Here is a 144,179-nt window from a genome sequence, read left to right as displayed (position 1 = left end):
AGGCCGAGGATGAGGCTTACGATGCGGGGGTGGCTGATACCCAGGCCACCCTTAAAGCTCAAATCCCTGGTGTTTGCAGGCTATACTGCTCCCAGGTTTGGAATGAAGCTCTCAAACGAGCTGGGGTGGAGGCTTCGTTCGACCTGTGGAAGGCGGAGAAGGTGTACTATCCTCCAGCCATCCGTGAGACCGCCTCCACCAGCTCCGAGGCTGTGAGTGCTCCACAGGAGGCTGAGGCTGCTCAGCCGGAAGCTGCTCAGATCGTTTTCACTCTTGACAAGTCGACTAAGGGAGGAGAGCTTCATAGGGTGACAGAAACACCTGGAGGTCTAAATCCTAAGATGCCCCAGAAGGCTACCAAGTCCACAGTTAGTGCTCAGATCTTTAATGCCGAGGAGCTGGCCCTCTTGGTTCAGCCCCTTCAGGCCATTCCCCTTGCTGATGTCTCCGAGGGCCTTAAGGCTAATCCTGCTCGGCCTCCTCAGGAAGGAGATGCTTCTCAGGGTCCCGAGGCTAATCCTACTCAGCCTCCCCAAGAAGCGGCCAAAACAAAATTGAAGAAGTAGGAGCCCTGACCAACTTTTGTGTTTGTTTTTAGTTTAGCTGTTAGTTAGTTTCCCTTTTGTTTTGAGGACCTTGGGATTTGCTTGTAACTAAACTCTTTGACCACATGTATGAAATTCCTTTCTTCCTTCTTCCTTTAAATTATACGTTCGTCGCCCTTGCCGATATTTATCATTATTGCGAATCTCATGGTTTTTGAATTAGCTATCTTAACATGTATGAATGGTTGTGCATATGATGTATTTGGAATTACATCCCAGAATTCTAATTTGCCCGCGCCCATGAGGCATTGAGTTTGCGTCTACACATACTTCTAGGGAGCTAAATGCATCATCGGAGGTGCCAAGCGTGCTCTTAGGCCATGTCTGGTACCTATATTTTCTTGAAGTAGTTGGTTTCCCCATAGGTTTGAGTCCGACGACCCTGCAAGACCTTAGTTCTGTCCAAAACTTATATTTTCTTGAAGTAGTTGGTTTCCCCATAGGTTTGAGTCCGAGGACCATACAAGATTTTGGTTCTGTCCAACACTTATATTTTCTAGTGACTAGTTTCCCCATAGGTTTGAGTCCGAGGACCATGCAAGACCTTGGTTCTGTCTAGTACTTTCTTTTTGAAGTAGTTGGTTTCCCCATAGGTTTGAGTCCGAGGACCATGCAAGACCTTGGTTCTGTCCAAAACTTATATTTTCTTTAAGTAGTTGGTTTCCCCATAGGTTTGAGTCCGAGGACTATGCAAGATTTTTGTTCTGTCCAAAATTTATATTTTCTTTAAGTAGTTGGTTTCCCCATAGGTTTGAGTCCGAGGACTATGCAAGATTTTTGTTCTGTCCAAAATTTATATTTTCTTTAAGTAGTTGGTTTCCCCATAGGTTTGAGTCCGAGGACCATAGAAGACCTTAGTTCTGTCAAAAACTTATATTTTCTTTAAGTAGTTGGTTTCCCCATAGGTTTGAGTCCGAGGACCATGCAAGACCTTGATTTTGTCCAAAACTTATATTTTCTTTAAGTAGTTGGTTTCCTAACATAGGTTTGAGTCCGAGGACCATGCAAGACCTTAGTTCTGTCCAAAACTTATATTTTCTTTAAGTAGTTGGTTTCCCCATAGGTTTGAGTCCGAGGACCATTCAAGACCTTGGTTCTGTCCAAAACTTATATTTTATTTAAGTAGTTGGTTTCCCCATAGGTTTGAGTTCGAGGACCATGCAAGACCTTGGTTCTGTCCAAAACTTATATTTTCTAATGACTAGTTTCCCCATAGGTTTGAGTCCGAGGACCATGCAAGACCTTGGTTTTGTCTAGCACTTATGGGAATTCAGTGAATCGGGCTATTGGACCCGCGAGGATTAGCCCCTTGACCAAGGGGTGGGGCATAGACTTGATGTTAGAAGCCCCTAGAACTGCTCATGCCACTGGCACTTCGAAGTGTAACCCTGAGTGGGAACTGAGTTAGGGCAGCAACCGCGTGCTGCTGGAAATGATGGAGAGGCTTTCGCATAGCTTGCACCACCGCCAAAACTATTTCTTTTGAGTGACCCTGGTTGACAGGGGCTTGATCCTACCATGACTAACCGCCGCCTGTGCCAATGCACAAGCCTTCCCACAAACGGCGCCAATTGTAAGGACTCAATTTGTAACGACCCCAAATTGGTTTATTGGGTTCGAACGTTAAAAGGCCCAAACAATAAATTTGTAAAGAGTGAGCTAGAAGGCTAAGCCTTGGTTATTGGACAGTAGTTAGTCATGGTGTTCATGATGATTGCATAGAGGTGAACTGAGTTTGTCCAAGAAGACTTTCTCTCTGGTACAGCCTGAGTGGTTCTGGTCATTGGACCTCGTCCGAAGAGCTTAATATTCTTATTATTCCTTTTACCTTAGGTTACAATGATCCAAGAGTCGATACATAATGCTCTTGTTTCCCCCCCCCCCCTTCCCGTGGACGAATTCTTACATTATATAGCCCCTCTCAGTTGATCCTGACCTTCCATCTGTTGATCAGACAGGTAGCTACTAGAGTGCTTGTCCCATTAGCGGCCTTCCTCCACTTTTTGTTAGTTGCAATAACTGAAACCACACTATTCAGGGGTCTTTTCCCATTAATGTGGCCAGGACGTTTGTTGGCGCATTCAATGCAGAGGTGACAGCTTTTCCTTCGACCGCTCCCACACTGTACCCCCGTGCGAGTCCTATTGTACTCGTTCTTTCTTCTGGGAGCGCTTTGGGGGCTGCCTTTGATGGCGTGCCGTTCTTCCCTTCTAGGTTTCGGAATGCCGAGGACAGGATTGTCCTCGGCTGCATTTCTAGGCCATTTGGACTTTCGCTACATGTCCTCAGCAATGTCTTTCCTCGGCGCGGGCCTTAGGCCCTAATGCATAGTGGACCGGGGTCACAAATTCACTGGCCTCACAATACCTTTATAAATACCTTTATATCAAATTGTTTTGATGTTTATTAAAAAAAAAAAAAAAAGTATTGTTTTGATATTTTCTATTTAGTTTTTTGCCTATTGGTTTTAGGAAATTTATAGAAGCCCTAAGAATCCCTTGAATCCAGAAATTGTACCAGATGGTACCTATGCCATCCTCGTGGTAGGCTATGGTACTAAGGAGGGAGAGGACTATTGGTTGATTAAAAACTCGTGAAGCTTAAATAGAGGAATTAATGGCTATGGAAAAATACTTCGATCTGCCTGTGTCTTGAATAAGACAAAAAGGAAAGTATACTCTTTTGTTCAAAGGATATCATATATATATATATATGATGAATATCACAACTTTAATATTTAACTACTCCTGATAGTCTTTGGATCTAAACAAAGGATATTGTTTTAATTTCCTTCTCATTTTTTCTCCCTTTCAAAAGAATAAATCCTTATGAACATTGGTTGTTTTGCGTATGTTTTCTCAGTTTACGATGTGATGTCTTTGGTTATTTGTCTCCCCCTCTCTTAACGGTTTATTAACTATTGTAAGTTAGAAGCACTAGATTGAAATTGTAATGTTTCCAAAAATTCTTCTTTTTTCTCCTTTTCAAAAAAATACATCCTTATGTACCTTAGTTGATTTGATATTTATGTTTTCTTAGTTTTTGATATATTGTTTTTAGTTATTTGCTCCCTAGTGTTTGTAGGATAGCGATATTAAAGTAAAAGGCTCTTGGCTACCCAGATCAAGATATATATAAAGACACACACCAAAAACTGAGGAAAAAAAAAAAACCTTTAATTAGAGTCTAATTTTGCATCACATATTCAATTAAAGTCTAATTGAGTTACAAGTTCTACACCTGAAAAATCTAGCTAAGCTTTCGATCAAGCTGGACCCTAAAACACTAAAGGAGTTAGTGTAGATTAAATTCTTGTTAAGCTGGTCAATACCACCTTCCAGGAAGCTTCAAGGTCCGTTATTGGGAAATACTCCAAATAAGCAATCAAACATTAGGCTTGTATGGTAATTTGCCTAATTTGGGAAGTAAATCATGAGCAAAGTATTTCACAAATTGAAAATGTTATGGATAGTTACTCCATCAGTAATCATTTAATCAATCAATTCAGACGTAATCTCCTTAGAGACGGTTACAGATTTGAATCCCATTAATCAATACTCGATTCGTTTCTTTGAATGCCCAGACTACCCATGGCTTAGGCCAAATCAATACAACATGTTTTTTTTTTTTTGCTAAACTTCAATGTCATTCATACGAAAAAAAGAGGATACTACAGCATGGGAGTCTACCACACAAGCAGAGAGGATAACCTCAGGTAGATTCTCCTTGTTAAAACACAAAGGTAATGCAGAATTCAAAGCTAACTCTGCAGCATTATGTGCTGCAGTATAACACGTTAGAATCACATTCCATACCATGTGTATTTACTATTTATAGGGTATTCTCTAATTGACAAAGGTATTCTTTTAAGTGTTATGAGTTATGACCCATCCAGCAGTAAAATCTACGTATCTCAACATGTTTAATTTGTTGAAAGAGAATTCTCCTATGAACAATGGCCTATGCTTCCTCCTCTATGCCCACTCAACATATTCCCCAATGCTTCCTCCAGATTATCAAACACAAAGCATCGTCGAATTCAATATGAAGGGAACCCATCCATATTGGTCAACGGTCATAAATCAGGGAAAAGATCCTCTCCCATTGAATTTTCCTCCTATTTTTAGCTAGATGTGAGACATGTGATTTTTAAATGTCATGCGTCTTACATCTAAATAAAAAATTGAGAAAATTAGAGGATTCAATAGAAGGGATTTTTATCCCCATAAGTCTTTATTTTATAAGAATAATTTTATTAAAGGACCACTTCATATACAACAGGCGCAAAGTAGATAAAAGAATTACAAAAAATTATATACAAAAAAGAAAGGACTCTATAAACATTGGAATGGAATTGCTAGTTGTAAAACCCCTTGCCCAAGACCAGTCAAACAAAGAGCCAACAAAGGTGGTTAGTAACTGATTCCTTGTGCTCTTGACATCCTCAAAAGTACGACTATTGGGCTCTGATGATACCCATCGAGCATAACAGAACCAAGTTCCAAACGTTCTAAGAGTAATTACCCACAAAATTCCTCCAACCAAACATAAGATCAATCACTCTTTCCGATAATATACCAACTACATCGGCACATGTAACACCTATCTACTACAGTATAACCTCTCTTCATAAGATTTTCACAAGTGAGAATCTTCCCCCATGCTACCGTCCAAACGAAAAATGAAACCTTTTGGGGGGGGGTGGCATCACTCTCCAAATGCCTTTCCAGGGAAGGACAGAAGTAGAACCCCTTAGCATTATATAAGAAACAAATATCAAACTCCTCATTCTTTTTCAACCTCCACTTCACTTTGTCACCATCCTCTGTAATGGGAATATGAGATTCCAGAAGATGGAGAACAGAAGCTACCAAGTCCAACTCCAAGTCATTGAAGTCCTGCAAGAATCTAAAATGCCAACTCTGCCTCTCCCCCATAGACGACCTCACCAACAAGGATGCCATTGAAGCATCCCTATCTGTGAAATTATCATACAAGACTAGAAAAACCACTCTCAAGGACTGGTCACCACACCAACAATCATGCCAAATGCCAAAAGCAAATCCGGTTACCAATACCAACCTTAAAGTGTATAACTGACATCCCATCCTAATGCTCTTCCATAAACCACATCCATGGATACCAGGAACCGGTTTCGCACTCTAACACCCCACTCCTCTCTGAATTTTGATATGACTACACGCCTCCATAAATGTGTTTCCTCAATCCCAAACCGCCACAACAACTTCCTCAAGAGAGCCTGATTGAATGTTGCAAGCTTCCTAATCCCCAGACCTCCATTAGCAATAGGAGTGCATACCCTATACCACCCACCCCAACCAAATGATGTTTGAACTCATCCGCTAATCCTCCCCACAAAAATTTCTCTAACAACTTCTCTATCCTATCTGCCAGACTGCCACACTCATGGGAATGGTAAAAAAGGATAAATAATACACTAGGAGACTCTAAAGGGAACTCTTCAATAGGATCAACCAGCCTCCTTTTGAAAGATATAACCTCTTCCAGCCCACTAGCCAACATTCAAACTTTTCCAAAACGGGTTTCCAAATTGACGTCAACTTATAGGAAGCCCCAAGGAACATACCTAAATAAGTCATAAGCAAGCTCCCTATCTTACACCCAAAATATCCACAAGGGCATTTATCCCCATAAGTCAATAAATTGGATTATAAAAATGTATTGTAAAACAAGTCTAAGATACAAACACACAAGCCATACAACCAATCACTATCTAATTCAGTTTACCTAAACATATAAAACATCAAACATATGCTAAGAGAACAGATAGCCTTTCTCAACCATTTTCTTCATGTAGTTCAGCCTTTTGCATAATAAAGTCCTCTATTCAAGAATATATGTTGGTTGCCAGTTGCAAATTCCACATGCCTAATACATGGGAATGGGATTTGTGTGACATGTGAATTGTGATGTGACATACCAGCTTGAGCTGCCTCCACCCAATTGCACACATGATTTGTGCAAGTCGCAAATTCATCTTAAAGACCTTGATCATGCTTGAGTCTAATCAAGATTAAAGGGCATTCAATTATGACATTCTCAAATCACAAATATAACTTAAAGGGCCCAACTTCAAAAGCCTTATCCCGATTATGTTCAATTATCCATCGTTTGATTCACCAAATTAGGAACCCTCAATACAAATTACCTTTCTAGATAGAAAATCCCTTCAATAATTCTATTCAATCTTAGGGATGCTCAGTACAATTGTTACAAGGTGAAAGAGAAGCAGATATACAAGGCCAGCAGTCACAGGGCTGAGCAAACAAGACATACTTAGAACAAAATGAACAGCATAGAAGAAACTCTTATACTCCAGGAACAAGATCACTTATTCTGCAGAACAGCCTAGGCTGCTCAGTTCAATCCTAAATATCAAATACACAATTATCAACCTATGAAGCAAATAAAAAATGTATATCCCTTAGAAGATAATATAAAGATACGCATGTCAGATGAAAAAGGTTACCTGTAACCCAGTGCAACAAGTACCAATTTGATCATTCAAGTGAGGGTCTCTCTCTCTCTCTCCCCCCTTTATTATTGGAATATGTGATTTTTATTATTATTATGAATCCATCCCTCAAGGGAATCAGAGATAATATAATCAAGAAATGAAACTTTGATTTGTATACATTCATATTCAAAACACACACACAGGTTGAGAGTTGCTTGAAATCTGTCAAATACGAGCCCTTCTTTCTACAATATTATATAGGGTTGTTTTCGAGTTGGCAAGGTTCCTTCGGTGGGCATCAGAGCGTTGATTTATGGAGGGCTGTCCCACATTGTGTCCTACAGTGTATTTGGCGAGAATGGAACTCATGATGTTTCAAAGGGAAGGAACAGTTTGTCAAAAAATATATATTATATAGGGTTGTTGCAGTAAGACCCCCTTAACCTTTTTTCCTATCAATTTAGTACATAAACTTTGGTTCCTTATGTCCATTCTCCATCTTTCTTTCTTTTTTTCTTTTTTTTTTTTTGGGGGGGGCACCAAAACATTAAAAAAAAATGCACTAAGACCCCTGAACGTTTGTTTTGTTTACCTTGGTCATAGGTGAGATAAAAAAAATTTATAGGAGAACAGCACAAGAATCTGCACATATATAACCAGGTAAAATTGCACAGCTATATTTACAACTTAATAAAAAAATGGTTAGCCAAATAGAAGACGCCAGAGGATTGAAAATTTTCAGATCTTTATAATATTATGTGTCTTCTAGAATTTATAATTAGATAAGGTGGAAAGATTGTTACACTTGGTTGAGAATGTTTCAACTAACTTCAACCTTTAAATGTCCCTATGATAAGAATCAGTATCTATGCCCTCATATCATTCACTTAGTAATTGAATCTAAATTCTTACATTTTCCTTTTTCAAAATTAGATAGATCTGAAACAGAGACTGGTGTGGCCCCTTTTGGAGCACTCAGGTGGATTTTCTAATCAAACCATATTACATGTATGCATAAAAATTCAATAACTACTTACAAGTTACAACCGACATAATATGTGGGAGTTCTGAGCCAAGAAGAAAGATATAGGAAAATGAACAAAATCAAGCATAGTCTCTGTCTCTTTAATGATCCAACTATAATATATTAAGGCATTTTCACATTTATTATGTCAACCTAGAACATTTGCAAAAGAATCCTCTTACAAGTAAAAGTGGACATAATCAGCAATGACTTGTATCCTGGTCAAAACTAAAAGCCCCTCACTTATCTGTACTATGTTAGAAAATATTGTGAAGTTAGAGTCAATGGAGAATGAGATAACTAGCTCAAAGTTTTAGGACATAACATATTAACATGGATAAATACGCATGTGGCACTATGAGATCCCAAGCAGAGACAAACTAACCTGAATGCATACGTATATTGACATTAACAATCACATTCACAATGATTTTTCATATGCAATAGAACAACAAAATTCAATTTTTTGAACAAAATTCAGGAAAACAACAGAAAACAAAATCCTGTACATGGTTTTTCTACAATCGTGCACAATATGAACAACTTAAACAAGTTAAATACATGATACACCGCAACACGGGCTGGTAAAAAAGACAAGGCTAAAGCAGCACCAAGTGTGATGAAATTTGTTAACTCTTTCAATTAACAAAAGTAACGGAAACATTACAAGGCTAGTTATGTAACAATTTTCACTACACATACAGCCAAATGGCAGCAACCAATTGAACAAAAAAAGGATAAACAACATGATTGAAACTAAACCTATATCGGGTAATTCATTAGCAGCATTATGAAAAGAAAATTCAAATTTTCAAACATACAGACACTATCCCATAAACATATAAATTCAAATAACAATTCTTTAGGAAAATAAAAGTAAAATGTGCAAAACAGAAGGAACAGCAACCTGACCCAGCAAGTTTCGGTAAAATCATCTTTCAAAGCTCGAATTCTTCATCCCTAAGAGCCAATTCAGCAGCCTCTTCGTCCTCCTCATCAAGAACAAAGTACTCATTCTTCTCCACTGGCCTAAACATGTAGAACATAATCATGTAGAAAATAAGGCTAGCAATCTCCTCAGCTGCATTGCTCACCCACTGATACTTATACGCCGCGATTGTCCTAAGCGCGAACACGACGATTCTCGTGAAATACAAGTATCCAATCACCACCATATAGAACTGCCTAAAAAGCTGCAATTTCGCCAGATTCCTGGCGGCCTTCCCGTCGGTCTTCGAGGTCTCTCTGAGAGACCGAATCGACCACACGATTGGGAAAATGATAGCGCAGCAGCATATGATATCGACCAACAAGAACACCTGGTTCCACGTCACCCAATCCTTGATAAACGGCCCGGTCTCGCCAATCACGACGGAGGCGATATTGGCGAGAACCTGGAGAGGGATCACAATCATCAACACCTTCTTCTCCTTCTCTTGCAAGAAAGGCTTCAAAAACGACCAGCCGGTTCCGATCAAAACGATCACGGTGAACAGCAGCACAACCCTGATGAACTGGAAGATGTAGAACAGCACGTCCCAGCCGTGAGGCGTGCCGGTGACCTTAACGTAATGCTTGTCCTCGGCGGCGCAGATCAGATTCAGAGCCTTCATGAGCAGCAAACCGGCCATGAGGAGATGGATCCGGTGAACGGAGCGCTTGTTGGTGAAGCAGATGTAGATCCAGAAGCCGACGAAGGCGAAGTAGGCGAGGGAGAAGACGAAGAAGAGGGAAGGGAGGTGAGTCTGGCCGGCGGAGAGGAAGTCCTTGGAGCCGTCGCGATCGACGTTGTAGACCTCGGTGCGGACGTCCATGGAGACGGAGGATTCCGGCGCGCAGTTGGCGAAGAAGAGGGAGTACTCGTTGGGGGAGGTGACGGGGTAGGAGTGGTTGAAGGAGGACTTTGGAGGAGGAGAGAGGTCGCGGAAGGTGAAGAGGAAAGTGATGTAGTGGGAGTTGAGGACGCAGAACTGAGGGTTCCGCTGGATCTCGAGGAGGACTTGGAGGAGGGACTCCTCGGAGAGGAGGAAGAAGCCGAGGAGGGAAGGGTCGGTGCCGGCGTGAGGGGAGGAGAAGGAGACGGAGGAGACGGAGATGGTGACGTGGCCGGTGTGGGTGAAGCCGAATTTCTCGAAGAGGATCATGGGGCGGGAGTCGGAGGCGATGGAGAGGGATTTGATCTCGGCGGAGGAAGGGTAGAGGAGGAGGGAAAGGAAGAGGATGGAGAGGAAGAGGAAGGGTGTTTTCGTCATTTTGATTTTGGGTTGGTGAGTCAAATTTGGCGTGGTGAGCGGGGGGAGAGGAGGGACTCGAGAATGGAGCAGGAGATTTGAGAATGATGGAAGTAATGGAAAATTGGAGTAAAATTCAAGAGAGGAGACTCGTTGACTTTACGGTTTTGCCCTTGGAAAATGATACGGGGTCCGTCGGTTGTTTGAAGAGCCAGCCAGATCTTGCGACCTGGGATCTTAATCTTAAAGCATTTGTATCATCAGTGCAAAATAAATAAAAGAAAAATACTCATTTATTTACGTATTTAAGTCTCAATATCATTTAAATAGGTCGAATTAAAGATGCTTAAATTTGTAAAGTTGTTACAATAATATTGTTAATTTAAGTTATTACTATTTATTTTACCTTTAGTTTTTTATTCTTTATTCCTATATCTCAATGATAAAGGAAACTCATTCGCAATATGGTGTTTGGTACGAGGTAATGTTTTAGAATTTTTAAGAATGTTTAAAAATTCTCATGTTTGGTTGCAAATTACGCTAGGGAATCAGATGATAGAGGAATTTGGATTCCCCCTTTAAACCCCTCTCAGTAGGAATGTGGATTTTCTTTAAAACATGTGAGTATCCAGATTTTCAAACTTAAAAAAAAAATTATATTTTTTTATAAATTGACAATTTTAACCCATTTTCCTTATCATTTAAGCAATTAAAATAAAATATTAAACAAATCATCAATATTTTTTCTCTTGTCTTATAGACCTAAACATTGTTAGGTTGTTTTGTTATAGATTAAGCTCTTTTAAAAATTATTATTAAGAATAAAGCATTTGAGAATTTAAATAGTTATTTTTGTATTGTACTTGTTGTAGGGTGTTGGTTTTGAGCGCTCTTCCTATTGGACGAAATGTCTTAAGCCCAACTGGCCCAATACAATGAATTTTTAGAGAGTGGGCCTAAGAACTAGGTGTTAGTTTAAACCACAATCACTATACATAGTTGGGTGTGGGCGGACCAATGAGGAAATGGGTTCAAGTCTGAAATGTTGTCCCCGGGTGTTTCGTCCGAGGAGCTTGATATTCTTCTTCTTCTACTTTCAGTACTAGGTTCTCGTGGTTCTTCAAGACCATGCAGACTGCTGCAGTTTTCTCCTTTTTCTCTCTTCCTGTCCCTTTTTCACGATCCCCCATCCTTGGGGGGTCTCTCCCATTATATATTTCTTTCTGATCGATCTTGACCCTCCATCTGTTGATTGTGCAGGCCATTACTCGAGTGCTCATCCCATCAGCCACCTTCCCAAACCCTCTGTGAGTTGCAGCAATCAAGGCCATACTGTTTAGGGGTCCTTTCATCATTAATGCGATTAGGACGTCAGTTGGGCGCATTAAATGCGGAGGTGACAGCTTTTTCTTGAACTGCTCCTACACCATACTCCCGTGTGCGTCCTACTGTACTCATCCTTTCTTTGGGGAACACTCTGGGAGGCTACCTTTGATGGCGTGCCGTTCTTTCCTACTGGAGTCTGGAATGCCGAGGACAGAATCGTCCTCGGCAACATCTCTAGGCCATTTGGATTTTCATCATATGTCCTCAGACATTTCTCTCCTCGGCGCGGGCCTTGGCCTAGCACAAAGTGAGCCGAGGTCGCCAAGTTCTCTGGCCCCACACTTGTCATTTTAAAATGTTAGACTACAGTTTTTATGAATTAGTCATATTTAATAGTTTACATTTTGTTTTTCATTATTTATTTAGAGAAAGATTTTTTTTAAAAGGACCTGGTAGTTCACATTCAAATCTAATGATAGAATGAGAAAAATAAATAATTCATTAAAGATTCTTCAGAATAAACCAAACATTATCATCTCACATTTGTAGGAATCTTAAGAGATTCTCAATGAAACTAAACATAGGAATAACTACTGTGGGGGGTAAAAGACCTGGAGGCCCATGTCAATGTCCACATTGGACCAAAGGCCCAGCCCAAAGAAAAATCCCTCCTCGGCATGGATGTAGCCGAGGATAAAAGAGGCAACCTGCTACTGGCAATGACACTCCAGATCATTCCACAGAACAGGACAAGTACTAAAGCAGAAAAAGACAACAGAAAATGACAACGGAGAAAAGGGAAATGTCTGAGAGAAAGGCTGCCATTATTTCGTTCAGCGCCTTATGCCTAACATGGCCATGCTTTTCTGCCTTTACAACCACTCCCAACAACTGGAGGGAAGGACTGATGGGACAAGTACCTACCCTAGAAACCCCATCCAGGAGGAAGGAAACTACTATAAAGGGGAGTGGAAGGAAACAGAAGAGGCGGTGACCTCCCCCTCCAACACACCAGAGGCACCAGAAAAAGTTCCTCGGATCGTGCCGAGGACCAATCCTCTCTGGTAAACTCAATCCATCTTAGCTTGATCGTGAAGAACACCTTGTTAACCGTTGTCCATACACTAAAACCTAGCTCTTTGGCCCACTCTCTACAAATTCATTGTACCGAGCTCACTGGTCAAAGGTCCCATACATCTTGGGCCAAGGCTGAAAAACGTGACCCTACAGCTACATTCCTAGGCATCTAGATTGTAAGGAATCACATTCCTAGGAATATGGATGCCAAGAGTAATGTGACTTCCTCTGTACCAAATGTCACATAAATGATGTTTGTTGTGAATAAAGAAAGATAAATGATTAAGAAAATATTAATAATGAAATAGAGTTTATAATAAGTAATTTATGTATTTTTTTAAAAGAGGTTATGTAAAATAATAATAATAAATTGAACTAAACAAAAGGTTTCTCTTCAAAGTTCAAACCTTTCACGTTCCTCTTTTTTTCTTTTTTCTTTTTTTCTTTTTTATTAATTGTGTGTGTGGATTTTGAAAATATAACAATTGTGGGAGGAACGAATCTTTCCTGAATGGGCCGAGGAGCCGATGCTACCCTCACGAATTTGTTTAATCCCACATCGGGGAGAGACGCCTCTCACCCTTGCCTTATAAGCACTTGGCCTAAGCAAGGGTGTGTTAGAAATCAACACTAACTCTCTTGTCTCTAGAAATTTCTAGAGTATTTTAGAAACTTCTAGAACATTCTCACACAATCTCTCTAATTCCGGAAATTTCTCTCTTGCTCTCTTTCCGGAATTCTCTCCAAAATAGTTCTTATATTTTCTCTAGAAGCTTCCTTGCACTAGTGAATTTTAGTCACATGTTTATAGAATAGTCTAGAAGATTGGAGAATGGCATTCATTTAATGCCAATAAAAAGGAAGATGCTAGAAGCTTCAAGTTGGTTTCCTAACCAACATACACCTAGTATAAATAGATGTGGTGGTATATGAAGTAGTGTGTGAGACTAGTGAGAGACTAGAGTGTGAGATTAGAGAGACTAGTGTGAGAGACTTGTGAAGAGTGTGAAGTGAAGAAATAAGTAAGAGCTATTGTGTAGTGTCAATACATAGGTGTCTAGAGAGTTGGTGTGTGTGTCTTGTAAAAGCATTAGTGCTTGTAAAGTGTTGTAATTCAAAGAGTCAAGTTTTAATAAAAGCTCTCTTATTTAGTCATTTGTTCAACAATCTAGTATTAGAGTTTCCGCTAACTCAACAGGGTGTACCATAGTGTACCAAAAGAAGCTCGAAATCAACGATGACCACTGACCAGAAGCTATTAATTCCTCTCTCTCTCTCTCTCTCTCTCTCTCTCTCTCTCTCTCTCTCTCTCTCTCTCTCTCTTTCTCTCTCTCATTTACAGACTCAAACCTCTTACTACCAACACTTTCAGGAACCTTGAAATATAAAAACCTGAACAAAATCAAAATGGGTCCTTAAAAAAACACAATTCTTTAGTTAAAGAAACACAGCTCTTTAGTTAAAAACTAGAAAAATATCAAAATGGGTCCTTAAAAAAACTAGTTTTGCTGACTATCAGTACGATTCAAGCCAAACCCGCATCACAAAACGCAAGAAAATCAAGCCCAAACAGGATATTCACATAGAATAAAACCCAAAATCTAAAAGTATTAAAAACCCAACTAAATTAACAAAGAGAAGGATGACTTACACACGTAGAGATAGAACTAGGTGAGATTGAGACTTGGGAGAGTAGTTGAGGGAGGCAGAGAGAGACCAACAAATAGTGTAGGGTTTTTTTCAAAAAAAAAAAATCGGGTTCAGAAGTAGCATATATAAGAAACTCAACGCCTACCCGAAACTGAAAATAACCTGAAATTTAGACCCGAAACCCGACCCAAAAATTCTCATACCCGCCCAAAACCTCTCGGGTCGGTCGGGTCCCTTGCTCAGTCCTAATTATGGATATAGTATCGTGAGAAATTGCAGTCCTGGTGGCAGATGCAAAGGAGTTAGCAAGGTGTTTCATGTACCTTGGGATGTGAGACGATGATTACACATGCGAGCTCCTTTTTGTTTCTCAAAAAAAAAAAAAAAAAGTCTTTCATAAGTTGTAATTTCTAATAGCTCATTGTCATTGTAAATGGTCTCTAAAATTTACAGCATTGGTGTTTTTCTTAGCTTGTCTTCCTTCTGCTGTTATTTCTTCTTGGAGGAAAGAGTTTTTTTCTTTTGATTCAGTTAAATAATATTCTGATTTATCACTTTATATGTGTCCAAAAACGGAATTAAGAAAAAAAACCAAGTAGTCAACTAATTTACTCAGGTCGTTTGAGGGCAACCTTGTCTCATTATAGTTCTCACTGAAAGTTTATTCACTTCAAATCCCAATTCAAAATTTCCAAAGATTTAATGGTTCAATGTTACATCCCAATTCTAATACACAGGCTCTGCTCTTTAAACATTTTTTCAGAAAAATTACCTAACCAAAAAAAAAAAAAAAAAAAAAAAATCTAATAAAAGAACAGATAGCCCATAAACAAGTAATGAATCTTACGAATAGATAGTCTGACAAGGGGCGTTGCCGGAGAACATGGTGTGGGGTTGGTGGGATGAACAACAAATTAAATGTAAAGACTGGTCAGTACACTTAGTAGTTCAACTTGGAATAAGATTGTAAAAGAACACCCAAGGATGATAGGTGCAAAATGGTTTGGTTTCCTGACAATATTCCTAGCATACATTCATCAGTATGTTGCCTGTTAATGATAGACTATGCACTCTATTCAAAGTTGGTAACTAGGGATAAATGGGAGATTTGTGTTCTCTATAGAAGCCAAATTAAGAGTAGAAAGTAGAAACCATCTGTTTTTTAGCGTTTTCACTAGGACATTAAAGCAACAAATTTTGAAATGTGTTCTTTCAGTTGGGAATTAAGGGAAGAAGGTTTCAAATGAGTCTAGGTAAGATTTCTTCGGCTGCTACAATCTACTATATATGGCTGCAAAGAAAGACAAGGATTCAAAATGGCAATGTCATCTCAAAAAATGGACTTCCACAATAAAAACCCATATTTACACAAAATTCAAAGGGAAAATGCCTAATCATAGTTGTCAAAATGTGATTTTTTTTTTTTCATTTTTATTATATTGTGTATCGTAAGATACACAAATACTATATGAATTTTATATATATATATATATATATATATATATGCATATTTATTATAAAATTGGAACATAAGCAACTAATGACTCCTTTAATTTTTAGTTATACTATAATATTTGATAAAACTAACCAAATAAATCAACTGAAAAAATATTTATAACATCCACATTCAAATTTATCAAATGTAAAAGTGTTAATACATAATATCTAAGTCAAAGTAAATTTTTTTCCTCATCTCATCATATTCATCATTGCCTAATCAAATTCATCTCCATATTCTAAAAAGAAAAGAAGAGAGAGAGAGAGAGAGAGAGAGAGAAACAAGGGGGCTTTACGAGGGGAGGGGAGGGGGGGGGAGTTGAAGAGCTAAGGAAAAGAGAATTTGAAAGTGGACAAATGTGTGATTATTTTTCAAGCCATTAGAGATGATGTTAGGAGGGTAGGTTTTTGTTAAAAAGAAGAAGAAAGTGCATTTGTTTTAGTTCAGAGTTGCATTTTGGAGCTAAAGAAGCAAATCAATCCAACAGCTTGTTGGCAACTAGCATGCTATACTAATTTACTCGATTTTACAGATCTCACAGGACAATTTACTTACCAATATCAAGTAAACTGCAGTTTCAGATGTTGTATTTCAAATTTAGAACACAAGATAAATAGATTCACTGTAACTTAAATTCACAGCATCACAACCATACATATTATAGAAATATTGTTTTTTGCTTAAAAACCAGAATGCCAAATTGTATTTGGCCACCAAAAAAGTCAGGGACTCTTCAATTAAGATACAATGATAACTAAAAAAAAAAAAAGAGGGTTTACAAAGTAGTACATAACCAAATAAGCTAATAAACTACTTTAAAAAAAAAAAAAAAAAGAAAAAAAAAGAAGAGAGAAGCTAATCCAAACGAATAGGAGGGGTAACCAGAATTGGTCGAGAATAAGAAGGAGGGCTGACCTTACCGAATGGAAGGGATTGCCTAAACCTATTTGCCATGTTAAACCCTCCCAGATCACAGCCTCCATATGCCCCTCCTAGGTACATTGGCCAGTCCCAATGGTCATCTGTGAAATAGATCCTATTAGTTATTCCAGGGATCATGCTTGTAGGAATGCTCCAGGAGTTGCCATCATCGACAAAAAAAGCATGACCTTCTAAGTCTCCCACTTCCTCAAAAGCCAATGCACTGAAATTGAACATATAGACCAAAAAAGACGTAGTCACATGCCTCCTCTGCGAAGGAATAAGATATCCATAACGAAAAACCATGTAAAGGTTTCCCATTGACTCCACCAAATAAAGTTTTCGGGGTTCCCGTACATCTGGTTGATGGGAAGCAATAACTTGTACCTCAGGTAACAGAGGAGCATCGAGTTCAAAGTGCACCAGTGTGCCTTCATCACAAAGTCCATATACTTCGTCATTAACACATGCAACATCTTTGAATTTCAAATTGTCTGGATTGGTAACAATGACCCATTCATCTTGTCCTCTTCTGTTCAAAGCTGCTCCTTCTCCCACTCTAGCAAAAGCCAAGCAATTCATGGGGCTGAAAATTGCAAAGACAAGGAAATATAGCTCATGATCATGGGAGGGGTCCTTGAAAAGAATGAATTTGTGTGCAAGGCGAAACCACTCTTCTGGAGCATCTCCACGAATTGTGTCTAGTGGTGGAAGAGTAATTGGCTCTCCTTTCATAAGGGGCACAAGGTGCGCTCTATAATCAGGACCCAAGGCTACAACCCAATTATGTTGAGACCCCCAGCAGCGTTTTCCGCAGAGTGCTTTGGATAGTGGTAATTGATAACGATTTTTGTTAAGGAGACTAAAGAACCGTCGCCTGTGAGTGTGTGGTGTCTCGAAAAGCATCAGCCAAGGAAGCTGCTGAGGCCTTCTAATAGTAATGGCAAAACAAGCAGAACGCCATGTTCGGGAAATCCCTGTAGCCGCCATAAAATCTTCAAAGCTATGAAGTCGATTTACAATTTCACTCACGAAATCTATGTGGAGTTGGGACCAGTCATTGGAGTCAAACCCAAAATTCAAGGTTACAATAGAAAAACGATTAACTAGATATCTTTCCATATACACAGGAAATGAGTCAATAGAGAAAATAAAAGACACAATCATCGACATGAATATGGGACGCTCAGTAAAGGAAATGTATCGTATCAGACTTGTAAAGTTAAACAAATTCATCGCTTGCAAAGAGATGAAAGATAAAGAATTCTTATATCGGCAAGTGGGAGTGGTGTAGTTAATGATACGATTAAGAAGAGAACTTTCCTCATATCTAGGTACTATCTCATACGCTAAATAAGTAAGCCCAATTAAGGTCATCATCAAGCGACGCTCAGCCAAGGAAATGTCTGAGATCAGGACAGTCAGGATAAACGAAATTACAAAAAGAAATCTGGGCAACCCTGAAGAAATCCCATGGCGTTGACTGAGAGTGATGGAGCAAACACTATAACGATGAAAATAACGAATAATAAGAAATTTTTCCATACCAGATTTGATAATAGGTATGTGTGCCATGTAGTCAAGTACCAAAAGAACAGTGATGAGGCCAACACAGAACCGGTCACCGCGATTGAGAGTGGTGGTCCTAATACCGAAATGATCAAAAAAGTGAAATGAAGTACTCACTGACCTCATCATGTATTCAAGTACCCAAAGAACAGTGGTGAGGCCAAAACAGAACCGCTCACCGCGATTCTGTTTTAAATGATCATAATAGTCAAGTAAAGGACTCACTGAACTCATCATGGAGTTGAATGTGTTACTCTGTGAAAATTGAAAACCTCAAAACAAGCTAATCAATAATCACAACGGCAAACTTAGCTCCAAATGATAATATATGAGATCGACAAGAAATTTAGACCAATCTAGATCTAGGTCTGCTATATGTGTGAAAGCTAACAAATACAAGAGCGGTCAGAATGAATGAGATCATGTTTGGGAAAGTAGAAGTAAAGCCTTCATCTGGACTGATAGAGATATATATTAGACATATTAGCCCACTGTAATAGGCCCAAGCCCATTCCTGCTTGTACTAGTAGTCTAGGGTTTAGTCGCCTATATATACTCATGTTATGGCTCATTGTAACATAGGTTATTATACTACACTCTTACAATAAATATGTAACCCTTAAGGGATTCCTCCGGGGATGTAAGCCGTCAAGGCTGAACCACGTAACCCTCGTGTTCCCGATGTTCCTATTCTATGCTTCCCTTTCTGCATCCACTCTAGCATATACAACATGATATAACACATCGTTGTTGCTAATAATATTGTCAACATGGTATCAAAGCCAAACTTCGTTCTTGGCATCAAACAAACATCTCTAGCAATTAAAAGAAGATTCTCACATGCACACCACCATCAGACGTCACACATGCTTGTCTGCTGGATCCAGATTTCACAGCATCTCGCAGCCGCCATGGCTCACTGCTGTGTCCAGATCCTCAAGCCCAAGCAATCCGTGCCTCTCCCTATCAGATATATGCACATCAAGCCTTCGCCTGATGAAACCAACAAGACATACGTGCTCCATGACATATCGCGACTAAAACCCAGAAACCCAACCTCCAACGGCAGCCGCACGTGCCCTCACGCACGAACAACGGCTCCTAGAACACTCACACGTGCCGCCTCAGATTCCTGACTTCCAGATCGTGTTCTTGGTACACGCGCCGCCATGATGGCCTCCTCATCCACTGATCTACAGAACCTGAGATTCCGGCACTCATCCGACCTCACACGCGCTACCACGCGCCTCCCTAGTTTCTGGCTTCTCCTCCGCGCGCCAGTGAACATCGCACGCTCCTGCCAGCGCCGGAAAACTACTGCTGATGTCATCTGACGTCACCGGATGACATCATCACTCCACGTCAGCAGCCATGCAAGCACCTCCACATCAGCCCTAGTCCACGTCAGCGACACGTCATCAACTACATCAGCAATGTTGTCTCGTCAGCACCACGTCACCTAGCTAACCGTTGACTCGGACCGACCCGACCCAGACCACTCGGATCTGACCCGTGAGCACTTTGACTGTTGACTTTGACTCTGAACCAGTTGACTTTGACTTTTTGCGTTGACCTTTGACCAAAAGTCAAAATTTCCAAAAAGGCCTATCTTACTCAGTTTTTCGCGTAAATTCCGATTTTGGACTCCGTTTCTTCATTTGAAGCTCCAAAATTGGTCAATTGGCACATTCTTCATTGCGGTTTCTTCAAAGGCATTCTTCATGGCATCTCCAAGTGATCTTCTCATACTTATCCAACCTCAAGCCTTCATCGAGCTTCCGCCTTGAGTTTGAGGGAGGGTGTTAGAGATATATATTAGACATATTAGCCCAATGTAATAGGCCCAAGCCCATTCCTACTTGTACTAATAGTCTAGGGTTTAGTTGCCTATATATACTCATGTTATGGCTCATTGTAACATAGGTTATTGTACTACACTCTTACAATAAATATGTAACCCTTAAGGGATTCCTCCGTAGATGTAGGCCGTCAAGGCTGAACCACGTAACCCTCGTGTTCTCGATGTTCCTATTCTATGCTTCCCTTTCCGCATCCACTCTAGCATACACAACATGATATAACACATCGTTGTTGCTAATAATATTGTCAACATGGACAAGTAATTTGAATATTCAATCCAAGAAAAAGACAACTGAAGAAACTACACAATGTCTTATGTCACGATGTTAGACGCGAAGTTGAAGGATGGTGCTAATTCGTTAGTTCACAATATTTAATTTATTACTTTATAAGTTAATTAGTTTAGTCTTTGAGGGCCAATATTTGAATCATTCATCGGATCACCAATTAGCTTCATATTTTGATAGAGTAAACATCACCAATTTGCTTCATAGTTAAGTTTTTCCAGTCAAAATTCACCTAACTCAATTGCTTTGGTACTGTAAAAGTGAGCTTCAGACCTTGGAAGGTAAAGATATAAAGAAGAAGTCAAGCAGAGATACAAAGAAGAAGTCTAACAGCAACAAGGCATCTGCAGAAATAGAAAAGAAGAAGAAGCTACAGAAATAGCAAAAGCTACAAGTCGTTTATATCAATATTATGTATACTAAATGTAGTTTTGGATGTAGGTGTTGACAGCTGTACTATAGTGGTTAGTGTAGTAAGTTTGTTAAGAGTTTTTGCACGGGAGAGTTAGTTACTTCCCCTTCCTATTGTATAAATACTCTGTATGTATGCTCTGTGTAATGCAATTCAATCATTTTTCTCCAAATGAGTTTGTAATAGGTAACAATGTTAACAATATCCTTAGGGCACGTTTGATAGACTGTAATAGATACTGTAATGTAATAGATATTCCTATGGCATAACTATTCAGTTGTTTAGCTATGTTTTTATTACAATGAATAGTTATTCCTTATGAATAGTTATTCTTCAAAATAATGAATAACTATTCCTTATTAAAAGTACTGAATATTTATTTCTCCACTTTATGTAATAACTTTTTAAAATTGTTTCCTAAAAAGCAATTAGTTACCACATCTTCAAAAGGAAAGAAAGTAAATTTTTCCTTCTTGTTAATTATTAGCTCTATTTTGAACACCCTAAAATAAGTGTATTTTAGGAAATTTGACTTAAAAATAATTTAATTACACATTCTTTTTATACTCTACTAAATTGTGGATGTATATTCAGAATTCTATTCCTAAATGGTCACCAAACTAATAAATAGTAATACTTATTACATTACAACTTAATGTATTCCTTGTAATACTTATTCTTATTCTCATGTAATAATCATTACAGTCTACTAAACATGCCTTTAATATCTTTTGGTGCCCATTTTAAGAACCCAATATTTTGGTACCAACCTATTTGGACGAACAATTTTAGAATTACCACTAAATTAGTAATAAATAAAAAATGTTATTTCTCATTGGATTTTTTTAATAGAGTTATTAGTTTTTACTCATTGCTATTATTAAGCTAAATAATATAAAAGAAAATCATAATAAAGTAATTAAATTGATTATTCAAAAAATGACAAAATACTATTTTAGTTCCTAAACTTTATTAAATTTTTTTTTTTATTCCTTAACTTTAAGAAGTTTATTTTTCATCCATAAACTATTGAAAAGTTCATCTTTCATCCCTAAGCTATTGAAAATGTTTTATTTATGTCCTTAAATTTTATTAAAAGCTTATTTTTCATCCCTAAACTATTGAAAAAAGTTCTTTTTTATCCCTATTTTTGTCTCTAAACTATTGAAAAAACTCTTTACAAAGTTTAGGAATGAAAAAAAAAAAAAAAAAACCTTTTAAAGTTTAGGAACAAAAAAACAAATTTTTGCTAAAATTTAGGGACCAAAATTATATTTTATCCAAACACTATTGGGACATATTTATAAATCATGAAATTTCGAGGAAGCTTTCTTTCTTTCGAGAAAGATTTCTTTCGAGGATGATTTCTTTATAAACCAAGATTTATTGCTTTGTCCATAGCAATAATCTTGGTTACAATTTTGTGATTTTTGAAGGCGATGCCAAGGTAGTCATTAATTCTATAATTTGCTCATCTTCCGATCCTCCATGGGAAATCTTTTCCATTATCTCAGACATCTGTAACCTTTTTCCTTACTTTTCTATTGCAAAATTCTTTTTTTGTTATCGATCATGTAATGAGCTTGCTCATCATTTAGTTCATTGGACATGTATTTCTCCAAATTGGGGACCCTAACCCATTTCTTCCATCCCTTCGTAGGTCCTTTCTAAGGAAGTTAATAGATCAATTCCTTCATTGTTGTCTATGCCTTTTTTGGAGCCTGGGTGTCCCCTTCTTTTTTCTTAATATGTCATCTTTCTTATAAAAAATAAATAAATTAATTAAAAAACCTGAAACTCCACTCCCACCACCTACCACATTACTTTTCTACTCCAATTCTTTTTTATATTTTTCGTGAAAACAAGGAGGATGGAAAATAGAGGGAGGAAAATAGGGTGGAAAATGTTGTTTTCCATTGTTTGGTTGGGAAAGGAAAATGGGGAGGAAGGAAAACTCGGGAGAAAGTTTTCTCTCCCGGGCCCATATTTTTTATCCTCCCAAATAAGGAGGAAAAGGCTGGAGAGAAAACTGAATGCACAACACTTTTACACAAATGCCCTCTCTTTCCCAATGATCAAAGCAACTCAGCAAAGGAGAAGAAGAAGACAATTTTCCAACCACCAACTCAGCACAACCCAACTATTACCACCGCAACCCAAACCCGTCGAAAAACCCATTCCAAATCCAAACCAAAATCAATAAAAACTAAATCCAATGGAAAACCCATAAGAAAAATCCTATAGAAACTTGGATTGACATGCCACCGGATCTACCTTACTATTGCCGCCGTCGCATCTGCCTTGCTGCCATCACCAGATCCAACCCAAATGGACTTAGATTGACATGGGCTTGTGTTGAAGGGAAGATTTTTGGTTTGTTTAAGGAGTTTTCTAGTTTGTTAATGGAGTTTTCCGATGAAGAAATGGGCAAAATAAGAAAACTTGACCGGTGAAGAAAGATGAGAGAAAGAAGAAAAAGATAGAGAATTCACCGTGAGAGAGAGAGAGAGAGAGAGAGAGAGAGAGAGAGAGAATAGTGTTCAGAAAAGAAAAGTGAAGTGGGTTTTACTAGTAAGGTTGTTGAAAAAATATATATATATATATATATATATATATAAAATGATCATTTAAAGAAAATAGTATGTATAATAGATAAATTGATGTGAGTGTTTTGGATAAGTGAATGTGTAAAATAGAAAATGTAGGTTTTAGATGTGCAAATTTACATTATAATAATAAAAATTTATATATATATGATGTGGTAAATTTTATATTATTTAATGAGTATAAATAAATCTATTTCTTACATGTGGGGGCCAGTTAGCCAGAAGGTACTATTAAAGCTATATGAATTGGGCCTATGGCCCAATCCGAGGATATTAACTAATCCAAGGATGGTCAAATAATGTTATTATAGGAATGGTATGAGAAGAAGAAATAAGGATTGTATATGATAGTCCAAAATATGTCCGAGGAGAAAAGTCATCTCGGAAATGAAGATTCGAGATCAGTAAGAATGTCTTATCATCCTGGACATTCTTCAAGGTTGCATCACAACTAGAAGTTGGACATTGGATAAGGGATGAGCAAAGGGAGGCAACAAATATCTTCAAAAGCTGCTACCTCCACATTAAATGCCTCTTAACTAACTCTCTGGCCGCATTAATGTGGAGGTAATACCTGAACAGTGGTTAAGCAGCCTTACAACTGCTAGTTAGAGGTTCTAGGAGGTATTGGATGGGACAAGAAGGAGTTCCTACAATCTAATCTACACGTGTATTGTAAATATGACACCAAGATTATAGTATATAGGATGGAAAGGTGGCCTAAAGAAAGGAGAAAAAGAAAAATTAAGAAATCTTTGTAATAGTCCTTTGAACTCTTGTAACCTTGTTCATCAATAAGACATTATTATATAGTTCCTCAGGCCGTGCCGAGGACAGATTTTCTTATCTTAATTATGTTTGATGCTCTTAAATCAACAACTGCTATTGTCTTCCTTATTAAATAGAACTAGTTCTTTCACCCACGCTCTACAAATTCATTGTTTGGGCTTATTAGGCTAAACCCAATCCTATATTGGGTCCAATCCAAATTTCGTCCCTACATTACATATTATGTAATAAAGGTATAATAGTCAATTTATATAAATTACATTTTCCATTCTTACTTTTTTCTCTTCAACCAAACAAAAGAATTTTCCACCCTCACACTTTTCTACCCATCCAACCAAACACACAAGAGGGAAAACTAAATATTTTCCATCCTTCCACAATTTTTCATCCTCCCACTTTTTCACTCCTTCAACAAAACGGACCCTTAAAGAAAAACCATAATGGTGAGCGATGATCCTAAGACCATGACTGACCGACCTCAAGATCATGGAATTCAATGTGTTTTGAATGAGACAAACAAGAAATTGAGACCAATCTAGCTAGAGCCAGGTCTACTGTGAGTGGAAGGCTAATAGATACATTTTGGGAAAGCATGTAGGGTTTTCATCGGTAAAAGTAATTTGACAATTGAACCTAAGAAATAAAAAAACACACTTAAGAAATAGACAAGAAAGGAGAAGCAGAAAAGGTGTTTGTTTGTTTGTTTTTTTTTTTTTTTTTTTTTACACAATTCAATTTCAACCCAAGAAAGATAAAGACATTGAAAAAACAGACAAAACCAGAAAAAGTGCCGCCTAAAGTTCATGCATTTCATTCCAGCCAATCACCAATAAGGAATCAGCTTCATAGTTTTTTTTTTTTTTTTTTTTGATGAAAGGAATTAGCTTCATAGTTAATATTGGTATCCGAAACTGCAAATAATATTCTATTTTACCATTTAAAAATTTACTTTATCTATTATACTATAGGGACACGTTCTGCAACGAACCGCAGTAGTGTTGGGTTCGCACGTAAATGGGCCCAGACAATATCATTTGTAGAGAGTGGGTTCGAAAGGCTAGGCCTTGGTTACCCAGCGGTGGGTTTTTGTGGTGCTCATATGTGATTGAGGTGTCTTCACCCTTGGAGTCTTTCTCCTGGAGGTGGACTGGGAGGCCCTTCCTTTTTTTTTTTGGCCAGTCTTCCCAGCCTTTTATCCAGATTACTTACTTTTTCTTTTATACTAGCCTGCGTTCGCTTTCCTTCGTCCACGTGTAGGGTCGACATTTCCAAGACTGATACTTGTCCCGTCAGTCCAAGACCAAAGTTGTTGGGAGTTGTTGATAAAGCTAAAGAATACGGCTCTGTTAGGTGCAGAGCTATGTATGGGGAAGGTAGTAAGGGCAGCCTTTCCTAGATATTTTAGATTTTCTTTCAAGTTTGTCCCTATACCGTTTTTGCCCCTCTTCTTGGTGGAGCTTTGGGTCAGCCGAGGACTGCACTGTCCTCAGCTGCTTCTCCGGGCCAATTTGTGCTTTACGTTATTGAGTTTGGACTATAACCTTCTTCGGCTTGGGCCTTAGGGCTCCCCATGAATAAGTGGGCCTGGCCCATAAATTGTTGGGCCCCACATATACTATCTCACTTTACAATATACGTATTATCCCATTTTCTATTTTACTATACAACTCATTTCAAATAATACATACTACCCAATAAAATAATATAATTCAATCTCTTAGTTGCTATAGTAAAAGAGAGAGAAGAGAAGAAAGAGACATTAAAAAAGTAATTAAAAAAATAGGAACGTTTTACTTGTAAGTTGTTACTGTACCGTAGTTAAATTGTAATAATTTTTACAACTAGCATGATGGATAATGCCCATTTTTATGATTTGATGCTAAAATATAGCATATTTGAAGTTTTACAACTCCAAATACTAAAGCTCATAAGGCTGCTTTATTGGAACAAAATGCTAGAATTCATTTTGTTTAAAATGTATCACGACTTAATGTTTTTTTTCCCCCTAAAAACTTTCCTTCGATATCATTTAGTTTCCCACATGGTGCACAGATACTTTGCAAATGTATTTGAAATAATTTTTATGTTTTTTAAAACCTATTTATAATACTCATTTTGTTGTATAATATTTATGTTTTATCACAATATTGTTTAATGCTTTGAAACTTAATTTTCTTAATTTATATTTTATGTAAAAAAAATTTATAAAATTGGTTTTCGAATATTGAGTGAAATCGCTATACTAATCTAAATTTCTGAGGTTGGAACAGTCAAGATTTTTAGACATTTCTAGGAGACTAACATATTATATTATATGTAGACTTTATTTTTTAAATTAATTACATGATTTTAAAATTTGAAATTTATAAATTTAAATTCAAAGCATAAAATAATTTCATATCCTAAAATTACAAAAATTCAAGCAATCTCCCAAACACTTCCTCAACAATTCCATTTTCATAACTGTGGGGCCAGAGAGTTTGTGACCCCAGCCCATTTCATATTAAGGCCCAAGGTCTGCGCCGAGGAGATACAGGGCCGAGGACGCACCATGAGAGTCGAGGACGGCCTAAGGAAATGGCCGAGGACGAGCTCCTGCTCGGCATGTCATAAATGCCCCTAAAAGGAAGAGTGATCACAGTGCGGAAACAGCACAAGCAAAAGGCTGCCAATACTGCAAATAAAGCATTCTGCACCTGACAGAGCCATGCCCTTTAGCTTTTACAACCACCCCCAACCACTTTAGGTATGGGCTGATGGGACAAGTATCAGTCCTAGAAAGTCGAACCTACACGTGGACGTAAGATAAGGGATACAGGCTAATATAAAAAGGGAAGCAAGCAATCCGAAAAAAGGGGCTGGGAAAAATGGCCAAGAACCAGAGCCTCCCAGTCCGCCTCCAGGAGAAAGACTCCTCGAGCGAACACGATTTAGTTCTGTATGAACACCACGACAAACCACCGTCCGGTGACCAAGGCCTAGCCTTTCAAACCCACGCTCTATAAGTGATATTGTTTGGGCCTTTTTACGTGCGAACCCAACATCTTTTTGGGTCGTTACAATTTGAGTCCTTACAATAACCAAATACCAACCCACAAATCTCAAACACCCATTTCATTATCTCAACGAAAGGAAATCATTTGTTAGTACTGGCATATAGAGAATGTAATAAAATAAAGAAAAAATTGTTAAAAACATTTCCATTTATAAAAAATTTAATTGCCTTTAGCTAGACTTCCAAATAAAACAAAATAAAAAATAACACAAAAAACACTCTAAAATCATCATTGACTTTCACTTTTATCGTCATGGCTCATATCGATATTGCATTATATAGCAGTAAAAAACTACAAAGAAACTTGAAAATTATGAGTTCTAAAACATAATATATAGAAAACAACTAATCTAATCAATAATCAATTAGAATGTTTCTTTTTTATTTCTTTTTAGTTCTAAAACAAAATACAATTATGACTTTCTCACACCAAACACCTAAAGATCCAAAGCCAATTACATCCTTTAAAGAACCCACAACATCTAATCTTAATATCAAACCGATAAGTTGCATCGTTACTCATTAAAAAAAGCAGATTCTCTTCCTTGATTATACCCAAGTCATATGAGTTAAGATTAGATAGGACGACGAAGTTGGAGTTAGGTAGGTGTCATTGAAAGGTTTAAAATATATGACATCATTCTTGATTAGGATGGATTCGAGATGAGATGTCATGCAGAGTTGTGGGCATAGGAGGTTTTTTAGCTTGAAACATTGAATCAAATAAAACAAAGAGTCTTACAAAGAATCCTTATTCTTTAATAGGAAAAGTCTTGAAGCATTGAACCAAACAAACCAAAAGTCTCTATTCATGTTAAGAACATAAGGAACATGCAAACCAATGGTTAAATTTTTAAAATTCAAACCCAATAAATAAATATTGTGGGGGCCCTTTTTGCGTTAATGGGCCAGGGCCCGTCCTGCTATGCTTAGGCCCGTGGAGTAGTGAGTTAGAGAGTTAGGACTGGCCTATTATCCCAATGGGATTATGTTGCAGGCTAGATTGTGCGCAAGCGAGGCGTTCCCAATACGCAAATAGGGCGAGGAGTGCTATGGTAGACTGGGTATCTCAACGAACATAGTAGATAATGCCACGGCAGAACAACTGATACAACAAATATGATAAAAGATGCCACGGCAGAACAACTGATACAACAAATATGATAAAAGTTGCCACAGTAGAACAACTGATACAACAAATATAATAAAAGATGTCATGGCAGAACAACTAATACCGCAAATATAATAAAAGATATCACAGCGGATATAATAAAAGGTACCACAGCAAATACAATAAAAGGTACCACAACAAGATAACTAATGGCAAAAGGTGCTCCAGCAAAATCAATATCAATACATGTGATAAGCAAGTTAAGAGGAGCTATAGCAGGATGGTGGCAACAGTTCTAGGCAAATAGGATTGCGTGAGTTCACCACCTCAGTCTTAGGTCAAGTCTTTCAACAGGAAACGATCCAAGAAAGAATCGAAACCCCAACACGAACAACCTTGTCACCGGCTTCTGCCATCAAAGTTGTACGTTTTGGAGCTAGGACCTAGATGGTTATGCATTGTTACTTATAGGGTTTCAAAGAATGGGTTTGTCAAAAGGGAGGAAAAATGCGGTCTATTGATATATGCCCCTATTTCTATCGTATTTTCTCTCTTCCCTTTTACCACTTTCTTTCTTTCCATTTTTTAGCTTCTTACTTTTTTATCACTGTGGGTTTTTCCCTCCATCCTCTCTCTTTCTTTTTTTCCCCCTCCCCCTTCATCTACAGCTACCTCTTCCTTTTATAGTGAATTGGTTCAATGAGATTTCTCATTTTTGCCCCTAAGGCTTCACCAACTGCTTTTGGTGTCTTGTGGGCATTCCTTCAGGACTACCTACAAACCCATTGGTTGCTTGACCACTACTTCTGCTCAAAGTGTGCTTGTTGCACCACTCCCCGTTCTAGGATAAAACCTTCATTTGTTTTGTTTGTCCATTCACCTTTCCTGCCTTACCCAAATGAATAAGAATTCAAGTCCTTCTCACTACCTACCTCTATAGCATGCATCAGGTGGTCCCAACACTTTACTTACCTCTTTCAAGCGTAATGTCATTCCAACAGGGCATTTTTCCCAAAAGAATCTTTGGCGGGAACCCCAAAATAGACCATTTTTTCCCCCACCACCAAACCGCACCCTCTGAGTCCCTTGACTGTTGGTCTACCCCTCCTTTATTGGCTGGGTACAATTGGGTGGTACTTCAGCCCTTATGTGTTCGTTCCACTACCTTTTACGTTTGTCTTCTTTTGGTTCCACGTCATTTTTGTCATTCCTACCATGTCTCATTCTGTTATGTGTCTCTTGTATTCATGCTTATCCTCCATGGCATAAAGGGTGTGGGCTTTAGGGCTTACATTTTTCTTCTTATTTCCTCATGAGCTTGGGCATTGTCTTGGCAGAAGTTCTTGCCCATTTTGTTCGTTGGGCTCTTGCCCTTATTGCTTCTCTTCTTGCTATGCCTATGGGCCTACTAGCTGTCACTAGGCCTATTGGGCTCTTCTTCCTTCTTTTCTTGGGCTTCCATGGCCCATTTACTTTGCTCTTACCTCTTGTTGTGCTCGTGAGCTTGTTGGCCATTATTCCTACCATGTTGGCCCATTGGGCTTTTTACTTCTTTCCTTGGGTTTCTGTGGCTCATTTACTTTACTTTTACCTCTTATTGTGCCCGTGGGCTTGCTAGTCATTATTTCTGTCATGTTGGCCCATTGGGCATTTTCCCTCTTTCCTTGGGCTTTCATGGTCCATTTACTTTACTTTTACCTTTTATTGTACCCATAGGCTTGCTGGTCATTATTCCTACCATGCTGGCCCATTGGGCTTTTTACCTCTTTTCTTGGGATTTTGTGGCCCATTTACTTTACTTTTACCTCTTATTGTGCAAGTGGGTTTACTGACCATTATTTTTGCCATGCTGGCCCATTGAACTTTTTACCTCTTTTCTTGGGCTTCCATAGCCCATTTTCTTTCATCATGCTTCTTTCACTTCCTTCCTCTTTCATCTTTCTTCGTCGTTGAGCTTCTTCTGCTATTGGGCCCTTTGTTAAAAAACAGGTATCAATAAACTTGTTTCTCTCCAAACTTGTTTTCATGTGAATGTTCTAATTCTTGTGAGTACCTACCATTTGAAGGACGAAAAGTAAGGTTGTAAAGGGTTTTAGTGGTAAACAATACTACGATAGTGCAGGCCCAGTCCACCTATGTGTGGATTAGGCTTCCAATTGCCAATATAAATGGGTTCAACCCAAACAAATGTAACTAATGAAGAGTTAAAAAATGGGTTTCTTGATTGCTTTAATGATATGGGTTCAACCTCCCCAATTGTTGCCCAAGTTTCCATACTTAGGAAGGACTTACAAGATGCATTAGTTCTCAATCTTTAAGAACTTTCCATACCATTTTTAAAAGGACAAATTTTTCTACATATTTTGAAAATCTAATCATTGAATTGCATGTTCTGAATGCTTTTAATACACATATTAAATTTTGTGTCAATTGAATATTTTATACATAATTTTAAACTACAAAAACTTGCAATTTAAACAATTTATTGATAACATAGCTATTTGTTGATATCCATTTTCGCGACACATTTCATACAAACCCGATTCAAACAAGCCCGACTTCCTTGTGATCTCAATTCATGTATTATATTATCTTTTATTCTTTTAAGCATGGCCCAAGCCCATGCAACTTATGGAGAAATTGAGAAAGTATGGTTTGGAGGGTATGAGTTGGTTCCTTTTGGACTTTTTGCATGAGCCCAGCCCATGCGTGCTACCAAGTGGGCAAAGGACGCTAGTAGTATCTTAGGCTCATGGAAGAGGTCTTGTACCCGAAATTTCCATCTTAAAAGAGTTTTTATGCTCTAGGTGACTATGGCCCAAAATTTCTGCCCTAACCTAATTTTGCTACCATATTTTCTTTTCCACCCAAAAACAAAAAACACAGCTGACCCTAAACTAATTAGCTAGCCTATTGTAGCCAAATGCAACTGTCAAAAGCCTACAATGACAAGGAAAGAATAGCTAATGGAATCAACCACTTTATTTCCAAAATCATGCTAAAAGCATGCCAAACTCTTCCCTAAACAAAAACAACCAAAGCCAAAACACCAAATTAGTATCATAGGGGATAAAAGTCTCTTCCACTACTCAAAAACCAATCAAGAGCAACACCCCAAACTCTATATAAAACTCTCTCTTCAGCTCATAAATGAACTAACCACGTTCTACCTAGAGACCTGAAACTTCAGAGCAAAAGCCCATTCAACCAGTCAACAATCTCACGATTCCGAACCTTAGAGGTGGAAATATGGGTACAGGGGAACCTTCCCTCTCTTCATCACAATCTCTCTCAACTTCCTCTTCTTGGTGACTGTGGGTCGAAGTTTCAGACCTGTCGAACCACGTTTTCCCTATAGAGCTGAAACTTGAGAGCAAAAACTCACTAAGCCAGGAAACATTCTCACAATTCTGAACCTTAGGAGTGGAAATATGGGTACAGGGGAACCTTCCCTCTCTTCCTTACAACCTCTCTCATTTTCCTTTTCTCGATGACTATGGGTTGAAGTTTTAGACCTGTTATGTTTTTATACTTTTTCTACACTTTTGTTATTAGCATTTTGATTCTCTCTTGTCAAAGCACTATTAGACTTTTGTTCATTATACATTTGGAATTTTAGGCTTGATTCTCCGCAATAAACACTTCCAAAAAATCCAATGGGAGATTTGGGTCATTCTCACATTTTCAGCCCTTGTCGCAAAAACATCCCCAACACTATTGATATTCAATTTTCTAAAAAATTTATAACCATGGAGTATATAAGAAGTAGATGTAATCCAATTGTGCATTTGTCAAAATTCACCTTCAATAAAAAGATATTGAGTAAGGTTGTAACCTTAGGTTACAATCAATTTTATAGTTAAACTTTGTCCATCTTAAAATCTATCTTGTATGTATGCATGTAAAAGCTTCTAAACTAGTGGTATAGATCCAAAAAATATTGTTAATTGATGTGTGCTAACATGTTTGCATTCGATGATAACACGATAAATGTACTACTCTAAAATTAGAAATTATAAAATACAAACATGCTCAAAAATATTGATGTAGCTCAATCTAAAGATTTTATTTTATTTTAGTTAAGCACTTGTTCATCCATCAGTCAAAATGGTGATTTGCCCTTTTGTCATAAAACAATGTTTTTGCATGTAGTGTGATGTAAAACAATAATTGCAAAATAGGATCTATAATTTTCGTTGCGAAATAGCATCTATAATACCTCAAAAGTTAAGTGGATGTATTTAAAAACTACCCGATTGGCTTGTGGCCTTTTTCCATTTTCCCCTTATATAAAATGGGTTATACAAAGGCTCAAGTGATAACCAAATTGTAATGATATATTCTACATTGTCTCATGTTTGTGGTTTGAACCACATCATTTCCCTTCCTTACTATCTACATATCTCAATAAATAGGGATGACAATAGAGTGGGATAGGGTAGGATTGTTGATACCCGTTTTTGATAAAAATGGCTCAACAGCAGAAAGGCCCAATAGCAAGCAAAAATGAAGAAGAAAAGAATGGAAAAGCAAATGGGCCATGAGAGCCCAAGGAAAGAGGTAAAAGCTCAATGGGCCAACATGGCAGGAAGTGACAACTAGCAGGCCTAGAGGCACAATAAAAGGTAAAAGTAAAGCAAGTGGGCAATGAGAACTCAAGGAAAGAGGTAGAAGCCCAATGGGCCAACATGGCAGGAAGTGACAGCCAACAAGTCCATGGGCACAATAAGAGGTAAAAGTAAAGCAAGTGGGTCATAAGAGCCAAAGGAAAGAGGTAAATACCCAATAGGCCAATGTGGCAAGAAATGATAGCCAACAGGCCCATAAACACATAAGAGGTAAAAGTAAAGTAAATGGGCTATAAGAGTCCAAAGGAAGAAGTAAAGCCCAATAGGCCAACAGGTCCATGAACACAGCAAAAGGTGTAAAAAAAGGGAATAACGTGCAAGTCAATGGATTATAGAGGCCCGAGGAAATAAGAAATAAGAAAAGCAAAAATCCAACAAATTGGTTTGGCAAGAACTTATGCCAAGTAAACACACAAGCCTAGGAAGGGATGAAAAGAAATAAGGCAAACCCAAAAGCCCATGCTCTCTTCCATAGAGGATAAACACGGGCAGAAGAGACACGCAGCAAAACGGAACAAAACTAATTTGCTACGGTAGAAATGGCGTGGGAACAAAAAAAAAAAAAAAAAAAAAAAAAAACAAAGGATAGTGGAGCAAGCACGCAATGGCCTGAGCACCACCAATCTGCACCTAGCCAATACAAGAGAGGTAGGTCCACGATCAAGGGATTAAAAGGGTGTGGTTTGGTGGTAGGGGGAAAAAAATCTATCTTTGGTTTCCAGCTAGGGCTTCTTTTGGGAATATACTCTGTTGGGATGGTATCTTACCCAAAAGAAATAGTGGACGGCTGGGACCACCTGATATATGTCATAGAGGTAGGTAAGGAGGTAGCCAAATCCTTATCCATTTAAACCCAGAGGTAGGGGCTTATAGCAAGATCAAACAAAGAGAGATTTTGTCATGGAATGAGTAGTGGAAGAAAGAGAATGCATTGAGTTTACCTAGTAGTGGTAGTGGCTAGGCAACCAACGAGTTGGTGGGCAGTCCTAAAAGGATGTTAACAACAAATGTTGAAACTCTCGGGGTAAAAAGGAGAAATCCCATGGAATCAGTCCACTATAAAGAGGGGCAATAGCCATAGATGAAAGGGACAAGGACCCAATGGGAAGAAAGTAGTGAAAACTGAGAGAGGAGTAACAGAGAAAAGAAAGGAAAGAAAGGAAGTGGTAAAAGAAGAGAGAAAACATGGCAGAAATATGAGCATGCATTAATAGACTATCTTTTTCCTCCTTCTTTATCTAACCCACTCTTTGGAATCCTAAAAGTAATAACAAGTAGCCATTTAGGCCAATTCCCCAAAATGCATAACTTTGATGGCAAAAGTTTGTGACAAGTTTGTTCAAGTTGGGGTTTGGGCTCCTTTTTGGTTCACTTTCTACGGAAAGATTCGACACTCGACTTTGATTGCGAATACATATAATTTTACTTGTTAAAGCTTATATTTGTTGTATTAGTTGTTCTGCTGTGGCATATTTGCTGTATTAGTTGTTTTGCCATGGCATCCTTTATCATATTTGCTGTATTAGTTGTTCTGCTGTGACATCTTTTACCATATTTGCTGTATTAGTTGTTCTGCCATAGCATCTTTTATTATATTTGCTATGTCAGTTGGTCTACCATAGCATCCTTTATCATATTTGCCGTATTGGTTGTTCTGTTGTGCCAGCTATTTTGTCATTTCACTCCTTCTTGCTGTAGCTGGCCCACTGACCACAGTCCAACTCTTTGCTTTGTGTGTTTCGTTGTCTACATCCCTAGAGTGCTTGTCTTGCACACAAATTGGCCTATAGCATGGTCCTGCTAAGGTATTATGCCAGCCCTGACTTCCTAACACACGACTCAACGGGCCTAAACATAGCAGAACAGGCCCTAGCCTATTAACACAAATAGGGATCCACAAGGATCATAGGTGCCCATCCCCGCCATATCTACTCTTTAAGGCAAGGAAACTCATGCAAGGCGAGTTAGATGTGTTTTCCAAATCCTAATGAGATTGTTAAGATAAAGATGAAACATAAAAGAAAAAGGCCAACCACGCCGGACCCACAACCCATACCAGAGTAGCCCACCGTGAGAGAGAGATGTGATGAGAGAGAGACAAAAAGGAGATGAGAAACAGAGAAGAGAAAATAAAGTGAGAGAGAGAGAGAGAGTCAGATATGTGAATAAAAAAATATTATTTGTTTTACAACTGAGTTACAATGCGATTCTAAATGTAGAATCGCACTGTAGAACAATTGCAAATCTTTTTGCAATAGTAGCTTTTTACAAGTTCGGATGTAGATGTTGTTTTGGTCTTTTATGCTAAATAAAAGCAACATATGGCATTTAGCATTCCGGATGCGAATGCTCTTAGAAGGTGGAGCATTCAAACAATGATGCTATGATACTTTAAAGATTGTAATTTTCATTCCTGTTTCCTAGCCAGAAGAAATTTTTCTTTTTAAATTAATAATAACATATAGCTATAGGGCATGCACATGCTTATATTTGGCAAGCTACTATTTTAATTAATTTACAAAATGTTCTATGTATGATGAAGTTTTGAAAGCTTGGAATCAATTTTCAACCATTGTAGGTTCGGTTTGTTAAATAACTGCATATTGAAGATATATGACATCATTCTTGATTAGGATGTATTCGAGATGAGATAGCATGAAAGGTTGTGGGCATAGGAGGTTTTTTAGCTTGAAACATTGAATCAAATAAATCAAAGAGTCTTACAAAGAATCCTTATTCTTTAATAGGAAAAGTCTTGAAGCATTGGACTAAACAAACCAAAAGTCTCTATTCATATTAAGAACATAAGGAACATGCAAACTAATGATTAGATTTTTAAAATTCAAACCCAATAAATAAATATTGCTAGGGCACTTTTTGTGTTAATGGGCCAAGGCCCGTTCTGCTATGCTCAGGCCCATGGAGTAGTAGGTTAGGGAGTTGGGATTGGCCTATTATCCCAATGAGATTATGTCACAAGTTAGATTGTGTGCAAGCGAGGCGTTTCCTATATGCAGACAGGGGGGGAGGAGTGCTATGGCAGAATGGGTATCTCAACGAAAATAGCAGATAGTGCCACTGCAAAACAACTGATACAAAAAATATGATAAAAGATGTCATGACAAAACAACTGATACAACAAATATAATAAAAGATGTCATGACAGAACAACTGATACAACAAATATAATAAAAGATGCCATGGCAGAACAACTGATATAGTAAATATGATAAAAGATGCCACAACAGAACAACTGATACAACAAATATAATAAAATATGTCACGACAGAACAACTAATACAACAAATATAATAAAAAAATTTTCGAGTGTAAAATATTCTTAAGTGAAAATATTTTTCAAAAAGGAAAAACTTTCAGGTGTTTAGTTGCATTTCGAAAAAATGCTTTGAAATTTAAAAAGAAAAATATTCATTTATTTATGTATTTAAGTCTCAATATTATTTAAATCGATCGAATTAAAGATGCGTAAATTTATAAAGTTGTTACAATAATCTTGTTAATTTAAGCTATCACAGTTCATTTTACATCTAGTGTGCGTTTGGATACAGCTTATTTTGCTAAAAACTGAAAACTGAAAACAATAAAAAAATAAATTTTTTTTACTGTTTATTACTGTTTGGCACTGTTTATTGGCCTAAAATCACTGTTCATGGCTAATAAACAGTGCATAACGTGCTGGTTAAAAAAAAAGAAGTGCCTAAAATGCAGACGTCCAAAACGTGCCGCAAATCCAAACAGAGCTCTAGTTTTTTATTTTTTATTTTTTATCTCAATGATAAAGGAAAACAGTTCACAGTAGATGATGTTTATTGTATATAAAATAAGATAAACAATTAAGAATATTAAGAAAATATTGTAATATTTTAATGAAATAGAGTTTATAATGAGTAACTTATGTATTTTTAAAAAAATACATAAGGTATATACATTTTTCAAGTACCAATTTGATCATTCAAGTGAGGGATATAACACAGAAGGTTTCTATTCAAAATTCAAACCTCTCAATTTTTTTTTTTTAATTATGTGTAGATTTTGAAAATATAATAATTGGATTGCATGTTCTTATTATATCTTTTATTCTTACAAAACTTCAAGAAGATAAAAAATTAATTGATATATCATCAATCACACTACATGTTTAAATTTCAAAATTTTTGTGGTTTAAAATTATACATAAAAAATAAGTTTATTAATTAAATAGTAAATAAACTTTGACATGCATGTTAAGAACATAAACAATACACAATCCAACAATTAGATTTTTAAAATTCAAACTTAATAAATAAAAAAATAAATAAAAATAAAAAAACAGAATTTGACAGGTGTTTTGTTTGAACATGGAGGACAAAAGGTAAGGCTTTAAGGGTTTTACTGGTAAAGGATAGTGAGGGCCCAGTCCACCTATGAGTTGGATTAGGCTTCCGGTTGCCAATATAAATGGGTTCAGCCCAAACAAATTTAATTAATCAAGAGTTTAAACTTGGGCTTATTGATTGCTTTATTATCAAAATAGAATGGAAGGTCTATCTAGCTAAAAGATTTGTTTATTTATTTATTTATAAGGATTGGTTTATTGATTTACTGGTTGAATCTGTGCTTTATAGGTTTAAACGTTGGTTCAATAAATAAAATATATATTTTATAACTATAATAAAATAGTATTTTCACATGCTAAACACAGGGTTCAATAAATAAATAATATGGGGTTCAAGCACTCCAATTGTCGCCCAATTTTCCATACTTAGGAAGAATGAGACGCATTACGGAATTAGATTTCAGTCTTTAAGAACTTTCCATTCCATTCTTAAAATCAATCTTGTATGCATGAAAAAACCTCTAACCGAGTCGTATAGATCCAAAAAATCATAGTTAATTGATGTATCCTAACATGTTTGTATTCTATGATATGGGATGAACACGATAAATGTACTAGTTCTAAAATTAGGAATTATAAAATGCACACATGTTTTTTTTTTTTTTTTTTGTCCTTCTCAAAAAAATAAGATTCGTTTTTTTATTTAAGCACTTGTACATCCATAAGCCAAAATGGTGATTTGCCCTTTTGTCAATTGTTGTAAAACATTGTTTTTGCTTTTAGGGTCTATAATTCTCATTGCAAAATAGGGTCTTTAATTTTCATTGCAAAATAGCGTCAATAATACCTCAAAAGTTAAAGTAGATGAATTTAAAAATTACCTAAATCACTAGTGGCCTTTTTCCATTTTCCCCTTACATATATAAATTGGGTTATACCAAGATTCAAGTGATAACCAAATTTTAATGATATATTTTATATTGTCACATTTTTTTGGTTCGAATCACATCTTTTCTTTTTTCTACTGTTTATACATCTTAAAAAATAGGGATAACAGTAGAATGAGACGAGGTTGGATCACAAGTGTCCCATCTCTTGCCATATCTCCCCTTTGAGGCAAGGAAACTCTTGCCAGGCAAGTTAAATATGTTTTACTAATCCTAATGAGATTGTTAAGATAAAAATGAAACATAAAAGAAAAGGCCAACCATGAGACTAGTAGGAGAAGAGAGACAAGTATTTTGCAAATGCTAATAAAATATATATATATATATATAATTAATTATAATTAGAATACATATAGAAAAAAAATTAAATTATATCAATTGGTCGATCTAGGTTGGGTTTGTCCAACCCATACTCGACTTGATTATTAACTAGTAAGGAGATCAGATTAGACGGATAGTATAATTGTTTAGTGACAGTTGTATTCAAGTAAGATCAAACATTCAATGAGTTAATGGTGGAAAATTGCAAAATTTTGGTGAGATCTTGGTTGGGAGAGGCAGAAAATAACAAAGATCTAGCTAAGATCTTATCGAATTTTTGTTGGTTTGTGAATTGAATCGAGTTGCTTGACTTTTATAAGAGAGAATTCGCAGCTCGGCTTGTTGGAATCAGGTTTTGAAGGTAGAGACCTACTATCAACTGCCACAGCCACCAAGTTGGATCGAGTCCAATTCAAACCCGGTCGAATCCCTTGGATGGGTTGGGATAGGGTGTTTTTTGTTATCTGCCATTATATATATATATGTGTGTATATAAATATATATATATATATATATATAAAATAAAATAAACTCACTGAGTGGGGTCCGATTTGGATTATGAGATTCTATGCAAACCCCGGCTCCCCCATCTGTGTTATTGTTCTTTAACTTATAACTTCTAAGCTGCCACCGCCAGAGAGAAAGTGAGAGAGCTCACTGCTCACCCTTGCATAGCACACACATGTTCTCCCAATTCTTCCAAATCTCACCAACATCCCCGCAAAACCTTTTCTTCAACCCACTATTCCTCCCTCACTACCCTCTTTTTTTCCACAAAATCCCATTCAAGTCCCACCCTTTTCTCCTTCCAAAACCAAAACCCCTTCTCCACTTCCATCCCTTACTCGCAACCCCACCAAGCAACCCTGCGCCTCTCCCCAACGACCAATCATGGCAAACCCATGAAGCCCAAGAAGCCATTTCCGAGTTTCTCCAAGGATTCGGGGTCTCCCAGGCCGATTCGGACTCCATTTCTTCAACCTCGCCAAGGTATTTGAAGATGCTTGTTGATGGGGTCAGGGATTTGGACGAGCTCTCGCTGTGGGGTTCCTGCGGAGCTGAAGGTAAAGACTTTGCTGTTGCTGGAGATGCTGTTGTTGGGTTCAAGAAGAAGGTCCTTTATATGGCCAAGGAGAAAGGTGATAATGGCAAGGTTGCGTTCTTGGAGAGTGTGGGGTTGAGTCTTTCTGCGGCCATGAATGTTGCGCGGTATTTGTCGGCTGAGTCGCTCCCTGCTCTCGTTCATAAGGTGAGAGACTTCGAGAGAAATGTCCAAAATGGTTGCTTCTTTTGCTTTATGTATTAGAATGTTTGTTGGGTTCTTTTTGGTTATCTGATTGGTTGTAGATAATGGCTGTGAATCTCTGTTTAGTTGCTGTGTGGGAATGAAAAACGATTGTGAAGCAATGGCTTGAGGTTTTAAATGAGTGGTGTGTGTTTCAAATTATAAAATTTGAAGTAGAATGGAAAACTATGCCATTGGAGGGTAAACGATAGGAGAAAGTTTGGGATTGTTCATTTAATTTTATTTTGAACACGAGCCGAAACTTGAGTTCATCATCAAACTAGATTCAATTTCCAAGCTTGGTTCATTTTTTTGTTCACATGTTATATATATATATATATATATATATACACATGTATACATATTCATGAGGTTGCTCACAAATACGTTATTATGTTTGAGCTTGGTTTATTTAATAGTTTAGCCTAAACTTTTTTTTGATAAATTAAGCCTAAACTTAGGGCCCGTTTGGATTGAGGGGGAAGGGAGGGGAAGTGGAGGGGAGTGAGTAGAGTTGGCTAAAAATAGACTAATTTTGGGCTAATTCTACTCAACTTCCCCTCCCTCCCCCTCAATCCAAACAAACCATTAGGCTTGAGCTTGGCTCATTTGCTAAATAAACAAATATAAACAAGTTTTTTCCCGAGTGCACCCAATCTGTTCATAAACAGTCCAGTTCATTTATAGCCCTATATGCTGTGAACACTGGAATATATCTCAAACAACGAAACAACTACTTTTTAATTATTGTTTTGAAATATTTTTGCTGTCTTTCTTTGACATGGTTAATAGTAAATCTGAAAATTGGCTCGAGATATTATTTCTTTTAAGAAATAAAGTCACTCTTAGGAATTGTTAGCTTGACCATTTTTTGCTACCTTGTGGTTATGATTTGTTAGGTTGGGAGGCTAGGAGTATGGATTTTTAACATTATTGTTATGTTGTTATCACAATTTTGTGCTATGATCTAGAATGTTACACAAGAAGGATTAGTTAACAGGCACTGAATGTTGGCAGCCTGATTCTTTGATCCAAAGGCTTACACTTCAAGGGCCTTGTGACAGTTTTAATACTTTATTTATTACTCCAATGTAATTATTAGGTACTCAGGGTGCAGTGCTCCTGCCTCTTACATGATAGTACATATACTAATTAAATTCATTGTGTGACTCACCATTCATGGGAGAGGAGGGAGCATTGCTCTAGGAGTATTGAATACTTGTCCAAAACTCTATAGGATATAATGTGGGGTCTGTCTAGATAAAGTTATTCACTTATTTGGTACCTTGTGTTATTAATATTCAATAAGTCTCAGTATCAATTAATGGTCCTATGTTATGCTCTTGTACAATAAACTCTTGCAGATTTCTATATACTTATTCTCTGTTTTTGCCAAATTTTGGTGATTTTGATAATAAGATGATGGAGCAGTTTCATGTTATTGGTTTTTTGATCTTATAGATATTTTTCTGAAATGAATGTCTGCCAGAATTGTTGCTTATTTTGCGTTTCACTTATAGGTTAAGTGTATGAAGGAACTGTTATTTTCTGGCAACAGTGATGGGGGCCGCATAGGAAAAAATGCTCGCCGTATGATGATGTATTTATCAATTCCAATTGATGAAGAATTGCAACAAACCTTATCCTTTTTCGAAAAGGTCTGGTATGCCTCACCCAAATTTCTGTCATGTATTATGTTGATCTGTTCAGTGTGCATATATGTATGTTTGGGTGATTTATGAAATTGTAAGATAATTTTTCAATTTTATGTTGTAGATTCAAGCACGGCGTGGAGGTTTAGACACGTTGGGTTCCAACGATGCTTCTTTTCGATATCTAATCGAATCATTTCCACGACTTCTTTTGTTATCAGTAGAATCCCACATGAAACCTATGGTGGAATTTCTTGAGAATATTGGAGTACCAAGAGGACGCCTGATAAACTTGATTCTATTATTTCCACCAATTATTTTCTACAATATTGAGCTTATTAAACTAAGAGTCCTGGCTTTCAAGGAGGTACTGTGAAATTCAATCATGCTTTATGTTATTTTAGTATACGCACAAAAATGTATTGTGGTCTGCTTTGAAACATAAAGTTAGGTTTTATATATTGCAGTATGCAATGATAGAGATGTAATGCACGTGGGCAATTTTTGTTAGTTTTAGGTCTCTCATCCCCCCCTTTTTTTTTTGATAAACAGGTCTCTCATCCCCTGTATGGATATATCTTTTTCCTTTGAATAAGTAACAAAATTCACTGTTTGAGAAGCTTATTTAATATGCATTTCTGCTATGGCTACAACACTCTTCTTAATTTAACTATGATAATATTTGTATGATTTTCTAGTCAATATTGAAATTATGTTTCCTTTGTATGTTTCTCTTGTTATGTTGTTATCCTGTCTGTCTATGTTGATGAATTGTCTTGCAGGTTGCAGTAGTGGATAAAGATATGGGAAAATTGTTGCTAAAATATCCATGGATTCTATCTACTAGCATTCAAGAGAACTACAAGGAGGTCCTTTATTTTTTTAATTTGGAGAAGGTATGATATCCTACTAAGTCATGTTTGCTTGTCCAGCCAAGTTTTACTAAGATCGTGGCTTTTTTTTTTTTTTTTTACATGATTTGTTTTTCCTGGTCAAACATTATAGTCTATATTCGTAAGCATTACGGTATTGCTTGCGTGTCTATTTTAAAGAGGGATGTAATCTGTAGTGTCTTGTATTGCTAGTTTGCTTTTACGTTGCTTATGGAAGTAACCTGGCTGAGTCTGGTGGTTCTTATTCCATTTAAGGATATTACTTTTATCTTTTTTTCTTTCCTCTCTTTTGGGAAATAGGTGGGTCAGGAGGGGGAGGCACAGATGCTTTATTGTTTGAAAATGTTGATTAATTACTTTGTATTGGAAATATTAGTGAGCTGTTATGCTTTGTGACAGGTTCCTATATTGAGTGTTCACCGTGCAATCAAAAGCTGGCCACATATATTGGGTTGTTCAACCAGCAAGCTAAAGTTAATGGTGGAACATTTTGACGAATTAGGTGTTAGAAATAAAAAGTTAGGTCAGGTTATTGCTAAAAGTCCCCAGCTACTACTTCGGAAACCTCAAGAGCTTCTCCAAGTAGGTGTAACTGGTTTTATCCAAATTTCTGGCACATATATATTATAACATTTCATTGCACCTTTAGATTGGTGGCAGCTACTTAATGATTTACCTTAGATGTTCTATTGTTTCTTAAGAGAGCACCAAAGCATTTCTAAGTTTCTTTTTTAGTCAAATATAGAATACTGAACAGCCATGTGTCTCTTTTATATATCATTAGTTTCTTTCCCATTGCATGTTTTGGGTTTGGTTTGTTTATCTATGGGGTGTGTTTGTACATGCATGCTTACATACATACATACATACATACATATATTTTTATATTTATATTTAATCAGTCTATGGAAAGTTTCATAGATGTCTTGTTGCACTATGGATATTTAGTTTCAGTCTAAGATAGTAGACTGTGATTCCAATAATATGTAACACAAACCGAAAAAGACAAGTTAACGAAATGATTGTCTAAACATTGATCATTCTCCATTTACATGGGGTCAAAATAGCTTAACTTGTCTTGGTAAATAATCAATTGTAATATCTATATTGGTAAGTTTGCCTAATTCCAACACAAGACTAAAAACTCTTTGTCAGTGGTGCCCTTGAATGTGCTTGGTTGGAGAAATTAAAAGTGGTACATTCCCAAATGATCCTAAAAGTACTTAGATGCATTGTTGGCTTGCATTGCTTGCAAGATACCCGCCATAATTTGCCTTAATCTCGTTGATTGTGCTTATGGAGCCTAAAATAACAAATCCTCAATTGCAGGTCAATCTCAATTGCTTGTACACATCTGTCATAATATAATTTAATCCAACCATCCATCTCAAGCAGCTCACCTGTTGGAGTGAGACCCATCAAACATTCAGTAGGTGATTAGACTTGAAGTGGAATGAAAATCAAAATGGAGGGGATCTAAATTCCAAATGCCAGTGTCTCTATGAAACAGTTGGCAGTCATGAATCAGGATCCAGCTCCAATGAGCCTAAGTCAAGCATGTAAGGGACCTTAAATGTGAAATATAAATGTATAAATATATATTTATTTAAATTGGTTCAGGGGTTAGTTTACTTTAAAGCATGTTGTAAGTGCCTACTAATCATAGATTAGGCATACAAGAATTTCAACTCATTGAATAGAAGGACATTGAAAGTCCTACCTAAGGGCCCATAACATTTTGTTAAATTTCACTACTTACGAACCTTTGCCATGTTCCCTCTCTGTATTCAAGCTCTTCTAGTGATTTAATTGTGATTAGATAAAAAATTAAGAAAGTTAGATTATATGTCAATATCAACTAAGAAGAATGACATTATGTCTAAATGCAATTGATACACTTAAAAGTGCAAATCTTTATGTCAATTAGAGTTCCTTGAGTATTTTTCTAATTTTTATGTGCAGGTCGTTTCATTTTTGGAAGATCTTGGGATTGATAAAGAAACAATTGGAAGGATAATTTGTCGCTGTCCTGAAATTTTTGCTACCAGCATTGAGAAAACTCTTCAGAGAAAACTTGAATTCCTTACCAGTATTGGTGTTTCTGGAGCTCACGTTCCCCGTGTAATCAAAAAATATCCGGAGCTTTTTGTGTCTGATGTTGACCGAACTTTACTTCCTAGGTATGAATCATACTCAAATACATTGGCCCTGGTTTCCTTAATTTATACTTTTATGAAAAGGATTACAAATTACTATGCCATGATTTTCTACAAGGGCATGTAATAGTGATCTTTCACGTGTGGCTGTTAATACAAATGCATGACCATTTTACCTCATTCAACTCTAGGTAACTGATAAGGTAATACTGACGTAAGAGTATTACACAATACACCATGAGTATGTAGTTCTTATCACTAATAAGACTTGCTACCCACAATTTCTCTCATTTGATATTTTTGTCATTTTGAGAAGTATGAATTACTTGATGAGTTACGTCAACATCTAGACCATATTTATAATGATTACAATGCATGTATATGGATTATTTAAAATGGTTACAGTTGTTTTAAAAGTTGCCACACACATAAATCTTGTTATTGTGGGTGCTTTTGTATGCAGGATGACATACTTAATGACATTAGGGCTATCAGCAAAGGATATTGCATTTATGGTCCGTAAATTCTCTCCTCTATTAGGATACAGCATTGATGAGGTTTTGAGACCAAAGGTAGAATTCCTTGTCAACACAATGGAGAAGCCAATAACTGATGTGGTGGACTATCCAAGGTATTTTAGCTACTCGTTGGAGAAGAAGATAAAGCCAAGATTTTGGGTGCTAAAGGGAAGGAATGTTGAATGTAGCTTGAAGGATATGCTGGGCAAAAATGATGACGATTTTGCTGCCGATTATATGGGTGTCGGAAGCATGCTTGTTACTTCTCCCATTGCCAAGCAATGAAAGATTATGTGCTTGTTTCATGGTAGTTACTTTGTAAATATTATACCACAGATTTAAATAGAATCAAGTGCCATTACATATCTTTTAAGATCAAATGATCAATGCTAAACAAAGTTTTGTAGATTGTAAAGATTATGCATCATTGTCATTCTTATTCTCACATATGGATTCCTCAAACCACCAAACACCTTTACCATTGTCGAATTATTTGTAGTTGTGGGATGTCATACGAGGTGGTCCATATATTTTATTGCTTTTGCCTGATGCTTACTTTGTAATTGTATGTGTATAAGGTCTTATAGTTGAATTGGCACCTCTTTATGCACTAAGTGTTTAGGGTTTAAGAGGGGAAAAAGTTCGAGCTATGGGGTTAGCAGCTTGTTGTAATTGTTAAAGTAAGTAGTCATGACACTGAAACAAAGCACACTGTGAAAATAGAAGAAGACTCCAACGGCTAGTTTCTTATTAGAAACGATGTCGTATAACTTGGCTTATTTAAGTTTAAATGAAATGGGATTGTTTTGTTCTGTCTTCCTCTTCCACATTTATTCAATCTTGCAATGCTCTATTTCTTATAGAGATTGGGATTTAGCGATGGCCTCAGTGAGCAATTGAGCTCTAACTACCTTCCAGCTGTCATTCCTATATTCGCGGAGCATGATGTGGATCTTTGGTTATATTTTGTTAGATCAGTTTTAGTTTTTGGAATGATCTTAGTGTTATTATGCTATTTTTGATGCTCATCTTGAGGCCCAATAGCAGGAAGAAGTCCAACAATATGGGTAGAGAAGAGTTAGTGGATGGCTAGAAAAACCATTAAGCCTGGATGGTAGAAACAATGATTCATAGGCTCACAAAATATAAAAGTGGGCCTTGAGGAAAGTAGACAAGCCTAAGAGAGTTCGGAGAGAGAGATAGTAAACCCATGAGTATTATGTGATGTAACAAAGTAAGAATGGGTCACAGCAGGCCCAAAGTAATGAAGTAAGAAAGTAAGGGGTTGATGGGAAGACCATAAACCCCAAGGATGAGGAATAAGGTAATTGGGCCATGAAAGTACAAAGGAATTAATAAAAGCCCATAGGTATGCAGAATTAGAAAATAGGTCAGGATGCCCAGGAAAAGCAAATGGACCAAGGATGCTCAAGGAGGAAGATATGGGACAAAAGAGCCCACAATCCATGAAATGGGTCAAGAAAAGCCCAAAGTAACATGAGTATAAAATCAATGACCATATTGAAGCATTGGGAGAAGAAAAAGCAGCAGACCCAAAGAGACCCAACAGGCACGGGTCAAGAAACACCATGACAGGAATAGCAAAAAAATGGTATGACAGAAAGTGGCAGCAGGATTACGGAAAGAGCAAAGAATGAGCTCAAGAAGGAAAAGCTTACAACCGGGCGAGGCGCAGCCCTTGAAGAAAGTAAGTTATAAGGAATGGGAAATCAGAAAGCAGTTCACACCATAATAGGTCAAGAATGAGTGGCAGAATGCACAGACGAGCTTCCAGACCACGGCAAAAGCATAAACAGCAGACAAGTTTTAGACATACTCAGGAATGGAGCACACGTAAGGCCCAGATATCACCAGCTTTTACCCAGCCAATATAGGAAGTGGTGGGTCATGGGTCAAAGGTGAGAGAGGATATGGTTTGGCGGTGGGAAGAGGGGAAAGTCTATTATGGGGTTCCCACTCAGGTTCTTTTGGGAGAAATGTCCTACTGAGATGACATACTACCCAAAAGAAGCAATGATGAGCTGGAACCACTAGGTGCATGTCATGAGGGATTGGAAGAGAGAACACCCACACCGTGGCGGATAAGAATGCCACGGTGAATAAGCAAATAAAATAATCTTCTTTGTCTGGTGATGTGAAGTGGCGCAACTAGCACAGGTAAGCAGTGGAGGCTGGATAACTGATAAGCCAGTAGGGATCGACAAGGACACCCAAACCAGACAAAAAGAGTTAAAGGCTAAAATGGTAAAAGCTAGTCACGACATGTAATATATAAAGAGCCCTTACTGTGCGTAGTGGGGGGATCATCATCACGGCAATAGTAACCACTAGGAGAGAATCACAATATTACTAGATAGGTAAGCACTAAGAAAAGAAAAGAGGGAAAAAGAATCAGAAATAACAAAAACAAAGAGCATAGAATAGTAGGCATGCACCAATAGGCTAACATCTTCTCTCCCTCTAAAGACCTACTCTCTATCAGAGGCAAATGATTTTTTTGGGCACAAGCCATTCAGGCCCGCTTCCTTAAAGTGATTAATTTCTACGGCAGGATCTTCCTAATAGGTTATTCACATTGAGGAAATGGTTCCCTCCTTAGTCTTGGTCCTTTAACATAACTTAGCATGGCGTATTGATCTTTTCCTTCTTTGATAACTCATTTCTTCCCTACTTACTTCCGCTATTTCATTTACAAGGCATTTCTTGTCGTTGTGGTCTTCATTTTAATTAAGGAGCTTTTATTTATTTTGACTAATGGCAAACATACTTTCTATTATTATTATCATGTCTGCTTGCTATGACTCTTCTGTAGTAGCTCTGCCTGCCATGGGCATGTGACCAAAGTTTTGGCAAACATGACATGATTTGTGCACAAGCCGGACCAAGATGGGTTACAATTAGACCGCTCCCAACTCTCTTATCCAGAACACTTAGGCCCAATACAGCGGGAGGCAGCCCAACCCAATAACTCAAAAAAGGCCCACCACAGCTATATAAACTGTTTGTGATTATTGTATTGGTTAAGCTTGTGAAATATATTTCTCTTAAGCATTCTCTCCAAAAACTTCTCTCTCTCTCACTTTCTTTCTTCACATTGTTTGTTCTTGTTTCCGCCATTGTTGTGTTCTCTAGCAAGCTTCAAATCTTACAGTAATTATCTCTTTAAAAAAAAAAATTGTAATTGCATATTCATGTAATTGTATGTCAATATATTCATATGTTCATGCCTACTATAAGCTTGACTTCTCGCAATTAGAAGGGATGCAAATGCTTTTGCTCTGTATAGAAACTCTATAGGTAAAGGCCTATGGTTGCAGATGATCCCTAACTTCAAAAAGCTGACCATTCAATTCAATGTCATAATTAATTAGGGCCGAATCAGCCGATCCAACTGTTAAGAGTTGACGTAGCTTGTTTTATGGGACCTTGTCACATTCTTAATTAAACACGCAAGAAATGCTGTAAAACTGTCCAATGTGATGTAAGTTGTCATTAAACGTGGTAAAGTTTACTATCATTTGTCACGTGTTGCTATCTATCCAAAATGACCAAAACATCTCAATTTTTAAACAATAATAAAGAGAAATAGATTAGCATACTTCGTGGTCATATTTGACACACAAATGCCAACAACATAGAATAATGATAATAACTTTCATTAAACGGTGAAGTTATTACTCAACGGACACATCACACAAGTTATAGTTGGAAATTAAAGCCACTATCATTTGTTTTCTTTATCAAAATTGATAGAAGGAAGAATTGTTGATGTGTGTGATGATGTGAGTTTTAGCATTGAATTTAACAAAATTGCTGGCATTGACTTTTGTGTTACCTTATTATTACTGCTTACATAAATTGACCAAAAATAGAAAATAAATAAATAAGAAACTGGTTAGTACGCAATGCAACGAAAAGAGAAAATTAGGTCACTACAGGATTGCTGACGCGGTTTTTCTTAACCTTTCAATCAATAAAATGCTTTTATTTATACAAATGTGACATCATTAGATATTTTTTATTTTTTATTCCTTGTGCTGATTAGAAAGTTCACTCACACATTTGCATAAATGACATTATCTTATTGGTTGGGAGGATCACATTAACAGTCCTCCTGGTGGACCTAATAATTTCTTGTGATAGAGAGTAGTGTCAGATTTGAGAGCTATCTTATTGGACCTTGTTAGTTGATTTAAGAACCGATTCTCCCTGATGGATGAGATGAAGGGAAGATAGAAGAGATTTAATGCATTTGGATTTATGTACAAGTTTGCCACCATGTGTTTTGTTAAAAATAGAAAATGAGCGTTGAAAACATCTTTTTGGTGCTCTTAAATATACCTACTTGCAGTCTTGCATGTTAATTTCAAGACATGATTTTTAAGGTAAGTGATGTATTCACTTTTCATTTTCTCTTTTTTGTATTCAAATTCTAAATTTGAATATAGAAAAAAAGACCTATTTTTATACGTAAGGGTGTTTGGTAAGTTATTTTGAATACATAATTTGGGTATAAAATTTATCATACACAGTTTGACATTGTTTTATATTTTTTTAAGTTACTTTTTTCATTTACACACACTTACATCAATCAAGTGGGGCCCTTTGTGTTTTCACAATATTTACGGAATTGTCATTGTATTCATTTTCTATGAAAATGAATATGCTTGAAAGTATTTTTATTTTTGTGTATTCAAATCCAACTTTTAGAATACTGAAAATGAAAACTGAGTACAAGTTTTTTTATGGTGGGTCTCACTGAAAACTAAAAATGAAAACGCTAATCAAACAGGCCCTAAATTGTTTTTTATTTTTTGCTTTTTGTTTTTGAAAACACTCATGACTCAACCAAACAAAAATTTTAGTGAAATCCACGGTTTTTTGTTTCCCAATGTTTGAAACACATTTTAAAACTGTGAACCAAATAACACTAGCGTGCGATATAGCAAAGTCTATCGGTTAGATTAAATGTAACTATCTCATGTGATCATGTCACAATCTAATAGGAAAAGGAAATTAATTGTGAAGTTGTTGCTAAATGTGATGTGAGTTACTAGTGAATGTAAACGGTCATTGTAATGTGACTTGTTATTGTCAAAAGTGGTTAAAAAATGAGGAATTGAACATTTGATGCGATGAACTTTAGTCTTCTAAAAAAAAAAAAAGTTGTGATGAATGAACATGCTGTCATTGCTTGTCTTTGTTAAAGTTGTTACTCCCTCCGTCCCACTTTGTTTGTCCTCTATTCCATTTTGAGATGTCCCAAAATATTGTCCTGTTTCTAAAAATAAAAGTTATTAATTTACTAATGTTCCTATTATACCCCTATTAATTTACTAATTCATTTTTTTGATAAATTTATTTAAGGGTAGTTTTGGAAACTTATACATTTTTAAAAAGTAGACAAGACAATAAATAATGTTCTCTTAAAAAATTTGACTTTTCAAACAGGACAAACAAAGTAAGATAGAGGGAGTACTTATTAATTACCATATAAAGTGATTAAAAAGGAAAGTAGACAAATACCTAAATTTATATAAGGCAAAAAGAAGAAGCAGCGTTGTGTCTTTACTCTTTAGTTATCTAGACAGATTTTATCTATATCTTTTATTTTTGTATATTGACCAATTAAATAGATAATGGTTAGATCAACTAAAAAAAAAAAAAAAAAGATGATGGTTAGATCAACTATTTAGGATTATGTGGGTAGGAAGGATACTTAAAAAAAATTACTTATAAAGAAGGATACATATATGAATATTGTATGAGTCTTTTGGTACAAGATAATTTATCAGAACACTTGAGAATGTTTTTTTCCAAAAAAAAAAAAAAAAAAAAATTCTTGAGAATGATATTTCTTAAGGTTCTCATGTTTGGTTGTAAATTATACACAGAACTCACGTGCCTATAAACATCTCAATTCCCAGCTAATATCACTTTTGCAAGGATGTGGGTATCTATATTTTCACCCCTAAAAATAAGTTATATATATATATATATATATATATTGAAGACAAAAATAAGTTATATTTTAAATAAACTAATAATTTTCATTTATCCAATATAAGTTATAATAAAATAAGTTGTATGTAGTTTATCCAATATAAATAAAATATTTTTATATAGCAAAGTAAATATAAGTATGAAATGTGATATCTATCTATATACAACTATTTAAGGGGCTTCCTCTGTTTGAGATTCTCAATTTAGTTGTCCAAAATACTCTCAAATTCATCTGTTTCTAAGACTTAAATCATAGGGTTGACATGTAAAATTAGTTATTTAAAAACACATAATTTTTAGCTAAATAAAAAAAAAAAAAATTTCTCCCACTTGTACATTTCTCTCTCACGTTAGTTGTCAAGTACTAATACAACTTCTTCTTTTTTGGAAAAAAAAAAATGCTTTTTTTTCCCCCACAATCGTACCATTTTTATATCACTAAACTGTTTTTTTTCCCACCTCCACATTTCTCTCTCACATTAGTAGTCAAGTATTAATACAACTTCTTCTTAAAATAAAAAATAAAATAAAACTGCCAAAAGTAAAATGTGTAAGCCCAAAAAATAAAAAATAAAAAGCCTCATTGCACGCGTGAAGCGCGTGGTGGCTAGTTTTCTTTACTGGCTTCTCCTATTTGGTATTAAATTAGATGCTAAAATAAAATAAATTATTTTTATTGAAAAGACAATATATTATAATATGCCATGAAGAACAAGAAATTTAAATTATTATTCTTTTATCATACGAAATATTAGGCTATTGTTTTACAATTTTAGCGAATTGACTTGATTGATTTTTTATATTATTTTTCTCATTATTTATTTGTTGAAAGATGCCAAAAATAAATGACTTGATATTTTATTTATAAATATAAGTATATTTTGGAAATAACAAATAATTCTTAGAAGATTTTTAAGAATAAACCCTATATAGGAATCTAATCTTTCTTGGAATCTTATTAGATTCTTAATCAAACCAAAGTACAAAACATGAAAGGCAAACATAAAAGGGTCTTGTTAACGGGTGTCCTTAGGGCATTTGTTAATGGACAAGTTTTAAAAAGTTTTGATACCATTTTCATGAAAAATATACAAAACTATAAAAAAAAATTAGGTTATGTTTGATAATAGTTTTTGTTTTCTATTTTCAAAAACTTGTTTTGGGGAATGTAAATAAAAAACAATTTTCTTGTATTTTTGAAATCAAAAACATGTTTGGTTAGTTGAAATTAAAAAGATAGTTTTTTGAAAAAAAAATAGAAAATACTAAAATATGTTGTTGTGGGGGCCGATTAATCAATAAATTATTAAAATCGTGTTAACTGGGTCTGTGGCCCATCCGAGAACGTAAAACTGTCTGAGGAGGCCCATATCAGGTTATAAGGGTAACTAAACGAAAGGAAGAGTAGATATCACGTGAGGTGAGTTCAGTATTCGTTCGAGGACAAAATCCTTCTCGGCAATATGAGTCTGAGGATGACCTGAACGCCATATTGTTACAAACACACCTCAGAGCTACATTACCACTAAAGGTGGGACATGGGACCAAGGGTAAGAAAGAAAAGGCAAACAAATATCTTTAACAATAGTTGCCTCTGCATTAATTGCCTCTCAACCAACTCTCTAACTGCATTAATGTGGAGGTGATGCCTGAACAGTAATGATGCAGCCTTACAGCGGCTGGTTGGAGGTTCCAGAAAGTGTTGGATGGGACAGGAAGGGATCCCCCGAACCCAACCTACACGTGTGTGGTGAAGATGACACCAAGAGGACAATATATAATATGGAAGAATGCATTGGGAAAAGAAGATCAGAATTTCTAAACGAGTAGGACTTAGAAGAAAACCTCATGAAATAAATAATTGAACTTGTTTCAAGGAGAAATTGATCATTATATTAGTGTTAATCCATCTATAAACGTTAAGTTTAATCGTTTTTCTTTTGGAGTTAACCTAGTTCTTTGACATCCACGTACTACAAATTTATTGTTTGGGCCTTTAACGTTCGAACCCAATATAAATTTGGGATCGTCACAAATTGAGTCCTTACAGTTGTTATTAGGATTTGAACTCTAATGCTATCTGATTAAATGAGACAGCTTCATTAAATTAAATGCATTTTTTCATTGACTTTTTAAAAATTAGAAACTAAAAACAATATTTTGTATGTTTTTAGTTTCCTTCACAAATTGAGTTTTGTGAGAATAATTTTTGTTTTCTGTCCATTTTGGGTTGTCAAACAAGTTTTTGAGTCTCAAAAATAGAAAACTGTTTTTGAAAACAGAAAATAAAAGGGAAAAAACAGTTACCAAACATACCCTAAATTACTTTTTAATTTTCCTGTAAAAACTTATAAATTTTTTTCTAAACCAATATTTATAGAACATTCATAAACTTTTCCCAAAACAAAAATTATTAAATTTTTAGGCATCACACTTTTCCAAAAATTTGATATCAAGGAGTAACGTTGATTCTTCAAACCAAAAGCTACCTTGTGCAATTGAAATATATATAAAAATATTGATATTTGTATATTAATTTCCAATATGTGTATTTCAAAAAAGTAAATGAAAGATTTGAGGTTCGATTCTTGTTTATATCAAAAAATCAATTGATATTTTAGTATGATAATAAAGATCAACTGACGTCTTAGTTTGATAATAAAAAGCAATTATCAGGTCACTAAAATAGAGAAGAAAAAAAAAGGGGTTGTTGGTTGGGTCAAAACCACCTCAACTTTACACTTTGAAGGACAACCAAAGTTACCAAACTCGAAACCAGGGCGTGGAGTGTACAACTCTGTTCTTGTTATAACATAAAACTTCAGTTCCGAGGGCACGTTAGTCTTTTAAATATCAGCCATCACAGTTCGTTCACTCCAAGGTCTTGTTACTAGTTATTAGTTCCTTTGTGTTCAATTCAAAGTCCAGACTCCTCCAGATGACATCAATATTTCACACGGAAACTAAAAAAGCTTCAAAATTCCCAAAACACCCTTCTCATCACTCAAAATTTACCTGTAACCTTAACAGCCCGTTTCTGTAATTATAACCAAAAAAAAAAAAAAAACAGGACTAGTCCCAAGCAATTCAATCCCAGGAAAGGAATACCTATTTATTGCTTGGCCATGGAGGTTTCTCTGACTCTGCTGTCTTTGTTTTGTTATCCAAACAAACCTCTTCAAAGTCCAAGTTACGAAGCCTCCAAGAAATTTTAACCGAGGAGGTTTGAAAAACCAAACAAAAGCATTTTAATTAAAATTCAACAAAGATTTTTTAGAAACCTCACCAAGATTATATAGCAAGAGAAAGAAACATAAGAAAGAAAATCTTTTTTGTGCATTTGAGCTTTCAGATTGGTCTGTCTTCGGCTACATCCAAAAGGGTTTTCTTGGATTCCTTCAATTCTCAATCTGTAAGTTTTTTTTAACCGCCTGAATGTCGTTATTTTGCTCTGAAGACTTGCTTTCTCATTCATTATTTTTTTTCCTAGAAGTTTTTGTTTTGGTTTAATTTTCTTTGAATGTTGGTTTTTATGCATTTTGTTGATGATAGTGCATAGAAATCAATCAAAGATTTGATTTTTTGTCGTGCTCTATGAATTACTCAATCTCTTTCTCTCTCTGACACAAAATGAAATGCACAAAATATTCTCTCTTGGAGAGTTTTCTTAAAAAGTAGTTTTTATGAACGAGGGACTATGAAAAATTATACGTTAACACTCTGTTTCAGTAATAATTGACGTGCATAAACTAACTGATTCAAAAATTAAAATAATAAAATATTATTATTTTGGACAAGTAGACCCAGTCCACATATGCCAAAAGCTCAACCCAACTGCCGTCCACAGACTAGCTGACTTAAAAATTAAAATAATAAAATATTATTATTTGGACAAGTAGGCTCAGTCCACATATGCCAAAAACCCAACCCAATGTCCAACTCATAAGCATATAAACTCATGTATTATCTCTTTCCTTTCCTATGTAAGACTCAAGATTTTCACCACTTTTAATAACATTTTCAAGTGAACATAGAAAACATCAGTTTCTTATTCACTCCACGCTATTTTTCCAACAATCCCCTACATGAATAAAAATTGATAAACACAATGCAAATAATGATGCAAACACAAAGAGTAGAAGAAAAGTTATTGTATCGAGAGAGGTGAGTTTTGGCTTTATGAAAGACTATCGGATATACTAGCTAATAAGTGAACACGATGTTTTTGAATTGTCAGCCGTTTGTGTATACCAAGACAATAGAATTCACACAACTCATTTTCGAACATATTTCGTTCTTATAGTTATGTTCATTTCGGCTCTGAACATCCTGGTAAATTCATGAAGTGCTTTAGAGAATTCAGCCTTGAAACTCTCATGGAAGCAGCGCACTTTACACTCATATAGGTGACTTTTATTAAGAGTATCCTGCTATATCTCACTTGGAATTCCAAGATATAAGAATCATTAAAAGTAAAGCTTACTCTGAACATAGCTTACTCTGAACATTGCTTACAGGCATCACTATTTCATCATAAGAATAGGTGGGAGATGTTATCTCCATAGTGATAAAACTAGTCTCCATAATTCGGTTGTCCCTTTGAACCTAGATCTTGGGCTCTCCAATCAGCTAGGTTGGGTTGTCATCCCGGAGATTTTTATGTCATAGGTTTTAACCCCATTCCCCTTGACGAGCAATTTACTTGCTCTCTACTAAAACCTTTGGTTAACGGATCCGCTATATTCTCTTTCGACTTTATGAAATCAATGGAAATAATTCCATTAGAGAGCAGCTGCCTCACGGTATTATGTCGTCGACTTATATGTCAAGACTTATCGTTGTACATATGACTCTGTGCCTTACCAATAGCTGATTTGCTATCACAATGTATACAAATAGAGGACACAGGTTTCATCCACATTGGCATATCCTCCAGGAAATGACAAAGCCATTCTACTTCTTCTCCTGCTTTATCTAATGCAATAAATTCTGATTCCATTGTGGATCTAGTAATGCATATTTGTTTAGAAGACTTCCAAGATATCGCTACACCACCAAGTGTAAAGACATATTCACTCTTGGATTTGGTGTCTTTTGTGTCGGATATCCAATTAGCATCACTATACCCTTTTAGTACAGCTGGATATCGAGTGTGGTGCAACCTATAGTTTAGGGTGTATTTCAAATACCTCAAAACCCTAACTAATGTCTTCCAGTGGTCTTCCCCTAAACTACTAGTGTATGTACTTAACTTGCCAACAGAATATGATATGTCTGACCTAGTGCAGTTTATTATATATATAAGACTGCCTATTATTCTCAAATACTCCAATTGAGATATGCCTTACCCTTTATTCTTAGTTAGATGTAAATTTACATCTACAGGTGTTCTCATTGGACTGTCATTATATTTTTTGAATTTCTCAAGAACTTTCTTAATATAATGTGATTGAGATAAGACAAGTTCATCAGATTTTCTAGAAATTTTCATTCCTAATATCACATCTGTAACACCTAAATCTTTCATGTCGAACTCATTAGTCAACATTCTCTTGGTAGCTTTAATGATATCATTATTGCTATCTATAATGAGCATATCATCAACATAGAGACACACAATGACATAGCCATTTGCAGTATCCTTAATATACACACATTTGTCACACTCATTCATTCTAAACCCATTTGACATCATTGCATTGTCAAATTTCTCATGCTATTGCTTTGGAGCTTGCTTTAATCCATAAAGAGATTTAACAAGCCTACACACTTTCTTTTCTTGACCAGGGATAATGAACCCCTCAGGTTGTTCAATATAAATCTCCTCATTTAATTCACCATTTAAGAATGCAGTTTCTACATCCATTTGATGTATCTCAAGGTTAAGCAACGCTACAATAGCTATCAACATCCGAATGAATGTTATTCTTGTAACAGGTGAATATGTGTCAAAATAATCCACACCTTCCTTTTGTTTGCAACCCTTTACAACAAGTCTTGCCTTGTACTTGTCAATAGATCCATCAGCTTTCAGTTTCCTCTTGAATATCCATTTGATAGAATTACACCCATAGAGCATGATCCTAGCAATGAGCAAACCAGCAAATCATGCACTGTGATTACAGCTGTAGTAGAAAAGGCTCCTCCATGATTCTAGCATTATTAAATAAAGGCGCATATCACTCTATCTATTCTAGGAAAGCTAAGATTGTGGTATTCCGTATTTGTTGTATATTTACTTGATTGTAGCCATCCTGTACAAGTCCATAAAATGGACTAGAAACATTATGTAATTAATTATATATAAGATATAGAAGTCTTCTCTCTATCTCAACCCTGTGAGATAGAATTTCTCAAACTTCTTTATGATATCAGAGCCAACAGGAAGATAGAGAGAAGACTTCTATATCTTATATATAATTAATTACAGAATGTTTCTAGTCCATTTTATGGACTTATACAGGATGGCTACAAGCCTACAATCAAGTAAATATACAACAAATATGGAATACCACAATCTTAGCTTTCCTAGAATAGATAAAGTGATATGCGCCTCTATTTAATAATGCTAGTATCATGGAGGAGCCTTTTTTACTACAATTGTAATCACAGTGCATGATTTGCTGGTCTACTCATCGCTAGGATCATGCTCTATGGGTGTATCACTTGTCAAATGCAAAAATCTTGTAGATTACCTTTTCTACAAAGTGATAATAATATAAGTATCCCTTTCTATAAAGTTCATTGTGATTTATGGGGGCCAGCACCAATTGTTTCCAGAGACAAATTTCGGTTCTATGCCATTTTTGTTGATGAATTCACAAATTTTACATGTCTCTTTCCTCTTAAACATAAATCTGATCTATTTGACACATTTGTCCAATTTCATAATTATGTTTCTTGTCAGTTTGATGCCAAAATACGCATATTTCAAAGTGATGAAGGAGGGGAATTTGCAGCCAAAGCATTCACTAATTTTTTAATAGCTAAGGGTATCCATCATCAATCTGCATGCCCTAAGACTCCAGAACAAAATGGCAAGGCTAAGAGAAAGCATCGAAGCATCACAGAATTAGGGTTAACCATGATGTTCGATGCCAAAATTCCACCAAGGTTCTGGTTGGAATGCTTTTCCACAACAGTTTTTCTGCTCAACAGATTGCCCTCTCCTACTTTAGGGATGGACTCACCCTTCTATCGTCTCTATGGCAAACATCCAGACTATGGCACTTTTCAAATCTTGGGAAGTAGGTGCTTTCCTTATCTTGGAGACTATAGACAACACAAATTGGAGCCAAAGTCACTGCCTTGTGTGTTTCTTGGTTATAGCAGCAAACACAAGGGATACAAGTGCCTCTATCCTCCAAAAGGTCGCATTTACATCTCACGGCATGTGGTGTTTGATGAGTCCATTCTACCATACTCACAACCCACATGTCTTTATGGTCATGAACCAGTTGAAGGGGAGCTTTGCACCTTCTCTGAATGGGAGAACTTTGCAGCTGACAACACCATTCCTTCATCAAATCCTTCTCCACCATTGACAGCATTTGCTCCACCACCATCTCCAACTGATTCTCAACTCTCTTTGCCTCAACCACCACCTGCTAGCCCACAGTTAGACCCAGAAGTAAGAGCACTATCTGAAAATGATTCACCCATCTCAGAACAGCTAGCTATTGTCAGGCCTCAACCAATTCAGCATACTATGCTTACTAGATCCAAGGTTGGCATACGTAAGCCAAATCCAAAATATGCAAATCTTCATGTTGTCCATGAGATTCCAGCAGTCCCAAAATCAGTCATTGCAGCCAAAAAACACCTTGGTTGGTCTGCAGCAATGGATGAGGAGTTGGCTGCCCTTTCTGCCAATCAAACTTGGACCCTTGTTCCTCGTAGACCAGAAATGAATGTGGTGGGATGCAAATGGGTTTACAAAGCCAAGCTACAGCCCAATGGTTCCCTTGAACGCCTCAAAGCACGTTTAGTGGCAAAATGCTTTAATCAAGTCGATGGAGTGGATTTTTTTGAGACTTTTTCACCTGTCATCAAGCAAGCCAGCATCAGAGTTGTCCTCACTATTGCAGTTGTTAAACGCTAGGAACTTCGACAACTTGATGTCAAAAATGCATTTTTGCATGGCCACCTTAGTGCACCTGTCTACATGCAACAACCACTTGGATATGTGGATCCTACTTGCCCAACACATGTTTGTCAGCTAAGCCCGAGCTCTCTATGGTCTCAAACAAGCTCCTAGAGCTTGGTTTGATCGACTTAGTGACTTCTTCCTCTATCTCGGGTTTTATTGCAACATCACTGACCCAATGGTTCCCTTGAACGCCTCAAAGCACGTTTAGTGGCAAAATGCTTTAATCAAGTCGATGGAGTGAATTTTTTTGAGACTTTTTCACCTGTCATCAAGCAAGCCAGCATCAGAGTTGTCCTCACAATTGCAGTTGTTAAACGCTAGGAACTTCGACAACTTGATGTCAAAAATGCATTTTTGCATGGCCACCTTAGTGCACCTGTCTACATGCAACAACCACTTGGATATGTGGATCCTACTTGCCTAACACATGTTTGTCAGCTAAGCCCGAGCTCTCTATGGTCTCAAACAAGCTCCTAGAGCTTGGTTTGATCGACTTAGTGACTTCTTCCTCTATCTCGGGTTTTATTGCAACATCACTGACCCTAGTTTGTTTATCTGCCATTCTTCAGGGGGAGTTCTTATACTACTTTTGTATGTAGATGACATGGTAGTCACTGGTGATAGCCCAAATTGTATTAATTGGCTCATAAATCAGCTGGCTCAACAGTTTTCAATTAAAGATCTTGGCTTCCTTCACCACTTTCTCGGCATTGAAGTTCATAAGGTTGGACATAGTCTTTTCTTGTCCCAGCATCGATATGCGTTGGATCTTTTAGCTTGAGCTGACATGAGTTCTTGCAAACCTATTTCCACACCCATGCCTTGCAAAGGTAGACATCTCTCACATAACTCTGAGCTATTTTCTGATCCTAGCAAATTTCGAAGTCTTTTAGGTGGACTCCAATACCTTACTTTTACAAGACCAGACATTGCTTATAGTGTCAACCATGTCTTCCAATTTATGCAATCTCCAACAGTGGCACACTTTCAGCTTGTCAAACGGCTTTTGCGGTATGTTAAAGGAATAGCTCACTTTGGGATGAAAATTCTAGCTGAGTGCACTCTAGACCTTTATGGGTTCTCCGATGCAAATTGGGCTGGATGTCCAATGACTTGAAGATCCACTACAGGCTTTTGCACTTTTCTTGGCAGCAATTGCAAATCATGGAGTGCAAAGAAGCAGGCCACTGTGGCTCGATCTAGTGCTGAGGCTGAGTATAGGTCCATGGCCTCTACTGTAGCTGAAATTACTTGTCTCTCTTTCCTTCTACGTGACCTAGGCATTCCACAACCTCAAGTGCCTATTCTGCATTGTGATAATCTAAGTGCTCTGTATATGTCTATCAATCCAATTCTCCATGCTAGAACAAAACACATCGAATTGGATTACCACTATATTAGAGAACGTGTGGCACTTGGAGCATTACTGACTCATTTTGTTTCATCTTCAAATCAGCTTGCTGATATATTTACCAAGCCTTTGTCAAAAATTCAATTTCAATCATTGCGTGTCAAACTTGGCCTTTGTCCTCATCCATGGCCATGTTTAAGGGGGAGTGATAGAATTACACCCATAGAGCATGATCCTAGCAATGAGTAGACCAACAAATCATGCATTGTGATTACAACTGTATTAAAAAAGGCTCCTTCATGATTCTAGCATTATTAAATAGAGGCGCATATCACTCTATCTATTCTAGTAAAGCTAAGATTGTGGTATTCCATATTTGTTGTATATTTAATTGATTGTAGCCATCCTGTACAAGTCCACAAAATGGACTAGATACATTTTGTAATTAATTATATATAAGATATAGAAGTCTTCTCTCTATCTCAACCCTGTGAGATAGAATTTCTCAAACTTCTTTACCATTTATATCCTGGAGGTTTACAACTTGGTGGAAGATCCACTAGTTCCCATGTATGATTTTGTAAGATGGATTCAATCTCACTATTGACAGCTTCTTTCCAAAAAGGCACCTCAGGTGTGGAAATAGCTTCCTTGAAGCTTTGAGGTTCATCTTTTAACATATAAGTTAGAAAATTCGGACCAAACGATTTTGACGTTTTAGCCCTCTTACTACGTATAGGCTCAACCTGATTCCTCTCTTCCATCAACTCTTTATCATGAGAGGTACTAGATGTAGACTCAAAGTTTCTCTTAAAAGAACTTGATACTTGTGTGGATTTGCAAGGAAATATTTCTTCAAAAAATACTGCATTCCTTGATTTAATAATTTTATTCACATTCATGTCAGGAACGTCAGATTTATGAATTAGAAATCGATATGCACTACTATTATGAGCATAACCAATGAAAGCACAATCCACTAATTTTGATTCTATCTTTATCCTTTTAGGAATAGGGACAACCACCTTTGCCAAACACCCCCACACCTTTAAGAATTGATAGGAATGTATTTTACCTTTCCATAACTCATATGGCATCTTCTTGGTTTTCTTTTTAGGCAATTTATTTAGAATATAATTGGCGGAAAAAATGGCTTCCCCCCACAAGTTCTACGGTAAACCGAAACTTAACAACATCGCATCCATCATATCCTTCAAGGTTCTATTTTTCCTCTCAGCAACTCCATTTTGCTGAGGTGAATAAGATGCAGTGGTTTGATGAACAATACCATACTGTAAACAAAACTCACCAAAAGGTGATTCATATTCCCCACCTCTATCACTTCTTAGAACCTTAATCTTTTTGTTGAGTTGATTTTTAACCTCATTCTTATATTGAATGAATGCCTCAATTGCCTCATCCTTGCTCCTTAACAAGTACACATAACAGTATCTAGTGCAATCATCTATGAAAGTGATGAAATATTTCTTATCACCTCTAGTTTGTACAACTTTCATGTCACAGACATTACTATGTATTAATTCTAGAGGTTCAATGCTTCTTTCAATTGATTTAAAAGATGCTCTAGCCATCTTAGCTTTCACACAAATTTCACACCTACGATTAAAATCAATTTTAAATTTAGGAAATAAATTTAAATTTACCAATCTATCTAAAGTATAATAATTAACACGACCCAATCTACCATGACAAATATTAAATAACTCAAGCATGTAAACAGAAGATGTACTCTTATTATTATCAATAGTAGGAAAAACAGTCATTACATTCATCTTAAACAAGCCATTGCTCAAATATCCTTTGCCCATATACATTCCACTCTTAAAGAGTGAAAATTTATTAGACTCAAAAACCAACTTGAAACTATTCTTGCTCAACAATGAGTCAGATACAAGGTTCTTTTGAATTTCTGGCACATGCAGTACATCTTTCAAAGTAAGAAACCTGTCTGTAGTCATTTTGAGCACAACCTTTCCAATTCCTTCAATCTTAGAGGTTGAAGAATTTCCTATGAAAATTTTTTCTCCATTACCCACATGATTGTATGTAAAAAACATTTTCTTTTCTGAACATACATGGTGAATAGCTCCAGTGTCCACCCACCATTTCTTGGTATTTCCTCTTACCAAGTTCACTTTAGAAATCACCGCAAAAAGGTTCATGTTGGTTTGAGTTACAATAGGATTCACAACGATTTTGTTTGACATCTGTGTTCAAAAAAATTCAAACAAATTAAATCCTCAAAACCAGCCAAGTTTAAGAAATAAATATAAATATTTACTTTCAAACGATATCGTGCAAAATAGAAAGTAAAGCTAACTACATGAACTAAGTAGGCACACTGCGAACACAATAAACAAAATCCTGTTTGATAGAAAAGTTTGAGTAATGTTATTTGTAATTTTTTAAAATATATTTGAATGAAAAAATATATGAAAATATGTGTAATGTTATTTAAAAACTGAAAATGAGTTGTTTAGCAACTCTACCAAACTTACCCTTAAAAACCCAGCCAAGCAATGAACCGTAAGAGACAAAATAAGCCTAATATTATATTATATAATCAAAACCACCGACATTGTCAAGCACGAAATCAGCTTTATCAAATGCTTAGAAAATATCTAAGACAGAGCAGGCACGATTCGTACAAAGACCGAACAAATGAAAACAAACCCCAGCCAAACAATGATTCAAGTAAGACAAATATCCTAATATTATATAATATAATTAAAGAATATGGATGGTCTTGAAAAATCAAAATTACCAGCTAGGGAAAGCTGTTGGTTAAATGATGATTTTGTAGTTTTTGAAAGTGCCTTGTCAAATGAACTATGTATTTTGTTAGATGCAGATAAGGGTGGCATGTACTCTGTATAAGGCTTGTAGCCAACTCTCAGCCCACGTTGGCGAGTTAATTTATGGAATTATCCTCTTAACCAAAAAAAAAAAAAATCAAAATTACCAGCACAGTCAAACACGTAAACTTTTGAAGATCATAAGTTAATTTATAATATAAACAAGTGGATATTTATGCTAAGCGGTAAACACAACTCCAGTTTTTCCAAGTTTTGCGCAGAGTACACAGTTGCCGATTAAGCGTTTTTCAACCGACGCAAAATTCCTTTCACCTAAATCACAAAAATAAATTAAAATATAAAAAATCTGGTTTAGAACACCACAGTAGATGTGATAAATGTGCCAAATATCAAATATTTGGCACATTTATCACATCAAACACAAAAAATACCTTTTATCGGATGTTTTATATGTGTCAAAATTTTACCATTTGTGTCTAATATTTGGCACATTTATCACATCAAACACAAAAAATACCTTCCATCGGATGTTTTATATGTGTCAAAATTTTACCATTTGTATCTATATCGTTGCAAATTTGCAACAGTACGGACAGGAATGGAGCTGTTCATTGACTAGGGGGCATTGGCCCCCCCTAGTTTTTTCTTTTTTTTTTTTTTAAAAAATCGTAGTAGTATATACCTTCTGAATTTTTTTAACATTTAAGTCCAAGATAATTACTTTTGCCCCCCTCTCCCCAACAATTTACAAATTGGCCCTTAAAATCCAACCAAAATAAAAAAAAATAAAAAAAATAAAAAAAAAAAGTCCATCACTTTAGTTGATGGCCTCTCCACAAACAAACAAGCAAAATCCCCAAAAACAAGTAACAAATCCTTGAACTGTGAGATATAAAAAATTAAAAAAAAAAGCCTCTTTGGCATCCTACTCTGCGTTGTTCTTGAGGAATGAGGAGGCAACTCAAAGAAATTTATCAGACATTGTAATTTCTAGAAAGTCACTCACTCTTCTTTGTTTAGAATGTTTATTTAAGAAAGACAAAGGGTTTGTACTTAGACTACTCTTGTTCACTCTTAGCTCTTTTTTGTGTGTGGCCATAAGCTATTGAGTGTGTTACTAAGGGTCCGTTTGGATTGAGCTTATTTTTGCTGAAACTGAAAACACTGTAGCAAAATAATTTTTAAATGTATGAATAATATCGTGAGACTCATTTTTAATGAAAAAGTAGCTGAAAAGTGGAATTTGTGGGTCCGTGAACAGTGTACGAGTGCACTGTTCACGGTTGATTTGGTCAAATAGTGCAATTGGGGAAAAAAAAATAAAAAATCAGAAAACGCAGTCCAGGATTCAGCGGAAAACGCTGAATCCAAACGGGCACTAAGAGGACTATGTGTGTGGCTATTAATTTTTAAGGGAATGTAACTATTTGACTTGCTAAGTTAGTGGGCTATGTGTGTGGCTATTTAATTTTAAGGAAATACTTCTAATATTTAACTGGTTAAATTGGTTTAACTTGAAAGTTGAAACGTTTGAGGTTTTTTTTTGGGAAAACATTTGAGGTATGGGCTTTTCTTATCTTCTCTTTGTTTACATTTTTTTTTTTTTTAAAATTCTCAATCAGTAGAGCTATAAGGTTTGAAATTGATGAAATATGGGAAAATTAATTAAATAAATAACGAAACGAACTAATGGTAACATTAATTTTTATAAGATAGTCTCTTTTAGTTACAAGTCAAGAAATTTTTTTATTGTATTTTTTGCCCCCCCTAAATCTAAAGTCTAGCTCCGTCCCGGGGTACGGACACAAATGGTAAACTGAAAAATATTATTTTATTCGACTTTTCTCTCTCCTCTCATTTCTTTATTTGATTTTCTCTCTCCCTTCTCAGAATTTGTCTCTCTCTCTTCCAAGTTCCCAACCCGTGTTCTTCCTCTTCTCATAATCGGACGTGAGAAAGAAGAAGGCAGCACAGAAGAAGGCGGTGGCGGCGGCCAATCATCGTCATAACCACCACCTCAGCAACAAAACCCAAATCCAAAAAAACCCAACAAACCCACCACGGCACCACCATATCTTAACCCACAACCATCATTGGCCACAAAACTCAGCCAAATCCAAAGCAACAAAACCCAAATCCTTCAACAAAACTTAAATCCAAAAAACTTGCAGTAAACCCACCACTCCATCTGAACCCACAACCATTCCCACTGCAAATCAAACTCAGCCCACAAATCCATTACTTGAGACCACAACCACAAACCAAAACCATAAACCACCGTAGACCTACGCTCTGTGGAGACCATCGCCAAGCAGTGCGGAGACCATCGCCAACCATCGCCTTCAAGAACATCGCTACAGCATTAGGCTCGGTGGAGATGGGTTTTACCAGCGGCTAGTGGTTGGTGGATTTGGTGGTTGAAGGTGGTGCTTGGCGGTGTGAGCTTGAAAGTGGGTTTAGCCGGTGATAGGTTTGGGTTTGGCAAGTGATCTCAACCCGAGGCCGCCGTCGATCTCACTCTCTTCCATCTCCTTTCTGTCCACCTTTCACTTTGCCTCTCTCTAGTTGTGGGTTTTTTTTTTTTTTTACTGCAATTTGGGTTGATCTGATATTGGTGAGTAATTGTGGTGGTTGGTTTGCAGTAGAGGTGTTGTTGTGGTAGTGGACATTGGTGGCTGGTGGTTGTGCCGTTGATGTTGTGGCTGTTGTTGATGATAATGGGAATGAGACAATATATTATTTTAATGTGTAGTAAATATTATTTTAATGTGTAGTAAATATTATTTTAATGTATAGAATTGAATGATAAAACATCTGATAAATGGGATGTTGTAAAATGATGTGGTAAAATAATAAAGCAGGCCTTTGGTGTGGTAAAATGACATAATTTTTGCAACAGCTGCTATGGATGTTCTTAAGATTGTTGGATATATTTTAACAATTTACTTTTGTAATAAAGCAAAAGAAACAATATACATATCTAAATATAAATAATAACACAAATTGATGTAATAGATCAAGTCTTGTGTTTGACACAATTTCCTTAAAGCAGATTTCGCCCCTCACACAATCATTGTGGTGCTTTGAGACTCACGGACGTCTGCCTCCCAGGATAAAATGATCTACAACACGAAAATGAAGCACACAAGGTTGTGTTTTGCGAACTACTTAATGTCTCTTTCTCTCTCTTTGACACAAAATGAAATGCACAAAATATTCTCTCTAGATGAGTTTTCTTAAAAGGTAGTTTTTATGAATGAGGGACTATAAAAAATTATACATTACTGAACAGACACTCTGTTTCAGTAATAACTGTTGTGCACAGACTAACTGACTCAAAAATTAAAATAATAAAATATTATTATTTGGACAAGTAGGCCTAGTCCACCTATGCCAAAAGCCCAACCCAATGTCCAACTCATGAGCATATAAACTCATATATTATCTTTTTACTTTCCTATGTGGGACTCAAGATTTTCACAACTTTTAATAATATTTTCAAGTGAACATAAAAAATATCAATTTCTTATTCACTTCACACTATTTTTCCAACGTCATTATGATTCTTATTCTCACATATCATGGTTTCCTCAAACCACCAAACACCCTTACCATATTTATTTTTCCAAAATCACCTTAGCCACTAGAATATTTGGTAATTGCCTCTTACAGACGGTCTCTTTCCCCTATAGTGCATTGTTGAATTATTTGTAGTTGTGGGATGTCATCCGAGGTGGTCCGTATATTTTATTGGTTTTGCCTGATACTAGGGGTGGCAAATGGGTGGGTGGGTCATATATGGGTTAGGTGTGTAATTACTTATTTATCCATTTATGACCCGTTTATATATAAATTAATTATCCATTACCCGCCCAACCCATTTAATTAGTAACCCGCCCATTTAACCTCATATGACCCAAATAAATAAATAACTTGTTACTAGATATTCCCATTAAGTTAGCAACAACAAAATTTCTCATAAACCAAACAAGACCTTGAAAATCGGATTAAAATCTTTTAGCTTTATAAAAATCAACCACTTCATTTTCATTTATTTTCCCAAACTTTCTCACAAACCAAACAGAACTTCTCCTCACCCAGACCAATACCTAGCTAATCAAACAATCTTTTAAGCAAACAAACAAATACTCATAGAACTAACTTGAACTTTAGTCTAAACTCTGAAATACAATTTTCCCCAATTTTCTCAAAACTTTCTCGGCAACCAAATAGAAAAACTCGAAAAAAAAAAAAAAAAAAAAAAAAAAAAAAAAACTCATGTGCCTCATGTTCGACCCTCCATTCTTGAACTCTTCGTACAAATATTGATCTTCTTCGTCGTTCTCAACGTCGAGCCCTTCGTCGTTGTTGTTGTCGTTTTCATTGCTATCGGAGTCGTTGACTCGAGGCTTAGCCGAAGGACCTTTCTCCATGGCGTCCATGCGCTTGAAATGGACCCAGGAGGAGATAAACCTCAAAACGGGCATGGATCTCGCTTTCTGCAGCTCCGTGCAGTACTATAGGAGTAGATCAGCACGACGGTCTTGTCGTGGGACCAGCACGCGCCGCCGAGGCAGTGAAGGGTTGGGGTTGAGTTTGGGGCTAGGCCTGGATCGGAGTCTGGGTCGAGGTCTGGGGCTGGGCCTGGAAAATCTAAGAAAATCTAAGGGAAAGTGTTTGGGAGAGTGTTTGGCTACTAAGGAAATATGAGGGAGACTGAGACTGAGGGTTTTGGGCTTAGAAATCTAGTGTTTATTTAAGTTTTTAAATTTTAGAAGGGTTTAGTGGGTTTATTTAATTTTAAATTTTAGATGGGTTTAGTGGGTATTAGTGGATTTATCCATTTAGACCCATCTAATTAAATAACCAAATGAATCTTTATCCATTTAACCCAAATACTCAAATGGGTTGGGTTAAGACTTATCAAAATAAAGTGGGTAATGGGCGGGTTCATGGATATGGATAAAAATTGCCACCCTTACCTGATACTTAGCTTGTAATTGTACGTGCCTACGACTTTGTAGTTGAATTAGCACCTTCCTATGCGCTAAGTGCTTAGGGCTTAAGAGGGAGAAATTGTTCGAATTATGAGGTTAGCAGCATGTTGTAATTATCTAAAAATAAATAAATATTGTAATTGCATATTTATGTAATTGTATGTCAATATATTTGTACGTTCATGCCTACTATAAGAGCATTTGCAGCAGTGGAGCTAAAAAGGTATAAGTCTATTTTAGCTCCACCAATATACCAAAAAAGGCTTGCCGCAGTGGAGGCAAACTTATAAATTTTAGCTAATTTGCTATAGTGCACATCTATAGATGTGCACTATAGCAGACATCTTAAAAAAAAAAAAAAAAATTTATTCCAACACCGATTAAAATAATGCAACTCACTTTATTTTTTTTCATTTCTTTTATTCAATCTCACCATGCACTCTCAAGCTCTCATAAGTTCTCTCTCTCATCTCTTAAGCTCTCATCTCTCTCATCAAGCTCTCATCTCTTTCATCTCCCTGGCCACGCTGTTGTCGTCCCAACCCACGCCGCCCAGTCCTCCCCACTTCGCCAATCCACGCCTCCGCCCAGTCCTCCGATCAGACCCACGCCATCTCTCTATTCTCTTTGCTGTGATTGAGTTTGTTTGTTTGTTTTTTTTAATGTATTTTCATATGGGTTTGGTGGCTGTGGTGGTGGTGGTTGATTTTGGCTATGGTAGTGGTGGTGGATGATTTTGACAGTGGGTTTGTGGATTTTGGTTGTGGTGACCGGTGGCGATGGGGTTGTGATTGTGATTGTGGTTGTGGGTTTTTTTTTTTTTTTTTTCCTATGTTGTGTTGTGGTTGCCAAAGTAGAGTGGTGGTTGTGGCCGGTGGTGGTGGTGGTGGTGGCTGTGGCTGATGGTAGAGGTGGTTGGTGCTATGTATGTATTTTTTTGTTAGTGGGATATATTATTTTATTGTAGTGATTATATTATTTTATTGTAGTGATTATATTATTTTATTGTGATATTTATATTATTTTATTACGTTGATAGCTAAAATAGATCCATTGTTGTAGTATATGTGTAAATATAATAAATAAAGTAACTTTTGATGGAATTAAAAATATAAATTTTTAACTCCACGGCTATAAATGCTCTAAGCTTGACCTGTTTCAGTTACAAGGGATGCAAATGCTTTTGCTCTCTATAGAAACTCTATATCACAGGTAAAAGGCCTATGGATGCAGATGATCCCTACCTTCAAAAAGCTGACCATTCAATTCAATGTCATAATTAATTAGGCCCGATCCAACTGTTAAGAGTTGACGTAGCTTGTTTTATGGGACCTTGTCACATTCTTTATTAAACACGCAAAAAATGCTATAAAGCCATCCAATGTGATGTAAGTTATCATTAAACGTGGTAAAGTTTAATACCATTTGTCACGTGTTGCTATCAATCCAAAATGACCAAAACATCTCAATTTTTAAACAATAATAAAGAGAATTAGATTAGCATACTTCGTGGTCATATTTGACACACAAATGCCAACAACATAGGAATGATAATAATAATAACTTTCATTAAACGGTGAAGTTATTACTCAACGTGACACATCACACAAGTTATAGTTGGAAATTAAAGCCACTATCATTTGTTTTCTTTATCAAAAGTGATAGAAGGAAGAATTGTTGATGTGCGTGATGATGTGAGTTTTAGCATTGAATTTTAACAATATTTCCGGCATTGACTTTTGTGTTCCCTTATTATTACTGCTTACGAAAATGGACCAAAAATAGAAAATAAAAAAATATATAAGAAATTGGTTAGAGCATCTCCAATGGTTTATGCAAAAGTAAAATATTCTCTATAATAGAAAATGAGACCAAAAAAGGCCACTCCAATGGGTTCTCTATACCTAAAATTTTTTTTGGCTCATGAACAGTAGCTCATCAAGTCTAATGGGCTACTATTCATTCTTCAAAATTTTTTTTCTATTATAATAATCAGGTTTTGAATAAAAAAATGTTGGAAAATGTATAGTTGTTAAAAAAAGAATAAATAATGAATTAAGAAATAATATTTAAATTAGATAGAGAATGTGATAGAAAATATGTTGAAAAGTGTATTCGAGAAAGTAGGTAGATAAAAAGTAAAAGTCATTGTTTATTCTCCAAACAGTACAAAAATTTGATAAATTTGCTAGAGATGCTCTTAGTACGCAATAAGGCTGTAGATGAACCAAATCGATCATGAACAACTCAGACTTGGCTCGAAAAAAAGCTTGTTCATATTTGTTTGTTTATAAATAAGCCAAACTTGAGCCTTAATTTTAGGCTCATTTAATAAACAAGTCGAGCCCAAGCAAAAACATTTGTTCACGAACAAGTTTGTGAGCTATTAGGCTTGATACACAATAATTCAAGCATAGATTTATTTATAAGTTTATATGTGTTAGCTAAATATACTCATTACATATATCTTAATAATGACATGGCCAACATGAGACCACTATTTATATTACCTTAATTTTTTCCTTTCCTTTAAATTGATCAAGAACCACTTTAGACTATAGTTATATTTAAAAATAAATAAATAATTAAGTAGGCCACATATGATACTTCCCTATCAATCATCTAAAGTAAAGTTATGAAACATGTTAGTATTTTCTCATTCATAATAGTTATAAACAAATATTTTTCTAGTCCTTCACCATCTAACGTGAATATAAAAATTGTATTTTGAACAATTGTTGAAACTGTAGAGAATGAATGATGAATGAATGAATTTTATTATGTAAATTATTAATTTGAATAATAGTTAATCATAAGTAAGACTAAATGCATGATAAAATAAGTATACACTACTGTAAGTTTTTTTAAGACCTTCTCCCCTCTTCCCGTGTATGTGTATGTTAAAAATACTTAGACTTCTAAAAAAAAATGAGTATACTATTTTCTTTTTCTTTTTTCTTAATTTTAGAGATTTAAGAATTTAATAATGTAATTTTTTTTAGATTTCCAGCTCAAAAACTTGACCTGAGCTTGAGTTTGAGCTTAATATTAAGCTTGAGTTTGGCTTGACTAATTAATCAAGCCAAGCCAAGCCAAGCTTAAACTTTTTGGCTTTCTCACGAGCTCAAGCTCAAACACTATTTTTAGGCTTGTCACAAGCTCAAGCCAAGCTTGAACTTTTGATTTTTCCTGACGAGCCAATCTTGAACATGCACTACTCGACAAAGCTCGGCTCGTTTACAGCCCTAGTACGCAATGTGATGGGGAGTAGTGTCAGATTTGAGAGCTGTTTTATTGGACCCTGTCAGCTGATTTGAGAATCAGTTCTCCTTATGCTCTAGATGGAAGAGATTTGAAGCATTTGGATTTATTTACAAGTTTGCCACCATGTTTTTGTTAAAAATAGAAAATGAGTGTTGAAAACATCTTTTTGGTGCTCTTAAAAAAAACCTACTTGTAGTCTTGCATAGTAATTTCAAGACATGATTTTTAAGGCCTTGTTTGGTTCTAAAAAGTGATGCATTCACTTTTTATTTTCTCTTTTCTGTATTCAAATTCTAAAATTGAATATAAAAAAGGGATAATTACAGTAAACCCACCTGGGGTATGGCCCGTTTTTACTTTGCCTACTTGTGGTTCAAAACTTTACACTTTGCCTACCTGAACTTCAATCTGTTACCCATCCGTTACCCACCTCACCCTCAGACGTTAGAAAAACATCATTTTATTAAAAATCAGACATAACACGGATCAAAAACACGAACCATTGAATCTTTTCCTCACAAACACAAGAGCACAACATTTGTAAATATAGTTCAAAATTTTCAGTTGCACATCTAAAACCAATTAAATCCTCGGAATCCATACCAAAAATCCCTCTCATTTTTCAAACCACTAGCAAGCCAAAATCAAATAAAACCCACAACCAAAAAAAAAAAAAAAAAAAAAAATTGAAACCCACGAAGCGTTGCCACCCACTCCACCACCACCACTATTAGAACCCATAACTCAGCACCACCACCACCTCACCCACAATCCACAACCACTACAAGCCACAACTCATAACCCCACCATAATCAGATCATTATCAAACTCACAACCCAAAAGCAAAAAAAAAAAAGAAAAAGAAAAAAAGAAAACCCATGAAGCAAAGATAGTGGTCAATCCGAGATCGAGCTCCATTTTGGCTGAGACGGAGGCCGAGATCGAGACGGAGGCCGAGATCGAGCTCCATTCTCTCTAAACCCCGCCGGTCCTCTTCCTGGATCTGCTCCAAACTGTCAAGATGGAGGCTGAGATCGAGACGGATGCGAGAACGAAGGAAATCAGATGAACCCACAACCAAAACCACAAAAAAAATGAAACCCATAAGCAAGAACGAAGGAAAATGAAACCCATCGCTGTGGTGGTCGATGTCCTCCTTAACTCCACCATCGGGGGGGGGGGGGGGAGAGAGAGAGAGTAATATGAAAATTCTGGGCATATGTTTGTTTTGAACCATGGGTAAATATTAGTTAACACTTTACCTGTGGTTAGGTTTGATTTTTCTGGGCATATTAGTTAACACTTGACTTGTATCATTCACTCCCTTTGCCGTTAACTAAATATTTGTTTAAACTTAACACTTTACCTGTGGTTAGGTTTGATTTTTCTGGGCATATGTTCTCATAGAAGTTCTTAAGTAATCAAAAATCCTAACTTTTTGATTTTTTTTTTTGATTTTTGATTTTTTATGTTTGTTTTTCCCTAAAAATATGTTTTTCTAACGTCTGAGGGTGAGGTGGGTAACAGATGGGTAACAGATTGAAGTTTAGGTGGGCAAAGTCTAAAGTTTTGAACCACAAGGAGGCAAAGTAAAAACAGGCCATACCCCAGGTGGGTTTACAGTAATTATCTCTAAAAATAATATCAATTTTTTACATGTGAGGGTGTTTGGTAAGTTATTTTGAATATATAATTTGGGTATAAAATTCATCACACGTAGTTTGATATTATTTATTATTATTTTTTTAAAAGTTGATTTTTTCACTTACACATGCTCGTATCAATCAAGTGGGGCCCTTTGCGTTTTTATAATATTTACGGAATTGCCATTGTATCCATTTTCTATGAAAATGAAAATGTTGAAAAAGTGTTGGTAATTTTTTGCATTCAAATCCAAATATTAGGATATTGAAAATGAAAACTGAGTAAAAATTCTCAAACCAAACAAGTTTTTTGTGGTGGGTTCCACTAAAAACTGAAAATGAAAATAGAAAACACTACTTTATATAGCTAACCAAATAAGCCCTTTTTTTTTTTTTTTTTTGAAAACACTCATGACTCAACCAAACAAAAATTTTAGTGAAATCCACGGCTTTTTGTTTCCCAGTGTTTGAAACACATTTTAAAACTGTGAATCAAATAACCCTAGCGTGCGATATAGCAAAGTCTATCGGTTAGATCAAATGTAACTATCTCATGTGATCATGTCACAATCTAATAGGAAAAGGAAATCAATTGTGAAGTTGTTGCTAAATGTGATGTGAGTTACTAGTGAATGTAACCGGTCATTGTAATGTGACTTGTTATTGTCAAAAGTAGTTAAAAAATGAGGGGTTGAACATTCCATGCGATGAACTTTATTAGTCTTCTAAAAAAAAAAAAAATTGTGATGAACGAACATGCTGTCATTGCTTGTCCTTGTTAAAGTTGTTACTTGTAAATTACCATATAAACTGATTAAAAAAGAAAGTAGACAAAAACCTAAATTTATATGAGGCAAAAAGAAGAAGTAGCGTTGTCTTTGCTCTTTAGTTATCTAGACAGATTTTATCTATATCTTTTATTTTTGTATATGGACCGATTAAATAGATAAACGGTAGTTTCCTCAAAAAAAAAGAAAAAAAAAAAAAAGATGATGGTTAGATCAACTATTAAGGATTATGTGGGTAGGAAGGATACTTTAAAAAAAATTTACTTAAAAAGAAGGATACTGTAGGGACACAAAATCTTCAACGGCCCAGCGACGATGTTGGGCTTGCACGCGGAAGATCCCTCACAATAGTATTTGTAGAGAGTGAGCTTGAAAGGCCAGCGTTGGATCACAGGGGGACGTTTCGAGCCGGACTTTAGGTGAGCCGATATGAGAAAGAGCTTTGAGCTGGATATTCAGGCCCATCAATCTTGTATCTAGGAGGATTTGTCTCCTCGGATCATGTCCGAGGAGCGATGGTGTTGTCCTCGGTTACCCGTCGGTAGGTTCTTAGGTGTTGTCCGGCGTATATTCTCCAGGCATTCTCTTTCATCAAGTCTTTTTTAGAAGCTGGATGGGAGACCCCCCCTCTTTATTAGTTTACCTTTCCTTTTATACTAGCCTACGTTTGTTGTCCCTCGTCCACGTGTAGGGTCGATCTTTCCAGGACAGATATCTGTCCCATCAATCTAATCCCAAAATTACTGTAGATGATCCATAAAGCCTAAGATCCCGGCTCTATTAGGGGCAGTGTCATGTCAGGGAAAGGTATTAAAGACAACTTCCCCAGGATATTTTCTGATCTTTCTAGCTTACTCATGTTCCATTCCTATCCCTGAGATTTTGGGCCTGCCGAGGACGAAACCGTCCTCGGCTATGCCTTCGGGCTATTTTATGTTTCCTGGTTTCGAGCTTGGGCCCCGGCCTCCTTCAGTTTAAGACCGGTGGGCTTCCCCTAAGCGCGTGGGCCGGACCCGTAAATTATTGGACCCCACATTAGCCCCTCAAAATCCTGCTGTCCAACATCATGGTAGGACAGGTGGATTTTGATGATGTCAAGCTCTTATTGCCGCTCACTTTCTTCGGATCTTGATCAACACTGGCGACTCTTTCCCTCCCCAAGGAACGCAACGGTCTACGAGCCGTTTTTCCGGGATTTGCGCACGTTGCCGTTATGCCGCGTGGTTATCTGCAGCGTGTCTTTAATGCCTTCCCATTTACGAGGCCTCCCAGACGCAACGGTTTACTGATGGTGTGGGAGAACGAAACGGCGCGTTATACTCTGGATTTCCCTGGGGATCTGAATGTGTCACATACCCTCTTCTTCGTTCCCTATATAAAGAGAGAAGACTGAGGGTGACCTTTTCATGTTCGAATCCTTCACGTTCTTCCCAGAATCCGCTTCCTCCATCCGGTTATTCCCCATTTAATAATACTTATCTCATAATAATCCACCATGAACAAATCCTTCCTTTCCCAGAGACGCCATGTCCTAACAAAACTCGAGATGGCTCGGTCAGGGCAAGGGTGGCGGAGGTTTAAGATTCGCCTCCCCATTCTTTTAGCCAAAATCTGAAGCAGGGACTCGTCACACCCCATTTCTGGTGTGACTGAGTCGAAAACCTCCATTGTCATCTCCATCTGCTCTCTCATGAGCATACCTAACAAGGCTCCCCTTCTCCCTCTTTTGCTCCTTTTACTTTCTTTTCATTGCTTCCCTCTTCTTCTCCTCCTTCCCGCTCATGTCCTCCATCTTCTTTTTCCCTTGCATTCTTCAGCAACAAGAGCTTGCTGAAGTGCTTCCATGTGTTCCAATTCCTCTTCCTTGTCCTTCATTATTTTTGTATAAGGATCTTCTCCTGATATGAGCAGTACTGAGGCATAGATTTCAGAAAGACTTTGAAGGCGAATTCAGAAGACACCTGATGGTTTACTTGTGTTACGGATGTTGTTACTGTTTTAGCAGTTCATTTTTTGTATAGGCTCGTTTAAGTCCTTCCTTGTACGTTGTAACAATTTTTCATATTAATAAAAGTTATTGTTATTCTATTTCGTATGTCTTGTTTATATATTTTAACAAATGTGAAAGCGCTGCTCGGCATAATAGTATAGCATTTCAATCGATAATAAATAAGGCCAAAGTAATCGTTGATAAAAAGATGCTACGATGACTTTAACAAAATTATTATTCAACATAGCAATCCGACCAGTGAGGAGTGAGACTTATCTTAAAATTAGCCGTGATGGGTATTAACTGCTTCAATAAGATGTAAGAAGTATCTGTCCGAGGACGTGTTACCCACCGGATGAATGGCCTCTTTAGGTTGACGATCATTAGGTTGTTCTGCCATTTTCATGATACGCGAGACTTAACCCTTTCCAGTATTTAAGCCAAGAAATTTCTTCATTCGGGCAGTTGATTTCCCAAGCAGCCTGAGTCCGAGGACTTTGCAAAACCTGGGTTTTGTTCGAGACTTATGCGTTTTATCTTATGTACTTGACTTTTTCCCATTAGGCTTGAATCCGAGGACCATGCAAGGCTTAGGTTCTGTCCGGGACCAATGCCTGCATTAGTACTTGGTCTTCCCTTTCAGCTTGAGTCCGAGGACCATGCAAGCCTTAGGTTCTGTCCGAGACCAATGTCTGCATCAGTACTTGGTTTTCCCTTTTAGCTTGAGTCCGAGGATCATGCAAGCCTTAGGTTCTGTCCGAGACCATTGTCTGCATCAGTACTTGGTTTTCCCTTTTAGCTTGAGTCCGAGGATCATGCAAGCCTTAGGTTCTGTCCGAGACCAATGTCTGCATCAGTACTTGGTTTTCCCTTTTAGCTTGAGTCCGAGGACCATGCAAGCCTTAGGTCTGCATCAGTACTTGGTTTTCCCTTTTAGCTTGAGTCCGAGGACCATGCAAGCCTTAGGTTCTGTCCAAGACCAACGTCTGCATCAGTACTTGGTTTTCCCTTTTAGCTTGAGTCCGAGGACCATGCAAGCCTTAGGTTCTGTCCAAGACCAACGTCTGCATCAGTACTTGGTTTTCCCTTTTAGCTTGAGTCCGAGGACCATGCAAGCCTTAGGTTCTGTCCAAGACCGACGTCTGCATCAGTACTTGGTTTTCCCTTTTAGCTTGAGTCCGAGGACCATGCAAGCCTTAGGTTCTGTCCAAGACCGACGTCTGCATCAGTACTTGGTTTTCCCTTTCATTAAGCATTTCCCGAGGTGCCGAACAGGGTGTCCCTGGGCCTTTATGCAAAACGGGCCTGGGTCGCGAATTCAATGAACCCGCGGATTAAGAGATATTTCTGCAACCTCTGGCCATGCAGTACTTCTCTGACGCCCCAAAGATCGAGGCGCGCCTTTACGAGGCTCCTTCAGTCTTTTGGCTGCAGTTGACGTTGGAAGTTGAGCCAAGGCCACTTTGTCTGTAGCGCTCCTTGGGACGCCGCGTGAGTTGACTGTCACTATCTTGTCTTTTCAAATAAATAGGAGGGAGAGAGGGTTGCTTTATATATACACTCAGCCTTTTAGTTTTCTCCCATATCACGCTTCCCATACCCGGAGCTCTCCTTTCTTGGCATAACATGTCGAAAGCGAGGGTCGGGAAGAAAGAACTTCCTCCGCCGCAGAGGCGCCGTGTCTTCATGAGGCTTATAACAGTAAGGTATGGGTACAGGAAGCACAAGTTCAGGAGGGTACTCCATCTCCACCGAGGGGGAAAGGAATCTTTCCCTCTTTTAGTCAAAATCCGAAGCAGGTTCTGTCCATGCCAGAGTTTTGGTGCGGCAGAAGAAGGGTTTTCCTCCATCAGCGCCTCTGCTTTGCGGTAGGCGTATGTTTAGAGAAAGCCCCACCACCTCCAACTTCCTACACCTTTTCTTCAACGGTGTCAGGTTCAAGTTGGGTCTCTTGAGCTGCCTGAGTTACGGGCAAGTAAGGGTGCGGGGGAAGAATAAGGTCTCGGAGCTGTAGCCAACCTTTCCTCCGACATACCTCCTCGGCTTTCTCCAGCTTTCTTGTATTTTTCTTTTTCCTGATTATGTAGTAAGCTTTGATGTAGGCTGATTCCAGCTTTTCGTTTGTACACCGTACTATTTCTTCATCGTAATAAAAATGAAAATTGATTTACATGTTTTAAGCGTTGGTCTAATGGGCAACACCACTTTGCGAACGAATGTGCTCTATGTATGTGTTGCTTTGAAAATATTTGTGATAAAGCTACTTTGAAGCATAATCTAATCAACCCTCGTCTGTCAGTACTATCAGGCATTATATCGATAACTTGTAATAAATCAAATTTAAGAAACTAACCGGGATATCAGTTGGGTATTCTGTGATAAGCGCGTGAATATCGTCCAAGGCTGATGATTTATAAATATTGCATGCGAGCAATCGACTGGGAGTTAGGGGACTCCGATGGCGCTTTTGCGTACTTGGTTTCCCCATAGGCTTGAGTCCGAGGACCATGCAATGCCTTGGTTTTGTCCAAAACTTGTATGCTTCTTTCTAAGTAGTTGGTTTCCCCAGAGGCTTGGGTCCGAGGACCATGCAAGGCCTTGGTTCTGTCCATTACTTGTAAGATTTCTTTTTTGTACTTGGTTTCCCCATAGGCTTGGGTCCGAGGACCATGCAAGGCCTTGGTTCTGTCCATTACTTGTAAGATTTCTTTTTTGTACTTGGTTTCCCCATAGGCTTGGGTCCGAGGACCATGCAAGGCCTTGGTTCTGTCCATTACTTGTAAGATTTCTTTTTTGTACTTGGTTTCCCCATAGGCTTGGGTCCGAGGACCATGCAAGGCCTTGGTTCTGTCCATTACTTGTAAGATTTCTTTTTTGTACTTGGTTTCCCCATAGGCTTGGGTCCGAGGACCATGCAAGGCTTAGGTTCTGTCCGGGACCAATGCCTGCATTAGTACTTGGTCTTCCCTTTCAGCTTGAGTCCGAGGACCATGCAAGCCTTAGGTTCTGTCCGAGACCAATGTCTACATCAGTACTTGGTTTTCCCTTTTAGCTTGAGTCCGAGGATCATGCAAGCCTTAGGTTCTGTCCGAGACCAATGTCTGCATCAGTACTTGATGAAAGAGAATGCTTGAAGAATATACGCCGGACAACACCTAAGAACCTACCGACGGGTAACCGAGGACAACACCATCGCTCCTCGGACATGATCCGAGGAGACAAATCCTCCTAGATACAAGATTGATGGGCCTGAATATCCAGCCCAAAGCTCTTTCTCATATCGGCTCACCTAAAGTCCGGCTCGAAACGTCCCCCTATGATCCAACGCTGGCCTTTCAAGCCCACTCTCTACAAATACTATTGTGAGGGATCTTCCGCGTGCAAGCCCAACATCGTCGCTGGGCCGTTGAAGATTTTGTGTCCCTACAGATACATATATGAATATTGCATGAGAATGATAAGATATGTTTTAAATATACTAATAATTTTAGTTTATCCAATATAAGTTATAATAAAATAAGTTATATGTAGTTTATCTAATATAAATAAACTATTTTTATATAGCAAAGTAGATATAAATATGAAGATATTAAATTCTATAAGGATGTGTAAAACCCATGTTTATCCCTCCAATCCCAACATGCCACATCATCTTATCACATATTTAAGAACAAATACAATCACACTCAATCAATTCTAATACCCATATATAAATCCAACCAAATTAGGAATTTATTGAGATGTTATTAGGTGTGGTAGGACGTATTGAATTTTAAGTAAAATGCTGATATTACAATTACTTATTGAATGGTGTAAAACATGAGTTTTATACCCCATCTTTATAGAATTTAATCTCAAATATGAAATATGATATTTTATTTACAGGCTTCTCTTATTTGGGATTAAATTAGATGCTAAAATAAAACAAATTTTTTTATTGAAAAGACAATATATTATAATACGCCATGAAGAACAAGAAATTTAAATTATTATTCTTTTATCATACGAAATATTAGACTATTGTTTTACAATTTTAGTGAATTGACTTGATTGATTTTTTATATTATTTTTCTTATTATTTATTTGTTGAAAGATGCCAAAAAAGTGACTTGATATTTTGTTTATAAATGTAAGTATTTTTTTGGAAATAACAAATAATTCTTAGAAGATTCTTAAGAATAAACCCGATATAGGAATCTAATCTTTCTTGGAATCTTATTAGATTCTTTATTCTTAATCAAACCAAAGTACCAAACATAAAATGGTCTTGTTAACGGGTGCCTTTAAGACATTTATTAATGGACAATTTTAAAAAAGTTTTGATATCACTTTTATGGAAAATATATAAAACTATAAAAAAAATTAGTTACTTTTTAATTTTCGCATAAAAAATGTACAATTTTTTTTTTCTTTTCTAAACCAATATCCTTGGAACATTCATTAACTTTTCCTAGCACAAAAATTATTAAATTTCTAGGCATCACACGTTTCCAAAAATTTGATATCAAGGAGTAATGTGGATTCTTCAAACCAAACGCTACCTTGTGCAATAGAAAAATATATAAAAATATTGATATTTGGATATTTATTTCCAATATGTTTATTTCATAAAAGTGAATGAAAGATTTGAGATCCGATTCTTATTTATATCAAAAAATCAATTGATATCTTAATATGATATTAAAGATCAATTGATGTTTTAGTTTGATAATAAAGAATAATTATCAAAAACCGTCACTAAAACAAAGAGAAAAAAAAGGAAAAAGGAAAAGGGTTGTTGGTTGGGTCAAAACCACCACAACTTTACACTTTGAAGGACAACCAAAGTTACCAAACTCGAAACCAGGGCGTGGAGTGGACAACTCTGTTCTTGTTACAACATAAAACTTCAGTTCCGAGGGTAAATTGGTCTTTTAAATATCAGCCATCACAGTTCGTTCACTCCAAGGTCTTTTTACTAGTTATTAGTTCCATTGTGTTCAATTCAAAGTCCAGACTCCTCCAGAAGACATCAATATTTCACACGGGAACTAAAAAAAGCTTCAAAATTCCCAAAACACCCTTCTCATCACTCAAAATTTACCTGTAACCTTAACAGCCCGTTTCTGTAATTATAACAAAAAAAAAAAAAAAAAACAGGACTAGTCTTAAGCAATTCAATCCCAGGAAAGGAATACCTATTTATTGCTTAGCCATGGAGGTTTCTCTGACTCTTTGTCTTTGTTTTGTTATCCAAACAAACCTCCCCAAAGTCCAAGCTACGAAGCCTCCAAGAAATTTTAACCGAGGAGGTTTGAAAAACCAAACAAAAACATTTTAATTAAAATTCAACAAAGATTTTGTAGAAACCTCACCAAGATTATATAGCAAGAGAAAGAAATATAAGAAAGAAAATCTATTTTTGCGCATTTGAGCTTTCAGATTGGTCTATCTTCGGCTATATCCAGAAGGGTTTTCTTGGATTTCTCCAATTTTCAATCTGTAAGTTTTTTTTTAACCGCCTTAATGTCGTTATTTTGCTCTGAAGACTTGCTTTCTCATTCTTTATTTTTTTTTCCTTGAAGTTTTTGTTTTGGTTTAATTTTCTTTGAATGTTGGTTTTTATGCATTTGGTTGATGATAGTGCATAGAAATCAATCAAAGATTTGATTTTTTGTTGAGTTTTTTTTTTTATTTTTGTTTTATTTTATTTTTTTATTTTTTAATTTTATTTTAGTTTCTGTGCAAGTATATTTCGTGGGGTTGAAATGGCTTTTGGGTCAGTTCAAGTTTTTATTTTCTTTCTCCTTAATTTCTCAGTGACCAAATGGGCATTGATATCAACTTAGTGATGTTTTTTTATTTGTTAAAAGTGATCAATTTGATAGTACTTATTTTATCTTGCATGTTATGCAGTGCCATTGAAGTGGGAGAATCATAATCAAGAAGAAAAAAAAAAAGAATCCAAGAAATTCCGAAATATATTGCATTCTTGGTTGGAGAGGAAATAATTTATGTTCAATTTGTTTGAGTTTTTTCTTTTATTGAAAGGAAAGGAAGATTTAATTTTGTAATCTAAATTCGGGTTTCCTAAAATCTTGAGGGTTTGAAAGTTGGTTGACGAGATGAATGTGGTGGGTAGAGTTGGGAGCCTAATTTCCCAAGGTGTTTACTCTGTTGCCACCCCTTTCCATCCCTTTGGTGGGGCCGTTGATGTGATTGTTGTTCAGCAGCAGGATGGTACATTCAGAAGCACACCTTGGTATGTCCGGTTTGGTAAGTTTCAGGGAGTTCTGAAAGGTGCTGAGAAGATTGTCCGCATCAGTGTCAATGGCGTCGAAGCCAATTTCCACATGTATCTTGATAATTCAGGGGAGGCATATTTGGTAAAGGAGGTTGATGCTGGTAAAGGAGTTGAGACAAATGGGGTTGTAAAGGACTCTGATACTTTGGAAGTTACAGGAGGGGATAGTAGTGTAGGTGATATTAGAAAAGATAGCAGTAATGATAACAGTAGTAACATTCGTAGATTTGAACATTGTGTCTCTGATCCAGGGGTGGTCCGATTGCAAGATGAATCTGTTTCCATGCTTGAGAGGGTAGAATCTGATGCCGAGCGAAGGTTTTATGACTTCCAGGATGAGCAATCCTCTTTGGATGGAACAGTTGAGTTTCCAGAGTATGGACCAAATCAATTTGAGGGTTTAGATAGTGATAATTTTGTGGAACCACAGAATTTGAATTCAGAAGTGATCTTGGTGAGTGTGGATGGTCAAGTACTAACAGCCCCCATCTCAGCATCAGAACAGGATACGGAGAATGTGCAATTAAGTACCACGCCCCAGTTTCATCTGGGCCCAGGTAAAGGGACAGAATTTTGCGATGAGGAGTATGGTTCTGGTGAAAATGCTTGGGCTACTGATTATATTAGTGAGCAGATTACATCTACAGCTAATGTTGCATCTGGTGATGTTTGCAGCATTAGTATTGATGACGATGCTTCTGGGCACCAACTGGAAGTTTGTGAAGGAGAGGAGGAGCATGTCTGTCAATCTCAGGAAGCTCTGAACACTGCAGATCAGGGAGCAGAGGTTCACATCCAGAGTGATTCAGAAGTGGTGTCTGCCAGTATCAGGAGGAAGGATATTTTTATGAGCTGTTTGGAGCTACCAGAATTGACCAAACAAGTTGGAAATGCCAATTTAAAAGGTGTTGTTTCCTCATTGGATGCCCAAATTTCACAAGAGATATCTCAACAGAGTTCTCCCATTGTTGGTGAAGATGAAGATGGGGCTGTTGTTGAATCTAGAAAGGATGATGGGCTATCTGCCTCCTGTAGTTCGAGTTCTCCTGTTAAGGAGACATCTCCATTTATGCAAGTTGGAGTCGAATCAATTGATGAAAATTCATACAGTGCAGAACACGAGTGTTCCAACAGCAAATCCGTTCATTCTGTTAATAATGGTTCAGAATCTGAGGACGAAAAGTTTACCACATCTGCAGCAGTTGAAGAGATAGATAATAGTCCAAAAAGTCCTGCACCTGGAGATGAATGCAGTAAAAGTGAGCTATTGGGATGTCAAACAGTATCTTCCAGTGAAGGAATTCACACTCACTCTAACATAAGTAAGGACCTCTAAGTGGCATGTATTATAATTATGGGCTCTCCTGTTGTTGACCTTATAGAGTGTTTATCTTATTCTATCTGACTTATCATTTGCAGGGTTTGAGATCTCACTCTGTAGGAAGGAGCTTCGTCCAGGTATGGGCTTAAGCGCTGCTGCTGAATCCTTTAATGCACATCGCATATCTGCAGAGGAGTTTAAAAACTCTGCACCATCAATCATTAAAAATGAGAATCTAATCATCAGAGTTAGAGAGAGGTACTTGCCATGGGAAACTGCTGCTCCCCTGGTTCTTGGAATGGCTGCATTTGGTTTAGATTTACCTTTTGAGCCCAAAGATGCGATTCCTGTGGAACAAGATGGCACACCACAGCCCAGGGATGATGATTCTGGACACGCTTCTTCATCAGGACGCAGATGGAGGCTCTGGCCTAATCCATTTAGAAGAGTCAAAACAATTGAGCATGCTAGTAGCAATTCATCGACTGAGGAGATCTTTGTTGATTCTGAATCTAGTATTTCACATTTTGGATCAACTATGACGTCACATGATGGCAATGATTCCCCTCGCAATCCATATATAAGGACCAATGTTCCCACTAATGAGCAGATAGCATCTTTGAATCTGAAAGATGGTCAAAATAAGATTACTTTCAGTTTCTCTACCAGGGTTCTCGGAAATCAACAGGTTTGTTAATCATCTAGTATTTAAATCTTCCAATATGCAAGTGATAGCCAATAGAATCGGATTTTTGCATATTTTAAAAGCTAAGCCACATTTAATTTTACCAGGTTGATGCTCATATTTACTTGTGGAAGTGGAATGCGAGAATCGTAATTTCAGATGTTGATGGAACAATTACCAAGTAAGGCTATTAAATCTTATGCTTGTTACTGGAGCTTGCTAAAAATTAGTGCTGCTATATTATGATGTTCTTTGTCCTGTCTACATTTTCCTTTTCTTTTCTGTTGGACATAATTTTATAAGATGACCTAACCAAATGCTGGACCATAGCTACTGTATGCATATGATTCTTTTAAACTTGTCAGTATGTATACATATCATTAGCGGGAGCTTCTCCTGAATGGTCTTCCAATTTTATGGTTTTATTGATGTTATTCTCATTATTTTTGTTTTTGGAATGTTAACTAACTTTAAAAAAAGAAAAGAAAAAGAAAACATTGAGGTTTGACAGAAAGGTTTATTTGTCATGTACATGTTATTCCATGTGCTGACACAGGTGATCAAAAATTCAATATAAAATCATTTTTTTTTGAATTTCTACTTTTATCCATAATGGCATATTTTGTGATGCAATTAAGTGCACTTATGGACTCCTTCCACAACCAAAATCATTTTTAAGCAGGACATTTTATGGTTCTTGCTGATAGGATAACAAGCGTCTATTATCAGATTTGTGTTTCTGTTCCATGATTGTCTTTTCACATGGTGGGCGATTTTATTTGTCTTGATGGTTGTGTAAACTATTTCATGGAAATGGTCCTTTTCATTTTTGTTTATTACCAGGTTGCTTAGGCCTCATTGTGATTGAAGTTGGAACATTACACATATCTGGAGATAGGGGAGATAAACATTAGAAGTATGGTATTAAGTAAATGATAGTGGAAGAGTGGAACTAATGACTTGCCAAAAATGAAAAAAAAAATTCTTTTTCTAATGGAAAGAAGAAACTCTTCGTCCATAATGAGCTCTAGTTTTAATGCAACTATGAGCATTGTTGTTGCCAAAATTGATTAACTTATGTCTTCCAATTAACTATTTTGTATGATATGTGCATTACCTTGATCTTTTTATTTATTTATTTTTTTCCTTTCCAGGTCTGATGTTTTAGGTCAGTTCATGCCTTTAGTTGGAAGGGATTGGACGCAATCTGGGGTCGCTAGACTTTTCTCTGCAATTAAGGTATGTCCTTTTCGAAACTTAACCTTCTCAGATCATCATTTGAGTTGTGTTTATTCCTCAGTCCTTAAGGTTGTGTTTGAATGTGAGGATATATAATCAAGGGATTTGAAAAACAATTGCTAGTATAAGTTGCTTGATAATAATTTGACAAGACAAGATGATTTGAGCTTTGAAGAACCTAATTGTTTCAAATCCACATATTATTAAAGCTCAAATCCATCCATAAATTTCATCAATATAGTCATTTATATTAAAAATTGAAATCCAAATCCTTCTTTTTAAATACCTCAATCCAAGTGAACCATTAATATTACTGAAGTTTGAGGAGCCAATTTGATAAAAAGAAATTGTTTACTTTGGAAAACAAGGGGAGATTTTATGATCTGAGATATGAGTCCAAATGTACTTTTCAGGATAAGAGTTATTTGATTTAGCCATGGGCAAGGGTTTAACTATGGTGCCATTTAGTGGTTAGCCGAGGTTAAAATAGTCAGTGTCACTTTTTGTTCAGTTACAACTCCAATCTAACCAGAGAACTATTATTCAACTTATAGTATCATTTTGCATCTGTTCTGTGGTTTGAGCACTGGTTTTGCCATTACATAGCAGGGAAGCGCTTGTTTTTATAGTATTATGCTTCTTCTATAGTTTTCTTTTTATTATTTACCATTTGTTAATTTTTAATTATTTTTATATGTATGCTGAATCTCTTGCTTTTCTCTTGGTGGAATATCCATGAGAATTTGATGGCCATCCAGCACCAAGTCATATGATGTGAATGCAAAGGGCTGGCTTGCTTTGCGTCTAGTTTTTATGGGACATTTATATATATGTGCGTGTGTGTGTGTAAACTACCAATTGTCTTAAAAGCTTAAACTGTTAGAAAATAGTGAAGTTAAGCATTTAACCATTATACTAACACTCCTCATGTGTGAGCCTAGACTCCACCTCTTTTTAAGTGGAACCTAACTTATGAGATTTTTTAACTTTTTAAATGTTAGTTGGTAGAGTGGAGACAATGTTCGAACTTAGAACCGTTTGTTCTAATACCATGATAAACTACCACTTGTATGAAAAGCTTTAGGAAAGGATAAATGTAATCATTTAACCAATATTCTAACTAATTTATTCTTTTCCCCTATTCTATTTTATTTAAAGTTATACTCTATTATTTCCTTAATTTACAATTTACATGTTATTTTTTTTACCACTTCTACTAATGTTATTTTTGGTCTTTCTTTATTTGAATCAATATAATCATATTGTTAAATTAACGATTCTCCCAAAAGCTTAAGTTGTTAAAATGGGAGATAGAGTGGAAACAAGGATCGAACTTTGAATCAAGATCTCCTACTCTAATACTATGTTAATTACTGAGTCTCCCAAAAGTTTAAGCTATTTGGAAATGATGAATTTATTCATTTAACCATAACTTTAACACATTTTTTTCTTTATTAATTTTCTGTGGAAATGTTAATTACTGATTTCCTAGTTTTGTTAGATCATTGCAAAATTAATGTGAAACAAGGCATTACCGTCTTAGCTCCTGCTTCATAGAAGTATGTAAAGTAATAAATAACTTTTGGAAGTATTTGCTTTCTTTGGAGTTTGGGGCATTACCATCTTAGCTTCGGTTTCATAGAAGTATGTAAAGTAATAAATCACTTTTGGAAGTATTTGCTTTCTTTGGAGTTTGGTTTGAATGATAAATGTTATCGAGCGGTGTGGTTGTTGATTTAATGCCTTCAACTATTCCCCCCCTTCCCCCTGATAATGATATGGCATTCTTATATATGTTGATATCTAATATTAGGTCCTGTTTTTATTTATAACAGGAGAATGGATATCAGCTACTGTTTCTGAGTGCACGGGCAATTGTTCAGGCATATCTAACTAGAAGTTTTTTACTCAATCTGAAGCAGGTACCAAAATAAAATGGTTTTTGGTTGACTGGCTCCCTTATTGGTTGAAAATGGAACCAATCTGTGAGATTGTATACCTTAATGAAAGCTTTAGCATTGAAAAATAAGAGTTGCTAGTGTCGTGGCAGCAGCTTTGGTGTAGCCTTCTAGTTTCTTTGAAGGGTTTGGGTCCTGATCTAGCACCTAAAGAATTGATTCCTGTATTCTCTGTGTTGTGTATTTGGCGCCCTGGATCATATCATGGGCCATAATGATGCAGCTATGGTGCTGATAGAATTGTAATAGCTGAAGTGACAACTCTTTTGTACATGCAGGATGGAAAAACTTTACCAAATGGACCTATTGTTATTTCACCTGATGGATTATTTCCCTCCTTGTACCGAGAAGGTGAGATTTTTTTTTCTTCCCATCCTTGAGAAGTTATTTAATGTCAGTAACTCAAATGGGGTCTCCTTCATCCTTCCTTTGTAAGAGCAAGGTGGAGGGTGAGATCATGGGTTCAAGACCACTACTAGGTTTGCATGTAACTTACCAATTAAAAAAAAGAAAGTAATTTGCATGAAATACTTTAACTTGCATCAAGTTCATGGTACAGTTGCCTATAGTGCCAACACTGTAAGGGTAGACTCACTGATTGCTCTCTAGCAAATATGATTTCTGTCAGAATGATTAGTGGTTCTAGTGATTTTTATACTGCTAACAATATGCATAAAAAATTGTTCCCCCATCCAGCCAGGAGGAAAAAGCGCATAGTAATATAGCAATTATAACACTCAAATATGCAAATCTAAATGTTTGGATTTCTCCGTAGAGTAAATAAAATTTGAGTTAAAACTAGCTTCTAATGAATTTAACAAAACATCAAACACAGTAACTGAAATAGTTTTACCATTGCCTTTAGTTCACCTTTGATGTATGATGAGGCTAGTTGCATGCTCTAATGAATGGGGGTATGCAAGCTTATAAATACTGCCTAGGTTTGTTGTTTGCATGTAAGTTCTTGTTCAAATGGCACTTCCTCATCCCATGAGAAGGGTGAGAAGGGTGAGGCTGTGAGGTTAATTATTGGGTGTGTGTGTGTCACCAATATATATATATATATATATAGAGAGAGAGAGAGAGAGAGAGAGAGAGAGAGAGAGGTTTTCCTGTTGATTACTTGGCATGGCTTATTGACCGGTTTGTTTTTTTGTCCATTTTTTGATGGCAGTAATAAGAAGAGCACCTCATGAATTCAAGATTGCATGTCTAGAGGTAAATAACAAAACTCAAACCTCATTACTGGATGCTTATTTAGAAACGTTACTAAGCATATATGGTACAATATCATATTTGCAGGATATTAGAAAACTCTTCCCTTCTGATTACAATCCATTTTACGCGGGATTTGGAAATAGAGACACAGATGAATTCAGTTACAAGAAAATGGGGATTCCTAAAGGAAAAATATTTATTATCAACCCTAAGGTATTTATCCCCAACTTATGTTTTTCACTATTCAGTTTTAGTAATATTTTGGTTCACTAGACAGTTTGTATAAACTGGCAGGGCGAGGTGGCCACTAGTCATCGCATTGATGTGAAGTCATACACGTCTCTACACACTCTTGTCAACGACATGTTCCCTCCAACTTCGTTGGTTGAGCATGAGCAGGTAAACCTTAGATTAAAACAGGGGAAGGGTGTGGGTGCAAAAAAAAAAAACTGAAGAGACATGTCATTCCTATTTTTTTCATGAATATCTTCATGACAACTTTGATTATAAATAACTGTGCAGGAAGAATATAACACGTGGAATTTTTGGAAGATGCCATTGCCGGACATTGCTTTGTAGGACCAATATCAGTGGCTAGGGTAACCAACAAAACATGGGTGCACTAATCGTTCTTCTTGTTTGGCTGTTTGCCCTGGCTTTATGCTGGAATTAATGCTTCTGGGTTCATTGGTGGCTTATCTACACAAGCAGTCGGGTTTTACTGGAAGTTTTGAGTATTTGATGGGTCATTAGATCTCTTACTGAATAAAATTTCTAGTGATATTTAGCCGTCCCCCTTGTATCCATAATTTCAGCTTTGTTTCTTTGGAATTTGTATGATGTATTGACACTCATAATTCATTAAATGAACATGTATCCAAAGATTCATAGCAAGCTGTGTGTACTTCTCGCCTATCCAATATCTTTCATGATGAGCAGGTGGTTTTGTAGAAGCTTTCATGCTTGCATCTAGTGATTTCATGGGAGCCAATGATGCATCATGACAGTCCTAGCACAGTGATGATTTATTTACTAGGTATGCGGGAAATGTTGTGGACCTTTGTAAAAGTAAAGCGATGGTTCATGTCACACGAATTTTTTTTTCCTTAATGAAAAATATCTTCTTCTATTCCATCATGACACTATGTACAAGCTATTGCTATGAAAAATATTAAAATTCCTGTAATGTCAAGAACAAATTAGCTCAAAGATTAAAAAAAAGAAAAAGAGAAAAGAAGTGTGTATGTATCACTTCCGAACCGAAAATAAAGAAATCATACTCTCCTAATCAATGAGAGAAAACATACATGGATGTCTTAGGATATTTAAATTTATTGGATATAAAACTTATAGTGTGAATCTATAAGGATTTTGAAAAGAGATTTTTAACTTAATGGGGTTTGATACATGTGTATATGAATAATAAACTTATAAAAAAAAAATGTGAATAATAAGTTAGCTAAAATAGAAAAATTAAGAATTTTAACTTGAATTTGACAAAGCTTTATTGAACTTGATGAAATGCTGTAAAGGCTAAAGCCCATATTTCTCCAAAGTTCATTGTGTACTAATAATACCCTTATGTGTTTCTCGACTCTTTGATAACAGTGTTGTGGAAAACCAAACAATGCTAACCCCATTGTAAGTTTTTCCCCTTGCTAACTGTAAGGACACGATTGGTAACGACCCATAATAATATTGGGTTCGCACGTAAAAAGGCCCAAACAATATCATTTATAGAGCGTGAATTTGAAAGGTTAGGCCTCAGTCACAAGACGGTGGTTTTCCATGGTGTTCGTACATAATTAAATCGTGATCGTCGTAGGAGTCTTTCTCCTGGAGGCAGGCTGGGAGGCTCTGGTTTTTGGCCATTTTTCCCAGCCCCTGCTCTGGATTGCTTACTTTTCCTTTTATACTAGCCTGTGTTCCTTATCCTTCATCCACGTGTAGGATCGACTTTTTCAAGACTGATACTTGTCCCATCAGCCCATATCCAGAGTGGTTGGGGGTGGTTGTAAAAGCTGAGGAGTATGGCTCTGTCAGGTATAGAGTATTGAATGGCAGTAAGGGTAGTTTTCCCTGGTCGTTATACTTTCCAGCGTACCCTCTATTGACCTAGATATTTTAGATTTTTTCCAAGCTGTTCCTATACCGTTTTTGCCCTTCCTTCCAGTGAGACCTCAGATACGTCGAGGACAGAATCATCCTCGACTGAGTATCAAGACTATTTGGACTTTTATTACCTATCCTCGACTATAACCTTTCTCGGCTCGGGCCTTGGGCCCCAATGTAAAAATGGACCATGGCCACAAATTATTGGACCCCACACTAACAAATAGGGAAGGTTATGGGGGTAGGGTGGGGTGAGGTCAAATCATTGGTGCTTATCCTGACTTTTAATAACAGAAACAAAATCTTTATCAAGCAATAATACTCAATAATTAATTTTATATATATAAAGGGACTAAAATAAAAGTTTCATCACTAAAATTTGCATGAAGTCCATTTTTCATTCTTAAACTTAAAAAGAAAAAAAAATTTGTCCTCAAACTATTGAAAATGTTACTCTTTATTTTTAAGAGTTTTTTTTCAATAATATATGGAAGAAAATATAGATAAAAAATAACTAGTAATTCATGTACTTTAAAGTACATGTAGATAATGTTTATAGTTGTCATATATTTGAACAAAAATGATTGGATAAAAAACAGTAAAAGGATGGGCTTAACAAATTTTTTTTTGGGTTGTTGGGAGAAACAGTTAGAAAATGGGCCTGTAATGTAATTGGACTAGGCTTTAGACTAGAGGGTTCATTTCTGATTTCTCAATAGATAATAGTTATTTATCGAAATCGAGCCCAAAATTTCAAAATAACAATTTAAAAAAGAGGCTGATCCGTAAAATCGAGTTTTGAAAATTGAAATCAGAACCGAAACCAAAGGCAAGGGACTCGAACTAGATAATAAAAACCAGAGAAAGAAAGAGAAACAAAAGAAACAAACGTGTTTTCACTTCACAGCGACGCGGATGCTCCTTTGACTTCTTCTTCTTCTTCTTCTCTCTCTCTCCATTTCTCTCTACCTTTCTCTCTCACCACTGGTTTGTTTCTAACAAAAACCAGTCATTATAACTGAATTTTTGGATTAGCTTCCATATTCCTCTGTTTCATCCATAATACAAAAGTTTTATTATTATTGTTGTTTTTTAGATTTGAAGATTGATTCAATCTCACTTTTTTCATTCACATTTTGACCTAAGAAAAAGCATATATATAGAGACAGAGAGAGAGAGAGAAATAGGTGATCATGTCGTGGATAAGAACAGCGGTGACCAAAGCGGTGGAAGCTGGTGGCGGAAACAACCTGACTCGCACCGTCCGCAACTACGCTGACTCCGTCGTCTACCACGCCGGTAATGCCGTCTCCGAGGGCGCCAAGATCATCCAGGACCGCATTGTAATTTTCCTTATCTTTTTATTATTATTATTATCCATATTGCTTTTTTTTTTTTTTTTTTTCAGAATTAATTTTTGACTTGCATTCCTTTATTATTTAATGTGTCAGTATAACCTGCATTTCCATTTACATGTATCAGTATTACTACATATTTTAAAAATCTAACAGTTGAATGTATGTTCTTCACGCCCTGCACATGTCAAATTTTGTGTGGATGCAATATTATTTATTACATGATATAAAAGCATATATTTTATGCATAATTTTAAATTACAAAAACTTGCAATTTAAACAATTTATTAATAACATAACTATTAATTTTTGATTTTTTAGAAATTTTGCAAATATAGAGGATATAATAATAAGATATAATTTAATGGTAGATTTGTCAAAATTCACTTCCAATAAAAAGATAGATATTGAGTAAGGTTGTAGTTTTAGGCTACAACTAATTTTGTAAATAAATTTTGTCTTTTACTGATTATTAAAAAGGTTAAACCATTAGGAAATAGTGAATTTAATTCTTTAATAACACTTTTGTTTTGAGCTGTGGTGGGCCAGATATAGTAATTTATTTCTTTTTATTTTGAGCTATGATGGGCTGATAAGAATTTTTAATTATTTAATCTAACACTCCACCTTTATTAAGTGGGACCTACAGCATTATTATTATTATTATTTTCAAATGGGAGGTAAGGTACAACAATGTTTAACTTAGAACCTTTAGTTTTGATACCATGATAAATTATGATTGTCTGAAAAATTTAAACTATTAAGAAATGGTGAATTTAATAATTTAATCTAAGCTTAAGCTAAAATTCTTCCGTTTCAGCTTGTAATTTAGTCTAGCGTTTTGGTGGAAATTGAGTAATGATGAGCAATGCTGGTTTTGGAGGGTTGGGTGCATTAGTGATTGTTTCTTTAATTTCTTTTTTAATCAGTGCTTTTTTATTATTCTCTTGGAGTTTGGAGATTTACTTTGAAGTTGTTGATCAGGGTCCTCGGAACTTGAAAAGCTTTAAGCACACCTTGAAACAATTGGAAGAAATGTCTGTGTCCTGTAGAGGGGTAGAAAGGATTCAGTTACTGAGAAGGTGGTTGGTTGCACTCAAAGAAATTGAAAGATTATCATTGGGTTCTAATGACCACAATGAAAAGAATCCCGAAGAGCGGCTTACTTTTGATGATTCCAAGGACTCTCCTAGAAAACCTAATATGGTGAGGAGCAAACCTGATTTTGTTTTTCTTAAGTTTTATCTCTCTTTTAAGTGTGTTTTATTATATATGACAATGTTGTGTTGGTTTTTAGAATTTGCATTTTTTTTTTGTTTGATTTGCTTTTTAATAATTTGTGTGCAATGGTGAACAGGTTTATTATGTGGACTCTGACATGGTTGGTGAACCAAGGAACTTTCGTAATGTCTTTCTTCAGAGTGAAGCTCTTGAAGGCATAACGTTGTCTATGGTATGTTGAAAACATATCCATCTTCCTGTAGGTATTTTGTAAACTTTCAATGTTTTAGTGATTTAGTCTTTAAAGCTTTAAATTGGCTACTAGAAGACAAGTATTGATAAGAGAGGATCATGCATTTCTTTAATAGTACCTATCTATCTCTCTTGGGTCAAGGAGGAAGGGTAAGGTTTGAGGCTTTAGTTTGGATTAGAAGCTTAAGTTAGATTGAAACAAATGGCTGCTGGTTGAAGGAGGGGTTTATTTTTGATGATCTTGCTCGAATTGGGATTTAGTCTATGGTTGTCATCCTAGAACCAATGGTTAGAAGGGCGTACTATGTATCAAATCTCTTATCCACTACAGGGATGGGCTATGCCCTTGCGTATTATGGAATGTGCAAGGTACTCAATTTAGTTTCCTAAACACATTTATAGTGTATGATACTATGATTGTATCCTATATGTTCAAGGTCATTTTGAATTTGGATGTTCTTTGCTGTATCGAATGGACCTTGTATTAATGATATAGCAACAGTTGTGATTTGCTAGGAAGTATTGTAAATACTTTAGGAACTTTTCATTTTTATTTTTTGTTTAGGAATATAAAACCTTACTACCTGACATTTTTTATTTTTCATATTTTATCTTTTAGAAAGTTCTGATATTGCAGCTGATAAGTTCTAGCTCAAATGGCACATCTTTCCCTTGAAATACCTGGGTAGAGGGTAGGTTGTGCATTCAAGACCCACCGAGTGCATGTGTTATTAAAAAAAAGAGATAAAAGATTGGCATTGCGATACATATAACCTTCATTCCTTAGTGCCATTCTTAATGCTATTTCCGATCTTTGTATTTGCTGATCCATGGAGTTTAACCGCAGGTTAACTCTTTTTTATGAATCAGATTCTTGAAGCACCAAATGAGGAAGAAGTTCCACTACTTCTGGAGATATATGGGTGATTTGTCTCTATTTCAATTTTCTTTTAATCCCTAATAACAGCTTCTTCGGCCTATTCTATTTGCTTGGAATCATATATTTGGTATATTGAAAAAAGAAGATGATCAGCGCATATTTCTGCCTAATATTATTTGATTTCCATTAAACTTCCTTGTGGTATGTTTCATACAGGCTCTGTCTTACCGGAGGAAAGGAAGTTCATAATGCTATAATCAGCAGTGTATGTGATTTGGCAAAAGCATTCTTAGGATACCAAGATGAAGTACTGGTAATGACATGATATGCATGCTTATTGCATTAATGTGCATGTGTTTAATATAAGCATTATACCCTTGAGTATCATGAGGAATGGACACAGGAACTTGTTTTCACAATTTGATTAGAGACTTTCTGTTGCTGAGAATTTTAAATCTTGAAAACTATAGATTCTTGGGTGTTTAAACTCACAAGAATTAGAATTTCCAAAATTTGGCAGTTCTGTTGTTTGGATATACTTAGAATTTGATTTTGACCATATTTTAGATAAACATTTTTAAAAACATTACAATTATACAAACTATATATATAAATTTTATCTGTTTAAAATTGTCTTATACAAACTCATTTAGGAAGTAAATAATTAATAATTTGAACATTATTGATAAATTTTAAATGACAAAAATACTCTTGAACATTGATAAACATCTTATTTGGATGAAAAATAATTATTTTATTTTCTAAAACTAACTCTATGGAGTAAGTTTTTTTAAAAAAAAAAGACAGTCAAAAGTTGAATTTTAGTGTAATGTAGGCAATTCTCAGAAATACAAGATATACGAGAATTGGCATTTCTTACTGATAAGATAGGAGTCATAATTCCTGTGCTTCATGGGAATTGAGACGTTCATGGGAATTACAATTTGTAACTATTTTATTAAATAAACAACCAAATTTCATGAATTAACAAGAATTAAAAATTCCCACCATGAATTCCTACATAAAGAACACACCATTATAGAATTTCTTTGCTAGGAGTTTCGAAAAAGCTTTATAAATTTATCATCATTGCTGACAGACACACACTGCTTCTTATTGGCTGACATTCAATTTTTCTCTCTTAATGTAAAAAGATTATTTTACTTTGGATCCTAATCTGGCCATTGATCTATTTGATTTATTAGTACTAGTCATTTACTTATTTGACAGTAATACTCAAATATTGCCGCACTTTCCTAGTAAGCAATATGGTGCACTTCACATAAAATCATTGCTGTTGTTTACATTTTACAATGATGTTACAGCTGGATTTGTTAGAGTTTATGTGATCCAGCTGCTCTCTCCTTTAACTCTTCCTTTGATTTCCACTTTTCAGGCAAAGCGAGAAGAATTGCTCCAATATGCTCAAGGTGCAGTTTCAGGATTGAAAATAAATGCTGATCTTGAAAGGTGGTCAAGGATTTTTATTTTTTTTATAGTTGAAATTTGAGGCTTACAATTGGTCTGCTAGTTGTTTTTATATGCAATTGTAGATATTATGGATCAAAATAACTGCTGCATGCTTCAGTTCTGATGATCAGCAGTTGTCACTGGACTTTGTTGTCTCATGTGTGGTTAAATAACATATGTTTTATAGCTACGTGTTTAAACCTTGATGTGAGGGAACTTTGATTTTATATGCAATTGTAAATTTTTTTTATCAAAGTGACTGTTGCTTGATTGACCTTTTATGGGTTAGTACTTGGCTCTGTTACAATTAGTCACAGATATTGTGTACTAAATCTACTGTGTATGTTGTGTGTGGAGGGTTTGTTTTCTTTTGTTTGCCTCCAGAATACCTTTCTGCACTCTTACCTGGTAAAGCAAGGTTTTGAGGAAACCTTGTAAATTAGTTGATTTCTTGGCCAATGGATATTCCATATCCTATAAGTTTGCGGTATATGATTAGACTATCAAGTCATCATCTGCATGCTTTACCTATTGGATTCGAATTTGGCTTGATGGTTCCAAATCATAGTTGTTTCTGTGTTATTTATTATTGCGTTGAAATTTTAATTCTTTTTGTCCACTGTTTTTTGTGTCTTGTTTTCTGCTCTCAGAATAGATGCTGAAGTTAGCAGTCTAAAGGAAAAACTTGATATAATGAAGGAATCCCATCATTCTTTAATTGAAAGAAGTGCAAAATCACATGAAGAAATGACTTTTTCAACTGTAGAGGTGAGATTGATCTTCTCACTCACACACACACAAACACACACATGTCAAAACACCAATGATTGGATACTAATAACATTAAACAAATTTGGCGTGAACTTTCCATTGCTTGGCAATTCCTTTATATGTATATATTTAGAAGTTCATTGTTCAACAGCAGGTTAAAATTTTTACTTTAATAATTGTTCTTATGTGCACATGGTTATTTTAATTTCAACGTTTTGACATTTGTACTCCCATTATAGTGTGACCTCTCTTTCCATAGTGTTCCTATATCATTTTTGAAATTTATAAATACATAAAGGTAAAAACAAAAAAAAAATCTCATACAAGACCTATGTATTCTCTCGGTGTCTTAAGTTAAAGGAACTTGTCAGAAAAAAAAGAGTTAAAGCCATAATTTGATTAAAAAGTTGTCTTTTAACATTTTGTTCTTTGAGTTCAGCATATCCATTCTTCTATATATATATATATATATATATATTTTATCATATTTTTCAGGATGCATTGAGTATTTTCATAATCATGTGCTTCAACCAATTGAATCAGGGTTTCCTTTTTTCAATGAATTTCATTCTTATTCAAAACACACACCCACGCACATAGAGCATTCTGTTTTATTTTAGCTGATATGGAGTAGTTGTGTGCTGAAGGCAAGTAGTTGAATGGTGGAAATGATATGTTGAGACATATTGCAGTGATATCCTAACTCTTATTTACCAGGGAAAGTAAAACTATTAGAAGTTTTACTTAGTACCCATTTGGATACTGATTATTGTAGGAGCGTCTACGTTTCACCTTTTTTTTTTTGAGAAGATCGTTAACTGAGTTCTAGTGGGTCCCGTGCACTGTTCACGGGACCCACAAACCTTTCATTAAAAATGGGTTCCACGGCACTATTTACATATTTAAAAATTATTTTGCTACATTATTTTCAGTTTTCAGCAAAATAAGCGGTATCCAAACAGACCCTTAATGTTTAAAGGCACTCTTAAATCAACTTTGCATTCAATTTTTGACTTGGGCAGCTTCTTAATAAGATTATTAAACTGAACTCGTTTGTTTCCTTGCAGACTATAAAAGAAGAAATTGCACAAGTTCAACTATGTTCCAAGTTGGAGGCACTCTTACTAAGGAAGAAATCATTGAGCAATGGGGATTCTCAAGAACTTCACGCTGAAAAGGTTTCATTTCCTTGTGATATTGGTCATTTATGATATTTCTCCCCTTCCCGAAGTGTAACCAAAATTCTAAACTGAGTCTTTTGATGCTAAGTTAGTTCTCATTTCTCTAACTTAGGACAAATGAGGTCTCAAATAATCAGATATTGGATATGGTCAAAACAGTTTTTGCTATGCACCTAACCAAGAAGCACCCTAAATTTTGTGTAAGAGGAACAGATCCATGAAGAAAGATTCAAATATTTTACTGGCTGTTGTCAGCATTGTCTCTGGCAAATCCTCCTTATTTGTTATTTTTAAAATGACTAGTGTACTACAAACTCAAATATGCCTCTGGGTGACAGATGGAATGTGTTCAGGCCCCCATATTTTTTTGGCCAGGTAGTCCTCTCGTTGATAATCTCTTAAATGAAAATTCAGGGAACTTGTGTACAATGGTTGTTGATTGAGATGTGATGCAAAAATTGCTGCGGTGCTGCTGCAGCTCCACCACAGCATGTTCTTGCTGTACTGCTGCATTGTCTGAATTCAAAATATGGTTATGTAGTTTAAATTGCCTTGAGGCTGTCATGCCTATATCTTAAGCATATTGACATTTCTCCTTTTTATGTGCTTCCTTGAATTAGTTTCTCTTAAATTAAGACAGTTTTCTGAGTATTTTTAATTTCATGGTCTATATTTATATTTAATTAATAGAAAATTATTTAACTGTTAATAAGCATTTATGAATTTAATTTTTTCTATACTACATAGACTTGCATAAGGAGGCTTGGTGCATGCTTCTGCTATGTGTCAGGTTCATATAACCTCTAATTATAGGATACAGAAAGATAGCTGCAGTATTTGCATGTTGGTTTTCATCTTTTGTACAAAAATGAAGTGTATATCCAGCAAAGCCTTCTGATATCGGTGCTTTTACTAATCTGTTTAGTCTGTTCAACCAAAAATAAATAAATAAATAAAAATCAAATCATAAAAAGTAACTTAACAACAATACAATGAGTTAGGGTCATTTTCCTCTCAATGTTGGAGTTACTTGCTAGATATGTCCATTGGTAAGCAACTAGAAGGCACACTCCATACATGTATCCGATATAAATACTTCAATGCATTTTGACTAGCTCATGTGAAATTTTAAAAACAATGGTATTGTGAAAGTGATTCTGAAGTTACAACCAGAAAATGTATTTTTTAAATTTTCCAGTATTATGATTGATGGTCCTAAATTGGTTCATGTTGCAGGTAGATAAATTGAAAATATTATCAGAATCTCTTGCTAATTCTACCTCAAAAGCTGAAAAACGCATTTTGGACCACAGGTATCAAATTATAACTTAGAACAACTTCCTTTTGTGTTTGTGTTCTTGTGTGCAATTTTCTTGGCTTTAGTTTGTATCTTTGCCTGAGCAAGGCTGCATATGCTTCAATGTACATACATGCATGGATGCATTTGCTTGCATGTTGACATTGTATGGTTCTAGCTTTGTAGGACAAGGGATGCCCACTTTTTCTGTAAAGATAAGATAATAAGTGGAGATTCTCATTAATGGGGGGTTTTTAAAAGGAAAATGCCAACACTACTACCAATTTCACTACAAAAATTTTACAAATTGACGTGACAATGAATGTAATTGGTGCCACATCAACATGATAAATAAATTTCTTAATTACTTTTTGTGTGTTGTGTATAAAAGTTAACACATCAGTTTGTAAAGGTTATGTAGGTAAAATTTGCAGTATCCCTAGCAATAGAATCACTCTTTTTTCAATTATCACTGCTTTAAGATATCAAGTGGCCCATGGGTATACCATTTTCTTTGTGTCCCTTTCATACCAATTAGACTAAGCAAGTCATTGTATAAAGTATCTTCTATGTACGAATTAGAATGATCAAGTCATTGCATTAAGTAACAAATGATATTTAGGATTTTATTTTCTCCCTATGCCCTTCATTCTTGCACTATTAAAATAACAATTTCAGCTGTTCATATTTTTAGTCTTTTTTTTAATCTTAAAAATATTAAAAATTAAGAATATTATGGATTTGATGGTAAATAACATTTGATTAATATGAAATTTGACATGCATGTTAAAGCATGAAGTGAACATCTATTTAATGGTGAAATTTTAAATAGGACAAAGTTTAGCTACAAAATTGGTTATAGCCTAAGGCTATAACTTCCTTTAAAAAAATTAACATCATTACATATTTTGAAAATCTAATTGTTAGATTGTATATTCTTTACGCTCTTTAATACACATGTCAAATTTTGTATCAATCGGATATTATTTATTATATGATCTATAAGTTTATATTTTATGCATAATTTTAAATTACAAAAACTAGCAATTTAAACAATATATTGATGACATAGCTATTGATTTTTAATTTTCTAAAAATTTTGCAAACATGGAGGATATAAGAAGAAAATGTAATCCAATGGTGGATTTATTAAAATTCATCTCCAATAAAAAGATATTAAGGTTGTTACCTTAAGTTACAACCAATTTTGTAACTAAACTTTTATCCTTTTAAATATTCATCCATTTAAAAGTTATTAAGTAGTGTAATATTAATAAAAGTTACAATGGGTATGAATATATGTATGCATGTTTATAAAGACAGTGTTCTATTAAAAAAAAGACTAATCATTCAAAAAGCAATGTCAAGTGGTTGAAACAAGGGATAGAACCACAATTTGGGGGCCTAAAGCATGAAGCAAAAATCATTCAAGACTGAGAAATATACTAAGATTTAAAACTAAGTTAACACATGAAAAAATAAAACTAGTGTCTATTCAATGTTAAAAAAATATAAACAAAAGAAAAGACAGAATTTGTTTCTTAATACATTTGAACTGAATATCTATCAAAATGGAACTCAATGTTCTTTTAACTCGGGAAAATCAATTATGTACTAAATTTCACTGCAATTACCTTACCATGATAATCTCCTATTTATGGAAACAAATTGTGATCATGCTCCACTGAACTAATATCAATTTTACTGATTTTAGTCATTTGAAATTTTGTATGAGAATTTTCAGAATTTGGGATATCAACATTAGAGGTTAGCAATGCCGCATTACCAGTATTGGCTTATGAATTTTTTACATTTTTCCTTAAAATAAAATTTAATATTATAGTTAGCTTTCCCATAACATCTACAAATCAAATAAAATTTATATTTAGTATCTCATTATAGTTAGTAGCTGCCATGGATGAGATTGGGATTTATTAACTGTAGGGTTATTTATTTATTTTTTAGAGGGGGCCACAGAGAATTTTTTTTTTCAGGAATTACTGAGAGAGAGAAATAAATAGTTTACATTTATAAATGTAGGAATATGTACAATCAATTCCTCTAATCGATTGGGTTCTTTACATACAAATTCAAAGTGAAAGTCAACGGTTTCCAAAAGTGAACAGGGAAAAAAAAGTATAGACATTATCTAAATGACAAAATCCCCAGTTCAAGTGAAGCATGCCTATCTTTTAAGCATATTTATCATCAAGTTCAATTGTCATGCATTGCCAGTTTTAGAACATGATAACAAACAGTTGAGTGAAGAGAATTTAGGGAGATTGACTTCCTAGTCTAAAAATACCCTAATGGTTTAATTTGAGTGATTTTGTTCTCCATTACTCTTTGTAATAGAGTTGGCAATGTAATAATATAAGTAATGGTTTAAATTTATTAGAAATTTTGATAATAAGTTTTAGATTGAACTTATTATCCTTTTTATTGAGAAAATTTTGGAGCTTTTAATTGATGAAAATTTTGCAGTTTTATAAAACAAGAGGCAAAATAAATAGCATTTTGCATTGATACATCTTCATAAGTAATTAGATAATTATTATGATTAGAGAAAACAAAATCCATTTGTATACTAATTAGAGAAGAAAAAATTGAGATTGATGGTACTATCTATAATATATTAAAATTTATATCAGTTTTGTAATTGAGGTTTGGGTTCTTAAAAAAAAAAAAAAAGATCCCTTAGTCTACTGCAGTTTGAGTTTTGAAAACATTGTTGCATTATGATTTTATTTCTAAGGAGAAATGAGAATTCAAATAAAATAAACTACAGTAAAAGTTATACGGTATACGCTTGGAGCAAAAGAAGGTATTCATTAAATAATTTAATTGGGACAGGCAACATAAACAATATTGAACATTTGAACTGTTATATGGAAAGAACTCTAACGTATGAGCCTCATGGGTGTAGTTACTGAACATCAGTGTTGTGGTAGATTAAGCTGATATTTTTATAGGATTTTTTTTTGCATGAATTTTAGAATAGTAATGGTGTATTACAGCTCAATGCATTTTTCCGACATGTCAGAAATTTTCCCTTCTGTGTGCTTTTTGTCTACTTGAAATATGACATGGGAAAAGGTGGGAATATTGACTATAAAATGGCTTGTCCTGACCCATTTCTAAGTTCACACTGAAAGTTTTTGTTGCTGTCCTCCCCATTTTGTTTCATTCTATTGGTCTTTCTTATTATTAACCTCCATTTATCAAGCAGGTCTCACAAAGAAGAAGCTCTCCTGTTTCGTGTGGCTAAATCCAATGAAGTTAACCAACTTGAGAAGGTGCACTGCCTCTTTTTGTTTTTTTTTTGCATGGTACTTATTTTTTCTCATGAGAAGTTACATTAAGGACTGTAAGAGAGCATTCAACTTAGGGATTCTCTTTCAAAGATACATAATGTATGGAATAAATTACCATGAGTTTGTTGTACAAAAGCTTCAAATATCAATAATGTGTCTTGATGCTTGTCCATTTGAGTACTGCATACTCCCAATTTAACACAATTTTTATATTTTTCTCTTTTTATCCTTCTCCTTATCTCTATTGAATAATAAATGAAGACCTTCATGTTTAGACTTCCTTTTCCAATTTCTTACCTTGACAATACAAATTTTAGCCATAGAGGTCATAATCTTGAGGTTTGTAAAACCAGACTCACTAGACACACACACACACACAAACTCACACACATATTTATCTAGGGTTCTATTTCCAGTCAAGAAAGATCTTGTTTATTATGCTTAAATCGAAACCTCTTATTCGATAGGAAAGATACTACAAGGAAGAATGAAAACATAAAATGTAAAACATCCAAAGAAAAGTTTCTGCTCTATGGATTTGATACATTCATATTGAACGTAATGAATAATCATAGAAGAATGGCAAGAAGAGCTTCTTTTTCTTTCTTCCCAGTTTGCCTTAATAAGCTTATTCAGTCCATGGTTTCATGGACTTTTGTACTTTATGCACTTGATTTGTTTTTGTCCCAGATGTATACTTTCTGTATACTCAGGTGACACCCTTCTTCTTTTTAATATATTTTTATTACTTGTCAAAAAAAGAAACTACCAGCAGAGAATCTTCTAGTTTCACTTCTGAAGTTTCTTTTTTTTCTTTTAACAAATCTCTCTGCTACACTGCTCTTTTCTGGTGAAATTTCAGCAGAGTTTCAGCCTTTACTTTTTCACAGGATTTGCTCTCGTTTATTGAAGTGCTGCCCTCTATTTATTGGGCATGAGCTGGTAGAGGCCTATATGAAATTAAGCCAATTAGATTGTGTTTAAGTAATTTTGATTGTTTATGATGAGTTTCTCATCCATTAGGACTTCATTTTCTGATCAACTAGCTGCTGCCAGCTATGGTTTATGTCATCCAGAACAGCATTCTCAAGTCCTACGTGCTTTGGGAGTCTACAAGGAAATCTCTTTTGATCCCAGAACATATATGCAGCTTGTGGGACCTAAAATGGGCTTATTGTAGCTGCTAGAAAATCTCCATTTATGGGCTTCGAATGATGTCCATATTTTACATGCAGTCAGGATATATTCGGGCCTTTAAAGGTTCTTTTTAGAAGCCCAATGCTGCCTTTTTAAACCATTCCAGTGCAGGCATTATTCTTTAATTTGTAAAAGCTTATTTGGACCATTTCAGGACTTGTTTCCAGAAATTATAATTTGATTGCCAAAATATTTTAGAGAATTGAAACTATTGTGCTAAAATCTGATACCTATGAAAAGTTTCTACCTTATATGATATGCAGTGGACTGTTTTTTTGACAATAGCTTTTGTTTGTTTGTGATCCATTTCATTATGGTTTTAAACAAAAGATTATGGCATTTTCCAGGAATTGGTGGTGGAGGTAGGAGAACTTGAGAAGCAAAAAGGTGAACTTGAAGCTGCATTGAAAAAGGTTTTTTTTTTTTTTTTTTTCTTTCCTCCTCCTACCTGTCATATTGGTACTTCTAAAATGCAAAAGAATACTTTAAGGTGATAAGGTCATCTTCGATATTGTCCAATTTGAATTTGGTTCTGCATGTTCTTTAATTTGTATAACCGTTCGGGAGATTACTTTAAGTAAGACCATTTGGTTTTGATCCATGAATCTGTACATGACCACACGCATGGAAAGGTGAATTGCCAATGTTTGTCCTATGCATCCTTTAATCCTCAATATGACTCCTACTGGGTCTTTCCATTATTCTTTGCGGTGCTTTCATATGGCTAAGCATTTACTGTAGGTCAATAGCTCTTTGGCTGCGGCTCATGCACGGCTACGCAATGTGAGAGAAGAAAGAGAGAATTTTGATGAAGCAAGTAATGAGATTCTTGTTCATTTGAAAACAAAGGTATGTAAACCTTTCTTACGTCCTTTGTCACTTTTGATTTATAAATATGAAGATTTAAGTTTATATAGTTCTACTCTGAGTTTGAAATTATAGCATGCTGCAAACCATTTTCATTTTGAATCTAATGATTGTACTAAAAAAATATAACAAAAAAAACATTGTTTGATTGTAGGAAGATGAGCTGTTGAGATCCATTTCTTCTTGTAGAGTGGAAGGCAATGTTGTTGATACATGGATCCATTTTCTTGATAATACCTGGGTTCTTCAGACCTCATACACAGAGCAAAGGGAGAAGCAGGTCAAGTATGTATGCTTGTGTTGCTCTGATTGGCTAAAATATCTAATGCAAGCACTCTTTGTTGGATAGATACAGTCTTAAAAACCAGAGTTTTTTGCTTTTATGTTTCATGTGCTTACATTTTGTGTCCATCTCATAATTGTATTGTGAGTTCATTGTGTTTGATGATGTTTCTTTTTTGCATGCTCTAGTGGTGAATTGAAGAGATATGGAGAATATTTTGTGAATTTGGTTATTCATCTTCTTTCTGCTTACAAGGTATTAATTTAATTATCTCAGCTAGATTGTTTCATTGAATGTAATGTTATGCCTCATTTCCAGTCTGTTTCTGTGATATGCTATGCTTGCCTATTCCCTAATTAGCATGCATATCTTGAATCTTAAATTAGGAAATGTTGGGGCCTTCCATTACTCGTACTAGGAAACTTGTGGACAGCTTGAGTTCAAGTCAAGGGTATTTTGCTATATTTCTTTTAAATTTTTATTATGCCGTGAAACCAAGCCTCTTATTGTTCATTTATATCAGGTCAGAAATATTGGCTAGCGCAGCTGATGAAAGTTCAAAAATAGCAAAGCCAAGGAAACAGCTTGAAGAAGAATATTTGGAGGTTGAAGCCAATGTATGTATGATTCTTGTGTTTGTTTAAATGACATTTTGGCATTTTGCATAGTTTCAATAATATTTTGATGTCAAATTTCACTCTAAAAATTTGCAAGATCCCATTCATTTTTAAGTTCTTCCTAAATTCATTGTGTTCAAAACCTTAACCCTTCATGTCAGCACTCATATTTTTGAGTTGTTGATTACTTCTTTTTTCAACTTAAGCAGTCGGGGAGTGTACTATGTTGCAAAATTTGAGCTCTTATCTACTTAACAAACACATTCTTCTTTTTTTTGACTCAGTTTATAACCACCATAAGTTCAGTGGACTCCATTAAAATGCAATTATACATTCAGAATGAAGGCATTTTCAGGTATGCAGTCTATAACTAACTTTCCCTCCCCTCCCCCATTCCTCCTCCACGCTGCACTCTCTACTCTCAATATGAACCTCACTTGAAATGGAATACTTGGTGCACTTTTCATCCAGGAAAGATAATCAGAAGGTCAAAGAACTGTTTGATGCCCTTGAAAAATTAAAAGACGAATTTGAATCAATTGGGAGACCGAGATTGGAAATTGAGACTCCAACCCAAAATCAAGAGACCCCATCCAGTGATAGGCCTCATCAAAGTCCACACCCTACCTCTAGACAGAGTGTTGGGACCCTGCAAAACAAACAAGATAAGGTAAACCACTCTTCCTCGAATAAGATTGTAAACCAATCGGACCGAGTAGCAGAAGTGGCAAAGAAAGAGTCAGAATTTGGGAAGGTTAGTGGAGATGACTTGGCAAACGAGATAGGTGAATGGGAGATTTGATGCCATTGTACAGGACTAAAAACCAGAAGCTGATCAGCAAGAAGATAAAGACAAAGATCATTTTTAATTTTATAATTCATAGAGAAAAGAAAGCATTTGTCCCACACGAATTTCTTCCGTTAATTACTGAACAGATCACCCCCACACCATCTTCAAGTGGGAGTTCTCTACCTGTATATTGATTTGATTTTTGAGTGATGCAATATAGATACCGAGCATATGTAACTTGTTATCCTCGTACATCCGAGGTTTGTCATTTTTTAAGTAAACTTTTATGATCAGTTAAAAGATGCCCGAAAATTTGAACCAAGCATGAGCTATTTTCCACCAATCTCCTCCCTTATTTGTTGCACATGGTATGAAGGGTCTTGTTGCGTGGTTTGATTAGCAAGCTCCTTGTATATGACCAGTCTCTTTCACCAAGGTTACAGGTTCAAAGATTGACTAGTTGCCAACTTGTACAATATTTGGGAAAGTTTGACGAAAAGATGTTTACAAATGCTACACATTTAATGAGTACAAGTATTAATATATAAAAAAAAAATCAAATCAGAGATTTTTTTTGAAAATAAATTTATCTAATTTAATTTAATTTATTACACCCTAAACTATGTGGTCTATCTAATTTATCTAATTTATAAACCACATAGTTTAGGGTATAATAAATTAAATTAATCCCTATAGTTTTAAAAGAGAAAAATTACTCTAACCTCCTCTGAGGTTTTTTGTCGTTACACTTAGTACTCTTCTAGTTTAGAACTTCTAGTTTAGAATAAAGCACTTACCTCCCCAAAATACAAACTATTTACATTGACTTCACCTAAATGGCTAAAAAAACGTTTAAAAATAATACCAAAAAATATGGTTTATACAATCCCGAATTTCCTATTAGAGGGGTGTGAATGACAGCTTAAGTAGATGGTGAAATATGAAATTTAAAACTTTTTTTTCAATCATCCAGGGGAGGTTACTGTAAATAGATTGCATTTTAAAGAATGTGAGTATCTTATTCCAAACTAGAAGGGAGGTAGTGTAATAACATAAAAAACCTCAGGGAGGGTTAGTGTAATTTTTTCATTTAAAAAGTAATAAATTAAACTCTGTATATTTAACCTTAAACACAATATTGTTTCAAGTAAAGGGTTTAATTTGCTACATCCCCTAAATTATAGGGTTTAAAATGTAATTTTCCAAAACTAATTAAATCAAAGTTTGTTTAGTATTAAGTTGCTTTAAAAAGATTATGAGTTTTAATTCATTTAAACTAAAATAGTTTAGTATTATTTGTAACTCGAAAAAAAAAAATAAAGAAAAATATGTTTGAATGATCATGTGAAAAAATGTGGGTCAGATTCAAATCAAACCATTTAAACTTTTACAACCGTATCAATTTACAGTTAAATCCCTAATAAAATCCAAAAATTGAACTCTCAAATCAAGCTTGAAAAATCCTTGTTATAAATTTATATGATTTTTAAAGATCATATTTTTATCTGAAACCATGAACTATATGATTTTATAATAGTTTTAAACATCAAAGTTCAATTTAAAACTTTTTTTTAAAAAAGGTGTAATTTGAAATTATCCCTAAAATATAAGGGTTTAAAAAATAATTTACCATAAATTTTCTTTTTCTATAATCATAAAATTTTGGTGTAGGGACACGTTCCGCAACGAACCGCAGTAGTGTTGGGTTCGCACGTGAATGGGCCCAAACAATATCATTTGTAGAGAGTGGGTTCGAAAGGCTAGGCCTCGGTTACCCAGCGGTGGGTTTTTGTGGTGCTCATATGTGATTGAGGTGTCTTCACCCTGGGAGTCTTTCTCCTGGAGGTGGACTGGAAACCCTTCCTTTTTGGCCCCTCTTCCCAGCCCCTCCTCTAGATTACTTATTTTTTCTTTTATACTAGCCTGCATTCACTTTCCTTCGTCCACGTGTAGGGTCAACCTTTTCAACACTGATACTTGTCCCGTCAGTCCAAGACAAAAGTCGTAGGGAGTGGTTGATAAAGCTAAAGCATACGGCTCTGTTAGGTGCAGAGCTAGGTATGGGGAAGGTAGTAAGGGCAGCCTTTCCTAGATATTTTAGATTTTCTTTCAAGTTTGTCCCTATACCGTTTTTGCCCTTCTTCTTGGTGGAACTTTGGGTCAGCTGAGGACTGCACTGTCCTCGGCTGCTTCTCCGGGCCAATTTGTGCTTCACGTTATTGAGTTTGGATTGTAACCCTCTTCGGCTTGGGCCTTAGGGCTCCCCACGAATAAATGGGCTCGGCCCATAAATTGCTGGGCCCCACAATAGCCCCTCAAAACCCTGCTGTCCGACTTCCTGGTTGGAGAGGGGGGTTTTGATAATACCGAGCCTTTATTATGGCTCATTTAATTCAGCCCTTAACTGACGCTGGCGACTCTTCACCTGCCCAGGGAATGTACCGGTCTACAAGATGTTCCCCTTGATTTGCGCACGATGCGTTTATGCCGTTTGGTTATCTAAAGCGCGTCTTTAATATCTTCCCTTTACGAAATCTCCCAGGTTCAACGGTTTTTGATGGCGTGGGGGAATGAAACGGGCGTATTCATGTTTGCAGATTTCCTTGGAGATCTGAACTCATTAAGTACTCTTTTCTTCGTCCCCTATATAAAGAGAAGAAACAAGAGTTGTTTCTCCCACAGATGAATCCCTTTACTCCCCCCAAAATTTGAAACCCTTAGATTCCTTCCGGAGTTTACTTTTATTCTCCGGTTACACCTTAACCTGAAATACACTCACCGTAGTAATAAGCAATGAAAAAACTATTCCCCTCCCAGAAACACCATGTTCTAACGAAGCTCGAAATGGCTCGGTCAGGGCAAGGATGGCGGAGACTCAAGATTTGTCTCGCCTTTCTTTCAGCCAAAATTCGAAGCAGGGACTCGTCACGTCACATTTTTGGCGTGACTGAGCCGAGGACACACATCTTCAGTACTACCCGCTCTCTCATGAGCATATCTAATATGGCACCAGTGTGTTAGGAGTCAGGACTGGGGCAGGGACTAAGTGCCCCTGCTTCTTCCTCTCTTCGTTCACTGGCGCCTCCTTTTGCCTCTCTTTCTTCCTTCTCACCTTTTCCCTCTTCTTCTCCTCCTTCTTTTACTCATGTCCTCCATCTTCCTCATTCATCTCCTCCATCTTCCTCATTCATCTCCTCCATCCTCTTCTTCCTTCTCCTTCATCTTTTTCTAAAGAAGGTTCTTCTCTCAATATGAGCAATACTAAGGCAGAGATTGGAGAGACTTTGAAGACGAGTTTAAAAGACACCTGACTGTTTACTTATCCGTATTGCGGATGTTATTGTTGCTTCGGCAGTTCACCTTTTGTATAGGCTTGTTTAAGCCCTTCTTTGTACGTTGTAATAATTTTTCATATTAATAAAAATTGTGGTTATTTTGCTTCGCATGTTCTGTTTCTATGTTTTTACAAGTTTACAAGCGCTGCTCGGCCCAATAATATAGCATCTGAATCAATGGCAACTAAGGCCAAAATACTTACTAATAAAAAGATGTCACCATAACTTTAATAAAATTATTTGACACAGCAATGCCTATCTGTGAATAACGATACTTACCCGAAACAATGCCGAGGTTAGAACTGGATGCTCTATGCGGTGTAGGAAGTAATCATTCGAAGACATATCTCCCGCAAGAATGAACAACCCCCGTAGGCTACCGAATAGTGTGGTGTCTCGCCATCATCCTAACCCTTTTATCGGCCTTAACATTTTACAGTATTTGAGCCGAGGGCTTTCCCCATCCGAGTAGTGGGCGTCCCAATAGGTTTGAATCCGAGGACTTCGCAACGCCTTGGTTCTGTCCAAAACCTAGTTTTGTCATCCAGGTAGTTGGTTTCCCCATAGGCTTGAGTCCGAAGGCTGTAGTTCAGTTTCTCCTTTTCCTCAGGTATTTCGCGAGGTGACGAGCAGGAGGTTGTCCTCGGCAACGGCTATTCCTCGGCGTGGGCCATTGTCCCTGGGCCCCCATGCAGAACGGGACTGGGCCGCGAATTCACTAGGCCCACAACTTAAAGGGTATTTCTGTAGTCTTTGGTCACGCGGTACTTTTTGGCGTCCCAGTGTTCGAGGTGCACCTTCCCGAGACTCCTTTAATCCCATGGTTGCAGGTGGCGTTGGAGATTGAGCCAGAGCCATCTTGTCTGTAGCGTTCCTTGGGACGCTGCGTGAATTAAATGCCACCACCTTATCTTTTTAAATAAATAGGAGAGAAAGTTGCTTCACCTACGCACCAATTCTTCAGTTTCCTCCCAAATCACAACTCCCATATCCAGTGCTATCCCCCCTTAGCATAACATGTTTGAGGCGAGGGTTGGGGAGAAGAAACTCTCTCCGCCACAGAGGCGCCGTGTCCTCCTGAGACTCAGAATAGTGAGGTACGGGCAAAGGAAGCATAAATTCAAGAGAATACTCCGCTTCGACAGAGGGGAAAGGGTGTTTCTCCCTCTTTTAGTTAAAATCCGAAGTAGGTTCTGTTCATGCCAGAATTTTGGTGTGTCAGAAGAAAGATTCTCCGCCATCATCGCCTCTGCCCTGTCGCAGGCAAATTTTTGGTGAAGGCTTCTCAACTTCCGGCTTCCTGCACCTTTCCTTCAGCGGTGTGAGGCTCAAGTTGGGTTTCTTTTGCTGCCTGAGTTATGGGCATGTAAAAGCATTGAGTAAGAACAAGGTCTTGGAGCAGTAGCCAACCTCTCCTCTGATCCACTTCCTCGGCTTTATCTTATTCTCTTGTATCTTTCTTTCTTTTTGGTTATGTGGTTAGCTTTAGAAGCCAACCTCTCGTCTGTACTGCCTCTTCTGCTTTGTCTTATTCTCTTGTATCTTCCTTTTCAATTATACAGTGAGCTTTAACATAAGCTGATTCCAGCTTTTCATTGTACGCTGTACTATTTCTTTGTTTTAGTAAAAATGGAAATTTATTTACTTGTTTTGAATACTGTTCTTTTGACAACACCACTTTGTGAATGGGTGTGCCCCAGGTGTGTGTTTCTCCTCAGCGATATTTAGAGCAAGAACCCTTGAAACACAATCCAACTAATTCTTATTTACCGAAACTACCAGGCATAATAATAACAATTCATAGTAAGTTAAACTTAGGAAACTAACCGAGACAACGGTTGAACGTTCTGTAATAAGCGCGAGAATACTGTCCGAGAACGATAAATTCTAAATGATTCATCCGAGGGGGTGACCGAGCATTGAATGACTTCGATTATGCTTTTGGAAACATGTTGCTCCATTCCGTACTGGTCCCTTTGGTGTCGAGGATCCGAGGGCAAACTAGAGAATCCATGTAGTTCAGGAATTAACCCAGTTGTTAATGGAGAGTTTTCCTCGAGGAGGTTCTAAGGTCTATGTAACGTAGTTTTTCCTTTGTAAGTAGTTGGTTTCCCCAGAGGCTTGGGTCCGAGGACCATACAAGGCCTTAGTTCTGTCCAAAACTTGTATTCTCTTTGTAAGTAGTTGGTTTCCCCAGAGGCTTGGGTCCGAGGACCATACAAGGCCTTGGTTCTGTCCAAAACTTGTATTCTCTTTGTAAGTAGTTGGTTTCCCCAGAGGCTTGGGTCCGAGGACCATACAAGGTCTTGGTTCTGTCCAAAACTTGTATTCTCTTTGTAAGTAGTTGGTTTCTCCAGAGGCTTGGGTCCGAGGACCATCAAGGCTTTGGTTCTGTCCAAAACTTGTACTCTCTTTGTAATTAGTTGGTTTCCCCAGAGGCTTGGGTCCGAGGACCATACAAGGCTTTGGTTCTGTCCAAAACTTGTACTCTCTTTGTAAGTAGTTGGTTTCCCCAGAGGCTTGGGTCCGAGGACCATACAAGACCTTGGTTCTGTCCAAAACTTGTATTCTCTTTGTAAGTAGTTGGTTTCCCCAGAGGCTTGGGTCCGAGGACCATACAAGGCCTTGGTTTTGTCCAAAACTTGTATTCTCTTTGTAAGTAGTTGGTTTCCCCAGAGGCTTGGGTCCGAGGACCATACAAGGTCTTGGTTCTGTCCAAAACTTGTACTCTCTTTGTAAGTAGTTGGTTTCCCCAGAGGCTTGGGTCCGAGGACCATACAAGGCCTTAGTTCTGTCCAAAACTTGTATTCTCTTTGTAATTAGTTGGTTTCCCCAGAGGCTTGGGTCCGAAGACTATACAAGGCCTTGGTTCTGTCCAAAACTTGTACTCTCTTTGTAAGTAGTTGGTTTCCCCAGAGGCTTGGGTCCGAGGACCATACAAGGCCTTGGTTCTGTCCAAAACTTGTACTCTCTTTGTAAGTAGTTGGTTTCCCCAGAGGCTTGGGTCCGAGGACTATACAAGGCCTTGGTTCTGTCCAAAACTTGTATTCTCTTTGTAAGTAGTTGGTTTCCCCAGAGGCTTGGGTCCGAGGACCATACAAGGCCTTGGTTCTGTCCAAAACTTGTATTCTCTTTGTAAGTAGTTGGTTTCCCTAGAGGCTTGGGTCCGAGGACCATACAAGGCCTTGGTTCTGTCCAAAACTTGTACTCTCTTTGTAAGTAGTTGGTTTCCCCAGAGGCTTGGGTCCGAGGACCATACAAGGCCTTGGTTCTGTCCAAAACTTGTATTCTCTTTGTAAGTAGTTGGTTTCCCCAGAGGCTTGGGTCCGAGGACCATACAAGGCCTTGGTTCTGTCCAAAACTTGTACTCTCTTTGTAAGTAGTTGGTTTCCCCAGAGGCTTGGGTCCGAGGACCATACAAGGCCTTGGTTCTGTCCAAAACTTATATTCCGTTTCTTAATTTACCTACTTCCTAAAGGTTAGCTCCTCGAATAAGGTGGGGGAAGCTAACTTGATGTTTAAAGCCCCTAGACTTGCTATGCCATTGGCACTACGAGGTGTAGCCCCTAGTGGGAACTTGTGTCGGAACAACAACAACGTGTCGCCGGTCGTAAAGGCATCCTCGTAGACCCTTGTTCGACAAAAGCTCAACTCCACCGCCGCTCGAGCTAACGTGCAAGCCTTTCCCACAGACGGCGCCAATTGCAGGGACACGTTCCGCAACGAACCGCAGTAGTGTTGGGTTCGCACGTGAATGGGCCCAAACAATATCATTTGTAGAGAGTGGGTTCGAAAGGCTAGGCCTCGGTTACCCAGCGGTGGGTTTTTGTGGTGCTCATATGTGATTGAGGTGTCTTCACCCTGGGAGTCTTTCTCCTGGAGGTGGACTGGAAGCCCTTCCTTTTTGGCCCCTCTTCCCAGCCCCTCCTCTAGATTACTTATTTTTTCTTTTATACTAGCCTGCATTCACTTTCCTTCGTCCACGTGTAGGGTCAACCTTTCCAACACTGATACTTGTCCCGTCAGTCCAAGACAAAAGTCGTAGGGAGTGGTTGATAAAGCTAAAGCATACGGCTCTGTTAGGTGCAGAGCTAGGTATGGGGAAGGTAGTAAGGGCAGCCTTTCCTAGATATTTTAGATTTTCTTTCAAGTTTGTCCCTATACCGTTTTTGCCCTTCTTCTTGGTGGAACTTTGGGTCAGCTGAGGACTGCACTGTCCTCGGCTGCTTCTCTGGACCAATTTGTGTTTCACGTTATTGAGTTTGGATTGTAACCCTCTTCGGCTTGGGCCTTAGGGCTCCCCATGAATAAATGGGCTCGGCCCATAAATTGCTGGGCCCCACATTTGGTATTACAAGATGTGTTTCACAATGTGATTTGAAAAAAAAAAAATTGTTCTTTTATTTTTATTATGTATTTTATTGTCCAATTTAAACTAGATCATATTTGATTCGAAACCATGAACTATTTGATTTTATAATAGTTTTAAACGTCAAAGTTCAATTTAAAACTTAAAAAAAAAAGAAAGTGTAATTTGAAACCCTCCCTAAAATATAAGAGTTTAAAAAATAATATACCATAATTTTTCTTTTTCTATAATCATAAAATTTTGGTATTACAAGATGTGTTTTCACAATGTGATTTGAAAAAAAAAAACAATTGTTCTTTTATTTTTATTATGTATTTTATTGTCCAAATTAAACTATATTATATATATGATTTTTCATTAATTCTTTTATAGCAAGAACATAATTCTAGGTTTTTTTTTTTTTTAAGGAAAACATAATACTACTTTCTAATAAAACATGAAGAGATTTCTTTGGGACATAATTGTAGTGCTAACGTGGAACAACCATATATTATTGGCCGGTTAGACTATTGCAGGGGCGGAGTTAGGAATTTTTGTTTGGGGGGCCAAGTTGCAATACTAATATATTAATCAAGATAACTTCGCGCACACATATATATACATACACGCTTTTTTATTATATATTGTAGTTGCACGATTTATCAGGCCTTGGCCCAAGGTGCAACACACAATAAATCTTTGTAGAGGATGGGTCAAAGAACTTAGCCTCAGTGAACTTGGTCGGTCTGATGCATGGACAACGTCATTGCAGAAACCAAAACACCAGAATGGATGTCTCACAGAAGATTATAGTTTCTGGGTACAGATAATACCTTTTTTCGTCCCCTTCTTTGAGGGACTCTACTACATTATATAGCTCTTTCATTCTTATCTGAACCTTACACTTGTTGATCATCTAAGCCCCCACTTGAGCACTTGTCCTATCAGACACCCTTATCACTCCCTTGTGAGTTGCAGTGGCCAAGGTAGTACTGTTCAGGGGTCTTTTCTTCATTAATGCGGCCAAGAGGGTGGTTGTGACACATTTAATGTGGTGGTGGCAGCTTTCCATGAGATATTTTGGGTTTTATTCTTTTTTATATGCTTGGAGGATGAACTGCAGTGGTTGGGGCGAGCTCTTGGTCTGGACTTCGTAGTGTCCGAGGAGGTGTTACTCCTCGGACAGGTTTCTTTTACCGCAGTTGGGCTTGAATAATGTTTTGGATATGACTTCTCCTTGGACACTATGCTTCTCGGATGGGCCCGTATTTAACTAGCCCATTATTTTGGGCCGGGCCCCACATATATATACACACATTTTTTTATTTCTTAAGTTATATCTATATATACATATACACACATACCCAACAACAACAAAAAACTTAGTATTTTCAATTAAAATTATGTTTGATGGCGATCTTTCATAAAATAAAATTCATTTTTACCATTTTCATAGTGAAATCTTAAAAAGTATTATTTTCGATGTAAATTATCAAATTTTATACTAAAGTTAGTAAAAAAAATCTTTCCATTGAACTAATGCAATTTTCAAAAACTGATTCAAAACTTGGAGGAATAAGTTTAGCTACAAACATATTTGAAATTATCTTTCTCTAACCCATTATGTGGCTACTAAAGAAACATTTCATGTGTTGTTTTAGTGATAAGATTTTTTTTAAATGAGTCAGTAACTTGTTAATTGCCACATTACGAGTTGAAAGAGATAGATTCAAACATGTTTGGTGCCAAACTTTAACAAATATTTTTCAAATATAAGAGCACATTTTACAATAAAAAATAGAATTAAAAAAATAAAGTTATATTTTTATTACTATTAGACCAATTATTTTTTTTAAGAGCATCATTGGACTGATTCAATCATATGGGGGTCAACTCTTATTGTTGTATACTAAATTTTAAAAATATAAAAATAATTATATATATTAAAAAAAAATTCAAAATTTTGGTTACTTACCTCCGCCCTGTCACTATTGTGTAGTCTATTGTGTATAATTGATTTTCATTCAAAACCTAGGGGAAAAAAAGGATACCCTATACATAACATATTGAATGGATGATGAAATTCATTTGAGCTTTTGTTTTGAGGGTACAATCATTGTATTGGACTCCTGCTGCTTGCTGCAATGAAAGCTTCAAATGTACTAGACTGAACTTGCCCTAAAATGAAGAACTTTTAACCCTACCCTATACTCATAATGAAAGGCAGTTTCCAAAAGTGACACCCTTTTGGGCTTTCTGCTAACTTTATCTCTGCATGAATAGCATTCCTCGCTTTCCCTCAACACTGCTCTGTAATACCCTTTACAAGTCACAAGATTAGCTATGGACAAAGAGCCTCAATGGAAACGTGACCATGTGACCAGTACAAGAAAATCACTTTAAAAAGCAGCCAGATAGAGCAGCACTTGGTCAAGCTTTTGAGGTGTTTCAGCACAAAGGCTCTGTCACGAGCAGACGTACGTGTGGTGGCTTCCAAAACTCGGATGAGGGAAAATTATCAAGGGATTAGTTTTTGAGAGTCCCGCTGATAAAAAATTGGCATATATTAATGAGAGGGACTAAAAGTACAGCTGAAGTGATAAGTAAAACTCAAAATATTAGTTCAAGTTTCGCATCCTATAAAGCCGGTCAAAAATTTGATATAAAGCAAAAAATTTGACAAAATGCAATTTCTTAACGAATATCTTATGGTGTCCGTTAACATGACCCAATTATCAAAAATCATACTTTTTTGTTTCTAAAAGTAAAATATATCAACTAGTATAAGAGGATTCCGATAAAGGATCCCTCCAATTAAATTTTATCTCATTTTTAATTCAATGTATGGTACATGATATTTATATGACTTTTAAATGCCACATATTTTATAAATAAATTTAAAATTGAAGGTTGGAGAATTTAATGGGAGAGAATTTGTGTATGGTATCACTGTTAAAAATTAATGAGACTTTGGAGATGGAATGGATCTTACAAAGTTACACAAAGAAATCCAAGCAAGTACAAAATAGCTAAGATATTTGCATCTCTTAGCAGATGAGAGGTAAAATAAGAGAGGAGTGACTTACCCTATGTTTGTATATGGAGGGACCCGATAAACAGGAGAAGGAAAGGTCATCGAAATGTAGTAAAATTTAGTATATTTTGATCACTTTTCCCTCTATTCTTCTTTCCTCACCCTCCATCTCCCTTTGTTAATGTCTTACACAATAGAAGTGATGTTCTAGTATGATGAGAATGAATGAAATTGATGATATGCACAACATCCCCTTTAGATTGATGGAGCAGAGACCCAATTCGATTGATAGCTTTCAAAATCGCAAGGAGGGTTGTGTTAGCCTCATCCCACGAAGGCTCACCACATCCTACCAAATTAAACCAAGATTTGGCTTACCACCATTGTTCTTGTGCATGGGAGGCAAGACAGATACGACACATGTCCTAACTAATGATGAGATAAATGATACAAAAAAATTAAAAAAAAGTACATGCAATGACTTTTAATTTGTGTACTAAAATGACACTCCCCCAAATCATGGACAAAATAACACTCATCCCTCGAGGTTTGTGTAAATGCAACATGACCCCACATCCTGTTACTTCTCTAATGGAATATTCCATTTTAAAAAAAATTATATATTTCTACTCGTCTATACAAACCTTAGGAGAAGTTTCATTCATTCACAAACCTTAATAGGGAGTGTCATTTTATCCATAGTTAAGGTAAAATATTTTCTTATATATAAATGGAATCTTTCGTTAGGAAAGTCAGGGAGTGGATTATAGACTTACCTGTAACATTTATATAAAAATCAAGATAGAGTATTATTTCGCAAAACCTTTGGGATAATGTATTTCCAAAAATATCAAGGGAAGTTGGTTTACTTCACCACATTCTTTAATACTCTTTAAAATGTGACCTCGAAAGATCAATCGCTAAGTCCTATTAAATTCTATCCTTATATTATAATTTTGCATTTTGAATGAAGAATTATTTTATTTTGGTCCCTAACATTTGTTCTATGTGGTAAAATGACCCCTAACATTTTAATCTACCACTTTCATCCATAAATTTTTGGTATTATGTCAGAGAGTAGTGATTATCACACACTTGTTAGTGTACATCGTCCGTACACATTTTATTGTGGACATCTATTCAAAAATTGTGGATATCACACACATAATTATGGATTTGATGTGTAAAAAGTGTACATTATTGAGTGTGTAACAAGATTTTTCATATGTCAAAATAATCTCTCCAAGTGGTGGATATATTGAAAAAGTTGACATAACTAAAGGTAATGAGTAATGTTATAGACACAAATTATTTTACAATATTTTTACAAACAGCTGATGTGACTTTAATATTTTTCAAATAGTTATTGTAAGTAAAAATGTGATATTAGTGATGGACCCATATTAGAACTAGTAAGAATTTGTCACATCAGCAGTTTGTAAAAATGTTGTAAAATAATTTGTGTTGGTAGCATTACTCAAAGGTAATATTAAAATATGAGTATTAATGCCACATAAAATGCCACGTGGGTTGCCATGTGGGTTTAAGAATATTTCGGATCATTTTGACACATAAGGTAAATGTCAATGAATATCTCAACCGTAGATGTATGCTGAGAGGGAATCCAAAGTTTTGTAAAATTTTCAAAGCCAAAATGAATTACAAAACATTAATTTGGGTTAGTGTTCTTCTATCATAAAAAACAAAAAAATGGGTCAGTGTTGGGAGAGTGAGAGAGTTACGAGGAGGAATACAAAACCACAAATGCCCTCAAGCTTCGAATGCATCACTTTCCATTCTTCAATTACTCCCTTGAGATGATAAGATAATTGAAGTTCCAAGTTGTTGTTCACTTGTTCTAGGTTAAGTCAAATAGAAGTTAAAAAAGTTCCAAATAATGATAGAGCCAAAGGACGAAGAGTATAGGTTAAAAAATCTCCCTACATGTTGAGTGCTGACCAGGTCAGAATAGGACAATCATAGCCGTAGCCCAAAACAAATCTTGGAGAAAAAAAAATTACTAGTAGTGGAAAGCGGGAAAAATGAATAGTTAAAATAAAAAAATAAAATCAAATGCTCTCCTTCTCTATCCTCAGTATCCTGATTATAGAATTCTGATGAGTGTGCGAAAAACCATGTGTTTCGAGAAATGGGATTGCTTTTCAAATTCGAATTTTGGTTGCAGAGAGAGAAAAAATAAAACTATTTATGGAGTAGTATTATACTAATTGCTATACATGTATTATTGTACATCTATAATTTTGTACTATCCTTTTGTTACTATATATAGCATGTATTCTTTTTCTTTTTCTTTTTTTTTTTAATGGGAAAAATCAAACTTTATTTAAAATGGAAAGCAATGATTACATAATGAAAAATAGCATGTTTTAGAAAATAAAGATTATTTTCAATTCAAACAGAAAAATCGACAATACTTACAACATTTTTAACTAACAAATGAGTAAAGGCCTTGTTTATGTACATAGAAGATATATATGAACATGACGAAATTCATGCATAGAGGACAATATCCCATAAACAATTGGGACAACAAATGCAGGAGGGAAGGGAAGTGATCATTTCAAGTTTGTGAAATAATGAGAGTCACCTAAAGCATATATTCTTTTCAAAGTACTAGCCACATTTTTCTCAATTAGATAACCACATTCTTTTCATAATGTGAGTTGAATAACACGTACATAGCACATGCCTCAATATAGTACAGTAATTAGATAACCACTGAGGATATGGATAACGTTGAAGTAATATCATTAGGTTTGTACTTTCGATTTCTTAACACTGTTCAAATGTTGATTCATGTGTTTGTTAAGTACTTACATTGAAACTGTCTATAAAAAACAAGAACCAGTCAACATCTTCCTGTAGTGGAAGACTCTAGTCTAAAAGCCCATTTCAGACATTCAAATTCAAGGAACCATTACAGGTGTGCATGAAATGAAAGAATGAAAGAAGATTCATGGCCATGAGATACGTTCTTGCTATCTCCAGCAATGTCATCCACAATAAGCTACCGTCCATGCATTGTAGAGTTGCAATCAGATATGGTTCGAGGTTATCCTGATCCTTAAGCTTTCATATTCTTTTAATTTTCTCCTTTTAAAATATCAAAGATTATAATAAAATTCAACTTTCTTATTATATAACTCAGAAGAAACGGACATACCAAAAACTTCGATGACTTAACCATTGCTTTCATGATGGCTACCATATAAGGATTAATTTAGAGTGACTCAGTGGTATGGCTTTTCTATTTTATTTCATTATTTATGTAGGTAAAAATTTGTGATAATGTGAGGGAGAAGAGAGACAAAAGAAGATATGAGAGCCATGTGGTCAATATCTTTGGAACAAGAACTCAAAGGATTATATTTTTTCATTCATTTTTCTTAAAATACATTATAATGAAATCTATATTTATAATAGAGATTCTACACAAAAGTTCAGTAATAATTTAAATTTAAATTGAATATTTTGTTAGAATAATAATTAAAATTTACATTTCTTAACAACTTAAATTAGTAGGATTAATGGATAATTTATTATCAAAGCAAATGTATGAGATCAAGTGGCAATTTGGCAATGTATAGTTTTTTTTAAAAGTCTATTTCTTTTCGATACAACATTACTTTTATTCATCTTACTTTTTAAATCAAATAAGTCAATTAAAATAAGCTATAACTTAGATTAGGTAAATCAAATAAAAGCAGCAAGCATATAAAATATAGAAAGAGAATAAAGTATATGTTAATCATGCCAGTATGTAACATATGGAATATGATATTATGATCCCATTCATTTCAACGTCAACCTTCATTTAAATTTTTTTATTTTTTATTTTTTATAGGACATTCATTTTAAATTTCAAATGAGATGAGATGACACCCTTTATTTTTACATTTACCTTCATTTTAAATATATACAATGTCTTACACATTTATTTAGTCTATAATGTAAATCTTACATTGATATCAATGTAAAATTGTAAACTAATAATTTTCGTTTATAATATTTCATTTGAACTAGGAAAGGGATTGATTTCAAAGAGGAGATCAGATCTTTTCCTAACGTATGCAGTGGCATTAGGGTAATAAAGAAAGAGAACAAGCTATACGTATGGGCCAGTGAATGGCTCCTCTGTGGGGAAAAATCCATAAAAATTTTCTACACTTTGTCATTTGGAAGCATTCAAGATACTCAAAAGGAACTGACAATTCCTTGCCATTCTAATTTTATTATTCTAACTAAATTGGCACCATCCTCACTTTAAAGGATACCCTGCCCTCCTCTTCATTCACCAAGCTCACCTCCCCATAAGCATCTACAGAGAGAGAGAGAGAGAGAGAGAGAGAGAGAGAGAGAGAGAGAGAGGTTCAAATAAAATGGCCACAAACCAAGCTTTATGTAACCATGCAGATGAAGACTATATTGACATGGAAGTGAGCTCTACCTCCAGCATCCTATGTTTCTCCATTAGTTCTCCACCACAAGCCAGAGAGTTTGAGTTCCAAATGACTTCACTCTCACTTGAGAAAGAAACCACAACTTCCCCTGCTGATGAGCTCTTCTACAAGGGAAAATTGCTTCCTCTTCACCTCCCACCTCGCTTACAAATGGTTCAAAAAATCCTCCAAAACTGTAACACTACCACCCTTGACCGCACACAAGTAGCCTTTGAAGATAACTATAGCATTCCTTTTATCACTACCTCCATTTCCACCACACCTTCCACTAATACCAGTACCCCAATTGAATCCTGCAACATTTCACCATCGGAGTCTCGCCGAGTTAGTACTCAACTAAACCCAGATGAATGTTTCTTTGAATGGTCTATTGGAAGTAGTAGATTCATTGGTAATGATCATCCAGAAAGGCCTTGGTCCAAGAAGCTCAAGCAAATCAAGCAATTCTCACTGGGTCAGAAGCTCAAGGCTTCAAGAGCATATCTCATGTCTTTGTTTAGCAAATCTGGTTGTTCAGATGAATCCTGTGCCAAGGCAGCATGCAATGTAGAAGCAGAATTTGTCACCAAGAGCAAGGACTCTCTAAATAAGTACACAAAGGTAGCCAAAAAAAACCCATTTGGCAAAATTGACAATGAGAAATACCAGTTGTCAACCACTTCCATGAGGAGCATTCACAGAGATATAGTTGAAGATGGTTTTAATAACCACAGGAGGTCTTTCTCTGGGGTGATTCAACGGCATTCTGCAACAAAGTCTTCATCCTCATCCACATCTTCATCTGGTTCTTCATCTTTTTCATTTAGTTCAAATGGATTTTATGATTCACAGCTTCTCAAGAGGAGTGGCAGTGCGAATTCAGAGATTGAAAATTCAATAGAGGGAGCAATCGCTCATTGTAAACAGTCTCAGCGGCTATTTACTTCCACAACTGCTAGTGAAGCTGGGGTTTGTTCACTGTTTGATTCAAGAACTGCAATTTGGGTGGATCAAGAAAAAAGATAGACTTTGCATGATTTTTTTTTTTTTAAATAACAAAAAGGGTGCTATAGGGGACCAACACAGAGTCTGAGACAAAGAGAAGATGGCAATGGACCCCAAGCGCTAACATTCAGCCTTTGCAGCATCTGATTGTAATTGGGGGAAAAGGAATCTCAAGAAAGAGACATGGAAAGAGAGAGAGAGAGAGATGCATTTGATGTATGAGAAAGATGGAAACACGTTTAGGCCTGTTCAACTTTTCAAAGTGAGTGTCACTTTAATTTAGTATGATCCATGTTCAGATACTTGCATGGTTTTATTCTGTACTGTTGTGTTAGACTAGTTCATATCATGTAAATTTAATCGAAGTTCCCACCGGAGAATTTTATTTTTGTGTTCAGTTTTTATAGTCAATTGGTCCCAAATCTTTCTGGGCTTCCTTTTGTACTTGCACTAGTTAATATACTCGATTGTATTCTTCTGCGTAAATGAAAAAAGCAACTAATATAGCTCGAGTTCATTACTATTAAATTAGTGACATGTCTTTGGTTAGCTTATAGTTCAAGTTTTAATTCCTGCTAATCTTTTTTTGTTTTTGTTTTAGCTAATCTATGATGAAGTAATCAACATGTTCTCTTTTAAAAAGACTTGCCTGCCACCGACTACTCTATGTTTTGTGTTTTGACAAAGATCCAAACCTCTAAAATAAAGTTTGACACCAATTATTAGGCTACTTTATGATTCTTCTTTTTTTCCCAATATTTTTAGTAAAGAAGCACTATCAGTCCAACCCAAGTGAAAATTTACCTTTTTAAAAAAGTTACCAATACTTTTCTAGTTGTCTTCCTTGACATTAGGTTTTTGTGGTGTGGTCCTTCACTCCTTTTCCCTATATTAGGCTGCTTCAGGCTTTATTTATCAGGACCATCACCTTCAGCAGAGAACGGTGGGAGAACTCATAGTGTTGCATTCTTTTTGTTGACAAAAAAACAAAGATATGGACTGTAAAAAAGAAGACAAAAAAATAATGCAACACTATGAGTTCTCCCACCTCATGATGGTGAGGGGTATCAATCAAAAACGAAATTTCAGAAGAAAACCAATTAATTGTGATATTTCTAAGGGCCAACTTGTTCAAAATAGGCATTAATTATCTCCTGCAGCGTGGCATGGTCCTCCTTCCTTTGAGACCTTACACTTATCTTTGCAAAAATATATCATTGTACTGCATTTGGGATTATTATTATACACACTCTATTACATAAGCATGAAAAAGCAATTGAGTGGGCGATTGGGAAGCAATGAAAATTATAAATTATTTCACTATTCAGCTTATTTTTGCTACTATTCATATGTCCCACTGCACTTTTTGGTATTATTTATGGGCCTCACTGTACTATTTCAACTAACTTTTACTTTTATGTACAATACTTTTGGTAATAAGTTTTCAGTTTCAGCAAAATAAGCGGTATCTAAACAGACCCTCAAAAACTGTAACTTTTTCATTTGTGTACTGCGTAATAGCTTTTATCCTTAACAATTAGGGGATTCCATTCTCAACAAATTAGGAGGCATTTGGTTTTCATGACACATTACAGCAACATAACCGTAATGTGGATATGATGGTGTTTAATTCATTTATGATTTTTTTTTTTTTTTTTTTTTGAGAAACCGTTTATGATTTAATTATTTGCACACAACTTTACGGTAATGTAAGATTATCAAAAACTTCACATTTTACATAGCGAGTTCCATTGCCTCAGATTGTCGAGAAAGTGGAAGCATTGGCGTGTTGATGGGCAGTACAATGCACAGCAGAAATTGGAATTCATGAAGCCATTTTTTTAGGGTGATGCTCAAAACATTATAAATTAACTGCTATGTGAAGAGGATAGTCTAGCTCAGTATGGTGAGGTAATTCAAGATTGCAAAGTGTTGATGTCGGCTTTTAGAAGGGCTGAAGTCACTCATGTTAAATGCAAGGGCAATACTGTTGCTCATGTTTTAGCAAAAAAGGCACACTCTGCTGGAGATTTTCAGGTGTGACCTGAAGAGGTTCCACCTGATGGTTTTCCTTTTGTAATTCATGATCTGCTTTAGTTTATTTTCAATATAAGTTAGTTTAGCTTGATTCTAAATATAAAAAATCGAAAGTTTCACATTACCATAAATCACTATAATGTAATTACCAAAAACCTCAACTTGTAAAGTCTTTAATGGTTGAATAAGAGATCTGAGATTCAATCTCCGTTTACATAAAAAATCTATTGGTGTTTTGATATGATGATAAAAAGTGCAATCATCAAAAGCAAATGCTATGTGTTGAACTCTATTTAAAAAAAAAAAAAAAAAAAAAAAAAAAAAAAAAACCTATAATATGATTACCAAAATATATCTAAATCCTCCAAAATTACTAAAATACACTTGAAATTTCTATATTGACCAAAATACCCCTTAAACGTCTATAATAAGTAATAACACAAATATCTCCAAAAACCTTCAAAATGACCAAGATACCCCTAAAATATCCAAAATATCCCAAAATTCCTAAAATGACCAGATACCCCTAAAATATCCTTAAACGTCTATAATAACACAAATATATCCAAAACCTTCAAAATGACCAAGATATCCCTAAAATATCCAAAATATCCCAAAATTCCTAAAATAACCAAATACCCTTAAAACCTCAAATATAATCAAAATAACTTAAAATCTGTAAATTGATCAACATGTCACTGAGACATTGGTTTCATAAGTCTAGTGCATAAAATATTTTTCCGTCAAATGGACACTAATCAAAAGGTTGCCTCAACAAAAGTATTTTGTGATGACAATATTGCCATTGTTACTAATTTAACTATTTGATTCATTCTAACTTTAACATCAACCTAATACTTTATGGTAACATATGCACAACACATAATTTTGTAAGGATAAATCTTGTTATACACTTTTATTGCACACTTTATACACACTTTGTGAAATTGCGTTTTTCAATTAAAATGATGAAATTGTGTTTTCAATTTTAACTAAGAATTATATTTTCTAAACATTATTTCAAGCCACGTGATAGCGTGTGTAATAATCAGTGTCTAATAATCATTACCTACTTTGTAACCGACATCACGAGTATCACCAACGGGCCTATCCAATCCAGGTGACACTAAAATGTCGCCAAACTCAAAGGTGGCCTTTCGCCTTGAAGACAAAAGTCGTCACAATAAATATATTAATATTATTAAAATTCTATATATATTTGGGAAACTTTTGGAGGGTGAAAACTGATATGTACTTTTGTTCTTGTCGTTTTGATTTTTACCTAACCTTAATCTTAGCCGACATGCCTGCTTGACTTTTGACAGGTTTTACGGAAGAACCATAGTAACAAACCAACTGATACTTATTTAGGGTACAGGGACTACAGACAAGCACATACCACAAGAAATTCTTTTCCCCAAGTAAATCTTGGTTATCTATAATCTGAACTCTAAAGTTCAACATTTCATACAGCTTTACATTTTTTTTTTTTGGCTGGGTAAATGACGGAGATAGAACCCCGAGCTATAGATATGCAAGGACACCAGGTGCCACTAGGCTACAAGGCCCAGTGGCCAGCTTTACCTTTTCTTAGAATGTAAGCATATTATATTAATCATTATCATTGTGACCTATTGTATGAATGTTTATTGGGTGTATTATGATTTTGGGATTGTGAATTTATGTTGGTGACTGGTAAGGTTTGTAAGTGTTGTTAGGTTTGATTAAGTGCTGTAAATTTGTAATTCACGTTGTTGATAGTTAATCTTTGGTTGACGTTACCTATGAACATTAGCATGAAGTTGGCTATACCACATTAAATATTATTGTCTTGCATGTTTGTGATATTTTTTGTTCATTTGAATGCATGCGCTTTCACTAACCCCAAATCACAACAATTATACGATTAGTTACATTAAAGTAACATTATCATCTGGTTTCTACTTACAAATCAAATTGAGCTAGCTATCATTATTTGATCCTAAGATCTTTCTTGTATAAATATCTACCTCCACTCAAATAGATATTCCTACGGGCTCGGACAAGATATGTTTCAACATGTTCATGCTTTCAAACTAAAAATAATGTTTCTGTCCATTGGAAAATTAACCATTTAATTTAGAGGTGTTTCAATTAATCAGAAAACAATCACAATTGCTCTGATAAAAGTTCTCATTTCCCTAGTATGTGTTCTTTTGTGCTTGTGGAGAGACCTAGTAGGACAGGAATGGGGTCAAGCTAGGGTTTTAAATTCTTGGATCTTTCTTAATTTCCATTTCCTTGAAACTTGTTTTCTTTTTCTTCCTCGCGTGTAAATCAATCACTTGCCATTTTAAGCATTCAAGAAAGCAGTATTAATTGCATATTTGAAAGAACATTATGGGATATATAAGGCAGTACCGGGACCAGTAGGCAAGTGGAGCATGTGAGTAATGTCAGTGGAGATTGAAGATATCAAACACACTTTCTTGTAGATTTTTCCGGACTAAATATATTTCTGCACTAAGTTGTCATCTTCTAAAGCTTTATATATGCGTGTCCTTTGGAAATGTGACAAGTTATAAAAAAATTAGTAGAGTACTACTCCTGGTTCTGGGTGGGCTAAAGATATGAACTTGGGTTATACACCTATAAAACCTCTCTCTATTCCTCTCATTTCCCTTAATTATTTTAGAATACACATAAATCTCTCTCCTTTTGCACTTTTTTTTATAGCAAAATTGGCATCTTGGTCCCTGTTTGTGATCTTGTAACGAGGTTATATCATCCACAATTACCTAAAATATATATACCACTAAGGATGAGTGGTCCAATAACAAAGGTCTGATGCAACATGAGTGGGATCAACGTCTTAATCTATGAATGAATCTACATGAGAAAATTTCTTTTAACACCAAGAAAATCCAAATAGGTAGCCAAGTCAAAACAGAACTTTGAGTAAATTTTCAACCATTACAGGAGCGCACTTATTGGGTACAAAAAATGGGTTGCTTCATATGAAAATTCAGGCTAATTCTCTAGAGAATTTATGGAACCAAGATAGAGAACGCGTGCAAAAATATCGTGCCAATGTAAAATTCTCGTATTAGCACTTAGATTATTACGTGTGAGCAATAGTTCTTTATTTTGAATGTATGAATAATGCCGTGAGCTCTAATTTTAAAGAAAAATTTGCTGAATTCTGTATTTACGGTCCCATGAACAGTGCATAGGACCTAGCCAAAAAAACGCAGACGTGCAAAATGCCACTCCTGCCACTAACCAAACTCACACTAAGCCCACAATTTGCTCTACAGTAGAAAATGTTATTGTTGTTATTTGCTGCATGATCTTTCAACACATTCATGAGGTATAATGCTTCCTACTTTATCCAATAAACTCTTTTCTATTATTTTAAAGGGTAATTATTATATTTTAAATCCTATAATTTAAGGGTGGTTTAAAATTATTCCACATTTTATAAGTTCAAATTAAACTCTACAGTTACAAAACTTTTCAATTTAATCCATAAACCCATTACATACGATGCTTTTTTCTCCCTTTGTGCTGTCATGTATGATGTTGTCGATAGAAAATACTCAAACAAAATGACACCAAGTGACTTGGAGTGAAATAATTTACATACATTATAGCCATATGTGTTGAAATAACTACATGATGTCATTTTGTTTAAGCATCTTCCATTTAACAACATCACCATAATGGGTGTATGGTATAAATTGAAACAAATTAAAGTGTGGGGTTTAATTTGAAACTTTTGAAAGTTGGGGGTTTAATTTGAAACCGCCCTTAAAATATAGTATTGAAAAAATAACTTGTACTACTACTAATATTAAAATGAGTAAGGGAATATTTGTGTATTTTAATATTAATTAATAAATTATTAAAAATAAATATATAAATTTTTTAATTTTCAAAATATGGATAAATGGGTTAGTGAATAAGATGTGTGAGATAGTGATCAATTTGTAACATCAAGCAATAGAATATATTTTCTTTCTCAAAAAAAAAAAGAAGAAGCAATAGAATATATAAGAGGAACCAAGATACTAATTACCTTAAATATTCCAGGACATCTTTGGTCTGATGGCACTCCCTAGGTACTCATACATAGGGGAGAGGGTGGTTTATGGTTCAAGACCCCAAGGGTAGGGGTGGGGTATATAAATTTCTAACCAAGACAAAAAATATAGATATAAATATATAAAAATATATTTGGGATCGATATGAATAAAAGTAATTTATTACATGGCCTTAAAAATTGACAACCATTTTTGGCTTCTGTTATGATTATAGGTCTTACTCAATGTTTAAGTAGAAGTTTTTGGTTAATTGGAGATTTTAAAGGACATTTTGATCATTTTGGATATTTTAAGGGTATTTTTTTGGTCATTTCAAAGATTTCAAGTGTCTTGGTTTTTATTTTTATTTTTTATGATTATTATGGTAATTTTGGAGGTTTCATAGGTATTTCAATCATTTGGAAATTTTAGGGGGGGGTAATTCAACCATATCAAAGATTCAAGGACTATTTCGCTCATTTTGTAGATTTAGTAAGATTTTGGTCATTTTAAGGTTATTTTGGAGATTTCAGGTGTATTTTGATTAATTTGGAGGCCTTGCAAGATATTTCAATTATTTTGGCAATTTTAAAGATTTTGGGTATTTCAATTATTTTGGAGGTTTTAAGAATATTTTGGTAATTTTTAGATTTTTGGTAATTTTTGTTATTTTGGGGTATTTGGGACATTTGGAGTTTAAGGGTATGTCAGTTTAGAGGACTCATGGTATTTCCGTCATATAAAGTTCAATTTATTCAACTATGTGTTGGCTTTATTCCATGTCAAATTTATTTGTAATTCAACGTTTATAAATCCTGTATTTAGGTGGGAATAATGTAAGGGTTGTGTGTGAGAGAGTGTGAAGAATTGATCAAGTATGTGCATAAAGAGGCAACTCACGACTGGATCTTATGACTGACTTGCGAGTGGTGACTTGCCAGAATCTAGCACACATGTGGAGTATGCAGGAATTTAAAGGGTCAGGACAACTGGATCACTACAGGACAAAAAATACAGTCTAACCTTTCTGTTAACTAGCGACAAGAACTCGCGGCTCATCCCAGTCGCGAAGTGACTCACTAGTGTACTCTGTTTTGCTAAAAACTGACTTTTCACATTTCATCTCATATCCAAGCAACCAAAAGGGCAAGAAGAAGAATCCGTTATGAGTGATATGATAAAGATGATTGACACCATCACCTTATGTTTGGCCAACTTCACCTTATGGTTTGAGAATCATGGCTCAAGTACCCAATCCTCAAAGGATATCATCCCAAATGCATGTGCCATGTGGGTGAAGAAGGATACTCGTGCATAAGCATTATAACATGTCCATGCCCTAATTCTTTCTATATAATGTGACATTGTTGGTTGTTTGCTTATTTCACATTCTAGCATGTTTTTTTTTTTGGTTGTTTAAAAGCTTTGTTTGTTTGTTGTTTTTGATTATTCTTTACTTGCTTTGTGTCAAAAATCCAAAAACACATAAAAAGTATAAAATCCAAAAAGTTTGATCGGCGGTGTTGTGTATTGTTACATGCATGTTTAGTCTTGTATCTTCGTACTAATGGCTTTGTGCATCAATGGGCTTAGCTTGTTCTCGTGCATAAGCATTATAACATGTCCATGCATTAATTCTTTCGATATAATGTGACATTGTGGGTTGTTTGCTTATTTCACATTCTAGCATTTTTTTTTTTTTTTTTTTGGTTGTTTAAAAGCTTTGTTTGTTTGTTATTTTTTTATCATTCTTTACTTGCTTTATGTCAAAAATCTAAAAACACATAAAAAGTATAAAATCCAAAAAGTTTGATCGGCGGTGTTGTGTATTGTTACATGCATGTTTAGCTTTGTATCTTCGTACTAATGGCTTTATGCATCAATGAGCTTAACTTATTTTCTATGCACTTGTATCTTTGTGGGAAATATCTTGACAGCTATGTGATTGTTGTAAATAAATTTTCAAACTTGTCATGAGTAATTAGTCAATAGTTTTGTTGATCTTGAGACTTGCGTAGACTTGTGCCTATATCTCTTTCCACTTTTTTTTTTTTTTTTTTTGCTTAAAAGGTCAACAAATGTCAAATTTCCAAAAGAGGTAATAAACTGAAAAAACCATCGCACAAATTAGTATTTGACTAGGAAAAAGGGAAAACGACATGTATTGAAATGTATGGTGCCAAAAGCTAAAGGCTTACTCATCAAATAGAAATATCAAAAATTTCAGGCATTGATCTAAAAAAGAGATGTGAAGATCAAAATTATCAAAAGAGATGTAAAGATTAGGCATTGATTTTAGGCTTCTATCTCAATGTAATCAAGTTTATGTGGGAGGTCATATATGTACATTTCTACAATTGAGATAGGTCACTCTTTTTAGTGCTAAGTGTGTATGACTTGGTTGAATTGATCATTGAAACTTCACATTAGACTAAAGACTATCTCATATTTGACACTCACCCACATCACATATGTTTATGTTTAATGAATGTCTTATTTATTTGTGCAATTGTATTTGATTAAATGTGATGCACATACTCAAGCATCTGTTGATCAAATCCAAAAAGATTTTTGAGTATTTTAGTTGTTTTTGGAAAGTATTTTGTTTTGAAAAATTTCACAAAAATCCAAAATTTTTTTAACTCTGCCTTTTGGCGACTCACTTGCAAGTCCCAAGTTTTCAAAGCTCTAGTTGTGTGTTTATCTAGAATGGTTCGTGACTCATTGGCGAGTAAGAGCTCAAGTAGCGAAAAAGACTCAGAACTTTTTTCAAAATCTGGGTTTTAGACTTTTTGGCGACTCATTTTGGCGACTCATTTGCGAGTCACAAGTTCATCCAGAGGCATTCTTGACTCACTGGCAAGTGAGAGTCCTAGTCGCGAAAAAGACTTAGAGAAAATTTTCAAAATCTAGGTTCATGGGATTTTGGAAACTCACTTGGTGACTCACTCGTGAGTCATTTGAGTCATGAAAAATATTTGTTTTGCAAAGGTAGGGTTAAAAATCAGACAATTTTTCAAATCTTTTCAGTTTTCCCTCACATCACGTGCTTGTCTCTTTGTCTTCTCCACCTCTCCCTCTCTCAAAACCATCATTTTCACTCCAAAAACTTCCATTTTTATCTTAAATCTTCACTCCAAATCCAAGAAAAGGTATGGGTTTTCACTCTTTTTTACTTTATTTCAAGTTTAAATCATTATATTTCATGGATTTTTTGTTTGTGTTGAGATATTGAAATATTGTTGATGAACATGGGTTTTTGTAGTTTTTGATGATATTGATATATGGGTTTTGTTGAGAATGATGGTATAATGCTTGTTTTACATGTTTTTATTACATGCTTATGCATTGTACTATGGTTTGTGTTGTGATGTGCATACCATTTTGTTGATAAAATGTCTATTTAGATGTTTTTGTGTGTAATTTTGGACTCCATCGAGTACAAAATTTGGGGATAATCATGTTTCTATGTTTGAAACAAATGATGATTATGTGTTTCACACTTTGCCCATTGCATGATTTCATGCCTTGTATATGCACACTTTTTCATATGATGCATACACACACAATCTTTGACATGTTGTTTGTCTAATGCCATGATTATATCATGCTTTGATGTTTAGCATCTTCACATGTCATTTTTTTGAATTGCTCTTTAAATTTTAGTTTTTAGGGTTTAATTCGTAGTTTATGTTTTGGTACTAACTTGCTGCTAATCAAGTTTGTTACCATTCTTTGTGCTCTGTTTTTGTGGTATTTGCTGCTATGTTTTGTAGATGGCTCCACAAAAAACTGTTGCTCAACGTAGTGACAAGAGAAAACGCCATGACAACAGCTTGTTTCGCTCCCATCAACACTTTGAGAGATATTCCCATCAATTTGAAATAGCTCCAATCATTCAAGAGAGACATGTGAATCTTGTTGATCTTAAGGATTCCTTCATTCCTAGTTGTTTTGAAGGACAGGATTGGGATAAACTCCTTAGTGAACTTCCCGGAGTCTGTGAACCCTTGACTAAAGAGTTTTACGCAAATGCATCACTCAAAGAGGATCACACAGTATGTTGGGTTAAAGGACGTGCATTCACTCTTAACATGGAGGACATTGAGGCTATACTTAGACTTGAAGAATAAGATCATGAAGGGTTCATTTCGTTCAAGGACAGAATGGTCTCTCTAGAATCTGTGCAACTCCGTATTTGTGGCTATAGGGAAGAAAGATGCCTCAACACAACCTCATTTCCTCCGGATTTGAGATGCCTCGCCTATATCATGATGTTTAACTTGTATCCAGAAAGGAAGTTGTCAACCATCAATAATGCTAGAACCATATTCCTCATGGAGCTTCATGAGACAATCTACATTGACATTGGTGCACACTTGTACAACATCATTGCTAAAGCCAGAAAGACAATCGCAAGGTCAAAGCTTGTTGTCCCAAGTCTTATAATGAGGATTCTTCATGAAAATGGTGTGGAGACTCCACAAAACATAAGCCTAATGACTCCATCTCCTTTCATCAATCAAACAATCCTAAGAAGTAGGATTCGAATTCCTGAAGATGAACATGCTGAAGAGGTTGAAGAAGCATCTCTTGTTGATATAGAGACTGAAGTGGAAGGACAACAACCTCCTCCAAGATGTGGTGGTGGTTGAGGTAGGAGCGGAGCATCATCATATTCATCAATTCCTCTTGATGCTTTTCAGATCATATTTGAGAGGATTGATGGCCTTTGGGATGTAGCAATTAAGCACTCCAATAGCCTTGCAACTATCCAGGACCAAATCAATTTTTTAGCAGCCAAGTTTGACAGCTTTACTTACCAACCTTAGCCCTTTGGCCATTCCGGTCAAAAAGGGGGAGTAGTATTAGGTAACTTTTGAGGGGGAGCTTATCTTAAGGAGGAGAACATAGCATTGGTTTTCATAGCACTTATGGTTTTTACAGTTTTTATGATTTTCATAGCACCTTATTTTAGTACTCTATTGGTTTTAGTACTTTGGTTTTAAAATTCTTGGATATTTTGTGTTATGGATGCTTAAATATTTTAACTATTTAGACAATGTTCTTATGTACCTTTGCTTATGTAGCTTAGTACTTTTAGTTAATGTTTTGCATTTTCTTTAGTACTCTTGTGCCCTTGTTGGATCTTGTATCCTTGATGCAATTGCTTTAGTGTTCTTGCATTGGTTGAGTGTTGGACATGCAAATGATACTTTGCATTGAGTTTATTTGCTTGTATGTCCGGATGCTCATTCATTGTGTGAATGTTCATTGTAGTCACTATTTATAGTGATTGTCCTTGTATGGTTAAGTTATGCTTCATTGTCATATTCATATCTGCTTGATCGTATTGTGCTTGCTCCATATGCATTCTAAGTGTTCCGTTTACAATGAACTTAATGAGTGCATTTTGTAATATTGTTTTCAGGAGACTTATTCGTATGGTTCAAGAGCTTCACAAATCTAGAATTAGGTGTAAGTGAGTTTCGGCAACTGTTCCCAACTTCCATTTTAAGTTTAGAGTCTGTTTTAGGGTTTTGTCACGGAATAGCCAAAGAGGAAGATTGTAAAGTTGAATTTATTCAACCATGTGTTGGCTTTATTCCGTGCTAAATTTGCTTATAATTCAGCATTTAGAAACCCTGTATTTAGGTGGGAATAATGTAAGGGTTGTGTGTGAGAGAGTGTGAAGAATTGATCGAAAGTGTGAAGAATTGATCAAGTGTGTGCATTAAGAGGCAACTCGTGACTAACTCGCGAGTGGTGACTTGCCAAAATCTAGCACACATGTGGAGCATGCAGGAAGTTGAAGGGTCTAAACAGTTGAATCACTACAGGACAAAAAATACAGTCTGGCCTTTCTATTAACTGGCGATTGGAATTCACGACTCATCCCAGTCATAAAGTGACTCTCCAGTGCACTTTGTTTTGCTAAAAACTAACTTTCTACATTCCATCTCATACCTTATTATAAATACCCTTATATCCACAAAATGTAGAGAACTTCTAGAGAGAATTTTGAGAGAGAAATCCTAGAGAAAACCAAGATTGATTCATCCATAATGTTATACATTTGATTCTCTAAATTCCTCTACTCTCATCCTCTCTATTGTCGTACCCTTGAGAGGATCTTAAGTCAAATCCTTACCTCACCAAATTCATAGCAGTGAGAAGGTCCTTCGTGTTTGGGAAGCAGTTGAAGAGAGAGCCAATTCATATTGGTTGATGCAATGGGCTAATTGCGAGATCCAGTAAACTAGAGAAGACATGGTTAAGCGTAACCTTGTTGGAGCAAGAAACTTGGAGGGCTTAGGTGCATCGGGTAGATTAGGCTTACAGGGTCTATTGCTATTCATGTATCTCAATTGATTTTCTAGTCTATCATTTACTGCTTGGAGGGTGATGAAGAGATTTTTCGCCGAAATCTTCAGTTCCCTCTTCGATAACACGTGCCGGTGTTATCTTGTATTTGCTTCTCTCTATCCCTTACTCTTTACTTTTAATTATTGCTGAGTTATGATTAAAATATGGCTTAAAGTAATTTGCATATTTGGGTATTGCTTATATTTTATATTCCACACATACATTGTTTGAATATAAGCTTGTATTGGATAATTTGTATTTGGGGGTCTAAATATTCACAAGTGTTTTACACATAAAGTAAGTTTTCATGTCACATTTTAGATTTTAGGGATATTTCGGTTCTTTTGGAGATTTCATAGGTATTTTTTTGGCCATTTTGAAGAATTTTAGGTATTTTGATTGCTTTGAATATTTTGATGGTATTTTAGTTATTTTAATGGTATTTTGGTTATTTTAAGAATATTTGAGTCATTTTAAATATTTTGGAAGGATTTTGATCATGTTTGATACGAGGTTTGGAATTATTATTATTTTTTTTCAGTATTTTGCTAATAAAATATCAGTAGTAACAGCTCAAGTTTGAATTTGGAAAATAACGAAATGATATAAGGACAATTTAAAAATGATGTCTTATTAACTTGAGCAATTTAATAGTTTAGTTAAAATCTCATATTCTCTTGGCTGCCTGGCTGGTAATCTGTTAATTTCATGGGATAAACACTTTACCATGATTCTCTTTGTATTACATTCCGGTAATGAGTCACACAAATAATGCACCAAACGTGGTAATATTCACGTTGCCTGAACGTAGATGTAATACTGTATTACAAACCAGACACACCCAACTGACCCAACATGATTAAATTTTAGATGATTAGCTCGGTCCTGTTTAGTTTGGTCGTTGAGAAAGTGGAGGAAAAATAAGAAGGAAAACAAAATTTTAGCCGAATGAACTAGTAAAAAATATACTCTTGCATCAGTGGCTCCCGTTGCCATTTACTAGCAAAATCCGAGAGTACGTTACATACGAATCTTAAATATATATACAGAAGGAGAAAAGATTCATGTGCAACTCGCAAGGTTCAAACAATGGCTGGGAAAAGAGGCACAGAAGATCTCAAATGGCATAGACTGTCTTATACTCATTGGGTTGGATCTCGGAATCTGATATTCTTGTAGATATAGACCATGATCGTGATTTAGTACTGCTCATGGTGGAGGACCTCCTTCGCAATTTAGAGCCCTCGATTCGATGCATAATCACCCAGTAACACATTGTACCCAACGTTGCTACCATAATGACTGTCCCTACGCATGTTATCCCAATGGCGTACCACCTATTCTCTTTTCCCACAACAATATATGACAGTGCAAGAAATGCCACTGAAACCATCACACAAGCCAACCACATTAGCTTGTTTATAACAGCCATCATTTGCTTCTTAGCTCCCCTCTCTATTACCACAACTGAGGTTTGAACAACCACAACAGCCAATGATATGAACAGGGCAATAGCATCAAAGATGATAAATACCAAAAACTCTGTTGTAAAAGCGATTTCTGCTTGCCCGGAAGAAAATCCAGGTTGAAGTTTTTGCGGAGTATCAGCATATTGGCCTGGGACATTGAATATGGCAGCAAAGGCAACAGTGGCAATAAGGACAGCGACAACTGTAGTGGAGTTGATTGCGTTGTTAAGCCCTTCTGAGTGCATTTTGTTAAGTCTCTTTGCTATGCCTCGCACACGCTTTCGTGTTTGAATTGTGTGCTCTAGCTGATTATGCACCCCATGTTTGATGTCACTAACTGTTTGTTTCAGCTCTTTAGCCGTGGCTGTTGGTGGTTTGATGGATTTGGCACTTTGAACTCCACGCTCTCGTAGAATGGCAGCAACCTCAGAGTGCCCGGTTTTCTCAGCAGTGTCAAAAGCAGTTTCTCCAGATTTGTTAATGGCCATTTTGAATTCCACTTCCTCATGATCTAGTAGCTTATGAACAATCTGCAAGAATAGCATATGTTTTGTCAAGACTACGAATTCTATTCTGTAGCTAATCTAACTGGTAGTCACTGATGTGCAAATTTGAGATGGCAACATAAAAATTGAGCAACATCTAGTATGATAGAAACTGCATCTGTAAATTAAATGTTGAAACAAACAAGTTCATATGGCAAATGATGGTTTATAATTCCAGCAAGACACATGTTCAGAGATAAGTGCAGAATCAATTCCTTTTAGGAGCTAAATATTCTATTCAAATTATTTGAAATAACTCATTTGTCCTTGTGCATATGAACAAAGATACAACTACACAAACGCTCCCGTAGAAAGTCCTCAACTCAAAATTGCCAGCCAGTTGGCAAACAAAGAATGGGCACAAAGCGCACAACCTTTTCGTTTAGAAAAATAACAAATATTTATTTTGCTCTAAATTTCTTAATTCTTATTGAAGTGCCTATTGGAATTAAGGCACAATATGTACTAATCATGCTCATAGAAAAAAATAGTAAAGCAAAAAAAAGCTGCAACTTTTTGTAGTTTAGACACTTGGGAAAAGACTTTTCTGACCTGTGCTCGACCCTTCCGTGTTGCTATATGCAACGCAGTGTTGCCCTTGTTATCAGTCATGCTTAGCAAAGAAGGATCTGACTTAACCAGCTCATCCACAAGATCGAAATTCATTCCTTTAACAGCCATGTGGAGAGCCGTCTGCCCCTTCTTATCAATTCTTGTTGTGATGCCAGATTCGTTGCTCAAAAGGGCCCTGAGAACCTCCGAATGCCCGTGCCTTGCAGCTGAATGCAAGGCAGTTTTCCCATTGCTTTTTGCTATGGTAAGCAAGCTGCTACCTTCCTCCAAGAGAAATTTTACTACTTGAATATGGCCTTGTGCTGCAGCAGTATGTAACGCAGTGGTGTTGGATGGATCAACAGTCATTGAAAGTTCAGGGAAGGCATCCAAGAGGACCTTCAATATCTCTGTAATATTATAACAGAATGACTTAGTATAATTCAACTCCCAGAATCATTTACTAGTATTTGACTATCACTGGGACAAAATGTTAGAAAAGAATTATAAGGAAAATTATGAAGCAGCAGTCATGACAATTTTCTGCAAGAATGTTAAGATCTTCTATATATATATTTTTCAAGTACAACTTCCACATTCTTGTTTTGTATTTTCAATTTCAATTTCCTATGATCGAATTTACAAAGATTTCATATATCTTGCAAATAATAACTGAGGTACCGAATCACATGGGACAAAATCAAGCTAAATTCTTTTACCCAAAACTAGCTCAGAGAACTTATCACAACTCTCTAGAACATGTTGAAACAAGGTTATATTCGATGCCAAGAAAAATAGAGCACAGACAAAGGTTTAAACTAAAATTAACTTTCATAGAGACGTACCCAAATCCCCTTGCTTGGCAGCAATATGGAATGCGTCATAGCCATTTTTAGCTTTGGTACCAGCCAAACTAACATCATAGTACTTTATCATCTCTTTCACCAAATCTACATAACTATGCTCAGCAGCAACATAGAGGGCGGTTTCACCCGAGTTGTTCTGCTTGGACAGCAATTGCTTCAACTCTGCCTCCTCAATGTTAGAGATGATCTCCACAACCAATTCCAAATTCCCTGCTCTCGCCGCCGTATGCAGCGGCGTGTCTTCCCGTTTTCCAGTCAACTGCTTTGTCATCGTCTTCCCATGGGAACTTTGTTGCCTCTCTGGAGATTTCATTGATACCAATCACAGTGATGAAGCCCCAAAAAGAAACAGAACAAGGAGAGAGAAAAAAACTGAAGAAAGTCCTCCACTTGACAACTTTCTTAGTATTTAAATCGGAGTTTTACAATTTTCTATGATAGCCCCAGATCAAAAACCAAACATTAATTGGAACCAAAAATATCAATTTGAGAATCAATATGAAGAAGATAATTCAGATGCTTCCATAAATTAGCACGTGGGGAACTTGTGGAGTTTTAATACTCCATGTTGCCCACAGCATAGTCTTAAGTCTTCTGCACAAGCAAACAAGTACTAGCATTAAATACCACCCAACTTGTGTTTTTGTCTATATAAAGTTAAATGTGCAAATTTTCTTCACCATTAATTATCATTATCATCAATATCAGAAAATAGGAACCACAAAGGCTGGGACCATGGAAAAAGAAAAACGTTTCCAGTTTGAAACATGTATATCCATTGAATGAAAGACTAGGAATAGTTTAGTTCGGTGGGTTGTACCCACTACCAAAAAAGAGAACAAATTCAAAAGTATCCTTGCTCAAGATAGATAAGGGTTATTTTAAGGGTGCTCTATTTATTTTAAAAAGGTTTTGTCATTATTTTTATGTAAATAAAAAAATTATCAAAATATTAATTACATTATTTTCTATAAAAAATTTCTTTAAATAAATTATTAATTAATGTTTTAAAGGCATTGGTTAACTTTTCCCATTAAATAAACCAATAAGTAAACAACTAACCAATAACTAAATGATTATTACTTTCTAAAAAATATATATTATTACTACTACAGAAAAAGAAGAATAATAATAATTAATCACCTTGCGGTGTGGAAAAGCTAATAAGAGCTTCTCTTTCCGTCTCCAATCTAGAAACGTAGTTAGTTTAGTAATATTCCACACCCAAGTGCATGAAATCAGGCGCAGAAGGCAACATGGGATTGAGAAGCAATGAATTAATAGGAGCATGAAAAGTAGTGTGAAGAATGGTGAGGCAGAGCCACAATTTCAATAGGTCACACCCAACCCCAATAATTTAGTGGAGCTCTGCAAGCAAAGACTTTTTGAAAAAGCTGATAGTGACAATTGAGAGCAACAACAAACGAAGAAGATGAAGAAGAAGAAGAAGAAAGGAGACGCCGTGAAGCAAATGCTTATGGTTGCCGGTAGAAGGTGCCATTTGTTTGTTTGTTTCTCGAGACAACCCTTCCCACTTACATATGTGTCATCTCGTGAGAGGACTAAGATTATTCAATACGCTAAAACTTCGAAAATGCTATTTTAACCCACCAAACAATTAAAAACTTGCTATCTGTATGCCGACAAAATTTAGCTATAAAATTTATTGTAGCTAATCTTATTTAATATTTTTTTATTAGAAGTGAATTTTGACAAATTTATTGTTGGATTATCTTTTTTTTTTAATATCCTCTATATTTGTTAAATTTTTAGAAAATTAAAAATCAATAGTAATGATATAAATAAATTATTACAAGTTTTTGTAGTTTAAAATATATATATATATATATATATATCTAAAAGTTGAAACGTAGTATTTATTGTTGTTATACTCTAGTTGAGCCATATTAGTATCCACGTTATTATTTTTTTTTCTTTCCAATTTTCCTATAATTGTTTTTAACATTTATTTTTTTAATATTTACACTTCTCCAACTTTTATCTCTCTCTTACTTTTTTATCTCTCCACTACCCTCTACATTAATATCATTCTTCTTATTTCCCTTCATCTTTCTTTATTTTTTTTCTCTTCTTATTCACACTCTCTTACTATAAATTTGTTACTATCTCTTCTATTCTATGCATAGTTTTTCCTCACAAAAAAAAAAAAAAAAAAAAAAGGTTCTCTCTCTCTCAATTTTTTGGTGAATTTTTAAATTTTTTCTTGCATCTTTGCTTTAGGTTGATAAGTTTTTATATTCTTTAAAACTCTACTTTAGGTTAATGCAATTTAGTTTTGTTTTTTAAACTGTTATTATTGTTGTTGTTGTTGTTGTTTTGGTTTTCTTTGATTGTTAAATGTTATCCTATTACGTTATAAAGAATTAAATATAGCATATAATAATATAATATTATTCTATTACGTAGCATGATTTGGATAAATTGGTATTTATTGTAATTTGGTATTTATTCTATTACATAGCATGATTTTTTATAGTGCTCAATTTGGATATTACACTATGAGAATTTAAAAATTTTTGTTTATTTTTTAATCCTTTGTGGTAGACAAAGTACTCTTAATAGTTGTATTAGAAATACTCTATAATGTCATTTATTTAGAGAAAAGCAAATGTTAGCCAAACGAAAATAATCGGATGGGTGACAAATTTTAGCTTTTGCAATTTTATTTTTATTTTTATTATTATTTTATAACAATGCATATATAGAAATTTAATTCTTAGAGTTTGCTAATAATTGTTTATTTGATAATATGTTTTGGGTGGACGAAATTACAATTTCTACAAAAAAAAAAAAAAAAAACCATAATAGATTATCAACAACAAATTGTTTTCCTAATTGGTCCAATTAATAATTGTTAAATTTTATTAATTTTTTTAGTTACATTTTTCGGTGTTTTGGATTGTAGGCAAAAAAAAAAAAAAAAAAAGGTTTGAGAAAGTTTGTTTAAAACTAAAAGAATAATTTCCAAAGTTTATATTATTTTTAATGATTCAAAAAATGTTATAAATAAATTTTATTAAAAATTGAATATTTTTGTTAACTTGCTTTTTGAATTTTTAAGAAAAATTGTATTATTTTCATTTTGGTATGAAAAAATTTATATATTTATGATTGTTCCTATATTACATTTATGATTGTTCCTATAATAAATAAAAATATGATTACGAAATACATTACTCATTATTAAATTAGTTTAAATTGTAATTTTTTTGTTGTTGATAAAACCACCATAAAAATAATTATCACGCGCAACGCACAGGTTCACGGCTAGTTATACATAAAATATAAAATTATAGATCATATAGTAAATAATATCCGATTAATACAACATTTAACATGTGTATTGAGAGCATAAAGAACATGCAAATCAAATTTTTAGATTTTCAAAATATGCAGTATTGTTTATTTTATTGAGTAAAATTGTAACCTTAGACTACAACTAATTTTGTAGCTAAACTTTGTTTAAAAAAAATTGCAAATGAACTACTATAGTATGCTACTAGTAGCAGTTATTGTAGCTTAAATGTTAAAAATTAAAAAACAATTCACACACACACACACACTCTCTCTCTCTCTCTCCAACCCGCATGACCAAATCCTTCAACCTCTTATAGCTCATCGCCATCGCCACAATGGTAGTTTTTCCTTTTCTCTTGGTCTTTAGATCGGATTGCAGTTTGGTTCCTTAGGTTCAGTGGGTTTGAGCGATACTAGTCCTTATTCCGGGCTGTGGGTTTACTATGGGCCACAATGGAGTTTAATCTAGGTTTTTAGTTACTCTAAGTTGTGGGTTTTTTTTTTTTTTTTTTTTTTTTTTTTTTTTTTCTTTTAAGGTTAATTTATGGGTTGGTATGTTAAAATAAGAGATGTGATGTAGGGTGTATTTTTAAATGGTGTGTTGGAGCACTCACATCAATCAATGTATAATAGCATAATAGTTAAATTTTGTATATCTAACCCCTAAAATCACCTACATCAATTTATGTAAACTTGTGTAAAATAGGATGTGAGAGTTACAATAATCATATAAATATACACTGTTACTATTACTGTTCAAATGAATATTTTCTTATTTTCTTATTATTTCATCTCTCTCCCTTTCCTTCTCACCCCCATGGAGTTTAATCTAGGTTTTTAGTCACTCTAAGTTGTGGTGTTTTTTTTTTTTTTTTTTTTTTTAAAGGTTAATTTATGGGTTGGTATGTTAAAATAAGAGATGTGATGTAGGGTGTATTTTTAAATGGTGTGTTGGAGCACTCACATCAATCAATGTATAATAGCATAATAGTTAAATTTTGTATATCTAACCCCTAAAATCACCTACATCAATTTATGTAAACTTGTGTAAAATAGGATGTGAAAGTTACAGTAATCATATAAATATACACTGTTACTATTACTGTTTAAATGAATATTTTCTTATTTTCTTATTATTTCATCTCTCTCCCTTTCCTTCTCGCCCCCATCTTCACCCTCACCATCTCATAAACAAATCCACCCACCATCATCCAACCACCATTGCAACCTAGCACCACACAGCTGCCACCACCACAACCTAAAACAAAATTTAATCATTCAATCACAAAACCTAATCGATCCATCAATTGAAAAATAACCTAAATCAAACACAAAGACAACTCAATCTCACCAATCCAAACCCAAAATTAAATCTAATTGGAAGCACAAAAAACCATACAACAAAGATCCTAAATCAAACCCATCAATGAAAATTTGGAGATGTGGGTTGCACTGTGAGTAGGGTTTGTACAAAAACACCACTCTAACCACAAGATCACACCTAAACTGACCTCAAAATAAGGTTACTGCACCACCAACCACGATGGAGGTGCAAAAACTGCACCCACCTATAAGTGCAATGCAATTTGCAGTTCAATTTTTTAGAAAACTGCAAAAAAAAATTCTCCACACTGCACCTACTAATATATAAGTTTTATTTTTATATTAAATATAAATTTTTATAGATATTTAACATATATTAAATAGATATTTAGCATGTATTAAATACATTATTTTTAGTATATATGAAAACTGACCAAACCGAACTGTACCGCAATGCAAGGTGATCGTTCTATTAAGGTGAGGTGTGGTTAGGATTTTACGCAAATTGCTCCACATAGTGCAATACTAAATATGACCTAAAACCACTTTGAACTGCATAGTGTATACCCCTAATTGTGAGGAGATAGACGATGAGAGAGACCTGAGGTCTTGCTCATTTTGATGATATGGGTCCTCAGCCTCTCCATGACCAAAGTCACTAAGGGCGATGCCAATTTTCTTTAAGGCCATAGTGTTGCTAGAATGGCTAGCGGGGAAGTCGTTGCAAGCTATCACTGCTTCTTTTATGAGGTTCTTATGGCCCTTGCATCTTGACATTGACTCTTCATTGTATATCTTGACTGTGCGCAACCTATTTCAGTTGTGGATTCCCTCAGAGAGAGAGAGAGAG

The 144,179-nt window shown here is 35.7% G+C and overlaps 7 protein-coding genes across 11 annotated transcripts; 4 read left to right on the top strand and 3 right to left on the bottom strand.

Annotated features, from left to right (window-relative positions):
- Positions 1-8,745: 8,745 nt before the first annotated feature.
- On the bottom strand, positions 8,746-10,570 carry LOC126691708 (protein CANDIDATE G-PROTEIN COUPLED RECEPTOR 7-like). The gene has a single exon (XM_050386809.1). It carries the CDS (start codon positions 10,378-10,380, stop codon positions 9,067-9,069), a length of 1,314 nt encoding a protein of 437 aa, XP_050242766.1. The 5' UTR covers positions 10,381-10,570; the 3' UTR covers positions 8,746-9,066.
- A 6,159-nt stretch (positions 10,571-16,729) lies between these two features.
- On the bottom strand, positions 16,730-18,845 carry LOC126691707 (putative F-box protein At1g65770). The gene is made up of 2 exons (XM_050386808.1): positions 18,379-18,845; positions 16,730-18,291 (listed from the first exon to the last, which is right to left on the bottom strand). Exons 1-2 carry the CDS (start codon positions 18,635-18,637, stop codon positions 16,766-16,768), a joined length of 1,785 nt encoding a protein of 594 aa, XP_050242765.1. The 5' UTR covers positions 18,638-18,845; the 3' UTR covers positions 16,730-16,765.
- A 20,463-nt stretch (positions 18,846-39,308) lies between these two features.
- Positions 39,309-45,671, top strand: LOC126691706 (transcription termination factor MTERF2, chloroplastic). Its single transcript, XM_050386807.1, has 7 exons — positions 39,309-40,001; positions 41,558-41,695; positions 41,814-42,056; positions 42,472-42,585; positions 42,982-43,164; positions 44,545-44,762; positions 45,202-45,671. Exons 1-7 carry the CDS (start codon positions 39,435-39,437, stop codon positions 45,539-45,541), a joined length of 1,803 nt encoding a protein of 600 aa, XP_050242764.1. The 5' UTR covers positions 39,309-39,434; the 3' UTR covers positions 45,542-45,671.
- Positions 45,672-54,520: 8,849 nt separating this feature from the next.
- On the top strand, positions 54,521-89,897 carry LOC126691705 (phosphatidate phosphatase PAH1). 2 transcript variants are annotated; one of them, XM_050386806.1, is made up of 11 exons: positions 54,521-54,692; positions 82,195-83,904; positions 84,002-84,591; positions 84,696-84,769; positions 85,743-85,827; positions 87,663-87,749; positions 88,064-88,136; positions 88,960-89,003; positions 89,088-89,216; positions 89,298-89,402; positions 89,526-89,897. In XM_050386806.1, exons 2-11 carry the CDS (start codon positions 82,404-82,406, stop codon positions 89,580-89,582), a joined length of 2,745 nt encoding a protein of 914 aa, XP_050242763.1. In that variant the 5' UTR covers positions 54,521-54,692; positions 82,195-82,403; the 3' UTR covers positions 89,583-89,897. The 2 variants fall into 2 exon arrangements, with proteins under 2 accessions (XP_050242763.1, XP_050242762.1); XM_050386805.1 differs by lacking the exon at positions 54,521-54,692 and adding an exon at positions 81,631-81,780.
- A 2,032-nt stretch (positions 89,898-91,929) lies between these two features.
- Positions 91,930-106,932, top strand: LOC126691704 (uncharacterized). Of its 3 annotated transcripts, XM_050386803.1 has the most exons (19): positions 91,933-92,102; positions 92,262-92,458; positions 93,455-93,676; positions 93,828-93,923; positions 94,814-94,866; positions 95,040-95,136; positions 96,220-96,293; positions 96,944-97,061; positions 98,132-98,242; positions 99,482-99,558; positions 102,772-102,838; positions 104,401-104,466; positions 104,795-104,902; positions 105,075-105,205; positions 105,392-105,458; positions 105,590-105,654; positions 105,727-105,820; positions 106,105-106,175; positions 106,292-106,932. In XM_050386803.1, the coding sequence occupies exons 2-19, from the start codon at positions 92,309-92,311 to the stop codon at positions 106,620-106,622; spliced, it is 1,998 nt and encodes a 665-aa protein (XP_050242760.1). In that variant the 5' UTR covers positions 91,933-92,102; positions 92,262-92,308; the 3' UTR covers positions 106,623-106,932. The 3 variants fall into 3 exon arrangements, with proteins under 3 accessions (XP_050242761.1, XP_050242760.1, XP_050242759.1); XM_050386804.1 differs by having other exon boundaries at positions 91,930-92,458; positions 106,297-106,440; XM_050386802.1 differs by having other exon boundaries at positions 91,933-92,458.
- A 14,492-nt stretch (positions 106,933-121,424) lies between these two features.
- On the top strand, positions 121,425-123,323 carry LOC126691703 (probable membrane-associated kinase regulator 4). The gene has a single exon (XM_050386801.1). It carries the CDS (start codon positions 121,728-121,730, stop codon positions 122,811-122,813), a length of 1,086 nt encoding a protein of 361 aa, XP_050242758.1. The 5' UTR covers positions 121,425-121,727; the 3' UTR covers positions 122,814-123,323.
- Positions 123,324-136,210: 12,887 nt separating this feature from the next.
- Positions 136,211-140,170, bottom strand: LOC126691702 (ankyrin repeat-containing protein At5g02620-like). 2 transcript variants are annotated; one of them, XM_050386799.1, is made up of 4 exons: positions 139,832-140,170; positions 138,668-139,282; positions 137,823-138,232; positions 136,211-137,255 (listed from the first exon to the last, which is right to left on the bottom strand). In XM_050386799.1, the coding sequence occupies exons 2-4, from the start codon at positions 138,999-139,001 to the stop codon at positions 136,374-136,376; spliced, it is 1,626 nt and encodes a 541-aa protein (XP_050242756.1). In that variant the 5' UTR covers positions 139,002-139,282; positions 139,832-140,170; the 3' UTR covers positions 136,211-136,373. The 2 variants fall into 2 exon arrangements, with proteins under 2 accessions (XP_050242756.1, XP_050242757.1); XM_050386800.1 differs by having other exon boundaries at positions 138,668-138,988.
- Between the last annotated feature and the right edge of the window lie 4,009 nt (positions 140,171-144,179).

The sequence above is a fragment of the Quercus robur genome, chromosome 7, assembly GCF_932294415.1.
Source record: "Quercus robur chromosome 7, dhQueRobu3.1, whole genome shotgun sequence".
NCBI classification, from domain to species: domain Eukaryota; kingdom Viridiplantae; phylum Streptophyta; class Magnoliopsida; order Fagales; family Fagaceae; genus Quercus; species Quercus robur.
This window is presented reverse-complemented; position numbering and strand designations above follow the sequence as displayed.

Excerpts from the sequence above, each read along its gene's own strand:
- LOC126691702 (XM_050386799.1), bottom strand. The coding sequence starts at position 139,001 with ATGAAATCTCCAGAGAGGCAACAAAGTTCCCATGGGAAGACGATGACA. Across the intron at positions 138,233-138,667 it reads TGCCAAGCAAGGGGATTTGG|AGATATTGAAGGTCCTCTTG; the intron begins GTACGTCTCTAT and ends ATAATATTACAG. Across the intron at positions 137,256-137,822 it reads CACGGAAGGGTCGAGCACAG|ATTGTTCATAAGCTACTAGA; the intron begins GTCAGAAAAGTC and ends CTATTCTTGCAG.
- LOC126691707 (XM_050386808.1), bottom strand. The coding sequence starts at position 18,637 with ATGATGAGTTCAGTGAGTCCTTTACTTGACTATTATGATCATTTAAAA. Across the intron at positions 18,292-18,378 it reads CATACCTATTATCAAATCTG|GGTTGCCCAGATTTCTTTTT; the intron begins GTATGGAAAAAT and ends GGATTTCTTCAG.
- LOC126691708 (XM_050386809.1), bottom strand. The coding sequence starts at position 10,380 with ATGACGAAAACACCCTTCCTCTTCCTCTCCATCCTCTTCCTTTCCCTC.
- LOC126691703 (XM_050386801.1), top strand. The coding sequence starts at position 121,728 with ATGGCCACAAACCAAGCTTTATGTAACCATGCAGATGAAGACTATATT.
- LOC126691704 (XM_050386803.1), top strand. The coding sequence starts at position 92,309 with ATGTCGTGGATAAGAACAGCGGTGACCAAAGCGGTGGAAGCTGGTGGC. Across the intron at positions 104,903-105,074 it reads TTGTTCATTTGAAAACAAAG|GAAGATGAGCTGTTGAGATC; the intron begins GTATGTAAACCT and ends GTTTGATTGTAG. Across the intron at positions 105,459-105,589 it reads ATCTTCTTTCTGCTTACAAG|GAAATGTTGGGGCCTTCCAT; the intron begins GTATTAATTTAA and ends ATCTTAAATTAG.
- LOC126691706 (XM_050386807.1), top strand. The coding sequence starts at position 39,435 with ATGTTCTCCCAATTCTTCCAAATCTCACCAACATCCCCGCAAAACCTT. Across the intron at positions 43,165-44,544 it reads AACCTCAAGAGCTTCTCCAA|GTCGTTTCATTTTTGGAAGA; the intron begins GTAGGTGTAACT and ends TTTTATGTGCAG. Across the intron at positions 44,763-45,201 it reads GACCGAACTTTACTTCCTAG|GATGACATACTTAATGACAT; the intron begins GTATGAATCATA and ends TTTTGTATGCAG.
- LOC126691705 (XM_050386806.1), top strand. The coding sequence starts at position 82,404 with ATGAATGTGGTGGGTAGAGTTGGGAGCCTAATTTCCCAAGGTGTTTAC. Across the intron at positions 88,137-88,959 it reads TCCCTCCTTGTACCGAGAAG|TAATAAGAAGAGCACCTCAT; the intron begins GTGAGATTTTTT and ends TTTTGATGGCAG. Across the intron at positions 89,403-89,525 it reads CGTTGGTTGAGCATGAGCAG|GAAGAATATAACACGTGGAA; the intron begins GTAAACCTTAGA and ends ATAACTGTGCAG.